General features: G+C 29.7%; 1 protein-coding gene across 1 annotated transcript; it reads left to right on the top strand.

Annotated features, from left to right (window-relative positions):
* The first annotated feature begins 28,360 nt into the window (after positions 1 to 28,360).
* Positions 28,361 to 141,221, top strand: LOC129986387 (B-cell lymphoma/leukemia 11A-like). Its single transcript, XM_056095379.1, has 3 exons — positions 28,361 to 28,781; positions 124,884 to 125,177; positions 130,988 to 141,221. Exons 1-3 carry the CDS (start codon positions 28,730 to 28,732, stop codon positions 133,039 to 133,041), a joined length of 2,400 nt encoding a protein of 799 aa, XP_055951354.1. The 5' UTR covers positions 28,361 to 28,729; the 3' UTR covers positions 133,042 to 141,221.
* The last annotated feature ends 2,958 nt before the right edge of the window (positions 141,222 to 144,179 follow it).

Genomic DNA, 144,179 nt, shown 5'->3' with positions numbered 1-144,179 from the left:
AATATTTCTCAATGCGAAACTAATAAAATGTATTAAAAATCAGTACATTCAATGAGTTTGATTTGAGAAATGATTTAAAAGTGTATATTATCAATCTGTTTGCTACGAAGATTCAGACTGATGTATCAAGCAAAGAAAACAAACTTCGTTGAAGATATGAAGATAACTTTAACAATGGGGAAAGATAATGTGATTAAACGATATGATAAAACAATGAAATGAATCTGACTTTTATTACCGCAATAAAGACTACTATAAAACATCTTTTAAAAAATTGATTAAATTATTTATTAAATTTTTTGACAATTAAAATTATATCCTTAAAAAAAACTTTTTAAATTTTAAAATTGCGGAAAAAAACACTTTTTGTAAAATATGATTTTTGGAAAAAGTCGAGGAATAGAATAATTTTCTTATCAGAAAGACATAATTGCAGGTACATGCAATGATAATGAACATAGAACAAGCATAATTACTGAGTGATAATGGTTCGGAGTGGCATTATCACCCATTGTCCTTGTCCTGCTATTGAAAACAATGAATGAATGAAAGCAATGCTCAAGAACCACTCAAAACTGAATTCTGAAGTATACATGCCCTATAAATTTAATCTCTCGTTTTGAAGTTGTGCTAGAATTGCTTTAAAAATGGCTTCGTCATTTGAGTTATAGCAGACAACAAAGTAATTGAAACATCACTAATTTAAACAAAATTTTACACTATGCTAGCATAAAAGCGTTTCATAGTCGTCGACGAATTTAGTGTCTCTCAGCTTTGTGTATACGGCGATACACAACGACGATTGAAGCAAATATAGAACCGAAGAACTTTCACTTCCAAAGCCATCTTACTAACAGAACATGACAGCCTAATGAGTGAGATAAAAGTTCTTTAAATCAGATGGATATGATATAGATAATTAAATTATCCCAGTAGTAATTCAATCACTTTTGATGCAAAAAACAAAATAAAAACCTGCGAAAACAAGAGATTTTATAAGCAATGAAGCAGAATTGGGAATAATAAAACAGAATTGGGGAAAATAAGAAAAATGGAAACAAAGTCTCAGGTTCCTCTACTGCTACCTATTAATTCCATATAACCAATTGATTTCTGAAACAAAGTTAACTTCTTGACATTTCATGTGTGATAATATAGTATATTGCTAAAATATTTTAAATACGCGACCCATCTAAAGACATAGAGACATATGGACAATATAAATAACCTATGTGTCAATCTTGGGAAGCACAATAAAGCAAAATATTGTTACGAAATTTCCGGGGTTCGTTTGGATAGTGGGGGTTATATGGTGTGGAGAACGCTCAATCAGCAGGCGACAGTAGAAAATGAAACAACGACATTTATTTACACGAAGACACACAGGACAGCACAAAGACGACAACTATATACAGCACAGAAGGCGATTATCTTCAGCCGAGACGTACAGCATACAACAAGTCTCTACTGCAGACAGTAGCGCACAGCTTAGTTCAGCACTAGCTTCACTTCGTCGCTGCTCCGCTTAGCTCTGGAAGACCAGTTCTTTACCGTCGATCCCGACTACTCTTCGACTCCACTGGTCCACGACTACTCAATTCACGACTACTCCTCGGCAGCTGCAGCTCCTTTTATAGGTCTCAGGAGGCGGGGCTAGAAGCCTCTTAAGCAATCAGGGACGTTCGAGGCGTAACTTGGTTCCTACTGGACGGATCGGGAAAATTCTCGATGTTTCGGGTATAATCTATAAAGGGTATAAAGGGTATATATTTCGGGTATAAAGTCGCCAAATTCGTCGCCAAATGGTCGCCACTCTCTGGGACCTCCCATGGAACCAACTATGCTGGGAAGCAGCATCACAGGTTCGTAACAATATATATGTCACTTTTTAAAGAAAATTGACATATTGTACCTTATTGTACCATATTGTACCTTAAGTATTACTTACCTCTGCTACACCACTATGCTCATTCTTTCCTACTCCCCAAAAAAGTTGCAACTCGCCAGTTTAACTGAGAGTAACTGAAAAATACTGAGACGAGAATCGGGTTAACAAATTTCAAATCCTAACACTAAATCCTTAATCTAGTAGTTTATCCAAAAACGCAAATAATAAACCAAAAATGAAACAAATAAAAAACTAGTAATAAAAACTTTTATAAACGTTTTTTGGGGGTAAACATTAACTAAAGTTGTTTGGAAAGTATCTGTATTTGAACAAAATGTAACTATTTTTTTTCCCCATATGACAATATCAAACAATTGCATACTTGAAACAAAACAAAAATATCCTTAAATATTTCCGATTCTCTTAACTGAATTTTCATTTAAGGAAAGCACATTAGTTTCTTCATTATATATCGATATTAATTTCTACAATATATATCGATATTTTTTATGACATTTGATAACATTCTCTTAAATATTTGAAATTCATTTCAAACAAATTATAAAGTTTGGATCAAATTTGTCGTCTACAAAATCCGCTACGTCATAATTGTAAACACTCAACTTTATCCCATTATTTACCCTCTAAAATGTCAAGTTTAGTTTAGTTATTTAACGTCCAGTTTTTTAAAGCGACACTAGGGCTAATGTGGGACGGACTTCGTATTTTTGAACCGCCGCTCATGTGACGAGGACGGCACATAAACTGGCATCCCCTTCCCAATTTTCCACACCACACCAGAAGGAGGATGTTTGGTCCCATCGGATTTAACATGCACCAGGCCCACTTACACGACGGTTCGTCGGTGGAATAGGGTCTCGAACTTGAAACCCAACGATTCCGAAGCCAAAACCTTACCATCAGGCCTCCGCGACCCATCCAACGAGTCAAAGAAGAGCTAATATACCATTCCTTTTCCTAGGATTAGTATGGAGTATTTCTGATTTATAGTCTCTCGGACAAATCATTATATCTTTTTAAAAAATCCTAATATCTCTAAAAGGTATATAATAGAATGATAAAATGAGCTATGAAAAGATGACAATAAACATAGAAGAATGCTAACCATCCTTGGTTATCTGTTGACAGAAAACAGATCTTATACATTCAACCAACAGCAAACTGAATCTCAAGATTAAAAAAAAATTTCATTTCAAAGAATGACAAAGAAGCTTATCTTTACGCATCCCCAAATTAGCCTGTTTTATAAATTTCATCTTTCTGTTCCTAATTTTATGGTCACTCCGTCAGAAAAAAGAAGATGACTCTGAAGGAAAGTATCTAAAAACAAGACTCTCGCTCAGATGATACCGAGCTCGAGAGTTTGAGTTCTCTTTCAAAAGGCCTCTTTTACCTGTTATCGCGTGTTTGTTCTGCCAGATAAGGCACACTCGCCCTGTGTACTCGGGCAACGTCGTGGATGTACAGCAGCAGAGCAGCAGCAGGCGTTTTTCTGTTTTGGTTTAAAGCCGCGCCAGCAGGAAGATAACGACGTCGTGACACAGATCTCACTGGACGTCCGAGTGAAAATATTTGCAAAGGCTCGTTATCGTACTTTGGAACGACAATTCTTTCTCTCTCTCTGTCATTTACATTGTTTGCTGAGGATGTCTCAAGCCTATTTTGCAACCATCGCGAGGTGAAATTTAGTACTTTTTATCGCATTTTTTTCTAAAAAAGACATCTTTCTTCTTATTAAAAACGACTGTATATCATGCGTTTTTCATGGAATACTAAGGAATTTTGTTACTTTTCTTTATGTTTGTTAACACTTTCTGCAAAATAAAAAATTATTTAACTGTTATTTCATCATACACAATAATTTATTTAATTGTTTACCAGTAGTCTGTAATGGTATGGTGAGATAATTAAATACAAAAAAAAATCCATTAACTTTTTTACTCATAGTTTATTCAAATGATCTCCACAGCAGAGTATTTTTAAATTTCAAATCCTGACAGACATGTAGCTTGTATTATTTTAGAAACCTTATCCTCATCGACAAATTATCTCAATCCCTAATCTCATATAAAATGGGAACTTTAAACTGAAAAGAAAAATTATTAAACTAATAATTTTTTTGCTGAATCAAAAAAATAATTACAAAATGTACAGCGAAGAAACGAAACAGATTAGAAAAATAATTTATAATTGGCAAAAATGTACTGACTGGAAATGGTGATTTTTGTAAAATTTCTGTACTAAATTGTGAATAAAGGGTTGAATTGTGGAAAAAGGTTTGGGAAGCATACTTCCACGGCCTTTCTAGGGCCGTGGGAAGTATGCTTCCCACCAAATTTATCAATCTTTGTATGAATTTATGTAGGTTGGCATAAGTTCTGACAAATTGTTTTAGAAAGAGAGAAACTTAGATGCTTTAGTTCTTTATTTTACACAAAATGATGTGTCTTGATTTGATACTTAATTATTAATTAACCAAATTAATTAATTAATCAAATTAAATTTATCTAATAAGCTAAATGAATCCCTTTTCTTATTCTAATTTCAAGCCTAAAAATATTTTAACATAATATGACTAGAAAAAAATGGCCCTTTAGAGGGTTAACTGTAATATTAAATTAACTGTAACTGTACACGAATCATTTTCATTGTTAAACTGGAAAAAAATGAATAATATATAAAAGTGCAAAATATAAAACTATCAAATGTGTGGCAAATATGGAATACTTAAAATTCATTATGAAACATAGACTAAAATTGGAAAAATATATTTATTTTTTTATTATCAGAAGAATAATACAGAGTGACTATAAAATAACTTTTCCTGTTGCAGCTAAAACTAACGAATGAAATGAGACCACACTTCATACACAGACTGTGGAAGGCATGGAAAGATGAATTCTGCAATAAATAAATAAAATAAATGAAAGAATTAGTACTAAAAGTTGGAGTTAAGGGAAATATTGGCGCTGTGGGAGTACAGTTATGAATGAATTCATGAAAATAACAGAAAATAATCCTTTATTCATCAATATTAAGGTCCCCTGGACGCAGTACAATATTTTCAATATTCAAAATTTCCTTTGTACAACATATTACACACGGTGTATGACGTTTTCCACTGCTGTGTGTAAACTGCCAGTTTCGATGCTCATAACAGTCTGTCTTATGCTCTGTTTCAAGACATGAAGGTTTGCTTAAGAGCAGCCACGCCATTACACTGTCCGGTGTAGAACAATTTTACCAGTAAAGCATTCAGAGGTACGGTAGGGCCCATATTAAGCATACATCAACAGTCAGTTACAAATAACAGTCAAGAACACATCATTAGTCAAAAACGAATTGCTAACAGGTCGTTTGTTCTTCCTCTTTTACAATGAATGCATGTTGCTACTGCCACGCACGCACTAGAAATTTTACATAATCCATCTCGCTATGCAAACTTCCACGTTCGTACGTGACAGCAGAGCTAATATTTCTCCTATCGGCTACTTTTAATACCTTTTTTTTTCTGCGGAATTCATCTTCTCATGTTTTTCACAGTCTGTATATGAAATGCGGTTTCATTTCGATCATTCGTTTTAGCTGTAGATGTCGCCAAACAGGGAAAGTAAATTTATGGCCACCTTGTAATCTGTATATATGAAATGTCAATGCGTGTGGTACAAATTGTGTTGCTATTACTTAATGCCGAATAGCAACAGTCAAATGTAAACAAACCCCATACGCGAATATTTAAATGGTTTCATAGAAAGTTTTTACAGATGCAACTTCACCAGTCATAGCTTTACTTCCTTTCTCAGACAGAATCTGTACATTTCAATTCTTATAATTTCAACAGTAAAAAAACAACTAAACTCTAAATTTTTGAAACAAGTGCCCAAAGTTCACAGCTTCCATCTCCCCCTCGATTGGTGAGTTTGAAGTTTTGTTACAATTTCAAATCGTGCGAGTAAGTTCAATTAAAGTTTAGTTCATTAAATTAATTTAAATTAATAATTAGGTGTAGATTAATTAAGGGGGTCATACAAGAGAATTCAAGAAAATGATGGAAGTATCTAAGTTGGACAAAGGATATTTTTTCTTCACTCACTTCAGCTCTCGAAATGAATGAAGAAACCAGAATTATAGACGTATTGATGGAATTGCATTCTGTGTCACAGTAAAAAGCTGCGGAGGAGATTTGGTCAGAAGAGCAGGAAATAATAGACTCAACAGAGCAACAACTTTCCATTGAAATAAGGGAGACACGAAGAATCTCCATCCCTGAAGATATGAGAAATTATTGCTTCCTACATTGAGGAGCATTCGTTAAGCTAGGTTCCAGTAATAACTAAGTGAATGTAATTAGACCTATAAGGAACCTAACCTATTATACTCGATAAAGCTTTTATAAACTATAGAATTTGTATTTTTTATAAATTTTATTTGTCAACAAATTAAATAATTTTTTCAATCACCCTGTTTGCGACCCCCTTTCAGCCAAGTGGCTATAGGTAGCTGCCTAATCGAAAATCCACCTCTTTTAATATTTGAAGAAACATTTCAAGTTCTGCGTAACTCTGAGTACTTCTTTAAGGTGTCTACTTTTATTCGAAACTCATTTCTGATTAAAATTCCCTCCCCCCCCCCTTTTTTTCACTGATTTAAAAGTTCTGTCTGTACTTTTAAGTTTCTAAATCTATTTTTAATTTTATGATAAGCTTTCATAGATTAGAAACGATTTAATTAAACTTATCTGCTAAAAACAAAATTATGAGCTTCGTGATAAGGAAGTAACTTTCAATGTTCTAATGCAAATCTTTTTTAATATTAAATGCTGATTTTTATTTTACAGTATTTAATGTATAAGAGGTATTATTTTGAAATACCTTCTTAATGAAACTCCATGCTATTTGTGGAAATGTGGCAAATTTAAATAAGAATTTATTATTACCATATATGGATAACCTTTGTAAATATTGACAATAAAGACATGAATAGCATTAATCATCTTTCCATTTAAAAAATTAAATTTATGTCAGTTAACGCATATTTATAAGTAACTGAATAAATATTCAATATAATCAATGCTTTTTGAATGATATATCTGAACAAATCGAAGAAATAATTTACAAAACTGGAAGGTGTCGGAGACGGGGAGGATTTGAAATATTAAAGAAAAACTTTATTTCCATTGTTCTCGAAATGCAATTTTCGTCAAATTCTCATTTTCAAGGCTTGATAACATAAAATTATTTCGAAATATTGCTATACGAAATTTAATATATTTCTTACTTATATTCCCGTTTAAGAGAAGAACACGAATATATATAAAATTATTACTACGTTGTAAAGTTATATATCTTTGAGAAAAAAAGGAAAGACTGAAATTCCGAAGAAAAAAAGATAATACGCTACCATTCAAATAATTCGAAAATTATTTAAGATATTTTAAAACTTATTATTTAGTCCCTAAACAATGTAATTAATAAGGCAGAGTGTGCTCTAATCATGGTACAATAGCTGATTATACAGTGAAATCTCAATTAATGAACCCAATTCGTTTTCAAAATCTTATTCGTAATGCAATACACACGTTAAATAAATTTTTTTCCATAGAATCCATATAAAATAGTACGAATGTTCCATTCCGATAAAAATACTTTAACAAATTTATAATAATGTGATTAATTTTTATAATGCATGTTTTTTTACAAGAAAATTGGCTAAAAACATTTGTTTTGGACTAAGCTTCAAAATTTGCTGAAAATGAGACACAAATTAGAGTTAAACGAGTTTGTAACACGCATACCTTCTTCCTTAACGGAGTTATTCTTCTCAACATACGATGAAATAATTTCCCATGTTCTCAATATCACCCTCATTTCACTGAAAGGTTGTTGCTCTGTTGCGTCTATTATTTTTCCCTCTCCCTGCCAAATCTCTTCCTTCAATTTTTTTCTGTGACATAGAATGCATCTCCATAAGTTCTATGCTAGTTCTCGCTATGTACTTCAACAGCCCATTGATATCGTTGTATAATCCATCTTTAGCTGCCAAATCTTGACACAGATAAAATTTTATCGATAAAGCAGACACTTTCTTAAACCCCTCTAGGTAGCAAAGATATTCGGCTGAAACTTCTTCCATATAGCTATAAGGGCTTTCTTCAAACAAGCGATCAACACAAAACTGATACATGCCAATCCAGCATGTGATGTCACTGTGTCTTTTCGCCACTCGTTCTCCGAAACATCGCTCCTTAAACGAGTGACTTTTTTACATTTTATTTTATTCCTTATGCTAGGGGCTCGTTAAACTAAGTTTAAATGTATTTCCGTATATAACTCCAGTTGGAAAAATGTTTTAAATGGTAGAATTATATTCTGTGTTTTTCAAACAATGCATTTATTGCTAAAATAATACCATATTTTCTATTTTCTACAATTTCTTGATTTAATCATATTTAGTGAACTGCTTTTGACTCATTTATTTTTAACGAAAAAATCATTCTTTAACGACTAAAACTGATTATAAAACTTTGAATTTCCATGAATTCAATTATTTCAACTAATTCACGTGGTTATGATACGACGAAACGAATGTGGTTGCTATCAAGACCCATCAATTGATCAATTAGACTTCCTCGAGGTAATGATTCAAAAATCACCTGAAATTGTGATATTGAAAATTTAATAACTTGGCTTGTTTTAGACGTCGAAGAATATAGCTTTTTCCGATTAAAATATTTGTGTATCAACAATATTTTACTCAATAAGACTAGCATAACCGGTGATTGTTTAAAACAATGTAGATTTCGTAATTTTTTCGGCATTATATTTATCGACTCAAACAACTTAAAATGCGTTTTTTTTTTGTTACTTTATTTTTCAAATTGGTAAATATAGGTTTATCTCTATCGATTTAGAAAATAACTTAGAGATGATATATCATATAACTATGGCATATATTGACAAATATGCCAACTTGAGTAGTTTTGGGGTTGGTGTTTTGAATAAGTGAAATTTAATAGTAATATTTCTCATAATTTTTGTTAAATAAAAATATTTTTTTCTGTATGTGTGTGTGTTGATTACATTTAAAATCCTAAAAAAATTGCTTCAAATCTAATTTTGGGGGGGGGGGGAGAAAGAAAGTTCAGAAACTTAAGTAGATACTTCGACTTTTCTTTGAATGTACACTTGTTTTCTTGGAATCGTATTTATAAGGTCAATCCACCAGACTTTGGGGCACTTTTGTAACAAAGGATTATGGAGTGATGCAAATGGTGTAAAATGTTGTCTGCATATTTGTTTGTCAGATTAAAAAACAACGAGTAGAATCAGAAGAATTATTAAAAAGAGACATTGATCCGGTATAAAAGCAGCAATTAAAAAAAGAAGGGTCTGTCAGGTCGAAGGCAGAAATTTACGGCCAACAAATATGAAGCAAACGTAACCTGTCTTTTACCGAGATGATAATTATCGGTCAGTGCTTTGTTTTTCTCCGAAATCTTCAATGGCTGTCTTCAGTAGAATGTATGACTTTTTAATTCTGCATGAACTATTCTGATCGTTATCTTTTGACTGACCTTTTCATTGCCACCCACTTACTTTAAACGCGATTGTCTCTTCTTTAGTAGGATGAACTTCGATTTTGTTTTCTATCTATACCAAAACAGAATAGAATTGTAGATAGAGCCACAGCTTGTAACTACTCAAGGAAATATCGCTCCTTGGCATTGTTATTATTTGAAGAAAAATAGAGCAAATTGATTTCTAGAGTAGCAATTCTTAGCATGATAAGGTGGCATTTTTTCTCTAATTTATGTGGTATAAACATTGTATAGAAGAAAAGAGCGCGTTGTATAAAATACAAAACTCAACATGGCAGATCATTCTATAGAGAGTTAAAAATTTAATAGTAGCTACCTCTGGACTACAGGTAGTCGACTTGAATGAAAGAACAAAAATATAATTTTTACAAAAATACGTTTATTACAAAAAATAAAAATAATTCTAAAAAAATTAAATAATTATGAAAAAACATAAGAATTTGTACGTCTAAAAAGTTTTTCCATTGAAAATAATGATACTGTTGCCATCTGAATTAACAAAACAAATGAGTTGAATAAAATGAACATGAATTGTATTGCCAGTTAAAATAAAGTATATTTATGAAGGCGGAAAGTAAACTGTTCAATGAAAACCAATAAGAAATAAAAGTAATTAACAATAAGAAATGCAAATAAACAAAACATTCAAACAGTAGGTGTTCGCTAAAAGAAGGGTTTAAAATATTTTAATTAACTTTCCAAATTAATTAAAAATTTATCAGAAGTTTTCCATCAATAACTGAGAGCATCTTATACCACAGAGAGCATTTTTACACTACTTTAAAATTCAAAATATTAGTTTTTCTATTTATCAATCTGATTTCCATACAATTTTTTTCTTTAATCTTCATAACTTTTAAAAATTAATTTTAAAATGAAACAATGATTTTTTGAATTATAATTATAAAATTAAGATAAATTTTGCTATTTTACTAAATTTGTCGATTATAATTTTAGTGATAATTTTAAATTATATTTAGTAAATTTAATAAAAAGTGATAATTTTAAAATGTAATTTTCTTTTAACTATTCATTTCGAATACAAATGCTTACCTTCGTTTTCATTAAGATGACGATGTTTTAAGACTGACATTCTATCATATCTATATCATATATATTTTTTTACATATTTTCTGACTGATATTGCAGTTTGTGAAAATTCTAATGCATAGTATGCAACATCTGATGCATATAACCCAGACGAATGAAGCCCAAAATATTATTATGCTATTATGTCTCTGACTCTAAGTTCGAAATTTTAAACAACATTTCCGTCAGTGCGTCTTAGAAATAAAATGCACAACTGTGAAGTTTTTATTTATTTATGATGAGACATGAACAGAACATGTCGTCTCATACCCCCGTATCCGTGACCATTCTGGTCACTGAACGGTTTGACGGGCATGTTATGGGAATTTTATTAAATACTAAAATATATACAATAGAAAAAATAAAAATAACTAAGTACGGAATTTACCAGCATATAAGAAATGATAATAAAATGAAATCGTTTACAAAGATTTTCAACTTTGAAAAAATAAATAAAAATTATTTGGAATAATAAATATAACAGTATAAAATAATTTGGAATTTATAATTTTCATACATAATATCTATATATGGAATCATGCATATATAGATATTATGTATGAAAAAAACACATGAATTCTATATTCACTTGTTATCATGATAATAGATAAGGATGCAATTATAAAAAGCCAATAAAAAAATTTGGTTAATGGTAACAAAGAGAAACACTATTTGATTGATATTTATGAATGCAAATGTATGATAAGAGATTGCGGTGCTAGTTTCTCCCCTTAGTCCTTGTGAGTATGACACTTGATGTTGAGAGCTAGAGAGGCAGGAGTAGATCTCAATTTTCTCTGATGAGACATAAACAGAATGACTCCAAAGCGAAACGAGGGAGACAAATGAAATTTGGTATGCGATCACATTTTAAACAAAATCCGACAATGGAAAATCTGTCTGATTGATCAATTATTGAATCAACAGTTTGAGTAACAAATCGACATTCATTTTTGCCTCTGCCAAACTCAAAATCTCATAGCGAATCGCTGGTAGTTGTAAAAAAGGAATGAAAACCTAAAATGAAATACTAAAGCGAAAAAATCTCATATAAATTTTAACTAAGCTGATGTAATAAAAAAAAAGAAATTTTAAACCAAATTTTTAGATGAATAGCAAATTTTGGACCAAATCAATTGACTGATAAACTATCAGTATATTTATCTGTCCCCTGTGTATGTGAACATGATAATTCAAAGAAGTGAACAAACTAGGTAAATGATATTTCGCGTGTAAATTTTGCTGCATATTTCTAGATCATAAAAAGATTTTAGATCTTGTCGTTCATAAAAAAAATGCCCAAAGAATAATTCTTGTTTCTCTTTTCATATGGAGAAACTTAACAAAAAATGCACCATTTTCTGTCCCATTTTTCTCATATATCGTTAAAAAAATCAAACGAAAAATTTTCCCAATTTTTTAAGCAAATTTTTGAAGTAGGAAAAAGTTTCCGTGAAGTGTTATGATCATATTTTTTAACTGTATAAATGATAAATAAGAATGAAAATTCTAGCTGCCCATGTTTCATCTAAAATTGTTGCTGTATTTGATTTTTAAAAAAGTCGATCAATTTATCAAAATTAATAAATGCATTCATCGTGTAGTATACTTAATAAAGAGCCAGTATTGGAAAATTAAAATAATTCAGAAAAAAAAAAGAAGTCAATAATTTTTTTAAATTGTTTTTTAAGATCAATTTTAGAAAATCAAATTAAATAAATAAAGGTGGTTGGTTTAAAATGCAATGAGAAGTGTTTAATTTATTTATCGTAATTAAATAATTCATAATGAACACCTAAAATTTGAACAGTTTGAGCATAAATATTAGCGAACTACATAGCAAAAAAACACGAATATAAATTGATGTAGTTCTTATCTACAATTACGAATTCTTTAAAAATTTATTCTGCTTAGAATAAAATTTATCATTTATCTTATTCTGCTTGTTTATTATTTTAGACAAGCTTGATAATAATTATTATAATATACCGATTGTTATGTGTGATAATTTAGACAGAACTTTTTTTTTTCATTTCTTTAAATTTTTTCGTAAAAGATTTTTTTTCTCTTCCTCGCTTATCAATTGATAATATTTTCTCATATGACTTGAAAGAATTTCATAATTACATTATTGCCTTCCTTGGACGCAATTTTTTTTTAATTTAGTTAGTTTGTGGAATCATTTACAGTAGTATTTTAAAATGATTGATTTGGCCTCATTTATCAAAAGAAGAATCATCAGAAAAGGAATTTAATATATATTTTGAAGTTCATCGATGTATTTTGAGTATTTTTGTACTTTTTTGTACTTTTTGAAATTTTTAAATGTTGTTCGCAAAAAGTAGTAGTCGTAAATCTAAATTATCTTTTGTGTGTAATTAATTCCAAAAATTTTGTGTTCGTTTTTATTTTTATTTTGGAATGCTAAAAAAATGAATTTATTATTACAGTATTATTTAAATTTCAGAAATTTTTTCTGTAATAATTATACAGATAATAAGTTGGTCGAAAAAACTTTTAGATTCATTATTCTGATTTTATGTTTATTCAAGGTCCATGAATTGCATTTATAAATTTTTATTTCTCTGAAGTTAAAAATTACATACTTTCATATAAATTAATTCTGCCCACCTAAACTAAAAACTCTTCAGTGAAATTAAACAAAGCAAATAATAAATTTAAAAAAATAAGAGAGAAATGAATACAGTTTTTCCTCTTTTCATATGACAGAAAATAATAGAAATTATATTAATTTAATTTACTTTTGTTACTCTTAAATTCCGATCAAATTTAATAAAAGCAATAACATTACAAAATAACTATGTAGGGGGAGACTGGGACAACTTGACGATGGTAACAGTTAACCATTTTTAATGAATTCAGTTTTGGATGGAAATTGTCTTTCTTTGCATGTATTATTCGAATAGACTTTTCTGTACTATATTCGAGCATATTTTTATTTTAGTATTATCAATAATATTTTGCTATTTTGAGAACTATGTTATCTTGACTCGATAAACAAGTATCTTGACAAGATGTTTTTGACTCTAAGGAAGAATGAGAATATTGATGAAAGTAGAATATATTTTAATTTTTAGAAGATAGAAGACTTATTAATTAAACGTTGTTAAATAAGTTTACTGAAATGGTATATTACAAAAAGGTTATAAAGTGTAAAATAAGCATAATAATCCATAATAAATTAACATCGATATCTTTTTTATCGGTATCGGTATTTAAAATCGGTATTTTTTTTATTATTATTATTATCAAAAGTTGAACACAAATTTCCCTCCTATGTCTGAGTATCCCTTGTGCCACCATGCGTAATTTTTACAGTATTCTATCCTGGCTTCCTGATATTGAAAGCTAAAGTAGATTTTGCAACATGTATGAACTATAGGATATTTTCCAATAAAGTTTCAGATCATACTTTGAGTATTGGGGAACAAGTTTCAGTTTCTTAAATACAACTTTTTTTAACATTCCCAGCCTCTTCCTTTTATTGCTTTAAAGGTCCTTATTATGGTGTTTCCTTTCCTTTCGCAGCATATCTTCCATAGATGTGGGTATTAAAATTTTATCTATAAGTCTATGCAAATTACAGTATGATTTGAGCTAGTTAATGAATCATGTTAATTAAGAGAATCGCTGGAGATTACCAATAAATCCATATAAATGCATCATGCAACAATTGATGCATAAAAATGCATCAATGCCTGAGGCACGATGATAAGATCATCAACTTATCCCGTGATCTTACCTGACTGAAAACGTTAAAGCCTTTTAATTTTTTCATGACATTAACAAAGATAAGATATAAATGAATAGCAATTATAAAAAAATAGATTGTCTAAACTAATCACGCATATAAATTATTATACATATTTTCTTGCGTTGCAAACCTTGAAGGTTACAATACGTCCGTCAAAATACAGGATTACCAACAATGAAATGGCGGCAGTGACTTTACTATGTGAATCTTTTGTGTCTGGGTGTGTCCATAAGGTGGTAAAGTTTGAGTCATGAAAACATAAAGTAACAGTAAGTCATTTTTTATCTTGTCCCGCTCGTCAACTTGTCCAATTACTCCTAAATTCCTGCTTTTGATCAATCATTTCATTCCAATGAATCACAAAGATAACATGGATGCACTGTTTAACCTCGTTGTTGTTTTAAAATCATGCATAAAATTTTCAAATCTCATCAAAATATTTAGAGATGGTCTTTATAAATCATTCTTTCCAACAATTTTTCACTATTTATATCAAGTTTCTCACTATTTTTATAAGTTCAGTAATCTAACTATTTTCACTAGCAACTGTGAATTATTTTTATCTCTCTATAAGATGGATATAATAAGTAAATACTGCTGATTACCAGTATAAAGTAAATGTTGCCAATGTACGGTAAGAAGGTTTTTAATGTTTTTAATCAATAGAAGATCTTTGTGTATGTAAAGGTAATACAACTTTTATTTCAAACTAAAATTTTGATGTCCATAAAAAAAATTGGGCAAAAAAATGAAAAACCAAGTAGCTGTTAGTTCTATCAATTCTCTTTAACTTTTTAAAAGAATTTTTGTTTCCATTTCTAATTTTCAATTCAAATTTCAAATTTTCAAAAGGCTCTTGTATTCTTTAAATAATATGTCTAACGAAGGTGATTCTTCCTGTAAATGGATTTCAACAAAATACAAAAGAAACCTGCAAATTTAATGTAAAGCTTGTATATTTAATTTTATCCGTCTTGCTCAAAGCGCTTTACTTTGTTCGCAGATAAAAAAAAGTAATGTGTTGATGAAAAAGTAATGTGATGATTGAGATCTGAAAAGTAAAAACCTTCAAAATATAGAAGCCTTTTTTTTTTCTTTTTTTTTTTTTGGCAATTGCAGTATTTTTACTTTTTCTATACTTCGTTAACAAAAAAAAAAAAAAAAAAAAAAAATTATGAGAGAAGTTGCATATACATTGATAGACTCTCAAGAACAAACAGGGTTTTAAAAAAAAACTAATGCATATTTAAATTTACGCTACAGAACATCATTTAAATGTCGGTATATTTAAGCAACAATTGATAGAAGTGAACAAGCTGATTTGAAACACTTAAGGAGGTCGCAATGCATCAATAAATTTGAGTGTAGAGATAAAGTAGGGAAACTATCCGCTAAATATAGCTTATTTTAGCCATTTGGTTGGTCAACCACAATTAATTGATTAAGTGATGCGAAACGGCAGCAAGCTTACGAAGTTGAGGGAGTCAAAAAATGCTCCTAATCTAACTCTTGAACTGGGAGGGAACTGGAAAAAAGGAAGGGAAATAATTATTCCAAGAGTAGGAATTCTACAAAAACCCCTATTCTTGTTAAAATTTACGAAATTGCTGATTAGAGAATATAAACCCCACAAAATAATATATATATATATATATACATCAAATTTTTCGACTTTTTTTTTTAATAAAAAAAACCCATTTTCTGCCATATTAAATTAATTTTTTATACACCGTACAAAAATTTCTGATTAAAAATATTATAAAGAGGAGACCAGGGTAAGCTGACATATGGGGCAAGATAAAAAAAATAACTAATTTACATAATATTAAAATTTATTCAAATTTCGTTACCATACGGATATTTCTAGCGCTCCACACTGAGAAGCAGAAAATACCCGCACAGTGAAGAAGTCACTGCTACCATTTGCTTTTTAGTTAGATGTTCATAAATTTTGTCTAATGTATTGTAATTTTCAAAATTTTGTGAATTAATAGGGAAGATATTAAGTTATTTTTTCCTATATAGGACTGCATTAGACAATACGCTTTTACATTTGCTTCTTATATATTTTATACATTCCCTACTTATATCTTGTTCTTGTTAATCTTATGAAGAAAATACAATATTTATATTTTAATATTTAACGTTTCAGATTACGAGTAGATGATCGAGGGAAGTTAATAATCACGTTATCTTGCCCAAGCAATTTTTAATTTTTGCTTTTTGATATTAATATTCACATTTTATTTATTTTTACTTAAGGACAATTTATTTAAACTATTTGATCTACAAAGCATTAGATAACATTCCTCAAAGTATGTAAACTTACAGGCAATATTTTAAAAATATATAAGGCAGATGTATCAGTTCATAAAGAAATACAGTAGGGAAACATAAATGTTTAAAGAAATTAGAGCAAGAAGCTTAAGCTATAAAAAAAGAAGCCGTTATTAACATAGATTTATTGCCGTCAAAGAAAAGAAGTAACACAATAAAAAATTCCCAAAGAAATTACAGTGCAATGTCTTGCATGCTTTGAGATTAGGGATTGCAATACCGGACCAAAATTTCAATACCGGTATTCGGTATTTTTTAGATCTTAATACCGGGATACCGGTTTTAATACCGGTATTAGAAATTTTAGAAAAAGAAAGAAAACGCAGGTGTTTCTTTGTTTTATTTGCCAGTTTTATAAGAGAGTGTAAATATCACAAAAATAATATGTAACTTATAAATTATAACAGTATATAAAGAATCACAAAAAAGTAAAGGAAAATCTTATTTATTTCAATCACAAAAAAAGTGTAAATATCACTATTTAGTCTGTGGTACTATTACAAATTTTTGAAATGTGATCTTAAAAAACATAATGCATCAATTGTACTGCCTTTAAGTCTGAAAAGTAATTTTGTGTGAAAATTACCAGCTGTCGAAAACGCTCTTTCGGCATCTACGCTAGTTGGTGGTACTGTTAGCAATGCGCGATATACTTTTTCCAAGTATTTATCTCTAAATCCCTCATTTTCAAATAAATCAATTTCTCGTCAGATAGCTTTGGATATAGCTAATTTCTGTATTGTATTTTGGTTCGTTGAATTTTTTTATTTATCTCTAATTCTTATTTTTGCTCAAGAGACAATTCCTTTTCACTATCGACATTAGTGTCATCATAATCTTCGATAACTGAACCGAATTCTTCTGAATAAGGATAGGTTTGTGGATAAAAAAATTGAATTGATTATTTTCTTTTCTTTTTCATTTTTATTTTTAAAATCATTATAATTATGTAAATACCATAAAACATTTTCTATTTCGGTATGCCTTTCTTCTGTGCGATTTTTCAATGTAATATGTAATTCTTCAGATAGTGATGTGTGCTGTTCTTTCATGACTGCAACATGAAATTTATTGTTGCATTAGCTGTTAATAAATTAAAATGTCTCCGACATAATGCCTCTATAGTCAGTTTTATTGGAAGTAAAGCTGATATAGTTCTGGATATTAAGTCGAATTCACTATCTGAAAAATTAGTTTACAGGTTGAAGTCGATTATTGCTTTTTGGATTGGATTTCTAAATTTCAAAAATCATTCCATCATTAGGAGTAAACTGTTCCAACGTGTCTTAGAATCTATTATTAACATATATTGTATTTTATTTTCAGTTAGTATATATTTTTGTAATATGGCATTTTTTGTAGGGGAACGTTTAAATATCTTAATAATTTTTCGAACTTTATAAATTATAGGAAGCAATTCTTGATGGGTCAGTATTTCATCTTCATTAGCAATATCTTCTTCAACAATTACATTGTCAATATCACTCTCACTCTTACTGTCTTCAATGTCGGAATCCGAAGTTTCTATATCCACAGCATTTAAATTCTTCTGTTATTTCTTTATTTATTTTTTTGGTATAATACATCTATTACTCCTAATTCAATTCCATGATCATAGCACAATTGCTGATTTGCAGCAATCCACTTTCCAACTTTTTTCATAACTGTTGCTCCATTAGTCGTTATGGATACAATATCTTCTTTGAGGGACAATCCATGTTTCGCTAATTCAGATTTAAGCCATTAATTAGCTAATTAATTTCGCCCGCTTGGGAGACATAAAAACAAAACCGTATACTATTTTGCTATGTTCGCGATACCTGAACATATAGTGGAGACAATTTAAAAAATTTCTAGTAAATACCGAAAAACCGGTATTTAAACTTGTGAATACCGGTATTACAAAATTGTAAAATGGCTCAAAATACCGGTATTCGGTATCCCGGTATGCCGGTATTGCAATCCCTATTTGAGATGTATATAATATTGAGCTATTGTAGAAATATCAAGTTAAAATACTGCAAACGTTACGCACAGGTTGCTCAAACTTGGGAGAGAAATTTGTGTTAAATATTTGATAAAAAAAAAAAGCTGGGGTTTTTAATTATATTAATTTAATATGAATTAAAGTCACACAGATAATAATTCTTTCATTACATATTATTAAAAAAATGTACTTAATTATATTTAATTATTTAAAGTACTGTCTTATATTTTCTGAGAACAAAAATGTATTCAACATTTATCATCTTGTCCCGGCAATAGCAAAATAATTTTCATTATATAAAAATAAAAATTTAGGTGACAAGTATAATGTAATAAAAGGCCAATTTAATAATATATACAATGATATTCAATATGTTAAAAATTCACATTTCATAAAATTGATGGATTGTTAATATTGTTCTGGTATCCCCTATATCTATTACAGCCATAAAGCGGTTATAGATTTCGTTCATACGAAAAAATATATAAAAAAAGAAGAAAAATGATTTCACCAATTTTTAAAACTACGGAAATTCAAAGGAGACTTGAAAATTGTTAATGAAAAAGTAAAAAACACTCGTCAAGGGATTATCTGTTATTCCTAGCTTCTATTCTACGAATGCCCTTCCAAATTTAGAGGAGATTTATATTTTTAATTTAATTTAACTTTAGACTGACTATAAACTCACTGGAATCTTATAGCGTGAAAGAAATTCATATCAAAAAGGTAGAAAACGGTATGAAAAAAAGAAGGGGAGGGGGAAACAGGGAAAAGCATGCAATTTCGATAAAAACCAATATAAAATTTTTTGAAAAATTGTGCTTCGGCTAGTAAATTTTTTGAACGTATGGAAAAAAGTTGGAAATCATTTAAATTTTAAAATTTGAGAACATACATAGAACAGTATTGAAATGGGTAATAAAAGATATGACAGGAGCATGTCTGCGATTTGACCCTCTGCAGTGTATAGTTCATTTATTTTTATCGTATCCCAATAGGTAATATCTAAATTTTTAAAGATAAACATATAATTCCAATTAAAAAAAATCTTTAAATGCCGGAAGAATTAAATTTTATGTTGTTTGAATCAATAAATGTATTTCTGAAAGCATTATGATATCTTACTTCTTAATTCCTTCATCTTATCAATCATATTTAGTATAATATTGACATAAAACATTTTAAACAAACAATATTATTATTCGTAGACTAAAACTGATCAAGTTATTAAACATCGAAAATCTTTGCTTGAGACACATTTTGCAACAAAAAACCTTCTCCCGAGAGAGACCTTAACATATCGTTTGCAAATTTAAGTTATGTATTATTATTTTATTAAGCTTTGATTTCTTTTTCGAGCTCTTAACATGAAGAAATATTACTAAAAGTTTTAAAATATTTTTACTACATAGTTATTTTTAGTGAATCTTTTTTCAGCTTTATTTTTAGTCCCATTTTTTAGTCATTGTTTTATTGAAATTATAACCTGTTATTTGCATAATTTTCCTCTGATAGACTAATGAGTACTTTTTGTGCTAAATTTAACAAAATATTTGCACATTTAGGATTGTAAAATATTTTATATCGTTACGAAAATTAGAAAAATTTAATAACTCATAAAGGGGGAAAGAAAGCAAGAAAGAAAAGAAACTAAAATATTTGTTTCCAAATGGGAATAATAATTATGTCTAACAGATTGCAAACCAGCTTCAACAGGCAAATAAAGACTTAAATCCTTCTTCAACGAAGCAAAATTACAGAGCTTATAATAATATGTTATTTTGAATTTTTTTTCTATGTTTTTATTTACATGGGAAATATAATTTATTATTTGAGTGATTGTTTTTTAATTAAAAAGGTGGTTGTGTGTTAGCACTTTTATTAATTACATTGTGTATCTGTAGGACTGTGCAAGAATTAATAAGGAAATTTAAATCGTCACGAATGTAACTCACTTTTATAAAGATTAACGCTAAAGTTGTTTCGGATCACTTTATTATCATTTAGAATCTTTGTTTATAATAGCATTTTAAATATCATCTTATTTTGTAATAAAAAAATATTTTTTTTCTACTACATTTTTTATCAAACAAAATATATGTTTCTATTACTATTTATGTATAAGTTGAATACCTATTTAATACTTTTTTTATTGAATATATAAACTAATGAAGAATAACAATGACATTTTTGATTTCATCCAAACATTTTATTTTTTTTCAAATTTTTCTTTATAACGACTCCTATTTGGTTTAAACAGTTATCAATAACTTTTAGTTATAAAACTGTAGAAGGCTAAACAGTTATAACTCGGGCGATTTTAGTAAGAAAATATTAGAAGCGCTTTTACCGCGCATTTCAAATTATTAAAAGATTTTTAATAAATGCGAGTGATAAGACCAGGGCACCATATAATTGTTGGTATATGACTAAAAGTGATCTAGTCAAAGAAAAATGAGTTAATGTGTTTCTGTTGCTTTAAAATGTTATTTCTGTAAAAGAAAAATATATATATATAAAAATCATCAATTGAAATCACATATCAATTTTAATACAACTTTACATACTGTCAATATTAAAGAGATAACAAACAAAAAAAATTCCCTTCTTCCTCACTCCCCCCCTTTTTTTTTGTAGTTGAAGTTTTTATCTATCTATTATATATAAAAAAAAATTATATGTAAATATTTCGTTTTGTGATTGATAGATAGCGAGTCACCTGACCGATGACATTTAAGATTTGTTTTGCCAGTATTGTTCGAAATATTTAATCAAAATTTTTATTATGTCTTAATAAATATTTATATTGACGGTGGCAAATAATGAAAAATAAAGCTCTAATTAACATAAAATTAATAGCAAATGAGTTTGAAACAATATTTTTTGTTAATTCTGTTTTTAGACAAACCGTTTGTGGCAACACTAATGAATGGCTTTCCGGCTTCTTTACCGTTTTAGTAATTTTTTTGTCTCTCGGTTAGTAATCGTCTGAATACCTAAGCAATACACGTGTTAATCCTGCATTGTTTTTTTAAATAGTAATGGGACGTCCAGCAATATCAGATGAAGGAAAAAAAAATACAAAGGAAGACTAATAGTTTTAAGAAAGTTGTTATTTAATTTGTCAATTTTAATTTTAATTTTATCTCCAAAATCTTCATTTATACAATAAAAGTTAAAATTACGAAGTGACTTCTTCTGAATTTCAACTAATGTTAAAATATAAATAATTAATATAAATAAAATATAAATTTTAATATTAGTAAAAATAAAATTTAACTAATGTTAAAATTGAGTTTTTTTATTCGCGATATTAAAAAAAAAAAAAATTGTTTCCATTTATTTTTGTTGTCTGGAGGGAGGGAATCAATTATTCAGGAAACTCCCCTAACTGAAAACATGCATGCTTCCAAGACAAAATTGGGGTTGGTGAACGATAACGAGCAGGAGGCGAAGCCCCAAATTTTATAAGAAAAAAGTCTCGGAAACGAATGCTGAATAATATTTTGTTTATTTCTGATTTATATCATATCTCAATGTTTTAGACATTTAAGGTTTCAATTAATAAATCAGTTTTTCAAAGACCAAACTGTTTTATAATTTAACAATTTATTTGTTCTTTATTTTTTAAAAGAGAATTTTATCAATCTTATTTTTTAAAAAGTATAAGATTTATTCCATGTGCTAGATAAAATTTCAAATTTACAGTAAAGAATATTTGATGCTTCAGTTTTTACTTCATTAAAAGCAAATTTAATCATCATAGTTTGGGTTAATTAATTTGCATATTAAAATTTTGATAGATATGCCCAATTAATAATAAAATGTATTGGAAATTCGATTCCATGAAGTTCTGAAAATTTTAATAGTCTTCTTTACAAAATATGATCAAGTTGTACTTACACTGCAAACGCAAAAAAATAAATCAAACAAACGGTATTGCTTTAAAAGTTTTCTGGAATCAATTTCCCACCTTTCATTTCTTGTGTCCTTTTAGAGAAAATTCCTTTGTTTTATGTTTTTTACCATCTGCTTGGCGCAGCATAGCCAAACATGGCTCTTGTGCCAAAAAACCGAACAACAACAACATTTAGAGGTAATTCCAACTTAAAAAGAAAGTTTGTTTAATTTTTTTTTTTTTCTTTATACAAAGAAATATATGCTAAAATCTTATTTTCTGCATTTGGGTATTTTTCTAAGGGCATAGTTACAAAAGAATAAATTAAAATATTCCTTTTCAAATAGAAAAAAAAAGGATAATTTTCGTAAGCTAAATACATCTCAGTAATATGGATGTTAGACATTTATTAAATGTTTAATTTCCAAAGTTTTGAAAATTACTATTACTTTTAAAAAATATTTTGAAATACAAGCTTATTTCAGCCTCCCAATTGTTATTATTCAAAACAAGTGTGTGAGAGTTCCAAAAGTTAATTTTTTTTTGTTTCAAACTTACTTCGAATCTTTAACTGATGTTGTAATTTGTCGAATTGATAGCAAAATGAAATTGGATATAAAATTGGAATTTTCCTTTTAACTTCAGTTATAATTTTTATTTTTCGAAAAAAATATGCTTCACAAATGCTATAATGCATTTATAATCATATTCACACTTAAGTTCTTTTTTTTTTTTTTTTTAAGCTTGTAATTAAAATGTGATTGAAAAATCGCACATCTCCAAACTGCAGAAATATAAAAAATCTTTCACATTTCTGGATAAAACATTTCATCAACATCAGTTACCATTGGAACTTGATGTTTTTCTTAATTATAAACAGTGTAAGATTTCCTGGCCGTTACTTCATCTCTTCTTTAACTTTCATTACTCTCATGCAAACGAACTTCGTATTTTTAAACGTTTTCAAAAATAGTTGAACAAGTTAGAACGATGTTTGTGAGTAAATGTTAAGATCCCAACATATAATGGACAACATGTAATGGAAGAGTTATTTTTTTTATGGTTTGCCGCAAAATATATTTAAATTATTTTGATCTGAAAGACTTCAGAATATTAAAAGCAATTTTGTGAAATGGAGAAAGACAATTTTAATATTTAAACAAATCACTGCTGTTTACAAAATTCATTAAAATTTTATAGCCTGCAAATGTTCTAAAAAGTTTTATATCTCATTTGGAAGTACTATCTACTTGCATTTAATTATTCAGTTTTCATAACTTAAGCAAATATGTTGTCACGATGCTTTCTATTTACTACATTTTCCATAAAAACATGTTTCTAAAATTGAAATAATAGAATTTATTTGTGATAAACATAAAAATTTAAATAAAATAGGGGAGATTGGAGCAAATCGAAGAGCGAGATAAAGTAGTCAGTTAATGTTCATCCCATCTCCTTACAGTTACTTCTATCGGTCCACAATGCTAGACACCAAAATTTCTCTAATTGAAGCCATTGCCGTTGTTTATTTACTTAATACGTTCGTGTGTTTTGTCTGACTTTTTACGATTCTCAGTATCTCTGCCATAAGTTATCTTTGACTAGCAGTGAAGATATTGGTTATTACTTGCTGTACATGACTACCTAAAGTAATACGCTTTTCAGAATCATTGATACCTTATATCTTATTCTCGTTAATCCTACCAAAGAAATCAAAAGAATTTTGACGTTTCCAAACGAAACGAATGAAATGATCTCTTCGTGTCTTCTTGTCTTCTGTAATGATTTTTACTATTTTGTATTTGGCTGTTATATGGTTTTTGCCTGAATTTTTTGTTTAACGTGAATCACGTACTGCTTATTATCACACTATAAGGAGCATAGCCTTATAAATAATATTTTAACAATCCGCTTTTTATTAATTCAAAAAGAAACACTTACAAGAGAAAACAATAGCATTTTGCAATAAGAAACATAAAAAAGCTTGAAGTGCAAAAAAAGAGGGGTGTTACTGAAATTTATTTCCTATAAAAAAATAATTTTAAAAAAATTAAGAAATCAGCTGAAACTTTCAAAGAAAATGCAATGCAGTTTCTGCAATGTAGTAAGATTTATTCTAACCCATCAGGAAACAAAAATAGGATACCTCAAAAACCACACATGGTATCAAGAGTGTTCACACTTAGAAGGAGGAAAATTTGTGGTTTATTTTTGACAACATAAAGACATTGATTTTGAATTATGTAAACTATTATGAGAGTTTCTCTATATAAATTAACTTTATGAAAGTTTATAAAATTATTTTATCTATAGTTTTAAAAGTAATAAATCTTTCTTTACATACTGAAGCAATAAACCTTTATCTTCACATTCTTTACTATTGAAGAAAAAGTACTTAACAATGTTTAAATAATTAGCGTACGGTTTTCTATCTGCTAGGAAGAAAAGTATGTTCAACTTTTATCAGGATTTCCACTTGCCCCTAGGTCAACATCACCTTGCTCCAGTACCAGGACATGATGATAACTTTATATTATATATTTAAAATAAATAAATTATAATGATTATATTAAAATAAAAATTTAGCCAATTAGGTGCAATACCAGAAAATCATTATAATAATATATTCCAAAAGGAACAATTGCTTCATAAATTGAATTTATTAAAAATGGTCATCTGTTACTTTCCCAGTCCTTCCCTAAATTTTTTCAATTCGATTTTCATTGACGTATCATAATTTGATTCTGAATGTAAGTACCCCAAAAAAAATTTCAATTGGTTTAAAATAACTTAAAGAAATTGAAATATACGCTTAGCATTGCCCAGTAATTTGTAGATGAATTAATGTGAGTTTTTTTTTAACAACTCCATAAATATTTCCAAAAGCGAAAATTTTAAAATTTAGGCTACTTGAGGCTCTTTTTTTGGTAGTTTTTTTTTTTTTTAGGGTTTGCAAAATTGTAACAAAGGTGGATTTTTTTTTTTTTTTTTTTTTGGACAGACTTTATTTTTTTTCTCCTTTTTTTAGTGTATGCAACAATAATTTTTATTTTAAAATCCCACAATATCTCTATATCAATATCAATTTATTTGGTATGAAATCTTTAATTTTAATATATTAAAAAATATTTTTAATTATATTTCCATTGATATTTTTTTTTCTCCATTGTTTTGTTACATTGCCCAAACTCAAACGATTTTCATTGTTTCTGCAAATATTTAATTACAATATTTTATATCTCAGAAAACTTTGTGAATTCCATAAATTTTTAATGAAATAAAAACACTATTAAATATTTTTAATATATTGAAATGGATTAAAATTTCTATACAGTAATGAAAAGTAATTTTTTCAAATTAAATATAAAATATTGTTAAGAATTATCAACACCAGGAAAAAAAAAATCATAACTATATTGTTGTAATTAAAAGGATAATTTTTCGAGCTATAAGTAGGCGTGAAAATAATTTTTGTAGAGTAATATTTCAGAAAATTATCAATGGAGAATTCTAAAATTTTTTATAATTTTTAATTAATTAAAATAATTAAAAAGTCGTTCCGAATTCCACTCATTTTCACTCTGCAAAATATATCTATAACATGATTGGCTACTCTAGATCGTGATAGATGCCATATGGACACTCATAATTTTATTATAATTAGAATAAATCCATTTTATTATAATTAGGAACTAGCATTTTAATTTTTTTTTTTAGTGTGCTCATCTGATATTATTTCAAAATAAGTTTTGAGTAATTTTTTTTTAAGTTTTAAAGTAACTGCAACTGATTTTTAATTTTCAAAGTAAATAATAATGAAAATTCTTATTATTTCTCCATTTTCAAACACCATTGTTCTTCACTGCCGTAAAATTTAATGTAAAAAATTATTTTACAGCTTTATAATTTTAAAATTTTGCTTTCCTTTATAATATGTTAACTTTTTTTTATTGAATCTGTGATACGTGAGATAAGTAATTCTTCCGAGATATCAAATAAATAATGAAAATAATGAACGGAATATGTTTAAATTTAAAGCTGAATTATTTTGAATAGTATCTTTATATTTTTTTATGAGCAATGTTTCAATTCAACCTGAGAAGAATGTTTCAATTTTGTTAAATTAGTTGAATTTTCACCATTATCTATTTGTCATTTAATTTCAAATTTTAAGTGGCATCAGAGTTGATTCATGCTCGCTTGGTGAGTGTCAAATTTGAACCCAACCAATTGAATCCATTGTCCATATTTCAAAAAGGGGGAGGAAGTGAATAGAAAGAAAAAAAAAAGCAGAAGAAGCGTCTGATAGTGTGCAATTAGATAGAAAGACAGCATGCGTAATTTTTAATTTAGCATGTAACAGTGACATACCATAAATGGATTCTATTTAAGAAGCATTTAGGAAACAGCTAAAAAGCGTTTGAAATAATGTGTGTTAAATGTCTATCATGATTGAAGTTCTAAGAAACATCTTTTTAAACTTTATCACCCATAAGATTTTTCAATGAAATTAAATGCAATCTATATTTTAATATACATAAGGAAATTTTCTGCGTTATATATTATATAGCAGAAAATAAATAAAACGAAAGCTGTTTTTTTTCCCCCAGTTATACCTCCCGCTTTATTCGAAAGGTTTTGTTGGATACGCCTATAGCTAAGCGGCGTCCAATGGAAGGTGAAAAAGGGTGGAGACAAAACGCTGTTTTTGTCCCGCCCCTATCGATCACCAATGAGTTACTGCTAAATGCAATTTTTGCTTCAGGAAGTAGTGTTACAAATACAATACTTTGTTAAAGTATTTTCTTATTTGATACAATCGAGGCATGTAGTTGATTTAAAATTAGAAATTGCACAAAACATTGAGTCTGCTGAATCATTTAAATAAAAGTTTTAGTTCTTAAAAATAAGGTTAATTTAGTTATTAACCTTATTATTTTAAGTACTTTATATAGTTTAAACAAAAACAATTAAAATGGGCAAGTGATATTTTCTTTTTTTTTTTCCTTAAATGAAATGTTTGCCAGATTTTTTAATTTATTTGGAATATTTTGAGATTGATCCTATTGCAACTCAAATTACTGGCAATAACAAACAAAAAAAGTTCTTAATTTCATATTATATATTTTTTAAAATTTAAAATTATTATCCATGCAAATTTCGAATTTTGAACTGTGAGGAATTTTGAACTGTGAGTTATATTTTGATATAAATAGATACATATATTCTGTCAAATACGATTAAATGCTCTTCTTTTTTGATTGATAGAATTTAATTAAATCTAAAAATGTACTCAACACATAAATTTCAAAACTATTCAAAAGTATAATTTATGAAATTATTTTGAGAAATTAATTGGCATATAGTTAACATATAAATGAGCAAAGAACTTACTAATATTAGTAAGTGGACATAAGATCATCCATTTTGTTAACCCCATTAAATATTCAAAGATCAGAAACCCACATATTAGGTCCTATTTAGTTCCGCAATCATTTAAACAGATTGTTTTTCATTACGTTATTTGTTCTTTTTATTACCATTATTTACTTTTCCATAATTCATCAACGACATGCATTTCCGCTTCAATCCCTCCAGCCAACGCTCATAGTGGACAACTTTATAACACCATAATCCATGATGTAAGATACAGCAGCAATTATATCCCCCCGACTTCCGCCACCCAGCGCATGACGTCAGAAGGGGAGCCCCGCCGCTCAAGTGACTGACTGGAAGGAAGGATCATTATCAACATACAGACGGCCTGCGGTCTCCGCGGCAGAAGGATAACTCAAACCCGGCGAGCTGCCGTGACCAGCGACGGCTGAACACAACAAAAAAAGTTCTCTCCAGCCCAACTTATCTACCTCAAGTAGGCTTAGCGTACGAACCGTTCGCTTTCGTTTTCGAATTTATAAGAATAAGAAATTAAATGTGATCCTGGACTTTGGTGATTCTTTCCGTGTGACAAATAAGCAGGTGCAGACAATAATATTTTTACCCAGCATGCCGTTGCGGCAGCCATGTTCCAATGGATCTTTTGTGAAAGTGAAGTAGCACGTCTGGGATTTTGATACGATTGCATAAGATTTAGCACATGTGAGGTAAAAGAAAAAAAAAAAGCAAAAGTCGATGAAATGTCACGCAGGAAACAAGAGAAGCCGCAGCCGAGGAAAAACATAATTAAAGGTAAATCTGATTTATTGCTTTTTTTATGCTCCTGAAATTACGGGGCTAAAACTTTTTCAAAGTTAAAATTATAACATTCTACTTCTTTGTTCACTTCTCACACGCATCGCTGTTCGCTAGACCGGTAGCTCGACATTGTTGGAAATAACTTCTGAATTGTATAAGACCTTACTGAGAATTTTTTTCAAAGAAAAAAAAGTTTTGTATGATTACAGCCTAATCACGTGTTGCTGCTGTAAACAAAAACTGCCATGAGTTTTGTTATGAAACTCGTTTCCTTGTTTTTTTCTTTATTTAATTTTTTTGTAGTGCAAGGTGAATAATTGTTATTTAATTCCTCGCAACGCTGATTAAAAATAGATGTTCTATTAAAATATTAACTTTTGATTTCAAAATTTATTTCGTTTTTTAGAAATGCATTATAAATAAATAAAATGCAGATTTTAAATTCTAAATACTTTTCCCCTTTTTTTATATAAAATTTTCATAAAGTAACAAACTTCCTTATTTATTAATTTTTTTTTTGCTTCGAATGTTTTTAATTTCAACTTTTTTAAAAATCCCATTGTTTTTATTTTATTTATTTATAAATCGGAAAAAAAATCACTCATATTTAAATACGAATTAAAAGCAGACAGATAAAAATGCTTATAAATATTCCTCAATTTTTTTAATTTAATTATTTTTTTAAAGTTTTATTTCTTTATCTATTACATTGTATTATTATGTTTAGAGATGTTTTCGATTTGAATATAATTTTAATGATAGTGGCATTTGTCGTTTAAGTGTTTAATCATTTTTATAAATATGTGATGCAAATGTCTTATTTGCTTTTGAAAACTTAATACGGTTTTTGGATACTACTACAACATTACTACATGAATTTCTATCTATAAATTAATGCATCAAAACACATACAGGAATAACCATTACCAAGTGTGGTTAACCGATTATTTACTAATTTTTTTTGCGTTTATATATTATATATATATAATTAGCCAAAAATATAATAATCTATGTGGAAATAAAATCAACTGTACAAAATTTTATTTATATCTGAATGAGAATATTTACAGTTCAGGGAATCATTAGTTTCATCATTCCTTAAATTATTGCGTTCGCCGATTTTTAATGTTTTTAAATGTAAATGATATTCAGTTCCCTGCCTTTACTGTAAATAATCAATAGGAAGTTTGCTGTCATTTTTCTTTCAATGCATGTAATATAGGAATATGAAATAATGATAATAGAAATATGAAAAAGAATTTAAATTTGTATTATTATTCAAATTTGTAAAAAAATTCTTAATTTTTTTCAACTTCATTTTTTAATAGAGTTTTTTTATATAGAACATTTTAATGTACATGGTTTTGAAGCTCTAGTCATGCCAGTAGTTACTGGAATTAATTCAATTAATTTTGTTTTTAAAAGTATAAGTTTCTTGTCTAACAGACTTTCTTTGGTTAAAACAATGAAAGCAACTATTTTAGCAGCATTTGAAGATTTATTATTGCCATATAATTCAGAATTTTTTAGTGCAATTTATTGAATGTATAATTGTTTATGGGGGAAAATTTTGAAATAAGATTTTATTTAAAAAGGATTATTATAAATATTTAATTGAATAGGGATAATTAAATTTCTGTGTTAATGAATTAAAAGTATGGGTATTCTGAAGTGAATTAAATTATTTTTTATTCAATATTCACTTTAAAATATTTTAAAGTTTTTTTAATATATTCTTTCTGTTTAAAGCATTTGTTTAAACAGAAAAAATTCACCTCATTTTATCAAATTCTGCAACAACTTATATAAATATAAATTTCTATGCTTTTATTTATGATTATGCATTTCATTGATAAGGAATTTATTATGTAAAGGTTTAACTATTGCGTATTTTAACAATTGTTTTGCTATATATTTTATTATTAATATTTGCTTCATTTTGTTATTATTTTAATGCCTATCTCACTAAACTGTTCAAAGTTAATTTTATTTATTTTTATTTTTGATCAAGCAATTCATCCATTATGTTAAAATAATACTTCATTTCAGCATACCCCATCTTTTTTTTTTTTTTTTTTTTTTTTTTCCTTGAAGAAGGTGAATCACTTTGACTTTCATTTCTTGTTTATTAGGCAATAGCTTTGAACCAGATCGAACTAAAAAGTTTCCAAATTAAGTTATTTCTTATAAATTGCCTTCAAAATTAATTTGCTTTAATAACTATTTGATTTAAATTAAAGTATTCAAATTTATGCTAATGGCATAATAAATTCACATTTCTTGTTTTCTTTTGAACCACCATTACATAAAATAGTATTAAAAAATAATGATAAAAATGTGTTAAATTTTTTTTAATGACATAATTGTTTTTATTTATTATTATTTTCTACAACATTTATTTATTATTATGTAAACAACATATTTTTCAGGTGATAAGAATGAAGAAATGTCAATTAGAAAATATGTATAGATATATTTCATAAGTTAAATATATCCACACAAAAAAGTTATTTATTGATGTTAATTTCATCACTTTTCTTTGTTGATATATGCTGTCAGTTCATTAAAATAAGAAAAAAATATATTACTGAAAGTTGCGAAATTAATATGCTCTAAAGAAATTTATATGTTTCTGATAATTTCAAGAATATTATTATAATATGCGTACATTTAAATCTAGTAAATTCTCCAAATTTCCTAAAATGCCAAATTCTCATAAGGATTTTGTTTCAATTTTTGTTATAAATATATTACCTCTGAGTTCTTTGGCATTATATACATGCTAATTCATGGGTTAAGAAACCAATAAAGTTACATTTTATCATATTTCCCTATTCGAAAAGTTATTTTATACCGATATTTTGGGAGCCATCTCATTCTCTATATCTAATCGGTAGTCTATTTACCCTTAATAAATAACTAATCCTATCTAAATTATTGGTACAGAAATGTTCCGCAGCATATTTGCCGCTGGAATTGACGGAAAAGAGTCGCATACATTCCCATAAGGAAACACATCCCTCACGCAAAGAGCATTTTCATGTAAATTTTCCCTTTACCCTGACAAGTCACAGCTTAATCCTACCTGTTTTGAATATGCACTCAGCGCAATTTCGATCTTGCTCCCTTCCCCCCCCCCCTCCATGCTATTTCCGAGACCCTTCCTCTTCGTACGTAACATCCACTGTTGTGTGCAAAATTCTGCTTCTGTCGAGAGTATAGAACGGAACGTTCACGTCAGAAGCTTATTAATTGCGCCTAGTTGCAGGGAGAAATTTAATTTTGACCAGGGCCGCAGTTCTGCCTTTATTTACGTAATGAATAGAAGGCTGTCTTCAACTGCAGAGAGAGAATGGAAGCGCTCGACTTTTGTAGAATTTATTTCGAGCTGGAAAATTCATTAAAGAAGAGGCACCTTTGCAGTCTGTGTGATGAAATTAGCATATATTTCTTTACTACAAGACTAATCTTAAGCGTGTAAAAAGATGACATTGGATCTTAAGTGGTCAAATGAAACAGTTAAGGCTAATTTAAAGTGTCTGACAAACTGTTGAAAAATCTTATTTCTCAAAATAAGGAAAAGCTTGATAATCAAACTTATCATTTGATATCAATCGATACCTATCGAATAAAAATAATTGTTCCTTGTTCTGATTTAAATTTGTAGACAATATAAATAATAACACTTACTGTTCTAGTAAGAAAAAATCAAATGATTCACAAGAATAATTCAGTGAAATATTCTTGATTCTGCTCCATAATTCTATGTTGTTGTTGTTTTTGAAATATATAAAAGTTTATTTCTTTCAAATTGACACTAAACGATTGATTTTGTTTATTCCATATTTTTAGAAAGCGATTCGCTTTATTTTTTTTCAATTCTGTTTTAAAATTTAGCTGTAGGTTGAAAAGAAGATGAAATAAATATCTAAATTGTATTATTATGAATATCACAAAAATATTCGCTTTTTTTATGTTAAAACATCTTTTGCTTGATTAAATAGATTTCTGTTCGTTTATTGCAGAACACAACGGAAAAAAGATAATTTTTAATTATATTGTCTTTGAAATTATTGTTATCATACGAATACACTAATTAGCAAAAAGTAAAACGAATTTTATTGATAATCATTTCGTATTTATCGTTTTATCATTAAAACTTATTGTTTTACGTATTTTCTTTGAATATTTTTTTCTTTGGTTAAATTCTCAGAAATCGCAAATGAATTAATAAAAAAATATCCCTTTTTTTTTCGTAAAATGGAGAATGATTTTAAATACTTTTATCTGTGTTTGTGTTGTGTTATGAAAGTGATAACATAATAATAATAAAAAAAATGTTTCGTCACTTTCTTTTAAGGTAATTAATATTTAAATTCCATCTTCTTAACACGTTATTCTTGCCCATTCTTAAAAAATAAAACTTTTACAGACAAAATTGACCTTCATTGATTCAGCATCAAAGTTCACTATTAAAGCGGAACAATTTTCATGCAAAACCCTAAATAATGCCAAAAATAGAACAAACGATTTTTTTAAAAAAAGAAGAAAAATGACGTATTTAAAAATAAGTATTCTCCTATTTGATGAGTTAATTGCTTTTAGAAAATTCTCCTTTTGGAACGTTATCATCTGGAAAACAGACGAGTTTTGTTTGTTATTAAAAATTGATGTTTGTGAAAATTAATTTTGTCATATTTTTTAACTTATTTTAAAAAATGAACAATTATCATGGTCTGCTTGAAAATCTGCTTTCGATTAATTCTGACTATGCTGTTACATATTAAAAACTAAGTTGTTTTATATCTTAAGATTAGCGTAATCTTTGTTGGGAAAGAATTTTCCAAGAAACTGGCAAATTCTTACCAGGTTCTTCTTAACCAGTTTCTTCCTTTACAGGACTAAAAAAAACTGGCATTTTTTAGCCCTGCAGTTGAAAATTTTAATTTAATTAAAAATAAATAAAATGATATTAGACAATATTTTGCCAAAACTGTTCGAAATTTTCTTTAAGGGAATAGGCAGTTTTAAGTACTTTGAAGTTTTAAACACTATATTCGATAATAAATAGTCAGAGGTACTATTTAAGTTTATGAGGAACCGTTTCAGTTTAGAATCAGAATCTTTATATGCATGAGATGCTTCCTCTCCCCCCTCACACACACACCTTTTTTAATACATGTTAGAGCTGGCCGTTTTCTTACTTGAAATTTACATTTCTGCTGGATCGAATGTTATGTGTGTAACTGATAGTGTAAAGTGGAATTTGCTGTTTTGCATTTTAACAATATAGTTAAGTCCTCTTCAGCAATTTATGATAAAAAAGTAGAACTCTTTATTGCGTAGTAAAAAATTAAATGCCTTTTATGAAAATACCACACATGCCACCCAGCTTAGGTTTGCGGTTCTTTGCAACTTCCTGTTAGCATAGTTTTGTGAAGTGGAGTATTTGTTACGCTGAACCTCCTACCTTGCCATGGACGTGTGAAAGTCCACATCTTATGATATTTTTTTATACATATTTTCCGATAAGCACTGCTGATAACTCGTTCCAAAGGTTACTGGCTATCCGGCCGTTTATAGGGAACGAAAAACCAAATAAGAATAGAAAAGAAGAAAGAATGAAAAAAACTGTTCACCTTCTACCTGATAAGGGTGGGATATCGTCCAATACTGCTTGCCACAGCACATGGAAACAATGGCCGTTTCGCCAAAGCACGTGTGCTTGTGTGATAATATGCTTTTTTTTTTTTTTTTTAACTACGTCGTATTTGTTATATTTTCGGTTATCAAACTGGTCAGAACTTGCCAAAAGTCTCTTCTCTTAAGGACGGCTCTCATGTGATGTTGTATTGTGTTATGACTTCTTTAAAAAGTAGTCTCTTTCCTCATATCAGTCAACTTTTCACTATGCTGTCACATTTAAGCATTTTTATTAGTTTGATATTAATATCCAGTCCTGATACATATTTGTAAAATATTGTTTTAAAATTAAGTTAGTGTGTTAGTGCATTTTTAATTTCGCTTGGTTTAAGTTGACTAGAAAGACAAAATGAGGTTTCGTAACTGCAGTTTTTAGGTTCAATTCAGTCAATCATATTTGAATATGCATAACGTATGCACAATTGATAGTTAAAATTTTAAATTCGTTTAATCTAGTTGCACGTCTCGAAATAAACTTAAATCTAAGCCATGTTTTTATCGTTTATACCTTATGAATGAAAAAATGTACATCAATTTTCTGTGTGTAAATGGATATAAGTTAGTGAATAACAGAGCTTATGTGTTCTTCTGGGAATAATATATGATAAAACTAAGAAAAAAATTACTTAGGAATATAGATGATGAATTTTAAATTTTTACAATCATGCCTTGGTTAAAATTTATAAGAATCTAAATTTTCCTCAGGGTCAAAAGGAATTTTATGATCTGCTGATTCATAAATCACTTTAAGGCCATAGTGTGAAATATAGATAAGAAATAGAGAGAAAGCTTGACAAAAATAGTAAAAAAATTTATTTTTACCAATAATTCATAAAAATTATTTCTAATTTATAACTATTTTGAATAATTAACAAGGGCTTCAAAAGTTCTTTATGTTAAATTACTTTCCCCGGCCCCTTTTCATTCTCATTTAACATAACAGTGTCATCATCTCAGAAAAATTTGTGAAAACATTACAAAACGAAAATACGAATAAAAATTTATTTTTAAAAAATTACTGAAACATTGAGATAAAACTCAACAAAATATGATTTCTTGAATGTATTTTAAATGCTTTACTATCGAGAGTTGGTAAAAGTATCTTATGAAAATGCAACTAATAGAATAACAATGGAACGAAGAAAAATTGATTATTTTTGTTTATTTACAAAAAGTAATTCATAAACCAAAAATAACTGTAAATCGATTGGCATAACTCATGGTAATTAATTTCCTGAAAATATGTGTGAAAAGAAGATACACGAATAAACTCTATTACAAAAATTGTGTTATTTAATTACTGAATAGAATTTAATTGAAAAATTCAATTGTGTTGTTTCTATCCCCTTCCTTCAGTTGCCATAAATTTTATTCATTTTAAAAGATAAATTAATTAAGTAATTGAAAATTAAATTTTTTAGATGAAAAAATTATCAACATATCTTTGGTCGTAACAGTTGTAAATATTATTTCAAGAAATTTCTTAACTTTCTTTGCGCAGTATTAAAGGTTTATGTAAATTCAAGCTGTAATGAAACTGCGTAAGTAATTATTTATATTCATTAAAGATAGAAAGCAAAGATTTGGGCAAATGCCATTTCAAGATTTTGAATGAATCAATTAACCTTTCGTCTTCTATAAAGAGGTTGAAAACAATTACTGGAAACTAAATGTAGAAAGTTATATTTTATTGGTTATGCATTAAATCTGCATTCGTTTTGAAAGTAAGGGCAAAAAAGATAGAATACATGTTTTAAACTGAAAAATTTATTTCTTCTGTACCAGTTTAGTTTCAAGTTTGAAGGATAAGAATTTGTATTCTGGTAGCAACCTTGAAATGATTAAGAATGATAAACTGTAGACATGTTTGATCAACATGGTTTTTATGTAATCTTAATCAGATTATTATTGAAGTGTTGATTCTTAAGAACGAATAAAGAATAAATTAGAGCAAAATAAGAATTTAATTCCATATTTTGGCTTCTGTTCTTTCTGATTTTGTATTCTGTTAGATAATTGCCTTCATGATCTATGTTTTGTTGTGAATGTCGAGGTTAAAACGTTGTGTTAAAATCGTGTATCCCCATTACGGTGCTGGTGTTTTGTATGCTATGAGGTGTTCCTTATTAAAATAGTCGTTGGAATATCTGGCTACCGCTGTTGCCACTTCCTTGGAACTTCGAACTTTCTAATTTGGTACATGACGATGGGCCGTAATCCTTATTGTCTTGCCCTCCTGCGCGTTTTCTTCTCCAAATAGACCAGTCAAGATGTTGGGCAACACTGGCATTGCAGCCTTTTGCCGCCGGCCGGGCAGCTGGCCAACATTTGCACTGACTTACACTCTCTGCCATCCGCCTCTGCTATTCTTAGATACCTTTAACTTTGAGGCCAAGTGTCCGAGCTACTCAGTGGGCTCGCATGACTCTCCTTCAGGACTTTTTTCTTTTAGTTTTGCAGAAGACGAAGCAAGCCTTGTTGGGTGCGTCGCCTACTTCTGAACCGCTTGCGTGTTTGACCTCCTATCTCACTCTTGTTTGGAAAATGAGAGTTTGCGGTTCGGGTCTGCAAAAATAATTTTCTTCATGGAAGCTTCTTCGTCAGGCCTTTTTGGTATTTTGTTAAAAGTTTACGCATAAAGAATCTTCTTTCCGCTACATATTTTGATGTTCTCTATTGGAGGTCACAAACACAAATATCTCTTTCTAGATATTTGCGAATATTTGTATGTTGGCCCATTGGTTTCGTTCTTCTGTTTTCCTGTAGCATTTATATGCCACTTTCTAATAGAAGCTTGTCCTTGTATATATATTTTTTAAATACAATTATATCTTCGAAGTTCTATTCCTCATTTCGATATTGAAAATTTTAGTACTTTATGGATTGAAAGATAAAAATTACAAAGTAATTAGGTTAATAAAAATTGGAAAACAAATTTGACGAATATCTTCTTAGTTTCTAGGGTTTTTTTTTTTATTGTACAGTATTAATAAATTCCTACACAATCGTATTCGTATTGCAATAATATTATTTGTACGAGCATAAAAAATGCTTTGACTACCATAAAAAATAGTTTGCTGCCAGAGTTTAAACCAACATATAATCTTTTATGTTTAATTTTTTAAAAATGAAATTATTGAAAATCTTTATTTGTGCAATCAATTATAAATGTGCCAAACATTTTAAATCGGTTTCTAATTTTATTGCATAGTATATTAATATGATGTTATTTGTTCGGATGTAAAATGAAATAAAAAATGTTTAAAAATATCTTTTAAACATTTCAACGCATTTTCTTTTTCAAAGCTGTTATTTTAAAGCTCTTTATGATTTATTGTGTAGGATATATATGGAATTCCAAAAGCAGTGGATGATAGACGAATTGAAAAATACAAACCGATCACAAATTTTAAACATTAGGTTGAATTTAGAAAGTTGTCAAATACTGAAAATAAAAAAAATTCTTCTGAGCTTTTTCTTCTATAAACTGCTTTATGATATAGTATTGATATTTGCGTTGATATTTATAGCAATATCCTTTTTTTTTTTTTTTTTTTTTTTTTGTAAATTCGAATGTTAGTAGAATTTAATTATATAAAAACATAAGAGAACTGATATATCTCCATATCTGTAGTTAAATAATATTGAAAACATTTACACTAATTCAAATCATGTCCAAATTAGCAATGAAAGCTTAAGAAAAGAATAGAAAAAATAAGATTAATTTCTGTCGAAGTATGGATTGTCTAACATTGGGGAAGAAAAGGCGGAAGTAAAATTTGTATAAAGTAAATTTAAAAAAATATTTATTAAAAAAAATAAATAAAAAAAGAATATTAATGCACTGAAGTTGTAATGTATCTATTAAAAACATTACAAGTAGGACAAAATTCAGAATTTTTTTTTTTTTTTTAAAGAAATGATAGTTGTGATATTATAAAGGTAGAATGAGAAGAATTCGCAAAGCAAATTTAAGGATTTTAATTCTTTATTATACAAAGCAGAATAAATAAATAATAAATTCTAGTCGTTGTACTTGGACATTAGACACCATACATTTTAATAGTTGAATTTAAAATAATAAATTTGACATAAAAATTTTGATACGCTGCTATAAAAGTATATGCAATTCAAGATCGTCCACCTAAGATTTTATAATAATTATATTTCCAAAATTTCCAGTGTCATAAACTGGCAATAATACTTTTCTGTCTCATGTGGATGCAGTTTATTGAATAAAAACCATCATAAAAGCTTTAAATAAATTACTTCAATAGCTATAAGAATATTGCTAAACATTATTTTACATTTTTGCATATTTAAATGAGAATAATGGGAAAATGTGTTGTAAATGGGGGGGATCTGATATTAACTTTATGAATAAGGACAATTTTCTTTAAAAAGTAAGATTCCCCCCACCCACCCCTTTTTTAATCCCTGTAACTTTTACTGAGAAGCAAACTTATACTTCCGTTTACAGTTGACTTGCATGGGAATTTTCTTCTTTTCCTTTCGTTCTTTCTTTTTTATCCCCCCCCCATTTTGTTATAAGTATCTAAAACTTCCTAAAAGAATATATATATATATATATAAAAACAACAACGAATGAATAAAAAAGGATGGTTGCATCGAAAACATTTTTATAAAAACAATTTTTATAGAAATATCTGCGTTTAAGTTCATGAGATTACGAGCTCAAAATTAAGTTTTTGATACTTTGTTACAGACAATAATAATGTTAAATATCAACGTCGAATATACTTCGATGCTGAAAATGCATCAATGAGATAGATGAAATTTTTCGTAATCGCTCCCTACTCTCCCATTCGCTTGTTAGGGAACTCCAAGTTGAGCATTTTAAAATTTCTCTCGCCCCTTGCCAACTGCTGGTATGGGACCGTCACATGGAGAGAGATCCTCATGAGCGCTTACAGAAGAGAATGAGAAAAAAATCATAAAAAAGTCCATCCCCAAAGGAAACTGGAACCTGGCTGTAATGTCAATGTCTCAGTTCCGTCCGCATTTCTCCCATGACCTTAACATCCCCTTCTCCTTAACTTATACGGGGAACAAGGCAATGGTTTTTTTATACGTACATAATCTCCCCCCCCCCCCTTGCTCTTTCACGTGCTTTTTTTGCGCGCAGAGGGAAGAAGAAGGGACTGAGGATGGCTCTTGGCCATCTGGTTGAGGTCCCCATTTGGGGATGCTTTGGCCGGACGCAGGGTTGCCATTCCTTTCGTTTTCCTGGGGAGGTGTTGGGGATCATGAGAATCGTCCATGGATGGGAATGGATGGATGACTGTGCGGGTAATATCTGTTTCACTCCCAAGAAGGAACGGGCCTGGGGTCCAATCAACAAGGGCCGGCTGTTGGGTTCGATTCAAATGAAATCACAAGAAAAGGGTGTGTCATTTAACTTGACGAGATGGAGGGGATACGCAGACAGTGAAATGCTGCGAATAATTTGATTGGTAAAGCTATTGAAAACAAAAGCCGCTATTATTACTATTGTGTTAATTTAAGAGAATATTATTTTTCCTACAATCTAAAAAAAACTATAAGTATACTTTATTTTGATATATATATATATATATATATATATATATATATATATATATATATATATATATATATATATATATATATATTATAGATAAACAGATTTCGCATATTTAAGACACACACACACACAATTTTTAGAAATATGTGTGTTATATATGCCATTCGCCTGCATTCTAATAAATGCAGTCTTTAAACTGCAGCCATTCCTGATCTTATTTATGATTATCTTAATAATATCCAGTTTTTATTTTCATCATTTAGTATTCAAATAGGATAGTTGTATATTTTTGTTAACTCAAAAGTTTAAATTTCAAACAGAACCCTTCCGAGTGTTCTAGTTCCTGTTTACGTCATTTGTTAAGTGGCTTTTTTTATACCTCCATTTTAGGGTAGATTGATTGCCTTGTAACAGAAGACAAACTAATTAAAATTTATTTTTAATCGAAGATGCTAATCGTGAATTATGTATCTAATGCCACTTAAATTTTGAAATCCATGGTAGACATCGGAATGGGGTATTGGTATTGAAAACGAATTGCAGTCTTTACAACAATTGCAGAAAACAAATTGCAGATTATCAACCAATTTCTGGAGATTTTATTACATTTGGATTTTCGCTTTTGATGTTTTATATTACAGTGTAAACTAATTGTAAATTTAAATCTTTTAATACGTGCTTCATAGATTTTAAAGTAAAATTTTGCTGTATTAATAAAATTCATTATTCTAAATTTTTTAAACTAAAAATTAGTGATTTAGCATTTTTATCTGATATATTTAAAGCCTTTTAAGGGGAGTATATTGCCGAATACATAAGTTTTATCTATCTATGCAAACCATTTTTTCTAACGTTTATTCCTATTTTAGTTTATCATTTTATATAAACATAAAAATCCTATGAAAAATTTCTGAAAATTGTAAAGATTTTTTTATTTTTACAACGAATATTGATGTTCTTATTGTAAGAAAAGGAAAAAGAAAAAGGAATAACTAATGAAAATTAACTCATTAAATTCAAATAAAATAATTTACATTTCTTTAAAAAAAGCTAATTAAGTAATAAAACTAATTAAAGTAAAGTTTAATTATTACTTTGAAATGTACTTAAATTCAATAATTTACTTTGTAATTTGTTTTTAAAAAAATCGGATTTTTCGTGTCAAAATTATTTCTAATCTCTACATTTTCCACTCTTCTAAAACAAGTTTATATTGCATTCTTTCATATCTGTATCAATTGCTATGATATATTATTGTTTATTAAAATTCTTATTGTATGCATTGATTATCGAAGTTCTATCCGATGCATTAAAAAATACATGGGCAAAGCGAGAGTTGTTCTATATAAATATATAAAATAGGGCCTCTAAAGCGCTAAATGTTCCTTGCTGGCTACCCATACCAACAACACTAATGCACGAGAAAACAGCTGACTCGACCGCGCTCGCCATGGGCCAACCATTTTTTTAGTCAGGCCCTTTTCGACAGATTTCCTGCGGTTTTTCATAGGGGAGGACTTTTTTTCTGTTTTTACTCTTGAATTGATGGTTTCTTGAGGAGGTCTCCCCCCCCCGGCCCTCTCTCTCACACACATGCATTGGGGATTTATTTTTACACCGTTTTCCCTCCTTTGTGCCCTTGCGTTCAGTTTCTCACCAGGTACACCATACCGAAAATTGTTGCTGTTTTATATAATAATTCTGATGAATTCATGCCTTGTTGGAGATGAACTGCCTGCTTTAGAAGAGGGAAGCGCTGCTGTCTGTCGAGTGTTCGCTGTTCTCCCTCCCTACCCCCATCCCTCCAAACCTGAACTCGACAGCAGCCTGCAATAACACATGTCGCTTCCCATTTTGAAAGATAAATAAATAAAAAAGAACGGCATTTGCGAAATCAATCTGCTTAGCATATTTTTTTTTTTTTTTTTCCATGTCTTGTTAGAAAGTGATTGTCATCGTATCACCTGATGCTTGATTTTATAGCTTTAAGTTTTCCTTTCCCGAAACGTGTTTAACCTTTGAAAACACTTTTTCTGGTTGTTTGAGTTAGATTTTTTTTGAAATAGCCCTGAATGCATAATTGCTGCTGTAATTGGAAACCATTAATAATTAACTACTGAATTCTTCTCTGTGTATTTAATAATGAGTAATAATATGGATATTATTAGGTGCTTGCATGTATTATTCATTTTTTTTTTCTCTTTAAAAAGGCATTTATTGAGAAAAATTGGTAGAATATATATATCCCCATTTTCGTCCAATAAATCTTGCAACTGATTGTCTTCGAAGTTTTTTGATTCTCCAGGCCGTTCTTTGACACTGACATCGAAATTACCACTCTTAAATCGTTGAAGACAAAACCAATAATTGAGATATGACAAACCAGCATCACCGTACGTTTTTAAAAGTGTCTGGTGGGTTTTGGCAGCAGATTTCTTCAAATCAAACAGAAAAAAATACAATGAATATCGAAATGCAATTTGGATTGTTCCATGATTGGGGTCTTTATACACTGAATAATTCAATAACACTAAATGGAAAACTTTGAAAATGATAACAATAAAGTGATAGTAAATTGGTAAAATTCAAAACCATTGTCGTTTACATAGATACTTCGCATGTTTACCAATAGATGTCGCTGATTAAAATACATCAATCACCTAATATTTTGTGCTAATTATTAATTTTTTTTATATCGATATATGCAAGCACCTAATATTTTGTGGTAATTATTAATATTTTTTATATCTTTTATCAGTCTGACTTTGTTTTATTACCCCTTAAAAGGTATATAATATTTTTTTAATTGATTATTGAACTTTAGGTACCATGATTAGTTGAAAGCAAATCCTTGTTAAGTTGTTTAAAAACTCAAATTAAATTACGTTATGAATATATGTATTTTAAAGAACACAAATTTATATATCTATATATCTCTCTTGGCTTTACAATTAATCAGAGGATTAATTGTATACTATGTTTTCTTTTGTGCTAATTCAGAATTCTTTATGCTTTTATCGATTTGACTTTACCATAATTGTTATACCATGCGTTGTTATAAAAATATATTTAATATCTTCCAACTTGACTAATTACTTTTATTACTGTGATTATTGTGATTATTTGAAGTTTTATATCTCTCTTGGCTTCAGACATTCTCAGACGAAAACTAAATACTTCGCTTAAAAGGACTTTTAATTGTAATTTTGTCTCTTGAAGGTTTTTATTTTGTATTGTTTATTATTTTAATAATTATTGAAGGTCAACCTATATTTTAATTCCAAGTTTATTAAAATCTCGACAAATTTTGAAGAATTCCTTAATGAAAAATATACCTTTTCCATCCTATTCCGGAACTATCAACTTGCGGAAACGATGGTACTCCTCATTTATTTTTTTAAAGCATTTTTGTTCATTGTTTTCTTGTAATCTATTTTGCCTTTCCATTTCTGCTTCCCCAGCGGCCTTGAAGATCGGTTTCGGTACGCTGATCTTCAGCAAAATGCGATGCCTGGGTGTAAGCATGTCTCGGTTTTTAAGTCTGAAAATGTATCCGCATGCCTGCTATTGACATTGGAACTGATGCGTGACTGGGGTGCTGTTGAAGTATCTCACCGTAATCTAGCGTGATATATTTCAGTCTTTTTGTTTTTCTTTTGTCCTTTAGCGTTTCGTTTTGTTAAATTGAAAGAAACATTTTTGGATTATCATTCCATCTAACTGTTTGAGTCAGTTTGATTTTTCGAATTGTAAAAAGATACATTAGTGATCTTTGGAAAAATTGGGATCTGAATTTTAAAAACTGTATGTATGTATTTTTTGTAATTTTTCTCGTTATGTAGTTTAGGTTGAAGAAATAGACGGCCTTCACGATTTTGATTTAAACTATTTATACTAATTTAAGAAAGGGAAAAATGTAAAATTATTTTGAATGTTTAATAATTTTTCTCTCCTAATATAATAACTTTTTAAATTAGATTTATATCAATATTTATTACATTGTTACAATATTTATTAAATTATTACAATATTTACTACATTATTCATTAAATTCTATTTACATTTTTCTAATTGTATCTAATTATATATATGTAATCATAATCTTTTGGAACAGTATCGTGGCTGAAGACAGGGAAGACACTTTGAATTTTCAACTTCATTTTATTCCATCCCGGGAGGCATGATCTATGTGCAAGCAAAATCGACGAGCACATCAACACCGAACGCCACAAAAGTGAAATGAGGAAAAAGCTAAAAATGGAAGAAATTATTTTTCCCGGTGGAGATTCTGATAGGGGTTTCTTTACATGTGTCGTAGGGAAATCTAGGTATCTTTTAAAAGAGTTTGTTTAGGTTAGCAATTTTTTATTCCTTCACTCAGAGTGTGGAAACCTCCGACCTTAGCATTTTTTTAAAGCTTCAGTTGAATTAATTAAATAGAAAAAGTGGAATGGGATCAGATAATAAGTGAATATTTTAGAGTGAAGTTAATATGGGCTAAATTAAGCTAAAACTTTGGAAATTAATTAGGGTTTAATTTAGATTTTTAATTATTATTACACACACGCGCGCACACACACAGATATATATATATATATATATATATATATATATATATATATATATATATATATATATATATATATATATATATATATATATATATATATATATATATATATATATATATATTTCTATACTGGCATAACTGGTTCGCTATACATGTATTTCCTATCCTTTAATTATGATTGTATTTTTTAAAAATTTTGCTCTGTTTTTTAAAACCTACAAAAGCTTATACCTGCTCTTAAAAATATCGAATTAAAATATTTATTTATATTAGCCAGTTATTGCCCATATTTTAATAAAATTAATCAAATATCTCTTGGTTTCATAATTTGTATCATTTTTAAGATAATAATTCCTATTTATATGTTTTTATTTAAATTTATAAAGACGAATTTTTTTAGATATTTTACTCGTAAAGAAGTTCTAAAAATTTTAAACATATGTATAAATCTACTGGCAGAACAATTTTTAAATATTTTCAAAATTTAATTAATTATAGAATTTAAATATTTATTTAAATTGTTTTGAGAAGCGAGAAATGAATTTTAAAAAGGATTAATTACATGATTCCATAGTATTTATAATAATTAATTATGAACCTAAAGCAAAAAATAATAAGGATAAAAAGTACATTATTAGCAATTCAAGAAACAGCGGGTGTAACATTATATTTGTTATAAAATATTTCATTTCATTTTGTACTTCTTTACTTTCACCCATTCCTAACTGGTGAGCAGACTAGACATTCGTTTGGCTTGTATTCTGACCTAGTTTAAAGAAAGAAGGACTGAAAGGGGGGAGGAGGGAAGAAAGGGGACTGAATCGGCAGGCTGATTTCAAATTGTGTGCCCCTTTACTCCCTTGCGAAGATATCGCACCGAAACTACCACCTCTCACCACTCACGACTATCCTTGAAATCGTCAATAAAATTCTAAAGCTTTATTCAAACACTTTAGGTCACTATGCGATCCGTTTTTTTATCAAAGCCTGCTATCCCCTTCCTTTGTGGTAAGATGCGGAGGGGGAAGGAAACAGAAAAAACATGCTGGAACGGCTGGAGGCGATTTCTTTGAAACCACAGTGACGTCACACACCCTCCTCTCTCTTAATTCTTATTTTTCGTACATCATCATAACTGCCATTATGATATTAACCTCGAACCCGAGAGGCCCTTCACAAAAGGCACAGCCTTGAACCGGAGGGTGAAGGGAACGGTCCAGTGGCGACATCGGCACTGGACGAATTCGCCAGATCCCATTGACCCGGCTCTCTTGGCAGCGCAGCGCTGACTTGGCGGAACTGCAGCTGCGCCTTTTTAAAATTATTGTCAATAAACAAGGCCTTAAGATATTCGCTTCTTGCTGGACCTCGCGAAAGAAATATCAAGTTGTTCTAATTTTGGTTTACTTGGCTCCAATAACGCTAGACAGTTCAATAAACTATTGAATCAATTTTCTGTTAAAGAGTTGTTTCTTCTATGGTTTCGATCTTTTCAATATGCTCCCGAATACTATGTTTAGCTGTTATTCAACCGTTAAATAATTGTAATGGCTACAAACGTGGAGACATAGTGTGGCCACATTATATTTTTTTACAAAATACAAGACAGTTATAATTTTATTTGGTATAAGATCAGTTAGTTAGTCAATAAACACTGCCCGTAAACCGATTATCATTTTTCAAAAAGGCGGCCATGTTTTCATTTATAATATAAATTTAAACCCAGTTGTTACAGTAATATATTTGACATGTTAAAATGCCCTTTTTTTTCTATTAGAATTTAAACCTACTTCAAAAATTATCATTTCAGAAGTGCTAACCACAGCGGAATGAACAAATAATTTTTTTTAATGATTTATTCAGGGAAAGTCCTGTGACGAAGTGCCCGATAAATGCATTGTTTTTTAATAAAAATATATTAGAATTGCTAAAGTTTCATTTTTTTTTTGTGTGTCCAAATTCGAAATTTTTCCATATACTAACATTTTTAGAAATGCTAATCAAAGATTTGAGCCAAAGAGCAAAAACTTTTTAATAATATAATCTGTAAAATTCCTTTGGCATAATGCCTTGAATAATAATTTCAGTTCTCGAATAATAATTTAAGATATAAAACTTGATTGGTGATACAATTAAAAAATCTACAATTTAAATTTAATCTACAATTTAAAAAATTGAAACTTCCATTGTGTTGGTTTCAAGTAATGAGTATTGTAAATATATTCTACTACAATTTTATGTTACGGTTTTTTCTTCGTTTTATTCGAAGGACTTTATGTAAGACAAAATCAATAATGATTCTTAGAAAAAATATGTGAATATAAAGTTAAAATTAATGAAGGTAGTGACATATTCATTATAGATATAGCGAAACATTCGTATTGATAAACGCTAGTGCGATATTTACTATACATTACATTGCATGCATGCGGTTTTTCATCTGTAATCTATTCTATGAAAATCGAAGAAGCATTCCTTGAATTTTCTGTTCGATGAAAATTACATAATAGTAGTAGCCTCTGGTTTTATGTCCATTTAAACATGAAATCCATTTATTGTGTGGATTTTTTATCATTTTTTTCTTTTTTTCTCTCTGCTCTGTTAACGAAACTATTATCAACGGGCTTTTTTGTGTGTGTCTATTTGCAGCTAGCTCTATCTAAAACCCTGCCAGCTTACGTCATATACATGTATGCTTCGCGCAACAAATAAATAAAAAATAGGGTCCACAACAGACTGCTCTCGCTTTGTGCTCTTTATATTTTTATTCATTTTTTTATCAGTTTTGCTATCAGGCTATTGTTAAAAGATGGTCAGAGTCCATCCATGATGTTGGTGAGAAAAAAAGACGACAGAGGAGGGGGAGGATGCAGACGCCCCGCAATGTCCCGGATGGCGACGGGCCAGAGTGGCCCCCAGATCAGGGCCCCACGTTAAGGGCACAGAGGAGAGTTGACCTCGCCCCTACAAACAGCTCGGCACAGTGTGAGATGATCAAAATGTCAGGGAGTTTTTGCGGCCCTTGGAAATAGCACGTGTGGCCCCCTTTTTCCCGGCGGAGGAGGAGGAGAGGAGACTGGTTTCCTGGAATGCACCCACCAGATGATGGAGATTAAAATAAAGAAGGGATTGGGATGTCATCAAAATGGCGGCTTACTTTAAGGGGTTGAGTTGTGGATTTTAAATTTTGATGAGAAAAGAATTTTTCTTTTTCATTCTAAATTCAAAATTGCTCCGTAATTTCATAAATATAATCAACGAATTGCAGTATCATAAAAATTTTAACCGTATTATTTTTATATATATTTTATATTTATACTTTTGTTTATCTTTTAATAGATATATTGTGGAAATTATAAACTAAATAATTCATGATGCGATAAACTTGCCTCCAATAGATAATTTTTATTGTATTAAAATGAATAAATAAATAAAAATTCTTATTTGTATGAAACGACACTTTAAATAGTTGAACTTATGAAAAAGATAATATATCTGCGAATTCTTTTAGTTTCATTAGTGACACTATTGTTCAACTAATGTATTTTTGATATCATAGAAATTGAATTTATTTATTATTAAATAAAAAATTTTATTAAATAATTTTTTATAATTAAATTAAAATTGATTAAATTAAAATTACTTAAATTTGGAATATTTAATTTCCAGTGTATGAAAAGAATTAGGATTAGGAAGACTACTTAGTTTCGATATCTTGAATTTTTGAAGAATTTGTAGCTTTTTGTATTTAATTGAAAATTTTGAAAAGTAGTTTTCATGATCTTTCGGAAAAGAAAGAAGAAACAATTTTGGAAGAGTATTTACATTCTAATGTATTTGAAAGAATTCTCTAAAAATTGTTTGTTCTTAATAATTAATTAAAGGATTTTGCAAAAGTTAAAGAATTTCGAAATAATGTTTAACTTCCAAAACATTTAAAAGGATGATCAAAATAGTTTTTCATGTTTTATTGAAAAATTTTGATAGAATAAAAAAAGAGATTATTTTGGGGGAACATTTAACTTCCTATGCATATGACAGATGATATAATTTTTTGAGAGTAATTTGTTTTTAATATTTCATTGAAAAATTTGGAAGAAAAAAAAAAGAAAGGAAGGAAGGAAAAGAAATCCAATGCAGTATTCAGCTCTTAATATATTTAAAAGAACTTGAAAATATTTGATTTCTAATTTTTAATCGAAAAAATTATTGGTTTCTGATTCATAATTTTTAACAATAAAATTTTTTTAATTGTGGTTTAACTTACTTTTGAATTAGCAAGCAAGATATGTTCATTTTTACCAGACATATCTCTCAATGTATTTAAAAGAACTTGAGAATATTTGATTTGTAATATTTAATCGGAGAAATTATTGGTTTCTTATTCATAATTTTTAATTATAAAAATTTTTTAATTGCGGATTTAACTTCGCTTTGAAATACATGCGAAATATGTTCACTGTTAACAGACATTATTGCGAATGTTTCTCAATGTATTTAAAAGAACTTGAGAATATTTGTTTTCTAATATTTAATCGGAAAAATTATTGGTTTCTGATTCATAATTTTTAACAACATAAATCTTTAAATTACGATTTAACTTGTCTTTGAAATACATGCAAGACATGTTCATTCTTATTAGACATTATTACGAATGTCTCTCAATATATTTAAAAGAATTTGAGAATATTTGATTTATAATATATAATCGAAAAATTATTGGTTTCTGATTCATAATTTTTGACAATTTAAGTTAAGCAATTGCGATTTAACTTGCCTTAGAAATAGCAAGCAAGATATGTTTGTTGTTAATAGACATTATTACAAATATCTATTTTAAAATAAATATTCTGCTTCAATTTAATACGATTTAATTAACTTATTACTTACGAACATTAGTGTGAAATAAAATTCTCTCTCCTTGCTATTCTCTTAATATTTGTAATAAATGCCCAATGCTGCTGGTGTATTCGGATGTAATTACACATCATATCATCTAATAAACTTTTCACGGTGATATGCGTTAAAAGCATTTCACACTTTGATGATCATGGATTGATAGATGGTCGAATGAGAGGAAGAAAGGAAAGAGAACTTTCACTTTTTTTCATCCCGTGGCTAATATTCGGCACAACGCTCTGTGCAGTGGAGCGTTCTGTTTAAGGTCACGTTTGCATTTAGCGAGTTCTGATGGAGAGACCTTGACTTACTTCGCTGCAAACATCCTCAGACAGTTTCTTTCCTCTTGGCTGACAAATCATTAAGATGGTAGATTTGAATATGAGATATGGGCTGTTTTTGTTATTTGTTTTGGTATCGAAAGGATACTGTCACGCCTTTTCTTTAATTATTGCGCGTTTTATTATGTTTTTTATGGGGGGGGATGTCAGTCTGTCACTTCTTCCGGTATTTATAATGCAAAGTTTGATAGATAGTTTTAAAATGATTATTACTTCTCAGTATTGAAACAATCGTTTTTATTTTAGTTGTTATTTGTTTTATTTAATCACTTCAAATTAATACTTAATTGAATTCATTTTTTTTTGTAAATATTACAGAAATATATGTAATCACTTTTTTTGTTTTTGAGAATAAAGATTGCATTGGTCGTAATGTTTTTCTGTCGTGCCGTTAGGTAGGAATAGGATGTTAGAGTACTGTTCGGTATCATAATTGTTCTTGTGGTCGTATTATAAAGAACACAAAAATTACTGTATGAGTAGAAATTTTTAGAGGGAATGATAGGTAGAAATGATATGTAGTAATATTATTTTGAGTTCCGATCTCATGATGCATGGAGTTTCAGTATCTAGTTTTTAATATTGTTTTAATGATGCTATTGAGATAGTATTTGTTACGAATAAGGACCATCAAGGTATCGTTGTTTAAGCTATTCAATAACTGATACTCTACACATTACTCTGCAGTTTAAGGAGAAAAAAAACAGTAGATTGCGCTTAATCATCAAGCGCTTAACTCAGAGATTCCAAAGCTTTTATACATTTACCAACAAAAAAGTTGGTAAATGGAAGTTGCTAAAAAAATTTCCATTTTGGCACATTGAATTTTTTTTAGAAGCGAGCAGTACAAGTTCTTTTCGAAAGAGGTTTCGTAGGCAATACAGCAATTTTTGTAAAGGAAAAAAAAAAAAAAAAAAAACAGTTACACCAAAAAGTTTTTTTCAAAAAAAAAAAAAAAAATCTAATATTTGGTTTGATAAAGAGATTTACCTTCATCACATTTTTGCATATCATGGAATGATACATAAATATTCAAAATCTTGTCACAAACTATCAAAAATAAATTCCGAACTACAGAGGAAACTCCTGGCTTAAACTGTTGCATTTCCATGGCGAAAAAACTGTTAATACATTTTTTAAGAAATCGATATTTTTATAATATTATTTTTGAAAGTATCTTAATTTTTGACTTAATTGTAGGTTAATCGAGTTAAAGTAAAATAGTTTATATTTGAATGAGAATCTCGTTCAAATCATATTTTAAAAAATTGTAACTTTTTTTCGTTATCTGCAATCTTGGAATTCAGAAAAAGTAGCTTATTGAATGTGATTTGAAATAATTAATAATAATACTTTCATTGAAACATTCTATGACATCTTTAAAGAAATTAGAAATAATAATTTAAAGTGTTGCCATTAACTGTTCACTTGCAATTAAGGATACCATTTATAAAGTATGGTGAAAAATTATTGTGCCGCTTGTGGTATACAACGAAACATTTTAGGTTGGCACCCATAAAAGAAAAGAAAAAAAAAAAAAAAAAAAACTTATTTTCATTTACGATTTGTGTCATTTATGTTTCTGTTGGCTTTCTTTGTAAATTTTTAAATAAGGATACCACATAATATTTGATGTTAAATGATTGTACCATTTGTGTTATATATTGTATATCCAAAGCTGGCATCCATAAAAAAATTAATAAATAAAAACTGTAAAAAGTTTTTTACATTGCCACTTCCACTTACAGTTTGTTACTTTTATTTTTTTAATTCTTAATTTTATGCTGATAACTTCAGAAATTTTTACTTTATGAAAACTATGTTATTGCTGCCGTAAAATTTTAGAAAAATTTATCCCTTAATACAAAGATGTCAATCAGATATTTTTTAGTTTAACTTTTTTAAACAGATTTACTTGCATTTATAGTTACCATAACTTAAAAACAAATTATAAAATTCATCTTGTACATAAGCGCGATCGATAAAATTTATATCACGTTTAAATTGGAATGGCAACTCGTAGATAAATAACTACATCAGTGAAGAATGCGTATATTGTTTTCCTTTAGTATGCATTTCAATATACGGGTTTAAACATATGTCTATGTATGGTTCCTTTTGGTGTAACTTCGTAGAGTATTGAAATCGAGTGCATGTTTAGATAAAAATATTCTTCCTTTTCAAGGATTTAACGCAAAATTATATACATATTTAAAGTTTTGGTTAAAAAAATGCTTGCTAAATTTCATTTATTTATCTTATTGTATATTTTAGAAGCATGCTCACTTGTACGGATAGACAAACATAATTCTGAAAATGTCTTCTTCATATTCCAAAAGGATGTATAATGGATATGTATAAAAGTATCGACATCGAAATTTTTGAAAATTACAATAACACCCCATATAACAAACTTTATTTATCAAAAAATTAAATCTCTCTCTTTCTCTCTCTCTCTCTCTCTCTCTCTCTCTCTCTCTCTATATATATATATATATATATATATATATATATATATATATATATATATATATATATATGGAACAAAATATCTGTCTGCTTGTTCGTTTGTTTGAACTTTATACAATTCCATATCCCATGAATTATAGACCATAATTAGAAATTCGGGAACCATATTCCTTAGCATTTGAAAGATAATTGTGTGTTAAAAAGCTTCCTCTCCTCTCCTAAAAAAACGTGAAATCAAGGTAGAAACATTTTCCTTTTTTTCACCATAACTTTGGATTTTATCATCGCATAAAATCATTTTTATATCATCTTAAAATTTAAAAAAAAATTACCTTTTCACTGATTCTATTTCCATATAACTATTTCTATAATTTTAATCAATTTTTCAGAATTAATTTAAACACAGCTTCTAACATCCCCCCCTTTTTTTTTGTCGAAATATAAAATTTATTTTCTATTTAATTATATCTATAACTCACGTACCTTTGCCAATGTTAAAATTAAGTTTAATTTATTTTGTGATATAAGTAATACCTTTTAATATAATGTGCAGTAATTTATTTTTTAAATACTGTCTTTTAAAGTTATTACAATTTTCTTTTATTGGTTGACCTAATTTTGTCTTACGTTTTAGTCTTTTTCAAATTCATAATATGCCCAATCAACATACCGTATGTGTTCATTATTTTTATTTTATTTTATTATTATTATTTATTTATTTATTAGCTTGGCCTCAGTAAATAAGATTTTATTTCACTTGATAAGTTTGACAGTTTTTATCGAATTATCGCAGCAATTTCAAATTCATACTTTTTAAAATACATCTACGAGCACTCTATCCTATATTTACATTTTCAAATTACAATTTTTCGCCTCCTTTAACTTCGTAGTGTCTGGAATTCAGGAATTTTTTTTCTTACTAATTAATATGTTATATTATCAAGGGTCAAAATTTAAATACTGGATTTTAAATATTAATTAAATATTTGAATACCAATACTGAAATAACGTGTGTGTGAATCCTGTCCAATAAAACTGCACAAAAATCAAAATAAATAAATAAATATAAATAAAACCATAATCAAAAACTATTTTGGCAAATTACAATTATTTTCATGCGCTTTGTATTTTGTTGAATTGTTCCTTACTTCTCATTCCATAAAAATTTTACTTATCTAAATTTAGTAATTATTTGAATTTTGTCTTTTGAAGCAATTTACAATAAGACATATAAATGTGTTATTAAATCAAAATCTAGGACAAATTAAGTATATGAGATAAAAAAAATCTCTTAGTTTTATTATTTTTCAAAATATTTAATTTCTTAAAATTAAATACCTTAAAGTTGCCAGTATCAGCGTGCGAAATTCTTATTTCCCCTACGGCTGAATATCTTTTGTTAAGTTTTATAGTATAAAAGTAAACTTTACATATTTGTGTGAAACGACGAGACTAAAATTGTCGCTTTAGGATAGGAAAACTTTAGGATAGTAATTTAGGTATTAATAATGTTAGGTATTTATTAAAGTCTGGAGTCCTAAAATCCCTTAAAGGGTTGAATATAAAAATACGAAAACTGTTCTGCATAAATATATATTCAGCGAGAATCAAGGCTGTAACGGCTTATACAATAAATAAAATAGTTTTCTATGTATTGGATTTATTCAAGATTCTGAGAATGGCGTTAAATAAATATTACTCATTCAAATAAAATTAACATTCAAATTGTAACTGGATTTTTTTTTAAGATAAAGAAATCTGTTTATTTTTTTTCCTTTATTTTTTTATTTTATTTTATTTATTTATTTCATTTGGGATAACTAAATCCTCTTTTTAACAAAATTTGCGTATCATTAAAATAATAAAGGATTTAAAATCAGTAATTCATTTGAAAATTACCTTAAAATTCTGCGAAAAATTCGGTCAAGTTAACTAACACGTCACAGTTATACCTTTCTATTAAAAGTATGATGCAGAAAAACAACTTTGTATTTGAGTTAACTTATTATTTCTCTGATTATAATGTGTTTATTTTTATCAAGTTGTATCAATAGTGCCTTGTATCTTCGTAGACAAACACTTCGATTTATATAAAATTGTATCGGAAATGTCCGAATGGCATCGCCGCTTTCGTCTCTCCCGTACTTGATTGGACTGGGTTAACAGGTGCTCCAACATCATTACACGAAATAGTTTTTCATGTATCATTTCCCTCCCCCCCCTTGTTCAATTGATACACATCTTCAGCGCAAAGACCTCCACGTCATATAATGACCTTTTTAAGCCCCACCAGTGTCGGTTTGCTGTACTGTAATGGCTGTTGGCCGAATTTTGTGTTCAGCTGCTCGCTGTCCAATCGCGTCGGGCCGTTTTGCCAGCGGTCTCTAAATCAACAGGAACAGTCTCACACAAGACGCCAGATTGGATGACCAAATCGACTGTTTTAACAATACCGTCCGCGTTTGGAGAAAAATGAAAGGTTTCTCCATTACCCAATTCATGAGATTTTTAATAGACTGTCTGAAAATACATGCGATGAAAAATATCCTTTCCTTGAAAATGTGTATTATATTTATGGTGTTGTTAGTTTTTTTTTTTAAGATTTATAGATGTATTTGGGATTTTTTTTTTTTTGTTTGAAACATTTAAAAGTATTTATATTTTTGAATTTTTGTGTAAAATAGATTGAAAAAAATGCCTATGAAACAAAAATGACCAGTTAAAAGTGTTTTGAGAATTGGAAGGAATAGATTTTTTTAGGGTGGGTAGGGGTTTCAAAAGAGTTAAAAGGAGGCATTACAAAGAAAAAAAAAAGAAAGAAACTTTTATTTTATTTTCTACGTTATCAAATAAGTAATTCTAAATTTTGCTGATAACTTACAAAATATATTATCTAGTTCATAAATGAGAAATAAACCGAATTTCTACCCAGTCCTTAAATATTTTGGTTCGAATAATTTAAAATAAATTAAGTTATTTATCAATCGAATATTTTCATATTTTTTATTAACATTATCAATATTTCCATATTTTTGAAACGAAATCAATAATGGAATATTGATATATTCATATCAGTTGATATGAATACGTCAATATTCTTTTTTCGCATTATAAAGCGTTAGGACTGTTGTAAAGCCTTTTTAAATGAACCAACTGTTTATTCTGTTATTCAGAAACTGCTGAACCCTTTGAACAATTATTATACCAAATTTGAATTTAAAAAAATCCACATTAGATTTTAATTTATGTGATTTTTCTTAAGGAATTCATATCAACATTTAGAATTTAAGAAAATAAAATTTAAAGTTGCTAAGTAGCATTAAAACATGCTTTATGCAAATATAAAAATGAAAAAAAGCTTCTCAAGAAATGGAAATTCAAACAATTTTATGAAGAAAACTGTTAAGAAATTAAGAATACAAAAATTAAAAAAAAAAAATCGATTTTTTTTTACCATTAATCGACTTTTTAACGTAATTAACTGCTTTAAAGAAATTATTTTTCTTGTTGTTTATTTATTTATTTTAGTAACGTGGTAGCAATTTAGAGAAAATTGAGTATTTATCTTTTATTTATAAAAACAAATAATAGACATGTCGTATTTTGTTTTATTAAACTAGTTCAAAATTTAAAAAACTCAATTTAAAATTTAAAAGAAATAAAATTTTTCATACTAATGGATACTGTATGTAACGTATATTGAAACGCCGAAACGACCATGACCGAAATTTTGCCATTCATCAAAAATTTCGTTCATTTCGTTTCTGTCCGATTTTGATGTCAAACGCAGATAATAAATTATAATGAATTATAAATTAGAGAGTCTTCTCATTTTAAAAGGTTTTCTTCTAACCCTTTATTTATAATCATATTCAATGTTCGTTTTATGATGTTCTACAAGATAAATTGTCATATTCTTGGGATAAAATATTTCCACTAGATTTGTAATTCCAATCATAAAAATTTTAAACGTTCGAATCACTTATTTTATCCGAAAATTCTTCAGTTTGATACCTGAAAAACGGTGTTTTAAAGCATGATTGAAATAGAATCTTTCACGTATTTGCAGACATTTTCCGATCTTTCAAAAAGTATAATTTTGCTTATTAATATTGTAAATGCAGAATAATTAGATAGTTCCTTCAATGAAGTAAAAATCTCTAATTTCTCACGAAACCATTTTTAAACTACAACAGAATCTAAATTTGGTTAATCAGGTTTTTTTCGACCCATTAATTAACTTCGTATTCATTTCGTACAAATAAATTGCATTTTTTTGAATATATTGTAATAAAAATGTACAGATCGTTCGAGGTTTGCACAAGTTTCAGCCATTCATTACAAGTTTATGTTGTTAATATAAAATGAAAAATACATAATGGTATTTATATTCCTTTATATTTTATTTGGAATTTGTCATTTATATAGAAAGATGGGAAATATGAAAAAAAAAAAAAATGGGTATAGTTATTTGTGGTTTTAGAAATCAAAATATCTTTTTAAAAAAATTCAAATTTTAACATTTTATCTCACTTCTATTTCCAGTTTGTCTTTTATTATGATGAAACAAGAAATTCACGAAAAAGGTTTCATCTAAAAAATTTTATTGCCACTTTGTCAGTAAAAAATAAATGAGATAATGATAAATTAAAAAAAAAAAAAAATTAAACCAGACCGTTAGTGCCAAAAAGCTATCTTAACAATTCCCATCTACAAATATTAACGAATTTCATTAGCTGCCCCACTTCCCGATTTAGGATCATTAATCGATGTTTAACTAGCCTTGCTTAAAAAACAATTCCTAAACTATCTAGATTCTGTATAACAAAAAGCAAAACAATGCATGAGCAATGAGGGGGAGAGGTGATATTGCAAAACAAAACACCAAGAACAACAACACTAATATCTTTTCCTGTAATGAGTTCATCAAGTAATTTAGTTAGTTGTTCCTTGTGATTCTTGTAACCTGTAATCTAAGCCCCCTCTAAGATCTTCCCCTCCTCCTCTTGAATTTTTGCACACACGTTGCATAACTGTCGGGTTTGAAGAGTCGCCGTGGATAACCGTCGTGGTAAGCCCCCCCCCCCCTCCTTTGCTCTCCCTCCCCCGGAAATGACATCCTTCCCCCCCGTTTGCGACATCCTCCCCGAAGGAAAATGGCAAGTTTCCAAAACTCGGAGAGGCGCGCGTTTCACCTGCCTCCAACATAAAATATCCCGATGAGACGCTCCCGTCTCTTAACATGGGTCTTTTTTATTTGTTTGTTTGCTTTTTTTGTTTTAAAAAACAGAAATATTAGCCACTGCGAGAAAGCGAAATACACCGCTAATGTTCACGGTTCCCAGCTCCCAGTGATTCTCATCTTTTTTGTTGTTTTCCTTCCCTCTCTTTCGCCTTCTAACTTCTTCCTTTCTTTTTTTTTTCTGTTGTTGTTGTTGTTGCTGGTTAAGTATTGCTTGATAGTAGATATTATGTTTAAATTATTGTTCTTTAACAAAATGAGTGATAAAGACGAAAATATATCGATTTAAAAATGGAAAGAATTGATGAAGTGAATAAAGACGCATCAAAGAGTAAAAATGTTTGACTAAACTGTTTGCAATCAATGTTTCATTTTTTAAATGTATATATATATGAGCATGTGTAATTAGAAAGTGACTGATTTGAGTCTTGATTTGGCCCACTTTCAACCAACGATTTATGTATAAAATCCCAGAAGTTCTATGGCTGCTGTAGCGAGAAAATTAGCGAAATGTGGAATATATTTTTGACCCTTTACCCAGGTTAATTTTTTTTAAAAGCGTATTTCCAAATTAGGGGAATTACTGTATTACCAGCATTCCATAATCATACTGTGAAACCTCGATTACTTTCTATTGTAATGCTAAAATGTTATAGAAAAAAGAACCTTAATCACAAATTATAAAGGGCTTATTTATCAGAAAAAATAAATAAAATTAATCGGAAAAAGTAAATCAACAAATCTGTATGTACAGAAACTGCTTATATTACACAATAATTATTTATGTAAGTCTCCTATTGTAAATAAAATTATTAAAAATCTTCATTCTTGTCCCTTTATCCAGGTTTAAAATTAATAAAAGTGTATTTCTAAATTGGGCAGTTACTATATAATTATGCTGTGAAACCTCGATTATTTATTTGTTAGTGTAATACTAAAATGTAATAGAAAAAACTAATCACAAATTGAATAGGACTTCTTTATCCGAAAAAACAAAAACGATTAATCGAAAAAGTAAATCAACAAACCTGTATCTACATAAACTGTTTATTACGTCATAATTGTTTATGTAAGCCTTTTATTGAAAATAAAATTATTCAAAGGTATTGTTGACAGGTGCCCTGTACTCCCCATTAGCTTTGATTGTCACGCCGCATAATTCCGTCAATAATTACAATTTAAATAATCTTAGTAAAGTTCTTTAGTTTATAGTTTTATATATGTATGAGCAACAACATAAAATGGACATATAATTCTATATTTATATCATATTTTATTTAAAAATATCAATACATATTTTATTATATGCCTGTGATTTTTATGACAAATATGCATTTATTAATTTCATGTCAGTTTTTTTTTCATGCTTCCTTATTCTTGTTACGATAATTATATTGATAGCGATTACAACATAAGTTTCGCCTTGTATAAACTTATTTTAATACTTTTAATTTTTTCTTTTTTTAATGTATCTTTTATTTAAAGTTAAAAACATTTATTTTAATTCTTTCTTTCTAATGACACACAGCGATTTTTCTTTCTGTCCTCCTTTCTTTTTCGGAAAGGAGGCATTTTTTTTAAAAATCAAATGTTGGTCAAGAGGTCCCGTGTAAATATTCGATACTCTCTTTGCAGTTAAGCAGACAGACACAACACAGACACCCTGTACCGGTTTCTTTGCAGATTTACACTGCACACCCTCTTAATCGCGTACCCTGATGACACCTGATCTTTAGTGCTCGGAAAAAATAAATAAAATGAAATAAAAAAAAAGAGGGTTACTAAGAAGCATCTATTTACATGAGGGATCATTCTCTTAGTGAATTTGAGTAAAATCTTCTGTTAACTTTCCATCCAATGGCACGATTGAATTAATAATAATACTCATGATATTCTTATTCTGTAATATTTAATTTTTTGAATCTACCATACTTGATTAAAATAATTTTAGGGCTTAAAAATTTGCGCTATCAAAAAATTAATTTCATAAATCTCCGCACTTAATTAATGCGCGTTTAATTTAACAAACAAAAAAATTAATAAATGAAAAATATACAGAAAATAATTTAAACTATGTAGATTTTTTTTAATTGGAAGACATGGTTTGAATAATATGATTGCAAAAGGAAGAAAAATAATTAAATATTAAAAATAATTTTGAAAAATTAAAAATAATTAGTTTTAAAATTTAATTTTAGAACTTTGTTTAGTTTTTATTTATTTCAATACAAAAGGAAGAAAATAGGTAAATATAAAAAAAAATTTTTTTAATTAGTTTTAAAGTTTAATTTTGGAACTTTGTTCAGTTTTTATTTTATTTTCCAACCTTTATTAATAATTGTTTTCCTTTTAAAATTTACATTTTAACTTTTTCATTAACTTAACAAATAATATTCGATTCAGTTCATTTTTATCATTATTGTATCAGTTCATTTTTTCTTTTATTGCTGAATCTAAATGGAGAACATTTGTGATTAACAAGCTAAATTTTAATTATTTTTATTCTGAGTTGCCCATTAAGTGTTCCTGATGACGGATTTCTCCTTTCTAACGAGCTGTTTAGCCAAAGATACATTGTATTCTTTCGTAATAAAAAAAAATAATTTCCAAATTGTGATAATCTTTTAAATTTAGTCAATATATTTTTGCAATGTGCACTTAGATGTGAAATATTAAAAAAAACTGCCCACGAAAGTTGGGGGGGGGATGTCCTGTATAACTGGTTTCTCTGCTTTTCTGCTGGACTTGCAGTGAAAATTCTATTTTACGAAATCTTCGTTTATCCTGTATGCACTACTTCGTTGCAAATGCATCTATTTTTTTGAATCTCTCAGATGCTTTATTAAGAATGAAATTGACCCGCTTGAAATTATTTTTTGTATAAAATCAAAATAAGACATCTAGGCAAGAACGATGTCTTTTGTATGATCTTTTTTTTTTTTTTTTTTTTTTTTTCATATTTTAGTCTTACTTTTTAATTATATTTATATAAAGAAAGAGAAAGAATTGGAAATTTCACATTCTTTTAGAGAAAGTTTTGATTTTATTTATTTATTTCATACCAGTAAATGCATATAAATATTTCGGTGATATCACTTCACTGATACGTTAATGTGTTTTCTGGCTATCTCATTTTCCCCAACATATTTCTGTAAAAGGAAAGTTCAGCAAATAATTTGAGAACAGATACTTTCTTTAGAGCATATATTTTAAGATATTATGTTGCTATAATTATATATTCTTTAAATTCTAGTATTTACTTTTTAACATGAACATGAAGGAGCATGATGATACTTTTTTGTTGTTATTGTTGATTATTTTTCATGTTTTTACTCGAGTCCTTATGAGATGTTAAAATCATAACATTTTATCTGAATCAAATATTATTTATCAACCTCTTATCTATTCTTATCTTATCTATTTTTTATAATCAAATTAAATGACAATTACTTCAGATGTTTGTAGAATCATGTATAATTTCTGAGTCGAACAAACCGTTTTTGAATAAATTAATGTTAGCTTACAACTTTGAAAAGCGATCATTCGATGCATCAGAACGATGACCTGAGAGATTTAAATATTATATATTTTATTACGAAAATATTTTTAATATACTTTTTATTTTCAACCCATTCGTGTAAACTTCCTTGATGACTACTTTTCTATAGTTTTTTTTCCAGGTGAATTCATTGTATTATTATGAAAAGTAAAAAAATCGAGAAATATTGCAAGCAAAGTTGTGATTGGATTATTTGAATAAATATGTATGTTTTTTTAATTTTTATTGAATGGTTGAATTAACTTTGGCGTCTTCCCAGATTGCATACCACCCTTTACTCATTTCGCATTGCGGGCCAGCTGTGGGATACGCGTCCTGCCGCGAGACTTCATCTAAAAATAATTGCATTTTATTGACTCCATCTCGTTAGTTGGCGATTAAATCCATGCTCCCTGTTGCGCCACAGTCGAGTTTGTCTCCACGAACATGTAGAGGTACTGATGCGAACGTGAAATAAAAAAAAATAGAGAGAAAGAGAAAGGGTCCCACGCCTTTGCCGACCACGTGGTCTTCAGTGGCTAGTGTCGTGAGATGCGAAGGTCGAGATGACCCTTGCAACAGTCGACTCGAGCCATCCCATGAAGGTCATTGCAGCGCCACTCGCAACCCTTCCAAACTTGCGGTCGCCGATCGTCCACTTCCCCTCCACTCACCTGTTGGATACCTACCCACCTTGCTCGTTTGACCACTGGCGTGGGCAGTTTTTATGATTTGGACCCCTCGGCAGAACCGTTAAATAGTTCTAATGTACGGCCTGTCCTGCTTTCGTAGGATTTTATAGCCTTACGTTGCAGCATTTTTACACCATCTGTGCATGCAATAAATTCACTGTTTAAGGGGGAGAAAAAATATTTTTTAATGTATGAAATATATTAGGGATTTAATATTAGTGAATGAGGTATATTAGTGATTTAATATTAGTGAGGTGTATTAGTGAAGGAAGTATATTAGTGGGGTGTTTTAGTGAGTGAGGTATATTAGTGATTTAATATTAGCGAGGTGTATTAGTGAAGGAGGTATATTAGTGGGGCATTTTAGTGAATGAGGTATATTAGTGATTTAATATTAGCGAGGTGTATTAGTGAAGGAGGTATATTAGTGGGGTGTTTTAGTGAATGAGATATATTAGCGATTTAATATTAGTGAGGTGTATCAGTGAAGGAGGTATATTAGTGGAGTGTTTTAGTGAATGAGGTATATTAGCGATTTAACATTAGTGATGTGTATTAGTGAATGAGGTATATTAGTAATTAAATATTGGTGAGGTGTATTAGTGAAGGAGGTATACTAGGGATTTAACATTAGTGAGGTGTAGTAGTGAATGAGGTATGTTAGTGATTTACTAGAAGCAAAATCTACTGTAAAATGTTTTGCAATTTGATTGAGCTATTTATTTTTATAAATATTTAATTAAATATTTTTATGTGAGAATTTGAATACTCTTAACAGATGATTGAGAAATAAAGAAACCAAATCTGAAACAAGTTGATACGAATTGAATACCCTGCATTTTATACACACACACATACAGAAAAGTATTCGTCAAAGTTCAAACTCGACATATTAACGAATTTTGGCGTTTTAAATCGCCTTTAGTCCGAATAAAACATTTCTGAAATTCTGTCTTTCTGTAAATATAAGTCAAAAACGTTTTGAGATAAATTGATGATATTTAGTATAGGAGCTTTACATTAAATTTTCTGTCACATTTGAATAAAATGAATACAAAAGAAAATGTTTGTTAATCTGCCCAAGCACAAGTAATGCGATAACTGCAAAACGCAAAGCACAACTTGGATATAATTTCGCACACAATTTTTTTCATCTGTAGATCCATACTATAATATGAATCAATTCTGTCAACGAATTGACCGCGTTTGTCAAGTTCTACATTCGCTTGGACGTGAATGCTCTAACTCGTAAACTCAATGACTTAGTTAAATTCTATATGGTATGCGATCTTTCTACTAAAATGTTTTGTTTTGTGTCAAATTTTAATTTAAATCCAGAGACAAACCAGTGGCAGTGGTCTCCCTAAAACTTTCTCACATACTCTCTAATAAACTTGTCACGCCAAAGAACTCCTTAGTATTGGCGTTCAATAATTATGAAATATTAACTTTTGGCGTGAATTAAACATTTTTACTGAAATCTTATTATTATTATTTGGCGATTTGGTAAATTATTTGGCGATTCATTCCTAGCATACGTTAAAAGTACCCAAAAATCGAGTGTTTGTTTTAGAAATTTTTTCTCTTCCGATTGAAACAAAAACTTTACACAAAGCTGCACTTGTAGTCACAAAATCCCAGACCAAATTTGATATATTTAAGGCATTGCGTTTTTGAATATTGAGTTTGCATATTTCTGAAAGTACAGACCGATAGACAGTCAATCCGTCGTTGCATTTGGCTCAGAATTTCACAGGTGTCTACACTATAGACTTTAAATCTCTGTACCGAATTTTATCTATCTAATTTTTTCGTTTTGTTATTATCGTGTTAACATATGTTCGAATAGCCGAACAGACAGTCTTCCTCTGAACAGATTTTACACAAAATTTGATAGATATCTTCAAATTTGACGGCAATACTATATACAAAAATTTGAACCATCTAGCTCAAAGCATTTTTGAGTTATTTTTCTCACAGACTGACGGACGTTTTCCTAAAATGTGTTTTCGAACTCAGGGTCTAAAACGTAAAGATTCATCAAAATTTCGAGTTCGAAATTTTTGACGATTACTATATTTTCTCTATACTGCGTATAGAGAAAGTAAAAAAGGCTTACTATCTTTTCTTCATGGCGACTTCTGCCTTTCTGAAGATTCACGATTTTTACACTGATTTAAGATTGATACATTTAGGAAGACAGCGGCTTTATTTAGAAGTCTACGAGATGGTTTGGGGGAGGAACACACCTGTTAGGCTTTATGTCAGATGATTTGATTTTGAATTTTAAAAATATCGCTCTACAAAAGTGTTATGTAAAATATCAGTCAGTCGCATTACGACACTATATATCACGTAACTTAAGTGAATTAAATATCAAGGGTTGTCTTGCATATTTTATAAATTATATAATTTTTAAAATATTAAATGTATTTAAGTGAATGGAGTCTTTTGTTACACGTGATAGTTCTAAACCGCTACTTTAAAATTCTCCTCTTATGATATCAAAGACGATAGCAGATTAAACCACCCTTCATGGTTGGTTTCATGTTCACCAAATCGGATTTATAAGTTCATCGGATTAACTGAGTTTCCTCAACACAGCTTTCATAAATGTTTATTTACGAAAAGAAGTAAGTTTTTAAAAAAATTTAATTGATTAATAATGTTTCGATTTGTGCAGTAATTGTAGTTTTGATTTGTGAAGCATGAGCTATTATTAATAATAAAATATCAGTTGCAAGGTTGTAGTTTTTAAACTTTACATAAACAGCCAAATAAAACAGGAGAATTGTGTTTTTGAGTTCAGAATAGCAAATTAACTAATTTCCTTTTATGGTTGTTAAAAAACATCAAAATTCAAGAAATAATTTATTTCAGGGACAGGAACTTCATTATTGATAAAATAATATAATCAGATGAAAGAACCGAAGAGAACTAAAATGAAGAAGGGTCGGTTATCGAAATGGAATCTCATTAGGAGAATAAGGAACCACAAATGTACATATTAAGAACAATTTAGGAAATATTACATTATTGAGAATACAGAGAGGTTTTTTTCCCTCATATGCAATTTAGTCAACCCCCCTTTTTTTTACAAAAACATGTTTTATTTAGTAAAATAAAAGTATTAATAAATGACAATAGTTTACATTTGACATATTTTGCGGTTAGTATTTTAAAGAAAATATATTTTTTTGTATTTATTTGCTTATTACTACTGGAGAATTCGTTAAAAGCACTTTCTATTGAAATTTTCGGAACTTTATATTCTTTTTATCCTCTTTCAGGTTTTTGATCCCTTATGATTTAAAAAAAAAAAAACCCTTCTATATTGAATATTCTAAAACACTTGTTCGTGGAATTATCTATTATTATATTTCGGAAAAGCAAAACAAAAACAAAGCAACAACATTATCTTGCAATTCGATAAGGATGTTAGCGTGTAGTTAGTTCAATTCGTTAACTGCGAGGTGGTCCAGGTAAAGAAGAAGTTTCTCCATCGACTCAGAAATTTTACAGTCTATTGATTTTCTTCGAGAGTGGTTTAACTAATGTGATGATATCGGTAACGATAGTGACAGTTATTGTAAATTAATTCATAAAATAAATTTGCGTGATTAAATTTTAGTACTTTTTTTTAATTATCTTTATGTGCCTAAACTATCTCACAGCATTTTTAATCGTTAGCTAATGAATCGAAATACACGCCTAGATCGTTATCGGGGTGCCAGGCAGCATTTCACCTAAATACGAGAGTCACTAACAGTTGTTTTATGATAACCTATGTATATCAAGTCCGTAGTGTACGCGAACTTGAAATGCAACAAAATGCTTATGATTAACTGTTTTTCGAAACCAGCCGTCTAAATTGAAGAACTTTCGATACGAGTTTGATCTCTTTAAATAGAGTTAGTTGCCGAACGAGCATTCGAACAATGGTTTCTGATTCAGTGATTTACTTAACTCTCGAAAGTGTGGTTTCGACTTGAGGCAGTCAAACGGCGTGACCTCTTTCGAAAGCGCCCGCTCCTTTGTTACATCAACGCGCCCCTTATTTACGAGGAATTGTTACAGGCAGAATTTCTTTTTGTTCTTGTGGCTATGTATTACTCGCTTCTCTGACAAGAAATGACCTCGGCGGTCAGGAGAGAACGCTCACTCCCTACCCCCCGTTTGACCAAGCGAGAGTTGCGGCTGTTTCGTCACGTGACATTCTGAATTTAAAAAAATAACAACAAATAAAAGGCAAGCGGATGTCGTTAAAGATCTCGGACTCCGGCCTTGGGAGTGTAACTTCTTTTTTATTAATTTTTTGACGGTCTGGACGTATTTTATTATATGGTTCAAAAGTCATCCCATGGTGATCTGATTTAGAGGTCAAAGGAGGGCGGTTTCGGGTGATGAGACGTACTTCGGAATGGTTGATTTGGAACCCATATGTTGTGGACTTAAAAAAAATGCAAACGCATTAAAAAAAAATAATGTGTTTACTTCCGTTATATTGCAACGCCTCTTTTTGTGATTATCATTCCAAATTCGAAGTCTTCGTAACTAATCTTAGAGAGAAAAATAAATAAAAGAGTTAGAATATTCGCTAATCGATATAGTAAAGAAGTTGAAAATATAGATTCAGGTAGATTGAAACTATCTGTTATACAACTTCTTTGTGTATTACAGCGAGATTTCTTTACTTTTTTTAATCCATTTGCAAATTATTATTGGTAAAATTTCAAAGTATTCTTTTGGTCGCCATATTTTATAGTTATATAAGAATATTTTATAAATTATGCAGTTAAAAAAATTGCACAATAAAAAATAAATTCCAAGTGTACAGTGTGTGTGACATAAAATTAATACTTAAAAAAGAATAAAAGAAATAAACCCTAAAACCATTAAGAATCGTATTAGAAACTTAAAAGTTGTATACTTTATTCGAAGCTTACTAGAGAAACTCGACTTGATTAGAAGATATAATTGATTGTTTGTAAAAGAAATGAAATGTAATGCCGTTACTTTGTAAAATCGAACGGAATATTTTGATACAAGATTTCGTTTTAAAAAATGCAGCTCTTAACTTTAAATAGCAACATGTAGAAAAACTTTAATATCACAGGAAATTTTTGTCAAAATAATCAAACTTTGTATGACGATGTTTTAAAGTCATTTGTTAAATTTCATTAAAATTTGAAAAATTACCATTAAAGGCAATTTTGTTTTGACCATCATTAGCCATTTCTTTATATATCATCTGTTTGACTTATCTACTCCCTTTTTTTTTTATTGTTTGGTAAATGTTATGTACGCGTACGCTTCTAAAATATTCTTTTAAGCTTTCCTTACCTTTTAAGGAAATGCTTAAAAGAATAATTTAGAAGATTTAAAAAGTTTTATTCTTTATTGATATTGCATGTTTCTCTTGATACAGAATTAATAAAAAGTCGAAAAAGCGCTATTCAATTTTAATTTTATTATTTTTTGAAATTTACGTTGGAAATCAACCGATTTCTACAACTTGAATATACTTTTTGTTTACGGAAGCAAGTACCCCTCCAGTACAGGTGTGATTTCAAAATGCCTCATTCCTTTTCGTGTCCAGTACCGTATCGGAACTAACGTATTTTTATTTTATTTACTCACTCTACCTCTTTATAAGCCCTCAGCGGGAGTCCCTTTATTGTATCCGCATCACGACAAACTGGCCAGTGTGACAAGTGTCCACCAGATGCGTTCGAACAGAGGGGGCACAAACTTGCTGGAAGGGAAAAGCTCAAGGAAGAGGAATACACCCCTCCCCGTCAGTCCAACCTTGTTGTGGAAAGCAGGTCATTGCCCTTGCTTGACCCCCCCTTCCTTGAGAAAAACCCCCGTCCATTGCCCTCACTGGTCATTCCTAAAAGGTCGTGCACTTGTTGTCTCGCATACCGATGGCTGAAGTGGACCCCGGGCAACCTGCGCCACGTGACCCGCCGCGGGATGCCGAAACTTCTGACTTGACCCCTGACCCGGAGAGCTAGACAGTCACTTGTTTGTTTACTCGCCGCTTTGTGGGCAGGAGATGGACAGCCCTGCCCTGGGGACATTACAAATTACGGACTGCCCGGGACTAAATCTGTACAAATGATATTTCGTTGTTATTCCGGGTCTTATTTCTTCCCTCCCCTCCAGGCTCTGGAGTGGCCTTTGTGTTTTGTGCGAGTTCATTATGTAGATAGACATCCATATAACTACATTATATTTGTAGTTTTTTTTTCATCTTATTACTTTTGTGTACGTTCAAGTACATGTATTGGAAAATCTGGGAAAAAATATTATTTTATTTGAAAGTAATGGAAGATAAAGTTTTGGTTATCTGCAATGTGTGTAAAATGCTTTTTGTTTTATTTTGATTGCATCAAACTTACATGTTTGCTCAAGTATTTATTTAGAAAAACCAGATTAAACGGAAATGTACAAAATGGTGCAAACGCGCGATACAGAAAAAAGTAGAATGCACACATTGATATAAATCAGGAATTTAACTTCTCATCTCCTCCATTATATAATAAAACTTCTGTAAACCTTTTTCATTCAGAAACCCTTCAAGGCTATAAAAAATAATACAACTCTTTATATATGAAAAATAACTACGCGAAATCCATATTAACAAGATTAAAATAAAAAGAAAAGTCGAGTAGAGCATTACTTAATGAAAAAAAAATGTATTTATTGACAATGTTATTTATTGATTTGGTAAATATTATCGGAAACTTTCAACTAAAAGTGACTTTTTGAATCATTTACCTGTGCCTAAATTAAAATTCCCGTGTTTATGGCGTTTAAAAAAAAAAACATTTTTAAAGTAATTTTGATGTTTTAAGAGTCAAAATGGCACTTTAAATTTATTTTTACTACATGCTTAAACTGAAGCGAAAACATACCAGCAGATTGTACTTGTTTACAGACACATTATATTTCCGAGATCTGATAAATCTGGTGAATCACTGCTAATTGAATTAATTTTTCTCCCGACGAACAAGCTGAAATTACAAAATTGCAACTTAATGATGCTAACTTGAGATTAAATCTCGAACCATTAATGGCGTTAAAGCTGCAATTATTTGAGTTAATCTGATTATTAAATTACTGGAGAATGTGGTTGACTCTGACACTCAATTAATTTTCAGAATCCTTAACCAGTAGTCAGATGATTAGAGTAAATTTTAATCCATAAATTGCTCTGGATCACCTGCCATTAAATGAGACAAAAATTACTAAATTCAAATAATGCTTATAACACAGATATATATTTTGCATGTATATCTTCTTTTTATTGTTGTTTCTGTAAATTTAAATTTCATCAAGAATTCAAATTTCGTTGCGATCTTTGTTGTTTTGATGATGACCATCGTCCATCATACCTCAAGAATATTTTCTGTTTAAATAATGATGACTATCGTCCATCATCATTATTTAAACAGAAAATATTCTTGAGGTATTTTAAATTTTGTTTGAAATTCCTTAAATATTCTTCCAACGCAAAATTTTCTTTAAATGTCTTCATCAAATATTAAAAATTATTTTTAGAATGTATTATGAAAGGGAGTTGGATATTAATCTTAATTTGAGACAAGAATTAGAACTATATTCATATAACTAAAATTTTTGGTTGGAACACATTTAATTTTATTAGAAGCTTTTCTTTCTTATAAGCGAATTGGGAACATTTTATAATTAATGTAAGGAAAATTGAATATACTGTGATTTTGTATTCTTATAGAATAGTTCTTTTCTTCTTCCAGAATATACGAATGTTTGGCCAATTTATTTATTTTTGAGGATTAAAATTCAACATTAGTCATTCAAATTTATAAATATGACAGAAAACAATTAATTAAAATTTTATTTTATAGGAGTCTCGGTTTGAAAAAAAAAATAGTCATAAAAAAACTGTGAGGTGTTTCCTTCAAACCTACAACTATGTATGAAAGAATACGAAGTTGTTTTATTATTTTTTTATATCTCATCTGAATTCATGTTTATAATCTTCTTTCAACATTTTCTGATCCTTCTTTCGTTACAGTGAATATTTCAAAACACTACTAGATTAGTTTCCTATAGATTGTAGAGTTCCTCAGCATGCGACACATTCGAATCTCCAGCTCGCTGCGAAAGCTGCTTTAGAGAAATCTCCACACCCCTTGCACCCTCCATCCTCATGCAAATGTGCCTCGCCCATGCTCTTCTACTACATCCATTTTTAATAGCCGTCACTGGACCCTTCCAGCTATCGACCCTGCTCTCCCCCCCCGTGTTACATTCCCTCCCCCCAATCGATCCGCGCTTACCTCTTTCCTCTCTTTTCCTGCCTCTAATGATCCCGCTACTGCTCTCCATCCTCCATGGCATCCTCATCTGCATCTTCTCTCGAATAACAGTCGCACAGTACGAATGGGGACGCGACTTCTGTTTTAAATGGCGGAAATTTCGGAAAAGGGGGAATGGGCTTGCGTTCGAAGATCGCCGACGACTCTTGGAAATTAGAGACCCCGCTTTTGAAATGTGGTCTATAAATTGGAATAGGTGTTCACATAAAATGCTGGAGGAAAATGGGAGGGGGGAAGGAAGACTTCAGACTCGTAAAGGGGGGGGGGGATAAAGCCATCGCGAAAGACTTTGGTTTACTCGTTGGGGCTGTGTATTCTCTCAATTTGCATTTGTTGAAGTGCATGGCGTAAGACGTTTTAATATTTTAGACTTCAGTTCATAGGTTTCTTGAGGTTTCTCTGTTCATTTGTTTTAATAAAATTTACACATTTATTTTACTGTATACGGATTGAAGTTTTTGTGTTCAATCTTTCAGTATTTGTAACTACATAAATCTCTAAAACGAGAATTGTGATATGCAACGGGACTTATTCTAAACCAAATATTTTCCAGACATGCATAACGAATTATTATATTAGTATTTAGTAGTTACTTTGCGTGTGTGTGTGTGTGTGTGTGTGTGTGTGTGTGTGTGTGTGTGTGTGTGTGTGTGATATATGGAAACACTAAATTGAATTTTTTCATAGTTATTTTATTTGAGTCAATTAAAAATCTCAGATTTATGAAAATATTTGTTCTGTTGTTTATCTATTTAAACATTCTAAATCATTTTTTAAAGTTTAATAAGTTAAAATTTGAGGAAATTTAAAAATTCATTAGAAAGGGAAAGAGATTCTAAGCAATATTTTTCAGTGGCGAAAACAATAAAAGTTGATGCGATTTTTTTAAAAAGCCCAAATTCCATATTTAATAGAACTTTAAAAAGTTTTTCTATTATTTCCTAATTGATGTAAATTTATTGAATTTGTTTTTAAAAAGCAATTTATTTGAATTATAATTCTTGTTTCATAATGCATTTCGGAATTTGGCTGAAAAAGTTATTAGTTTTTTTAGGCTTTTAAATATCTTATTTATTTAAATTTATTGTGCGTGAATAATTCGTCAAAAGATAAACATAGGCCCCATTTTTTTTTATTTCTGTGTTTTTATTGATTATTTCTTTATATATACACTCACATATATGCATTATTCGTATTCAACACCTTATGATGGACAGAGCAATGAATTGGTATTTTGTCGAGTTTCCTTTTTACCTACTAACACTGAGATAAATAACAAAAAATAAAAGATCAAAATTTAAAAGCGAGAAGTATTTAAAAAAAGTAGAGAACAAAAATAAATATCTTCTATACAAAAATAAATATTTAACGTAAGAAGACTCGGAACCGTGATCTACGATTGTTTTTCAACATTTATTTAAAAAAAAAAGAAAAAAAAAAAAAAAAAAAGGGAGCTGATCAAGAATAATATATACATAGAACGAATTTTGAGTAAATATTTTCAGGATTTGTATTTATTTATTTTCTGTCAATTCTTTTATAATTATTTATTTTTGTGTCATTTCCGATTGTATCATCATGGTTGAAAATACAATTATTTATTTTACTCTTGTTTATTAAACGAGATATTCTAAATCTTGTTTTGAGAAATATTGGAAGCTAGTTGCACCTTAGGAACAACAAGAGAAAAGAAATAAAACTTCTTTTTTATTTTTATCAACAAAAACAAAAGAAAAATTTAATTTATTTTCGAGTCGCGAATATTTTAAAGCACTTTATTGTTATATTATGAAGCTTGAAAAGTTCTCAGATTTATAAAATGTAGTTTATTGTAATCTGTTTAAGAAATATCGAACAGCTCAAATATTTCGTCATCCATTTATTATTGTTGAAGGAATATGTCTGTAAAGATAATATGTTAACGTGATAAAAAGGCTTTAGCGTTTAAGAAATTTACAAAATCCGCTTGATTTTAATCTCGTATGTGTTCATTTGATAGAGTAAAACTTTGCCAAAATTTTTTTCTGTTTAAATAATATGGATTTGAATGTTTACGATCTTTAATTAAATATGCGAACTTGTTTTAGATATGGTTCATGGTGAATTTTGTATCTCTAATAAATTTTTGAATTATTTAAAATCATATAAAAACATCTAGTTTAGGTTAGGCAACATGTTTTTTTAGTTCCCAACATGTTTTTTAGTAATTTTTTTTTTTTCATTTTTTTTATCTAGGTTTTGGCACTTTATAGTGGAATAAAAAAAAAAAAAAAAAAAAAAAATAGAAGCTAAATACAGTATTTCCTTGAATGGGAACTTTTGATTATCTGAACTTTTTTTCTGAATCTGGCTATGTAATGTAACTAGTAAATGTCGTAAATCTTACATCTTGGGAAATATTTCTTAAATATTGCTGTAATATAGAGAAATAATTAATCAATGACATACTAAAGCTAATGCTATTTAATTGTCATGCCGGAAAATTTTAAAAAATTTATTCTTAAAATATTTAAGTTATTCTTTCCCCTAACATACCAACATATGGTTGGCACATTCCAGGAAATAAAAAAAAAAAAATAATCAAAATAATTTCTGAAAAATTTTGCTTTTTAATTCTAGAAAGTATTTTCAATATTATTGGCTAATATTTTCTTAAATCTTAATATATCTTAAAACAAGATTCATTTAAGTTATGTAAAATTATGTGTCAAGTAATTTCTATTTTTGGAATTGCATTGTACATTTTTTATATCAGAACATTTATTCTTAATATTTTTCACTTCCTAAAAACTATCTTAACGTTTATTTCATGATGCATTCCATTTTGAAGATTATTTTATTACAAAAACGTAAAATATAGAAAATTTTTCCATGTATGATGGAGTACTGCGCGTCAGTTCTATGGCATTTATGTAAAAAAGCGTTTCATAATATGAATGGATATGAAATTGTTATTTGGATAGGAAATTGCTTTCCTTTTTCCAACAATTACGATTCTATTTTGTTGAAATGAAACATCATAAATTTGTTGAATCAAGCATCGACTAAATACATAATGTAAATTACTGAGAAACGAGGACTGCGGGTACTTGGGGATATTTAATTGTTTGAATTTTAGCTTTATTATTATTGCCTGAATTTTTGACTTTAATGCCGATGCTTTACAAAGCAAGAGACCTTCGTCCATATTTCTAACTTGAGTGAAAACGATCCTGCAATTATTCACATCTGGGATTCAAATTAGTAAAAGTGTCAACATCTTGTATCTAACCACTTCATTTTCAACATCATCTGTTTATATCTCACGAATAGAAATGGGGTTGCTTATGAGCCTAATTTCCAAAACACAGCAGATCTGCAGGAATTCCTTCCCGAAATCTCATTTCCATGTCTGCACCACCCTCAATTTCAAAAACGAATTCCGAATAAAACCCCCTCTCGAGGGACTCAAAGCTAACATATTCAAACTGTCGCTATCCTTTCATCCCTCGTTATAACTGCGACCGCGCCACAACCGGAGGGGGGGGAGGGCGAGATGCAGTGCCTTCATTTGCATATTTGTAGCTGAAGCAGAGGTTCTCATCACCAGGTATGAGGCTGTCCAAATATTTAACATTCTTGGAGTGCACCTCTGCATCGTTGAGAGCTCACTTTGAATGAGGCCGGGGACTAATCCTCGCGGGTGTAGCAGATATTTCGAATGCTATGAAAAGGGATGTGCGCTTACAATTACCATGAGGAGTTGCGTGCACCCTTGATTCCAAATACAGGATTGTGTGGAGTTAGAACTCGGGGGATGTAAATCAGCTCGGAAAATGTTTCGGAGTATGTTGCAATTTATTGAAGCGAGCAACGGACGGCAACAAAGGAACTTAAAAATTAGCCATCGATGTACAAAGGATAACTTACTGGTTACGGGAAGTCAGTATAAATTTTCGGGAAATAGAGAACACATTTTGATTCCTTTTCGGTTTTCCGTATTGTTCTTTTAACTTAAGCTACTGCGTTCGGTATTAAATTAATAGTTCCGGAGTCAGGCTTTGCGAAAAGGCAGTGAATTGTATGTATCGGATAATGATCCGAGGAATATTCAATAAGAATTTTATTCCACTGCAATGTGTGATGACTTATAAATTTGAAAATGAGTTCAGTGGGTTCGTGTAAATGGAGATACAGTATAGTGTAACTCTGACGAATTGGCGGCCGGTTTTCGAGCTTGGATAGACGAACGTGTTTGCTAAGATGGAGAAAAATACGAAACGGAGAGCAGGTACGGAGGAACCATACATCCGTGACAAATTTTATTGTGTTGAACTCGGAGTATTTTCCTCCCTACTTCTTATTATTTCGAAGTTTCGATCGCGTGTAATGATCATTTGAAACGTGTCTTGAAACAGATCTGGTTATTTTTGTCCCATTTCTGTCTCCTAATTCATAAAAATAGATTCATTATATTTTTTTTAATTCTTACGTCATACCGTGAACTCGTTAAAACCCAGTCGATAAAAACTAAGAGTTTCAGACATTCAAGTAATAACTGTAAATTATTCAAACTAAATACTGTCAACAGTTCCAGAGTCATCTCTAGAATTATTCTGAAACAAATATTTTATTATAATATATTTTAAAATGTTGTGGCTGTAAAAATATGCTTATATTTCAGCTGTAAAAATACATTATTCATGTTAGTTTTTTTTACTGATGTATAAAAATATTGTCTTTATAGTCATTTCTAACATCATTTGATTGTTAAATACTGATCATGCTGATTAAAATCAGCATTTCGTAATTCCTCGTATACATCTTAAAGTAACACTTCATTAAAGATTAAAATTTATTTAAAATTTGAAAATAGAATTATGTATTTAATGTTTTTTTTTTATAATTTATTCTAATAGAAATTTAGAGAAACAGGAAGTTTTTTATTTTTTATTATTCATTGTAAGTGAAAAAGAAAAGCATAAGAAAAATCAAAATTAAAAAAAAAAAAAAATCGACAAAATTATATATATATATATATATATATATATATATATATATATATATATATATATATATATATATATATATATATATATATATATATATATATATATATATATATATATATATATATATATATATATATATATATATATATATATACTTAGAAGTTAAATTTTTCAAAAGATACGAAAAGTAAATACTGTATTTTATTATATAAAAAGAACGATGTTGAGCAGTGCTTTTTAAACTCTAGGTGACCATTCTACTACAGAAAAATTTTCAGTCGTTGGTTCATTATTCTTGTTTTGTTCAGTTAGTATCTTTTCTATTGGTCCTGAGTAATACTGTGTTTCTGGACTTCTGCTCGTGTTTTTACAATTGGTGAAAAAATTAAATTAAAATTGGCTCGTGATTTTACAATTGTATCTATGTAGTGGTTTGTTAGATTTGCCTCGATCTATTTTTTCCAGATTTTTCAACATATTACTGAGCAAATTAAGAAAATCATCTTGGCAATATTTTTCAAATTAACTATTAATCAAACCGTTTTATAATTTTTATTTATTTATTTACCAGCCTTTAGATTTGTGGCAACCTGTTTCTTGAAGTTGTAGAATGGTGGAAGTTTTCAACTTTTACAAAAGGGAAGTAATGGGTGTAAAAAGTTTAAGAAGCTACTGAATTGAGAATTAATAATAATAATAATAATAATAAAAAACTCTGATTTCGTTTCACTTTTTTTTTTTTTTACATTACAGAGTTTAGAATTAAAGGAAGGGGCAAATGCATTTTTTTGCATTCTTTTTTCTTTGAAACTATATAACAATAGCTAAATCATTGTTAAACAGTTGAAATTCTCTCATCAATGCGGACAATGAAATAAAGAGGCAGAAAATTGAAATCCCCTTGCACATGTCAATTTGCCAACTGCTCCCTCGTTCGTGGCGTAATTCGGTTGTGCCTTCTGCAAAGGCGTGTCCGTAATGAGCGATTCCTCAACCCCGCCTCCGACTTGTAGAAGAGGTCACAACCATTCCAAATTTTCGCGTCACGATTTTGCCGCTCGATCGAAATTTCAGCTGCATCATCGTTTGTCAGTGTGGACAAGCTGAGTTGGGGATCTCTTTGTGTGTTGGTATACGGCGCAGCACAAAGCGGTTCCTTTTGGCTTATGTGAAGGGTCCTTTCAGAACCCTCTTGAAAGACTGGCTATTCGATTTGGAAATAAGATGAAGTTTGGAGATTTAAATTTCTGATGCCGGTCCATTGTTTGTTTTGTCCAGTAGTGTGCATTCTACTCTTCCTGTGCTTGTCCTTATTTCAGGACTCTGCTTGTGTTTTTATAGTTTATACATACCATCCCAAGGTTTTATTGGTCCATGTGCCATATTTTGTTACATCTGCGGTGCCTTTAAATTCAGAAATAAAGAAAGACCATGGAGGTCTCATAAATGCATACAAAATAAGTATTTTCGTGAACTGACTTGGTACTTATTTCCTTTTAGTTTTAAATGTAGATTTCTGATTAGTTTATGTATGCTAATTTATCAATGCAGTGATTAATTTCAAGTATTCTAGGAATTTCCGAAAGTGCTTAGTTGTCAAATAAGTGTCCAAGCAAAATTTGCGTTTGGTTATGAAAGCAATACATATTCGCAAATAGTTCAAATAATTATTGTAAAAAAGTATTTCATTCCAAAACATCATGTTTACCTGATAATTAATTGATATAATTATTGAACTATTTGTGGCTAAGATAGATATATTATTGCTTCAAATAAGTTAGTCGGGAAACAAAATCAAAATCAATTATCAAATATTGAAATAATTTATTAATAAGAATAATACTTAAGTAAGATATTATAAAGAATGGATATTTTATTTGGTTGTAAATCTTACAAAATAAGTTATTAATCATTTGAACTTCTTAATACAAGTTGAGAATTTAAAATTAAATTACTTCTAATAACTTTTTTGTGGGAATATAGCCATTGAGTTCGTAATAGAGAGAGTCCGGCTACTGTGGTGTCAATGTACTCTGTTGGAAGACAGTCCATTCTGTTTGTTGTCAGTATATCAGTATCGCCCTCCCCCTCCTCCCAAGATAGCGGTACTTTTTTGTAAACAACCCACTTAGAAGGGGCCGAGAAAGCCCTTCATGTCCCCCCCCCTCCTCCCCTTCCTATCTCGAGACGAGGGGACACTGACCTCGGTGGGACTGGACCAGGGACCCTCCTAGGGGGTTCTTCTCTTTTCACTTAAAAAAACGTTAGCTCAAAAAAGTAGAAGCGGTATAGATGGCGTCTGGCCGAATTTCCGGTTTGGTGGAGGAAGACCGGAAGCAGATGGTTAGGCCACCTGAAAGAAGACGACCACATGAAACAGCCATTGTTACGTCACACAGACACCGTTTTCTTGCGCTCGGTGTGAGCAGGGTGAGAGAAAAAAGGTAAAAGAAAAGAAAAAATAATAAAAGAAAATGGGCTTTTTTTTCCCGTCGAGCGAAATAATTCGAACGAGCAGGCAGGCGGCTTGTTGCGGACTTCCCAGACTTTCAGGGGATTATCCCCATCTTGTCGATGGATTCGGCAGCAACAGGTGCGCGCGCGTTCTGGCACATACACGAAAAAAAAAAAAAACCTGTCCGGTCGTAGTAAAAATTTTTTAAAAAATTCTCTTAACGGTGGGATGAGGATAGTGAATCTAGTTAGGAGTGTGAAAATGCTGGAGTAACGGTGATTCCGTAGTTTCCATTCCCTCCCCCCTCCCCTTTTTCCTTTTGCGTCTGAAACAGCAATGATTCGAGTTGCGTGAGAAAATCCCCACGCGTGGGTCCTGTTTTTTAGGGTGCAGGGGGTGAGGGGTTGCATTTTGATAATAATGTCTTAAATAGACTATCTGTGTTGGAAAATTGCTCGGCCTTCCAATTCTTTTTTTAAAGAAAAAAAGTTTTTGCGTTGAATTAAAAAAATACATATGTGGCTCACACATGACTAATAATTTATTTTCTTTTCATGCTTTCTCTGCCTGTACAAAAAGGATGTTTCCTTTCATATTTAAATAACACTATTGAAATGATACTTTAAACTACTAATTAAAAAAATTAATGATTAATATTTCTTATAAACATGCATTATTACAGTGAAAAAATATAGTCACTAATGCATGATTGTGTTTATATTACAAGTAATAGGTATTATTGGGATAATTCAATTTTCATTACAAATCAGGGAATTTTACTAAGATTTTATACTTATTATTAAATTGTTAAATTTCAACATTCTCATATATTAGAGTAAAAGGAGAGTCATTTATTTACAAAATAATTATGGAGAAATCGTACTTATCAGATGATTTTGACGTATATAATATGCGATATATTTATTGACGTATATAACACCATGTAATCTGAAATAATGTAATTTTTGTATTGAAAGTATTTTTCACAGGCAAAATATTAGAGAGAATATTTTTCCTTGCGTCCACTGTCACTATCAATTTTGATAAATTGCGATTGTGATTGTGAAAATAGAAAAGCGAATTTATTCAAAGCTCTAACTACTTAAGTGATTATTTTGGTTGGAAGAACGAATCCACAGAAATGCCACTGCTACATTTGTGCCTTTGTTGGGTAACAGTCGCAGATGGCACTTGTACCGCTTCTTTTGATTACAAACACGCGTCATCCCCCCCCCCCTCCCACGTCTACGGATCGAATTCCGAAAGGAGAATAAAATGTAAACCATCCATATAGACTCCGTGATGTTCTAAGGTGATATATGTGTGTGATGGAGGAAAACTTCATTTCACTAGTTATTGTTTTCGATTAGAAAATAACTGTGTTTTTTTTCGTTCGTATAATGCATCCTACAGCTATATATTCAAACAAATATATTTTTTCAAAAAATTTTAGAAAATAATATGGTTCCCCCCCCCTTTTTTTTTGTATTGTTAAAATTAGTTTCAATTGAAATCAGTGAAAATTATCTGACAATGATTTAATAATCTTCCTGCATTTTTCTTGAAACAAGTTTTTACAGAAAGAAGCCCTACTTTTATTGTTCTCTCATCCTGACACCTCTGGCAGAACATGGGCGATTCTATCGTGAATTCCTCCCTCGCCCCCTAAAAAAATCGAAAAATAATAAGGGATTTACCGAAACTTCGTCGTAAATAAAATCTAAACATGCTTGGACAAGAGCGGAAGAGGCTTGATCGGCTTTACACTTCTTACAAATTTGATAAATTTACTGCTGTCTTTCAGGGGTAAGGTATTTGATTTACCCGCTTGCAAAAAGAAAAATACAATCTGCTGATCTTTTTTGTTGCTGAAGGTAAAATCTCTTCTAGCTTTTTTCCTGAAGAACTAATAAAAGACGAAGGAATGATTCACACTTTAAAGTTTCTGAGAAAAAAAATTGGTTGAAAGTTTTTAAAAAGTTTGTAGTCGTTGATTCAGGCTATGTGAACCTTGTTGCCTCCCACATAGACATGTTAAGGCACCATGGCAAATTACTGCATGATAAATAAAAAGCATAGAAAAATATTCACGTGTCTACGTCTCACGTAGGTACCATGGTAAATTACTGCATGGTAAGTAAAAAGCATAGAAATTAAATTCAGAATTAATAAAATAATTTTGTCGTCAACTCTCACATAGACACGTGAAGGCACCATGGCAAATTACTGCATGATAAATAAAAAACATAGAAAAATATTCACGCGTCTACGTCTCACGTAGGTACCATGGTAAATTACTGCATGGTAAGTAAAAAGCATAGAAATTAAATTCAGAATTAATAAAATAATTTTGTCGTCAACTCTCACATAGACACGTGAAGGCACCATGGTAAATTACTGCATGGTAAATAAAAAAACATTGAAATTAAATCCAGAATTAATAAATTAATCTTGTCGCCAACTCTCACGTAGATACGTGAAGGCACCATGGTAAATAAAAAGCATAGAAATTAAATTCAAAATTAATAAAGTAATTCTGTCGCCAACTCTCACGTAGATACGTGAAGGCACCATGGTAAATTACTGCATGGTAAATAAAAAGCATAGAAATTAAATTCAGAATTAATAAAGTAATTCTGTCGCCAACTCTCACAGACTTGTGAAGGCACCATGGCAAATTATTGCATGGTAAATGAAAAGCATAGAAATTAAATTCCAAATTAATAAAATAATTCTGTCGCCAACTCTCACAGACTTGTGAAGGCACCATGGTAAATTACCGCATGTAAATAAAAAGCGTGGAAGTTATTAAATTCAGAATTAATAAAGTAATTCTGACGCCAACTCTAGTAGTGTCGAGAAGAAATAGTCCACTAAACGTTGAACAGAATCACTTTTAATTAACAGTATTCAAATATCTAAGAAATCGAAATCTCATTTAGGGACGTTGTTGTAGACTGATCTGAAATGCGATTAACTTCAACCCCTGTTCTATTGGAAAAATTAATTGAAATAATTTATTAAATAACTATTAGGTAAAAGGAAAAGAATGTATTATGTAAATTATTCTTATAACGCTATTAATTCAACTTTAGCTAAAAATGAGATAAAGGACAACTGTGTTTCTCACCAAATGGTCCAATTCATTAGATTTCAAAAACTTTTTAGCTCACCTGTTGAATGTGATATCTATGCACTTTTTAAAAAAAATTATCATTCCGTCTTATGATGTTTTTGTGAATTCTTTTTTTCTTGTAAGTTACCCAAAGAATAATGAAAGACCCGAAAACTTTTAATAAAATATAAACTGATAAATAATATCAAATATAGAAAATCATTATTTTTTTATTTCCTTCTGTTCGAAACTTATAATTTAATCAACAATATACGATCATTCTTATGCGTTCGCTGCTGGAAATCGAATTCTTTGAAATACTGCAGAAAGTTTAAAGAATAATAATAAAAAAAATTGAAGATTTCTTTTAAATATCAAAGTTGATTATCCTTTGGATACTGGAGCATCAGATGCTTACAACAACCACAAAAAAGAAATCAGAAAAATGAAAATCATTCTAATGAAATTTTATAAGGCATTTATCACTTGGCGAAAACGATTACTTGTATACTTCGGGATAAATGTGTTGATTCTATCTGAAAATTAATTTTGGCAATAGAAATTTGACACCGTTCTTTTGGTTTGCCGTGTTCTCTATTTAATTACTCTGTCAACTCTTTTATCTTCATTCTTTTCAGCCATTGGACACATGATTTACGACACGCTAAAAGTTAACTGCTAAATATAGGTTGAACTTCCCATTGTGCTTTCTATCGAATGTGAACCGAATTATTAACTGCATCTGTGAGTCACTGATTGATCAGTATTTGAATTTGTTGTCATCATTTTCACTATTTCTTGGCATTGCTTAATATGATACATTTAACAGATACTTCTGATCGAATTAAACTTGTTTTGAAATGTATACATTTAGAAAGTATTGGCGGGGTAGGGGAAATCCATAATTTCCAGATTGTGCAACCGATAACTATAAATCATATTTCTTTGATTGTGCTGTTTTCTGTTTTTGAATCATGCGTCTTCTGAATCCCCTAATCGACCCTAATTTAATTGAAATCCCCCCCAAAAGGGGGGGCTTTAAACAAACTTCAGGAAAATGCATTATTGAAATCTCATTTTAATGTATTAATTAAAAGATAATATTTATTTGTTCCAAAACATTGCCAGTTACTAAATATCATAGATTTTCTGTTGATACTTTCTCGGAAATAAGATGTGACAAAGGAGGAAAAAAGTTCTATCGTTGATTTTTTTCCCCCAAGATATTTATTGTATAAAAGCCCAACTCAGAAATTGAAAACTGAATCAAGATTGTTCATTAGATGTATGCATTTGATTATGAGATAATATTATATTTCAAATGTAAGTAAATAATATTTTTAAAGATGAAGAATTATTAAGTAATCCACCTAACGCATCTTACTGAATATAAGTAAGAATTCCTTTAAAAACAGTAGTCTTGTGCTGAGAACAGAATATATGTTAGAGGATTACAAATATGGTGTTTTGTTTCACGTTTTCACAACCAAGTGTAGCTTGGCGATAAGAACTAAAGTAATGTTATATTTCAAATGTAAGTAAATAAAAGTTTTGATTTTTAAAGATGGAGAATTATTAAGTAATCATAAATACTCATCTAACGCATCTTACTGAAAGCAAGTAAGAATTCCTTTATAAAAAAGTAGCCTTGTGTTGAGAGCAGAATATATGTTAGAGGAGAGTTACGAATACGGTGTATTGCTTCACGTTTTCATAACCAAATGTGGCTTGGCGACAAGAAATAAATTCTTTTTCTCGGACACTACTCATTCGCGCTGCTTGAAAACAAGCCCTTGTGTTACTGTAGATAGTAAAAACTACTGAAAAATTCGATTTTATTTTATGGTACCTCTTAAGCTGAATAACTTTCTTCTTTAATTTACCTTTTAATAAATTCTTTAGCATGCGTGTGGTTGGGGAGGGTGAAAAGAAAAGCAATCCACCACCTTCGGCTGCACTCCGTGACTATTTGAGGCCTCACGAGTGTCATTACTTGCATTCGAAACCGGTTGTTTTCAAGAAATCTTCTCGCTTAGAGTGTTATGTGATTAAAACACACATGTTAAGGATTGTGCTGTCATCAGGGGTAAGTGGGGGGAATAAAATATGTAATTTGATTTAGTACTATATATTCCACCCCGTGCATCTGTAGTTTAACCAGCGAAACTGGGTGGTTAACGATGTTATGAGAAGGAAATCATTTGCTCGTTTATCTCGTTCAGCATTCATAATTTATTTTTTTATTTATTATTGCTCTGTTTCCTTTAGAAGGGTTTTTTCAAGTTTAGTTTTGAGTTAGACTAACAGTTACAATATAAAAATAATTAGTTTCATAAATAAGTTAATCGTTTGCTGTTTCTCAGAATCGTTTCTCTCTGTGAAGAAATTGAGGTTCAGTATAATCAAGTGACAACAGTTTTGATCTTTGGATCGGCGGATTCCAAAGTGGAAATATGTTTATTAAAATCTTTAGAATAATATTTTTTTCTACAAGGAGTGATTTAATTCCACCTGTGTTAAATAAATATACAAAAACAAATTGGAAGATTGGGGTTCGTCCCTATAATGCAGATTTTAAAAAATGAAGATTTTAATCTGAATTCTTTTAATATATAATTCTTTTTTTTTTTTTTTGTTGTTGTTTTTTTTGAAATATATATTATATTCTACAGAATTTATGGCATATTTGGCAAAGAATGACTATTAGGTTTAACTTAGTATTCGTTTGAAAACTTGTTGCAAATGAACTTTTTATTAATGGATAAAAAGGAGTTGCCCAGCATTTCGTGAAAACCTGGGCAATTGTTAAAGAGCTCATTAAATCTGGCTATGGAAACCGCTTAGAATAATGTTTGAGTTTGAAATTATTTGACCAGCTTTGAAATTGCAGTTGTGACTGCTTAATGAGAACCATGCAAAATCTTTAGTTTTTATTTATTATTTTTTTTAATTTTTAATTTTCTGGTTTTTAAGTTATTTTGGAAATAAATCTCATCCTGAATTTAAGTTTGGAATGATTTGACCAGCTTTGAGATTGCAGTAGTGACTGCTTAATGGGAACCATGCAAAATCCTCAGTTTTTATTTATTAATTTTAAATTATTTTTTTTTTTTTCTGGATTTCAAATTATTTTGGAAATAAATCTCATCCTGTATTTAAATTCTTTAATAAACATTGCCCTAGTAATCGTTAAAATTTATTTTATTTGTTATCTACTTTCAAAATCTGAGAACCAGAACATTATAAACTATCTCAATTATTTGTGGCCCTGAGCACCCGCTTTTGTTTTCTCTCTTTCAGAATCTCAACATTTAACGAGTCGAGCCAAGTTTCGTTGTCCGAACATGCACTGCGGTCCTCCCATCGGCTGATTCTGTCATTTACATACCACAGGGGTCAAGTGGGTTGCTAAGTTTCAGCCATTCGTCCGGAATCGTTAATGTAAATTAGCCCGGCTGACTAATGAGTCGAACATGCTATGATAATGTATCGATCCTCTATTGGCCGTTCCTTGTTTACTCCACCCTCTAGCGTGTGTCGCATCTGGGCCAGGAGAACCCCTTTTCCATTCGCTTTTAATGCATCTGTGAGGGGAAGGGAGTGTTGTCCATGCTAGTGGGGGGAACAGCCACAGTTAATGTCGAGCATAATCTCGTATGCCTGAATTGTTTGTAAACTCAATCGATTCGGACTTGCTGCACTCTGTTGGACTAAAGACATGGCTTGGTTCATTCCAAATAAATAAACAGGCGATTTAGGAGCTGCGTGCTTCGAATGGCTTGCGCTCCATTCGAAATAAATAAGCAGTTAATCTAGAAGTTGAAAGCATCGCCGAGTAGATAAACGAAATGCGATATTCAGTTAGCAAATAATCTGCAATAGGATACATTTTATACCAAAAGTAGTTGATGGTTTTGTTCAATCCAGTGATTCATATATTTATAGCAAAAGTTTTTTTTAATTAATTAAAAAATTTGTGTGAATTGTGAATATTTTAACTAAAGGTTGATAAAGTTAATTACTTATTAAATATTTAACTTGAAATAAGATATTTATTTCGAAAAAAAATTAACAAAAAGACTATTGCACTTAGAATTAAAAATTTTCTAAATTATCTTTAAAACTCTTTTTTCAGGTAACTGGTCTTCAGTAAAGTTACAAATTTGATGAAAGTAAATACATGATGTATTAATAATCAACAAAAATTATCTTTTATCAACATAAATTATTTTTTCTATAATAGCAATTACTATTTATTTAAAAATAATACTACACTTTAATAACATGCATTTTATTAAATTGAACATGAAATAACTATTATATTTAAATTTTTAAAAACGCAAAAGCAGTTAATGAAAAATCAATTTTGCGAGTTATGAATCGATTCTGTCTCTCAGATTTTTAATTTTTCAGTCGTAAAATGTTTACATTTTTAAAATTTTGTTCTCTTACTCTGTTTTTTACATTTTTTTATACATACATTTCATTTATGGAAATTTAAGCATTATTAATATGTTGGCAATGTTTTATCTAAATATAAACATTGTATTTTTTGATTACTCTAATATTTTATGTGTACTTTTTAGTTGTGATTCAAGAATTTTTAATATATATTTATATATTTTTGTCCATCTGTGTGACTAGCTGAAATCCAGTGATGCTAGATCAAGGGGGAAAATATATTTTTTAAGAAAAAGAATTTTAAAAAATATATTGTTTAATACTAATGTAAAAATCTATATAAATTTAATTACAAATAATTTAATATAAAAATTGCATGTGTTTACAATTCAACTCATTCTTAATTGATTTTTCTTTTTTTCTTTTTAGGTAAGCTTCCTAGAACTTAGTTCTTTTCCTTCTACATGCAAGGAGAAGTTGATTTCATTTCACTCAGTAAATTATTGTTGGATTGTTTCTGGAAGCCATATTTAAAATGCACGCCTAAAATTATGGTAAATAATTTATTAAGACTTTTTTTGCCAGTATTGTTTAATAATTAAATAAGAATCTATCTTCTGTTTATAATTTTTACAAATATATAAATTTTTAGAATAAATTGGGGATCTAAGGTTATAGAGAAATTTTTGTTACTAATAAAATTATTGATTAGTATTAATATTGTTTTATTTCTTCGAATTTCAAATATATTCAAAATACTGAATACTCGAGTATATTCAAAAATAATCTTTCATCAGTGATGTTGCAATGTCTGGTTAATCTGTGGGTTAAATCATCTGGCCTGTTGAGCGCTAAATCATACAGACGCACACCTTTACATACATTCATTCTTTTCTAGTAGTTGAAATAATTACATACATACATTAATTTATTACATAGTAGTAAATAATTAAATAATAAGCTGAAAAATTTCTTGTTTTAGATTTCAAATAATAAATATATTCTGCAAATCAATGTTAAGTTTTGATTTTCGAAATAGTATTTAAGTTCTGGGTGGCTAGAACTTAAAACATTTTATTCTTAACTTTTAACCCTTTGCTTTCGGATAGTGACTCTCATTCACTATTCAAGACGGTGAATCATTATGATGTTTTATTTATTTACTTAATTAATTTTGTTTGTTAAAAAATACCTGCAGAATAGTAAGAAGAGGCAAATTAATTAAACGGAAGAATTCAACATAAAACAATTGCATAAATTTATTTTCCGGAGCAATAAACAAGTCTTTGTATTAGATGAATAATTATACATCGAATTACTTTACCGAGTGCGAAGGGTTCATAAAAGCGCATTTCTTCGGTTTTATTACGCTCTATAAAAGACACGTGTAGTTTCTTTCAGCCATCCCCTGGAAACTCGAATGATATTCATGTTTTCATAAACGTGCGAGGAAAATGCACTTTAGATTTATGGTCCCTTAAGCCGCAGCCGTCTCTGTTGTATTAAGGATTTATTGTTCCCCGAATGCTTTCTCGATTGGATTGATCGTTTGTAGTTTTGTTTATTAGATGCAATCGAGCATTTCTTATATATTCTCCTGCTCCACAAATGGCGGAGAACTTCCGGGAAAAGAAACGGACCCATTACTCGGCTACCCCAAGCTTTTATCCGGCACTTTTTGCCTGCCGGAAGCTGGGCTTTTTGTCCGAAACCCCCAACGACACGGGATACAGTTCTGGACGGCCTTCAGTGTCGTCATTCCATATTCATTGTCAATGCCTCCTCCCCCTATGCTCGAAAAAAATTATATAAAATTTTCCTGTGTGGTCTGTTAAAGAAAAAGCTTTAAAGGTTGATCATTTTAAATAAAAAGTAAAAAATAGCATTTTGTGCTTTTGAATTATAAACTGTCTTATAATTTTAAACGAGCAATTCTTGTATATGTATATATAAATTTATTTTGTGTATCTCAGAAACGGCTCTAACAATTTGGATCAAATTTTATATTTAGATGATATTTTGCTTTTTAAATTTATCAATATATCAATAGGTGTCTTTCCAGAAATAAAAATATAATTTTACACACTCACACACAAAAAAATTACAATAACTACTAGAGCCTTTTTCTATCGCTTTTCATTTTGACAATATCATATAGCGCCATCTCGTAAATTTTTGTGGTACTTGCATTGTTGCCACAGGATAATCACCTACTGACTCCACAAAATTTTGTGAGATTGAGTATTATCCGAATACAAATACGTTCGGCTCACAATCAATATCAACAATGCAATTATTGTGTTAACCATTCGAATAACATGTTAAACTTAGTACATTCATGATTTCTTTTATTTAAATGACCAGTTCATACATAGGTAAGATTGAAGAATATTCATATGTGTTTCATATCTAAATATTTTCTCGAAAAAAGCCATGATTTTACACACACACAGCACACAACTGTTGAGGAAACTCGGTTTTCTAGCATTTGTTAATTTATTTATAGTGTACAATTATACATTTCCTTAACGGTTAGAATTTATAACTTTCAGGTTCAATGACGTATCTGATTCATTCATCGTACAACAGCATTGTTGTTTTTGAATCGGTAATTAAATCGAAATAGTAATTCATTTTACAGACAAAAATTACGTGAATCGTTAATGATTGAAATAACAATAAATAATCCAAATGAGATTTGCTTTCTAATTAAGAGTCTGAATGGATTTGGTCAAGGAACTGAATAACTTGTTATGAGAGACTTAACATTTTGATTTCATTCATAGAATATATTTAAAATCGTGACCTTCGATTTTATTAGCTTAATTATACAAAAAGTTTCATTTTTTTAAGCGAAACTAAATTATTCATTTATCACACAAATTGTTTTTTTTTTTTACTTTGAATATTCAATTTATTTTAAAAAAAACAATTAATTATTTAATTTTCTTTCGTGTAATTCTGTTGTAACAAGTGTAATATTTTATACGACTCTCATATTTATTTTAGCAAACGAGCCACAGTTCGGAGTTTTTTCTTTCTTTCTGAAACCAGACCTTCTGCATATATCATGAAGTTTACGAAGGATCCTTATAGTCTTTTCACCTCTCACTGCTTTCAGGAAACAAAGATTATTATTATTATTATTTTCCGTTGATCTCAGTTGTACATATATGTAAAAAAAATGATACCGGAAATTGAAGCATTATTTAATGATACGCAGAAATAAATTTAGCACACTCGTTGTGGTGGCCAGCCATATTGGCGACGTTTGAAAATGAGTTTAGTTTCTTCCAATTTCCATTTGGATTTTTATTTTTTTTAAATTTATAAATTACTTAATCAGTGCAGCGAACGTATTAATTAATATATTTAAAAGTAATGGAATACTGAAATTTTTAAATCAAAATTTCTTACTCAATGATATTTGCTACTTAATATCAAAAAAATATAGCGAGACTATGCTGACTTGCTAAATATATTTTTGACATCAAAAGTTCCTGTACACTACCCCACGTGGGGACGAGATCTTAGAGATTAAGAAACTTTGATATAAAGTTATCGAAAGCAGTTTCTCTGTCTTTCTTTTCTTTGTAAGTGACTGAAAAGCATATTAGATTTCAGGTGCAAACGATGTCTTTTCAGATTTCCAAATGCATTTTATGCTTATTTATCTATTCTCTCATTAAAAAAAAAATGAATACTTTCTTCCTTAAATTTTAATAATAAGCAGAAATTTGATTAACTTTTTTTTTTTCAAATTAAAATGGATTCTTATAACGGCTAAAACTCTACAAATAAAAGAATAAAGATAAAAATGGGTTAAAATTATATATAAAAAATAATTATAAAGTTATTTTAATTAAAATATCCCATAACTTAATTAACTTTTAATTGATTTGTAAACATTTATTTATTTAGTATTATATAAATACGTAAATTGTCCAATTAAAATAATATATTCAGGCAACTTTTCTTATAAAAAGTGCATTATTTCACGAGCACTCAGCCATTATTCTTCTCCTGACCTATAGCACGAAATATCAACTAAATGCATTGACTTTTTAAGTAGTACAGGCATTTGAACCAAATTAATTATTCGGATATTGTGACAATTCTTAATTTCTTTAAGATTATTCTCTTCATTTTTCTTTGGTATCTTATTTTTTTACATGCATTAAAGTATAAATGGAGCTCACACAGTCAAAATTGGAATTTTAGTTCAAATTAATCTTTCTTATAAACGCAAAAAAATTTCTAATTCTTTTTATACATTTCAAGGTTTGAAAGATGGAATTTTGAATCGATTTTTCATTCATTTTGTGGTATGTTACAAATTGGAAATACAATGTACTTACATTTCTTGATGACTGTTCACATTTTAATGGTTTCAGAACATAGTTTCAAGTCATTCAATAATTAAATTTGATTTCATTTCATTCAAGTCTGCCCTCCGTCTGTTTGAGAAAACAGTAAAACATAAGTAAAATTTAGAGAATATTTAAAATAATTTTTTTAAAAAAATCTGCTGTTCCTGTACTAATGAAAATTTTTCTAATTAAATTTAGTTGTTCTTTTATTATTTTTTCCATATTATGGAATGCTTGATGCCTGGAATCAAGTTTCTTTTTCTCTAATAAAAATAGTAGAAAAAAGCATACTCAAGACAAAGTGCAACATTTTAGAAACATTTTCCAGAGATTTATCTTGGCAAACAATGAATTGATAAAAACCAATTTTCATACATTTTTTATTCCTTCTAGTTTTTCAAGTAAATCTCACCGGTGTTATACCAATCTTTGTAAAAAAAGGAAAAGAAAAAAAAATGCTTTTAATATTTAATTTATTTAGTTCAAGTTATTGTCAGTAAATTAAAAATAAATTATTCTAATAAATGTTGCTGTATTGAAATAGCACACCAGTCTTTAGTGCAATTTACCAGAATATAAAATTATCCTTTTTTTTTTTTTTTAAACAACGTTTGGAGAACAAATAATTAGTTTATTAATAACTGAAAGTGTAGGCAATATTTTCAAATATGAACTGATAAAATTTAATTTAGTTAGCCTCAGATGATGGGTTTTTTTTTTTTTTTTAAACTAACTAGCAGACACAGAGTTGTATAAAATCTCATGCATGTTATTTTATTCTCGGTAAATAATTTATAGTTCATGAAAATAAAAGCTTTCAATTTAGAAAAATCAAATATTGTAGAACATAGCAATAAGAATAATATGTAATCGGCAGAAAAATTAGAAAAATGCTTGCTTGATGTAGCCAATGGTGATTTCTCCAATGGGAATAAGTAATGTTGCCCACTTTTTTAAAAATTGCCATTTTGATACTAGTTATTAAAGTAAAATATTTTTAATCAGTCAGCTTTTTAAAAATGTAACCATTTTAACTGCCTAAATGAGTGAATTTTGATGTTTGTTTAATCTGCTCCGTTCCCAATTAATGTAAGACGACTTCTTTTGAAACATACTTCAGCATGTATTTGTATTTCTCTCTGGTGAACAATTATCTTTATCCAATTAACAATAAATAAAACATTTGAATAATACTAAAGCATAAATCGCATATTAAAACAAAATTATTAGGAAAAATTTCAATCAGAAAATTATTGAATGTCCCTATAACTAGGAGTGGACTGTTTAAATCTGCAGGTTCAATAGCATCATGCCCCCCTCCCCTAATACGTTATATCAACATGTGCATTTACCGATTTTACAATTGTAATGCTCTTTCAACGGAAAATGTGATTTGAAGGAATGATAATAAATATTACATTACAACTAAACTGTGGTTATCGTATGTGATGAAAAAGAAATTATTATATTCAAATTAATAAAATTATAAAAATTTCCATTTTGAAATGCAGGATAATTTTATGGAAGAAAAAAAAGATAATAAATAAATTTTTGAAAAAATATCTGAGGATATTGCAGCTATGTTGGACACTCCACCTTTGAATGTAGCCCTAACCTTTAAAAATTAGAGCATTTATTAAGTTACGTTAAAAATTTTGGAAATGTTTCGTTTTCTTTTGCCTTTGTGTGCGAAACTATTAACAATATTGCTACAGTCTTGTCGATACTGCTACATTCAGAGGTGAGGGGTGGTCGGCTGTACACAAGAAGAAATGTAGTAATAATTCCTTGACCTATATCCTGATTTTTAAATTCTGATAACTGCATCAATTTTTTTTTTTTTCTTCTTCTTTTCTCCTTTACTTCTTTTGTTTCATGATATCTATCTACATGGTAGTATCTTCACTTCGATAACAGTGGAATTTATTTTGAAATTGTGTCGGTATAAAACCCGAAGGCTTATTAATTGCATCACTCTAATTGCTCCCACATGCCTCAAGTATTAATTGACTAATTTTCAGCCGCTTTCACTTTTCTAGCTTATCTTTTGCGGAAATCTGTCCTCTCGGAATCTGGATACTCATTGGTTGGGGAGGGTCATGATTGTGTTTGTGCGCAAATGCATTTTATGACACAGTTAGGAAGAGGGGGAGGTGGGTGACGCGAGGTTACTTACTGAACGTCCGTCATCAGCAAATAAAGCGACTTCCGGTACTTTTTTCTTCTCTCTTCGTCAATCTCACAGCAAACACACTCTCCGATTCTATTTGCATCTATAATTCACCTTCTTTGGAGGTAGTTTTATCACCCAAAAGGTACAATGTACACGCGAATCTATTAATTCGTTTCGGTCGTGCCGATTTGTACCACTAGTTGGGAGGACTTCCGAATCCTCGCATACAATTGAATAAAAATGGTCGTATTTTTGCTTAGTATCAGTTTGTGTATTCATTTCTTCTTATCAATAAATTTGAAAGGCTAACTGGTTGGTAAAGATTGTAATTGAGAAATGCTTTTCGTAGACGTAAAATAAGAATGGTGAAGGTAGGTTTCTATATAACGGAGAGTAGGCCTCTTTAAAAGCAAATTTCATCTCAGCTGTAAAGGCGAATTTAAGCATTTTGCAGCTTTAGGTAGTGAATATTATGAGGCATTCTCTTTTAGAATGATTTCATTTCATATTTCAATACATTTTTAACTCCATTAACATTTTTATTATTTATTTAAGGGTTTTTTTTTATTTATTTAAGTAGTTTTATAAAAATGCACATGATTTTATTTATTTATTAAACGTCTCAGGCGATCAGTTAGTTCGCCAAGATGATTGTTTATAATTGATTTCAGATAAAGATATCAGATTTAAATATATTTTTAACTTCATTAATATTTTTATTATTTATTTAAGGTTTTTTTTTTATTTATTTGAGTAATTTTGTAAAAATGGCCATGATTTTTTTAAATTTACTAGTCGCTTCAGACGACCAGCTGGTTCGCCGTGATTATAGTGTATAATTGATTTCAGATAAGTAGTTTAGATATAATATCATGTCCATGATTAAGCCAAATTTTCTGACATTAAAACCATCTTATTTTAATTGTCTTATTTAAGTTCTGCTTATTGTGCGCCTGAAACGTTCTAGTAAAATCTCCAGTCGAATAATCATAGTAATAATAATAATAATTCAAAAATCATTTCTAATAATTTTCAATCCAGTAACATCAAAGCGTTATTAAAAACATAAATATCCGGTTCAACGCTCCTCTGTATTTCGCAATATCACAACTTTACACTTTTATTTGTCTTGTTAACTAGTTATTTATTATTTTTACTAGTTATTTAGTAGAATCTTTCTTTAGTATTCAACAATGAAAGAAAAACATGCGATTAAATATTTGATGAAACCATAAAGACGGTTTGAATTTAAGAGTAACGATGGAAATCAGCTTATGCGAAAGAAAAATATTTCATTAAAAAGATTTAACAGTTTAATTAATAATTATTTAATATATTCAAAATCAACACAAAATGTAAACAACATAAATTGTTTTTTATTTCTTTTAAAACCTTTTTTTTTTAAAACGTTTTTTAAAAATATAATTTTTATGTCAAAATTTCGGATTTAATTTTTTTAAAATTTCTTGTGTGTTTTTCAAATTATATTTAATTATTTGCTCATTTGCTCAAAATTTTGTCATTTAATTTTGTTGAATCTGTTCGCAATCTATTGTTTAATGATAAACCCACGATTTATAATTTAATAAAAGAAAAGAAGGCTCATTTTTTAATAAACATTATCTAAATTTAATTAAAAGAAGAAATGTTTACAATAAGGAAACTTTCGTATGAAATCTGAAAATAAGTAAATAAACAATTATGGAACTGAAACTCTAAACTGAACAAATTAATCTGGCAGCAAAATGAAGGCCTAGGTAGGGTGCCCTTCATAAACCAAAGAAGTCTTGATAAATGCGATAATTTGATATTTATTCAATTTCTTGTATTAAATTTTAATTTAGTTTTTCAAAAATGAATAATTAGTTTATCTTTGATTTCAAATTATTTTTGATAATTATTCATATTATTTCTTATGTTGCATTTTAATTTTTATGTAGTATATATACTTTTTTCCAAGAAATGAATAATTGATTCATCTTTGATTTCAAATCAATTTTAATGATATGAACAACTTTTCCGAGATATGTTCGAGTAACTCCGTCTTTTTTTTCCCAAATCATAATCTGAAAGATAATGCTGAAAATCGAAATATTGCGTTATTCCTTGTTATTCAGACATTCGAGGTTGTTGGTAGAAAAGTGGGCGAAAAAAGATGCTTTAAGTAAGAGTTTTGCTGGTAATTCTCATTCATTATTTTTATTTTTTTATTTATCTTGATCAAGAAGCACTTCTGTTGCAAGCAATTCACATCGTATTTTCAGTTCATCATATTTTATTCCCCCGATTCTGCTCTGAACGAGGCGCTCGTAAAGTGGTAGCTGTCAGACAAATATATTGGGTTCTCTTCCGGTTAGGCACCCATTGTTCGCTATGTGGCTGGAAATTGAGACAGAGAAACCGCCATTGTCCAAATCCAGCCGCAGGTCTTGTGAAAGAGCTCCAGCTCTCTCTCTCTCTCTCTCACTCTGAGTCGTGGAAGCGGGCTTTAAAAATAGCCCCACGCGGTATATCCCTTACACCACAGGTCTACCTGCCTACATAAGGTCATGGAAGAGGACCACCGCGGCTACGAAGTCCACTAATTTTAGCCCGCTCGCACGGGGCGAGCCAAAATAGTCTGCGGCATGTCCAGCTCGCTTGTCGGGGAAAACCGTCTAAATTTGGGAGGTGACATATTTTGTTTGCTTTTCTCTGTGTGTGTGCACCTTGGGGAGCAGCACCTCCACCTGATGACGACGACTTTTTCTCTTCTTCCTCCCTTCTCCTTCAGGCACGTGCTGTCAGAGTCAGGTTCGGGCTTGATATTTGCAATCGACTGACATAGAACGTTCCGCGAATCGGTTTGGATGCTCTTACGCAACAACAGCAATTTTTTTTCCCTCCCTCCGATTCTATGAAAAACAAGGATGTATCGAAGACTGACAAACAAACGTGTGGAATCAGTACTGCTCTCTTTCCTAATTCCTGTACTTCATTTGTTAAAGACAACCTTCCTCATTTTGTAATCCATTTATTAATTGTGGCCTCGCCAGCTTCCTGATTTTTTTTTCTTACTAATTGTAGCTTCGCCAACTCATTTAGTCGTTTTTCGCCAATTAGCTTATTTCTTATCATTTGTTTGTCGACAATAATGCGCCAGATCGCTCGTTTTACATTCATTTTTCTCATTCATATAATTCATTTATGAATGGATTCACCAGATTACTCTATGTATGTTGTTCATTCATATAATAATAAAACGTGCGTGTTTATTTGAATAGCGAAGAAAACAGAAATAATGTTTATCTCACCATGCCAAAATTGGCTCATTTCCGTGGATGGAGGGATATCTTGAAGTATTGGTTTAATATTACTTATATTGCCAATTTTTTTTATTATTATATTAGGACATGTAAGTAATTAGGAAAAATGCAAAATGAGAAATAATTTTTAAAAATACAAACAACAGTAATTAATTTATTAATTTCGTTTTCAGCTTCCCAAATTTTTGTCTTCGTTATGATTGTGGTTTCGTTAACTTTCCTATTTCTGATTCATTTATTAACAGTGGTTTCGCCAAATCGTTTAATTATTCCTCGCCGATTTTTCTAATTTTTGCAATTCTGTCATGAAGGGATAGTTTTATTAACTTGATATTCTTGTTGTGTATTTGTACACTTTGCATGGTTATTTTAATTTATAGGAAAATAGAAAAAAAATTTAACTAAATGAAATTTGGGATGTTATTTCTTGTGGTGGACCACTATACCAAAAGCACATCGTTTTTTAAAAACATTTTTTTTTTTTTTTTCTAATCCTCAAATAGTATTACTTTGTTTATTCATTGTGTATATGCTGCGACAAGAAAGAAATGCGCAATAACTTATAAAATTTTGAAATGCGAAAACCATATTTAAAGCGTTTAGTTTGTAGTTCTCACAATTCTCATGAAACTGCATAATATAGATGCAAATTTACGTTTAAAAAGACACTAATCAGGATTTAAAGATGAAGTTAAAACATCATTCACAATTTTTATAAAGCTTTATTTGAATGAACTTTTCAGTGGACAAATGAAATAATATTTTACGAAATTAATAAAAAATGGTGTAATATTCCACAAAGAAGGTATCTGAAAATTTTTTTATAAATTAATAGAACATTTAAAGTAATTTTTTTACATATTTACCTCTACGATATCTTGATCTATAAGAGGAGAAAAAAATCAGCTCTTTGTTCTTGTTATTTTTAATCATCGTTTTTCAATTCCCCCCCCCCCCTCCTTCTGTGTGATTTATTTTAAAAGTTAAAAATATAAATGGTGTTGCGAAGTTTTATGCAGTCGGTCAGTTCCATTGTGACTGTTGTGCAGGATGTGAAAAATGTCGTCCTGCTTTCTAATTCATCTTCGTTAATATCCCAGAGGAAAGCTCTTGAGACTCCTCCGTGAATCAATTGATTTACGACTTCAAGTTCAGACGATGAGAAAAGAGGAGGGAACGATGCTTTTATGAAGGGTAGCTTCGGTCGCTCCATTGTTGGATTGTCTTTGGGCCTTTCTGTTTCCCTCTGGAGCTTAAACTGAGAAAAATCATTAAATAAATTTTTTTTAAGGCAAAAGTTAAAACTTATGTGCTATCATATGTATAGCAGTTTAGATTTTAAAGACTGAATAGAAACTTTTCATAAAGACATTGTTTATGATTTGCCATTTTAAATTATCGAAAGTTAAGACAAAAACAAATTAATTAAACATTTCTTCAGTGATGATTATTAAAAATTATTTAATCAGTTCTTAACTAATCAATTAATAATCATTTCTTTTAAATTCATTTTTCAAACTCAAAAAAAATTATTTAAAAGTAATTTAAACAGTCTGAATTATTCTATTTGGAAGGGGGAGAGCCTTTATAGAAAAAACTCTTATTAAATGATTTTCATTCTTTACACTCTGATGTCTACTTTCAGGTATCAAACAAGACAGTGCATTATATTTCTTATTACTGCAAAGTAATAAGAAGATGTATATAAATTTTTCTGAGGAATTGAACTTATAATAATTATATATTTTTATTTTTCGAAGCAATAAGCAAGACCTTGCATTAGGCGAATAATTATGCATCGAATGACTTTTCGGAGTGGAGAGAATTAATTTCTTAATTTGCTAAATTGATTTAATGCACGTGTATTTCATATTTATCTTTAAAATATAGTTTAATATTGTTTATAAATACTCTGAAATGGCACATTTTATTATTTTAACTTTTTTTTTTCTTATTCGAAGAATACAAAGGAAACTGTTACAATTATCAAAAAATTTGACTAATGGTCTCAGTGAATTTCCGGGTTTAGATCTCCCAGTATTCTGTCCTTCCGTAAGGGAGGGAAAAAATGCCTGCCTGTGAACAGGTTAATGAAATTATTCAATAACTAAGTTAAAAATTATAATTTAATTAATAATTGCAGAAAAGCAAATAATAAATTCATAACAAATAAAATAATAAGTATGAGTAAATAATAAAAATAAATATTTGAAAAAAATAATTAATAAAGATAACTTTAAAAAATTGATAATAAATAAAGTAATAATTATAAGTAAAAAACAAAGATAAATATTTAAAAAATAATTAATTAAGATAACTTTTAAAAAATTTATAATAAATTGATAATAAATAAAGTAAATTATAAATGAATAACAAAAGGGAAATATTAAAATATAATGAATTAAAATAATTAAATAAATCATTTGAATAACTAAATTAAGTAATTAAAGAAGTAAGTTGTACTCACGTCATTTCGCTGAGAACATGTTATTTAAATAATTTAAATTATTTAGTAAATAATAAATAAATAACACACTACGTTTGTGAACATGATAGCTCTAATGCGCATTGACATGGACGCGTAGAATGTACAGGCAATCTTTACATCAAAATTTTAATTATTCGTATTTTTTACCAAACTGATCAATCAGTAGAGATATTGTTCAAAAATGCTTACTCACTCCTCAACATTATACATATTTAAGGTAAAACGCATTATATTATTCGCTAAAGTCAGGGGAAAGTACTATCAGTCGTTTATTTCGTATTGGATATTTTTGTAATGTTTTTTGAATTGTTGAAATATTACATGTCCTGAATGTAGAATGTATACAGTTATTTAAAAGATTACTTTGTACATATAATCTGATTAGAACAGCGTTGATCGCATTGAATAGTTAACGTTAATTTAAAATAATTAATTTTTCGAATCGAGTGCATGGAATGCTTGCTCTCTGCTCAGTTGTATTTCGTAGAGCTATTCCTGGTTTTTCTCATATGCTAAATGAATGTTCACATTTCCCCGTAGATGTCACCCAGACGGCTATTTTTTCTTCATATCTTATCATCGGTCTTGCGGTAACTCGGGTTGATTGTAGTTTTAATGAATTCCGTCTTTCTTGCTTTCAAAATTTGAAATTAGCCAAATGTGTATTGGCTGGATTTTTGTAACTTTTCAATAATTTGAAATCAGAGTAATAATGTAATAAATTATCATTTTCATTTAAAGAACTAATAACTTTTTTAATGTTAATTTAGCATGTAGGTTTGTAAGTGTGGATTTTTTATCTGATTATTAGTTTGTCTTTCGCATGCGAAACAGACTATATGTCTGAATATTTCAGTTATAAATGCAATTTTCTTATTTTTGAGTTTTTAATGTCTCGTATACGAAGTAAAGAGAAAGTATAACAATCGTCAAAAAATTCGAACACGAGATTTTGATGAGTCTCACGTTTTTGACATTATGTCTTCTGTCTGTGGATGCGATAACTCAAAAACGCTTTGAGCTAGATTTATGAAATTTAGTATATGAACAGTAGTTTGACAGATGGAACAATTTGTAGAGTTCTTTTGAATTTCTGATAGATTACTACTTAAGCCACATGCCAGTTTATAGGTTCCCTGCCTTTGCATTTATTATATTTCAGTGGCACCAGTCACCATCTGTAATATAATTAATCAAGATCAGCCCCCACCCCTCGTTATAACATGAATACAAAATATGATGGAAATGGCATTGAACTGTTGGACTGGCATTGTATTGGCTACATTACTGATTTAATGTATTAATGTAGTTTTGATGGCGCTCTTTTCTACAATTAGATATGTTGCTTGCTATTGTATAAATTAAATCGAATGCGGGTTACAGAAATCTAATTTAACTTGGCTAACGACTTCCTTTCTCTTCTGCCATTTACTGTTCGAATTTCCTTTCACCATCTACCTGTTGACGCCCTTTATCCATCTTATTTGTGCCCCTCAGTCGCACTAAAAGTAATGCCGAACCTATCTTTTGAATGACAACGCCCTGTCTTTTTGTGAGCCATTTTTGCCTCTATAATTAAGTATGCTCTTAAGATGTGCTGTCTTAAGTGACTCATGTGAAGGTGTGATGTACGATGAGTAACAAGGATGAAAAGTAAGTTACATCCCTCCATTATCACCAGGTACTGCACAGAAATCTCAAATACACCCGTTTAATAAGATGTAGATGGCATTTTTTTTTTCTCTGTTTCAATTATGCTTATTAAAATACGGTTTTTCAACGGTTGCTCAATTTTTGAAAGTATTCTGTGAAAATATGAATAATGAATCAGAAAATATTAAAAGATACATTCATTTCCTAGTTATTAAAGTTGAGCCACGGTGTGCACAAACTGGCTTTATTACTGTCTTAAATTCAGATTCATTTTTCATTTATTTTAATTAATTTTATTAATTCTCCTATTAAAAATTTATTTCCAAACTAGGCTATGTACTTTAATTTTAGTTTACCCGGTGTTGCTCGGGGTTAAAATTCCTGCATATATAATATTTTGAAAGTAAAAACTACTTTTGTACAAAAATTATAATAATCATAAATCTTTTATCGTCTGAAACATTTTTTTAATATTAAAATTAGAATATCAATTGAACCACGAAATTTAAAAACCGCTAGCAATTAATTTTCTTCACAAGTTATTAATATTTGTTATATAGGTTCTACAAACTTTGTTCACAAATGCTGAAATATATGAAAGATTTTATGGATCATTTTGAAACAATTAATTAAATAGTTCATTTTTAATTTAAAAGGATGGAAATAAATCAGTAATTGTTCCTAATACAAATTGTTAATCCTCTGCTTTTAAAGTTTTTTTTTTTAAAGAATTTTTTTAATATGTTCTGACAATAGCCTTTCGTAGTTAATCATTTGTTCGCGAATGCTTTACTTTTCTGGTCTTCATTTAAATTTTAGCGATTAATTTAAACTTGCTTTTAAGTATTTTTATATATCTACTTTAAAACCAATGAAAGCTTTGTTAATAGATGTCTTACAATATATATACATATATATATATATATATATATATATATATATATATATATATATATATATATATATATATATATATATATATATATATATATATATATATATATATATATATAATAAATGAGCAAAATTAGGTTAAATTGGAACTACTTTTTAAGGAGGATATAAAAACTATTTATTTAGATTGAGTAATATTTGCTTTGGCTCATTACACCACAGTTTGTGCTGTTCTATCTCAGATATACTACATGATTCTAGAAATATAAATATTTAAATTTTTTTTTTTTTTTTTTTTTTTGGAAAATGCATTTTCTAGATGGGTAATACCAGAAAATACATTTTTCAATTTTATGACGAATCCCTTTTTCAAGTCGTGGAAAGTTTATAATTTTAATCGCAAATATTTTCGCCAGTTTAACAGATAACTCCATGAAATTTTTTCCTTTGTTTTTATTATGGCATGGCATACATTTTTCTAACTGGGTTTTTCCACCGATCGCCTTTATTTTATTTTATTATTATTTTTATTATTTATTTTTGTAACTTCCTTATTTCACAGCAAGGAGTGCTGTAACCTGTCTAAATAAATTCCGTGTTGTCTATTTACCGTAAGTACATGTTACTTCCCTTGCTATACGATATGCCATTTTGAATTTTAAGAGTTTTTAAAAACTTTACAGGTTACTTGTATTTATATAAATTATTTGATTATAAAATAAAGTTTGCTGAATGCTTGATTAGCCTTATCGGTATTTAACTAATAACTATCATACCTTCGAATTTGCAATTATTTCTGTTATGAAATATATGGCTTTTAAGAAAATAATTTTTATCTTTTCCTATGTCTTTACACATTTCTTGCATTATTAACATGATCTTTTAAAAAGATTTTACTAGCTTTAAGAATAATAATTTTAAACACATGGTGTATATTTTACTAAAATGGATTTTAAAAAGGATGTGCAAATGCAGAGCAAGAGAGTGGTAGGGAAGAACTATATAACCGCTAGTCTGAAAGATCTGATAACCCCCTTCTAGTGCACCATTCCTGCATCTCCGCTTTCCGAATGGGGGTCAAAGTGTATTTTCCATAAATTTCTGGTTGGCGGGATTCTTCCAGTAAACATGTCTGTAACTCACAAACCACCTCTTTGTGGCTGTGAGAGAGAATTCGTGGGTTTTCTGCTTTGCCTTTTTTTTTAGTATTGCATAGATTTTAGTCATTAACTGTTCTATGTTACCTTCTAGACTTTTCCGATATTCTATACGCTATTAAATCTGTAAATCATTTCACGATTATTATATAATGGCCTTTTATAATTATTTCATCTATTATATTTTATTTTGAAAAAATAAAATCATTTAACCGTACATGCCAGCCCATTTAAAAAATATTCGAATAAACTTATTTGAATCAAATATTATCTGTTATTTGCATATATATAGAGTGAAAAAATATCAGGGCCAAGAAACTGTATCAGAACGTTTATATATTATATATTAACAAAAGTTATGGGAAACAAGTTTAGGAAAAGCACAGAAATAATAAAATTTGTTATTTGTTCCAAAGAGGAATAATTAGTGTACTTTTATTCCTCTGTTCATACTTTTCTTCTATTCATATTTTTTTCTATTATCATTTGTGCCTTTCAAGAGCTCGAATTCAAATGAATTCATTTCGATAATGATGTTAATGAATTTGATTTTCATTGCAATGAAATTCATGCTAAAATTTAATGATCGTTCGTTAAATCTCAGAGTTTATTTCATAAGTCAGTAACTCTATAGCCATCGTTAGGCATTTCGTTTTTCACTGAATTTGCTCATCTTAAAGATAGTATTTAAAAAAATGTAGCGATCTTATACTTGACTTACAACTCTACCTCAACTTATAATAATTTTTATTTATTGTTTATTCTAATTTTTCCTCTTAATTTTTTCATTTTTTCTAACGAATATTTGTCTTTTTCAAGTTTGCCTGTTATCGCCGCAGTAATAAATATAATAGCCAAACAACTTCTAACAAAAGTGTCCAGCGGAAAAGCCGTTGGAAACCGAATAATATTTTTGAATTTATAAGTCCATAGCAAATAATAGCCCTATCCGGGGTCAACTTTGAGTTGGGGGGGGGGATGTTTACTGACCTCTTCAAACTGGACCCAACAACATAAACACCCAGAAAAAAAAATTGACAACTTGCACCTTAACTATGAGACCATCCCTGATGACCCCAAAAAGTTATTTCCCTCCCATTCCACCACCGTTCTTGGTCATTCACCCCTAGGTTCCTAATCTCTGGTTTCACCCTGCCGTCGCCCTCATTGCGACCCTTGACCCTGTTTTCAGAGGGTCTTCCCTGGACCCAGAAAAGCCTTATTCCACATCATCACCTCCCCCCATCCCTTTGCCGTATCGCGGACCCCGTCCAATATAATTCTCACGTCCTCTTTGGGATGTAAACATGAAGGTTCCGAAATTCAATCCACCTTCCTTTTTTGTTTCTTTTCTCTTTCGTCAGTCTGGACCACGTGTGGCTTGTGGTGTTGCAGCATCCATGGAGGAAGTTGGGGACAAACCACCCCCCTTCTTCGATGATTGAATTTCACAGAGGTCCTTGACTTTAGATTATCTTCCGAGGATTGTCCATACACTCCATTAGTAACTATTTTCCAAAATTCGTCTGGAAAGGCTGTAATGGACCAAAAAATGAGTTGAAAAGTTGGATGTATTGCAGTGGATATCTGTATGGAGAGCAAATTTTACTGCTACTTCCTTTTATACCAAATCTGTAATTGGAAATCATGCTTTTAAATCAAATATTCCAGGTAATTAAACGGTCCTGTATTTACGCAATTGAGAAAAAGTCGAAGGACGCTTCAGTACCTCTGCGTACAATTCTAGGATTACTAAAAGAAGAAGAAAAGTGTCTCCAGTAAAATCCAGAAAATTTTTATCCTTACATTTAAGAATTTAAATCTTTACATTTTATGAAATCAAAGAAAATATTAAATATAAAAACTTGAAAATGAAAAGCAAAAAAAAAAAAAAAAAAAGATTTAAAGAAATATAAATAAAATATTTTTCTATTAATGCTGTGCATTTTTTCTCTGGACTACTTTATTTACCTTCAAGGCGATTTTGTTCTACGGAGACTAAAAATTGAAAGGTAGAATTTCACTCTAGCTAAATTTAAAAAAATTAAAACTGATTAATACTTTTTTTTATTTGAATTATTTATTAATAAGTATAAAACAGAACAATCTATGCCATTTAATTTAAATATGATACTTTTATTAATTCTAGGTATAATTTTTAAGAGAAGCAAAGTATTAAATATTTGGACTGATCTTTTCATGCTCAAAATTAGAGTGAAGAATTCATTTTCCTTTTTTAATATGTAACTTAAAGATTAGTATTTTCTAACCTTTGTAAAATCAAATCTAATTATAATTTTTTTTAAATATGAGCAATATTCTTATAAATAAAATCTGGGATAATACATTTTCTGGATTTAACAAACAGCCGAAATTTGAAACTGTCAGGACCAATTTGAGACGTCTGGCACTTGAGGGTAATAAACTAATAATGACCGTTTAATGAAGGTGCTTGAGCGAGTACTTTAAAGTTCAGATATTCCCTGTTGAAGAAGTAGTTTCCATGACACCTAACTTCTATAAGATTTCACCCAGAAAATACAAAAAATTCTTATTTAAATTACTGTGGGTTTACATATCAGAATCTTAAGATAAAGAATTAAGCATATAGTATTAATGAAGAATGGTCTGTTTTTTCCATTTGCTGATCACTAAAATATTTAGTCGTTATATGGTAAGTACATTGAATTATTATATTTTTTAACTCATTATCTGCGGTTAAGTCTTTCAAAGACGTTATAATTCGAAGCAAATATTACGTGGAAATCATAAACATCTTAAATGTTCTACGCATATTCAAAATGTCTGCACATTTCCAAAACAGAAAAACTTGTTTAATTAAATATTAGAAAAGAAAAGAAAACAGTTAAGTAGGTAAACATTCTTTTTCCTCTCATTCTTTCTAGAATGTTCTTAAAATAGTGACTGTATGAGTTATATTTTATTCGCGATTGCTTTACAATTGGCGAAAAAATCCGACGTAAAGGGAATTGTTATAAATGAAGCATTAATTAGCATCAATTAACCGCAAAGATATATTTAATTTAATTCAATTAATTGGTGATTTTTGAAATTGAAGTATTTGAAATCATATTTGCTTACTAGTGTTTAAGAATCTGATAAAAGATATCTCGGATCACATATTATTAAATTAAAGGTGTTTTACATAGTTGTAGAATTATAGATTAACTTAAAGTTATTCTTTCAAAATCATATTACATTCAAAATATTAGATGTAAATTGCTTGGTAACCTCTTTGTATAATTTGCCTCATATTTCACTTCTATGTAACTTTTACACATTGGCGTTTCTTATCACTTCCTATGGATTCTTATTATAGTGATTCTTATACGATCATCTCAAAATTTGTGAAATAAAACTTTCCCGGAACATCTTAAATTTACTTTCATAATAGCGCTTCTTATTACATTCTAGTGATTCTTATTGCAGTTATTTTTGACACATTCTGACAGAAAGGACATTTAACCAGAATATTAACTTTTATTTTGTATCATTTTTTCCCCGAAAATTTGTGCATTCAAGCGAATCAAGAGAAATAAATATTTTTATGTTAAAACTATTATTAGTAAAATAAAGGAATTCTTTCGAACTACTAAACGTAAATTGCAGGATAATCTCTTTGCATAGTTTGCTTGTTTCACGTGATGGAATTTGTTATCATATTCTATGGATTCTAATGTGATCAAAGTAAAATTTGTGAAATGAGATTTTCACAGAACATATGAATTACAGAAATCATGACAGAATATGTGAATTACAGAAATCATGACAGAACATGTGAATTTCGAAAATATTCACAGAACACGTGGATTGCAGAAATTATCAAAGAACATGTGAATTACAGAAATCATGACAAAGTATGCGAATTACAGAAATCATGACAAAGTATGCGAATTACAGAAATCATGACAAAGTATGCGAATTACAAAAATCATGACAGAACAAATTACTTGAAAATTGCAGAAATCATGACAGAACATTTGAATTGCAGAAATCATGACAGAACATGTGAATTACAGAAATCATAACAGAATATGTGAATTGCAGATATCATCATTGAACATGTAAAACATAAGTTTTGTATGATAACATTTCTTATAACATCCTATAAATTCTTTTCATAGTTATTCTGACACGATCATCACAAAAAGAGCTACTTAACCGAAATATTGGATAATATTGAATTTTATAATTTTTTTTTTTTAAATCGATGCATTTAATCGAGTCAAAAGAAATACCTATTCTTGTGTTAAAAATAGTGTTAGTAAAATAAATTAAGATTGTTTTTATTTTCAAATAAAAACACTGCTTTAACATTTGCATATGAATAACCAAAATGCAAATAATATTTCTGACGAAATGAAACTTCTGTGCTCTGACAGATTTTTCACAATAATTATATATGCAAGAATTTAAACGTTTCTTAATAGCATTAGTATCTCAGCATTCAGTTAAATATTATATTCATAAATAGGGAACTACAAACTTTCGTGTGAAAGGTCAATAAAGCGAAATTGTAGAGTTTATTTTAAACCCTAGATTTCACTTGTTTTTTAAAGTTTAATGTCAATTTGGTTCAGTTTTATAAAATATGAAGAATTTCTCCTTTTTTTAAAAAAAATTAAATTTATCATATATGATTTTTGGAAGTGTATTTCGCGTCTGCAAATAAATAAATTCAATGAAATCTCAAAACTTATTTTCAATTTTTAGTGGCCCCAGTTTCAATAGGAACACACAATTTAAGAATTTCTAACTGTTACCTGTTTCTTAGAGAAAGAATAAAAACTCATAATTTTATTTATTTGCAGATATAAAAAATAAAATACACAATTATTTTAAAAAAAGAATGTAAAGTGAAAAAAAAAATCTTTTATTATTATTTTTGAATTGTATATGATAACATGGTTCGAAAAATATAAGTACTACAATGTGGATACGGTCCCCCTAATATACATGTGCTGTGCTTAACATTGCTGTTTGGTTGGACGCGCTTCTCCCATTTGCGAAATCGTTGCAACGCGTGTTAGTATTGCGCGTTGACTGCTCACTGACCGGAACTAAGCTGTGTCACTCGTTGCAGATCCGAAAATATGCCTCGCTCGTAAAAATAAAAAAATATAAAAAATCTTTATGTTTTTTTTTTTTTTTTCAGATGTCAGTTTCTCAACGAAAATGTGTTTGTATTCTTCTCTTTGCATTAATGACTTCGGTAAACTGCTAAATTACATTTTAAACTTGACAAATGTAAATTATTTGACAATTTCAGAACTTGAATGTGGATATTCTAATCAACTGCACATCATTTTTAAAAAATAAAAAAAGGAATAATAATATCGGAAATCTTTGAGAGCATATCTTTCCTTCAATTTTTCAAACTCCAGTAAACAAAATTGAATATAATAGGTACCTTGATTTAAAGAAAATAAATAAATGAAAATTTTATTGAAATTCCCTTGATCGTATGACTATATTTTAGATATATGTTCAATGTGAACCTGAAATCCATTTCCAACTGATTCTTACATTATTTCTAAAATAGGCATTTATCTGAAACACAAATGTATTTTCGCTTACAGCTGAGCCATGCTGGCCTAGTGATAAAGTCAGTGGGTACGAGGTGTAAAATCGATTTTACCGATGCAAACCTGGTGGATATTAAATATGACATTTAAGGTCAAACATCCTCCCGGTGATGTGGAGTCGAAACTTGGAGAATCCAGCTCAAATGCTGCCCTCGTCATCTAACATTGGGTTTAAATGACAAAGTCCTTATCAAAATAGTCTTTGGGTTACTTCAAAATGAATCATCAATCCTAAAAGAAAGAGCAAAATTTAAACTTCAACTAATATGTACGAATGAAAATGGTAAAAAAAAAATCAAATGTATTATAAATTATTTATTTTTCTGAGTTGTTTAACTCTCCATTTTGAAAATGTTTAATATTTATGTCTTTTCTATGTATATTCTCAAAGTATTTTACTTTCAATCATAAAGCATGTTTTTCAACCAGAATCACATTCTTGAAATTTTATATTTGCATCATTTAAAAATATATTAAAATAGATAATAAATTCATCAAAGTAAGGATCTTTTTAACTTCTCTATTAACAACTCTTTTCGGAATAAAACAATTTTTGCATTTCGATAAAAAAAATAATAAAGTTTGTAAATAAGACATAAATGATTGCAAATATATATATATATAATTTGATAAATGTTAGTGAAGTATTTAAACAGTATGTGTCCCCCAGAATTATATTTTATCACTAGTTTTAAAGAACTTGACCTTGACAAAATATTTGAAGCCATAGCCTATTTATTGTTAAGACTTGCTTACTCAAAATTATTTTTCGACATTTGTTCTTGAAATTCTGATTTCGTTCTTGTAGTTCTTTCTACAATGACCTTTCGTTTCAAAAGTGACTGTAAGACAAAAGGTCAGATCAGTCTGACAACTGCCGCACCTGCTCGATAACGGTATCGAGCCCAATCAGTAGAAGATTTGACCTCTCACGCTTTCTTCGACATGATGACATACGTATTAAACATTGCAAACCAACGCTGTAGAAGAAAATTCAAATACTTAACTGAAATCGAGTACACGTGCGTTGCCATATTATCTGAATTGCCTATCATTTATAAAGGCAGTTGCATTTCGTTCGTTCTTGAGGAGTGCTGTCAGCTGTTAAAGAGATGTGTGTTTTTAATGGTAAATCAGTACAACAATGTGAATTTATGTATTTGACCTATCCTGTTCAAGGCATCTTCGGAAATTGTTTTGGTTTACCTGGAAAGAAATTCCTACCTCGTAAGAAAAAGAATCGAAGTATGTTCCAATAGATTTATTTTTCAAAAAAACTTTTTTAAAGAGAAATGATTATTAAAAAATATGCTACTTTGTACAGATTCTTCGGATAAGTTTTTCAATTTTTCCTCTCTCTCTCTCTCTTTTTTTTAATCTTCCAGCTTGTACAGGCCAGTTTCACATTTATGTCCTAGTATCCATATTTAAGAATTTCCCATTTATTTTTGCGTGTTTAAAACCTTGATCAGATTAAATATGATTTTTTACGAATAAAATACATACATCAGAAAAAGAGAAAATAATTATTTTATTTTTATTTTTTTCAAATTAGTTTCTACTTCTTTCAGATATTTATAGATGGCACTGTTAAGCTAGGTGTGTGTGTGTGGAGGAGGAGGGGTAGAGAGTTGTTGTTTATATGTTTGTTCTTAAAGCTCTTTTATACGGTTTATAACATTTTTAACCCTCTGAGCTATGAATTTATTTAACTCCGATATTTTTTTAATTTGTTTTATCAATCCGTAAAAGAGTGTGAGAGACACCCAAGATACGTATTCTCATCGAGATAGTATTACAGATTTAATGGAAATAAATGTGTACTTCGCTGTACGGATCAGATATTTCATTATTTGTGAAGATATATTTATTAAAAAAATTAGTTAGAATTGATCATTAAAAAAATAATAATGTTTCTCAAAGCATTTTTTAAAGATTGAGAGTGTTAACCGAGTATGACGAAATATTTCATTGCAAAAGAGTTAAGTAATAAGTTAATTACCCGGCTAACAGTTTAAAGAATATCGGAGGGTTTTTAAATTAATAGCAGTGACAGAAAAGACAATAAAAAACATAAATAAATTAAGTATTCTTGATTAAGTTTAAAAATGTGCAGGGATTAGGAAGTTAATTATTGACATGTAGTCAACAGATGTCACGAGTTATATAAAAATATTTAACAGTTTTTTTGTTTGTTGTTGTTGTTGTTGTTTTGAAAATTTTATTTAGTTTCGGTAAGAGGCTGCTTCCTTTTTTTTTTACCATAGAAAGAATATAATCCATATTTATGTCAATAATGCCATTTCAGCATTGTATTTCTATATCTAACATTTTTAATTTCTGTTCTTTAAAGCTATAATGAGTGAATATGTCCGGATATTCTGGATTAACTTGAAGTATCTCCCAATTTTTGATTCATAATATCAATTTGAAACCCTCTCTTTCTGTTGTACTTGGACTGAGTTTCCAAAAATCTTTTCACTAAATTGAGTAAACTTTCATGATGTAAGAAAAAGTGAGAAATACCAGGTAATTTATTTTTTGAATTGATAGAATCTAGTTTTTCAGCGAGATTTTCTTTTTTCAGAAACACAGAAATGCAATCATATTGTAGCGCCATCTATTGAGATGGTCTGCTATGAACTTTAAGGATCAGATTTTATTAATATATCTATTTATATTTTTATTATTATCACTTTTCCTTTAATTACGAATTTAATGATATTAATTAATCAGATACATTTAGAATCATTGAAGCATAAGATAGTATTATAATAAGAGTTATGAACATTAACTAAATTATTGCTTTTGACATTCAAATTTCCTGTCCGCCTTCGGAAAAAACAACTAATGGTATATTATAAAAATATAAATATAAACATTTCCTTTCTAGTAGGCAATGTATACGTTGTTATCAAATATTTACTATTCATTATTTATTTTATAGTTTTCCAAAGGTAATAAATCGTTTTGAAGTTGATGTGATGTGTCCATTATACGTGATAGATTCACCAGATGGCCTTGTATTTTTTATTACTGAATCGAAAGTCAACATTGCCTGAACTATGAGTACCAGCCTGATCCTATGCAATAAACTGCTGTGAATAAATTGGCACAGAAATGCAATCGGAACTCAATTTTTGTATATATTTTGGCTTTACGTTTACTGAGATATATGACTACTTAACCATGGGAAATTGAACTAATTCCGAATTGCTCAGATTACTGTTAACACGAAAATTATTTTGCAAAAATGCGGCATTGACATTGAAGAGATTGATTGGAACCGTTTGCGGAAACTGCTATATTTTAAAACTTGTGCTTCGGAAAATTTCTTTTCGTGCGTTCGATTAATCCATGTTATGAATATTTTGTTTCTAAAAATAAACAGTTAGCAGTTGAAACATTTAAGTTATAACACTATCTGCTTTTTAATTGCCCTTATATACTGCAATTAAATTCATCAATGTTATTTCGGTAATATAAGCAATGAATTTTGAAATCGAGAATTTCAAAAAAATAAGGAAAGATACTGGTTTCATATACATACTTCTTAAATAACACGTTAATCGAAACAACCTTTCACCTATTTCCCTCAATCGCCTTTTTGCAACAGCTTCCGACCAAACTGCGAATGATCTTGGCTTCTGCTGTTACTTTTTGTCGCAACATATGTCTGTTTGTTCAAATTTGATGGTCCGGTCCGGTGCTTTGGATTCGTCTTATCTGCTTTCAGGTGCCGAAACTCTCATGTGTGCCAACTTTTCCGCAGTAGAATTCTTTGAAGGAACTTTCCGGTTATCGAACTTTCAAGAGAGCAAACCTTCCAAGATAACCGCAATGGGAACCTCAGTTAAATTTCGCAATCTGGTAGAAATCTTACAATTCTGCTTAGTCTTCTTGCACGTGCATTTGTCGGTGCTTTGGTCATGTCCGGTGTAATTGTTAAATGAAATCTACATAAAGGCTTTTTAAACATTTTTTTACAGATCATAGATATTAATATTTATTGATTGTTTCTGCTTGTGTTTACTTTTGTTGATTGCTATGACTATATTTTTAACTCATTACTCCATTTTTGGTTAATTAAAATCCTTTCTCCAAAGGAATTAAAAAAATATCTTTGTAGGCATTTTTATTTGTAGACCTATAATTTATTTAATCACCTCAATAAAGACTCTTAAAATTTATTGTCGTTTCAATTCATATAAGAACGTAAGAGATACATATCTAAATTTTTGTTTTTGTTTTGTTTTGCCAATTAATTACTACGTAAATATAATTATAGATTTAAATATTGATAATGTTCGAGGAACAGATAAGACGCGTCATTTCAATCAAAAAAATGGTTTGTGATTAAGCACATCTATATTCTATAACACATCTTTACTCTCTAACTTGGATAATCATAATAGCTTTCATTTTGTAATTCTGAAAATTCTACAAAATAGTTTGTGATTAAGCACATCTATATTCTATAACACATATTTACTGTCTACCTTGCTATAATCATAATAGCTTTCATTTTGTAAATCTGAAAATTCTATAAAGTGGTTTGTGATTTTATACATCTGTATTCAATAACTCTCCAGCTTGGATAATCTTTACTATACAAAATGGTTTGTGACTACGAGGATATCCTAATCAGTACTACTTTTAATTATTAATTTATCATTCATTTTGTGTTTACCAATATGTATAACTTATATAATAACGTAAATATATTTTTTTAATCTTTTCTTAACGCTTTAACTTTCCAATAATTCTTATTTCTTTTCATTCATTGTTTGCTTTTTCCTTTCTCCTCTACTCTCTTTTTCAGTTATAATTATTCAAATGTTTTCATTTGATAGTGCGACACTGTAGTTTCACTCACATTTATGGGCTCACAAAATGCCCGAGGTAGCGAAACCTTTGTGTGGAGGTATGCATGTCTAACAATCTATTCATAAAAATGCCCGTATTTGTATGCCAAAGGATGATTAGTGGCAGGGGCACGTCAAAAGGGAGGGTCAGTTTTTTTTTAGAAGTTGGACTCTTACAAAGAAATGGGAAGTGTCCCATTTGAAGGGCTCATTCCTCACTTTTTTGTGCGCCTTCAGTAGCTTTTTCTTGATCTTTTGCTTGACTAAAAAGCTGCGAAGTCAGTGATAGACAGTCGCTTGTCTGTGATGGTGCATCCTTCCAGATGTCTATTCCTTCTCCTGTAGTGTAAGTAGGGATACCTCATATTGATGCGTAAATATCATGATTTTAGAATCTTTTTGGTTTTTTTTTTTATTTTAATTTGATAACTGTTGTTGGTTTTCTTACTATCTCTAAAAGATATCTCTACGAGATACGACTTAGATTATAAAATGTTGTTCTACTGGGGACTAAGGGTTATTAAATTTAACAAGTAATTACTTCTTTTGTAGTAAATGCTCGCAATCAAAGCTTTTTTAAAAATTTTATTTGGATATTGAATGAAAAAGGAATCGAAATTTTAGCATTTCAGTAAACTTATGGAGCATATAATAAAGAAAAAAACAGTTTTACATCTCTAAATTTAAAAAAATAAATAAATAAAAAAATTAACTTTTAATGATTTTTTTTGTATAATTTAATAGATTTTCATGAATATTTTAAAGGACATTTTAATTTGAATATGTGCACATTATCTTTACTAAAATTAAAGTTAAACATTTAAAAAATAGACGAATCAGTGTTAAAATATTATCATGCGATATTTCGAACTAAAAATGTGGACGTTTTATATATATATATATGTGTGTGTGTGTTTTACCATTTATTTTTATTTTAAATTTTTTTAAAATTTATTTTTAGATATCCCCCCCCCCTACACCTTCCACCTTTCTTCTATTAGAATGACAAAGACCTGCTGTGAGTTCTTATATGTAAAATATTAGGGTTGTTGTTGTTTTTTTTCCCAAATTTTTTGAAATAGCATTGTAGTATTTTTTTCCCTCTTCAAAATTTTTTTACAAACATAACGTGGAGTATCCTCATGAAACCTTTTATAAACTTAAATTTGAACCATATTTAAGAATTTTTTTTTTTTTTTTTGGCAGCTCCTTGTCCTGTTCTGATTTCTAACCCCAGCTGTTATCGATTTAGGTTGTTAAGATACCCGTCAAGATTTTAAAGAAATTAGTCATTAATTTATTATTATTTTTTTATGCCTATAACAGCTATAGCTATGTATTTATATTATTAAAAGAAACCCTTTCTTTTATAAACGCCTTTTGAAATAAATTATTTTAGCTGTCTTGAATCTCTCGCCAAGCTCCAGTGACAGAAAACAGAACCAGCTATTTTCTACCGATTGTATTTTAGATAAACATTTATAGTGAATACCTTATAAGCCAGTTAACAGCTCCGTTATCCGGGCAATTGCTTTTGTATCGTGGTCATGTTACTGGGCTGCGAACCACATCCTTGCTCATTCCAATCCGCTACAAGAGTATTATCGTTTCGAAATTATAGGAAGTCTTATGTCTAATTTGGCTTCTTGTTCCTACAATCTGATGTTCACCACTATTGCGCGCAGTTTCCCAACTATAATTCCAAATTCTTTAGGGCCTGGCATGTATTTTAAAAGTTAAATCCCATAACCTTTACGTTTTTAAACAGCATTCACAAGATTTAGAAAAAAAAATGATATTTATAGCTTCCAAGAAACGGCTACATTCTTCTTAAAAATATGACAATTCTTATTTCTACCTACACAAATATGCTCTATTGAAAAGTCGTCAATAAGTATATTAATTAATTGTAGTAAGAGTCAGGAATATTATTGATACTATATAAAATCCTAAATAAGAGGATTTTTTAAAAAATTTAATTGAAAAAAATCATTGTTTTATTCGGTTTTTATTAGATTTTTTACAATTAGATTATGTCGGTTTTAATTTGGCATTTTTGCATCGAAATATACCACAAACAAAAATTGATAATTAATTATTCTTTATATAAATAGATATAGCATGTAGTTGCTTAATAATCAATGCCATTTTTCTCATTTTTGTAAAGAAAGGGAAATAAAGTTTATTTTTTATCTATAAGGTATATTTCTGGTTTTCCTCCCCTTTCCACATCTAATATAAACATAAAATTCAATTGTTCATGCCAGTGATTTGAAAATGAAAATTATCTAAAGAATTCCTTATTTGTCACGAAAAATGAGTTGTTCTTTCCTTTTTTTAAATTTTGCAAGCTTGATACAGACAGTATTGCTTTTTAAAGATGATATTTAATCACTTACAAAGGTTCACAAGGAACCTAAAAATGAAGGTATATCAATGTTTAAGTTGTTCCTGGTTCTTAACATTTTTTTTTAAAGTTATTAACAGTTTGTTAAACACCTTGAAATACTTTTTTTTTTAAATTTATTTTTCTTTGAGTGATTTGTTATGCCATCTTTAAAAGAAAGAGATTATTGTTTTTCTTTTATATGTATATTATTTAACAATTTTTATCAGTTAAATATTTTTGATTGAAATGAATCAAATGCTTTTATGAAATATAAATTGATATTGTACTACTAGCGACAGGAAGGTTTTAAATGTCCAGTGTACGCAGGAAAAGATCTTTTCATAACTTTTCTTAAAGGATTGTTATTTGTTTGGTTTACTGGCAAAAAAATCCATAACAAAAAATAAAACAAAAACAAAGAAAGAAAAAACGATTAGTTGTTCTTTTCTTTTTTTAAAATTTGCAAGCTTGAGAGAGCCAGTCATTTTTCTTAAAGGAAGAATAATTGCAAATGTCAAAGTCAACCCCTCGCTGACCAGTGTCCTTGCATATTTTGCACCTTGTGTGTTTAATGACCAGAAAAACTAGCTGTTCAGTGGAGACCGCAGTGTTCAGTGTGATCGCATTGTGAAAATGACAAAGGCGGTCATTTTTCCTCCTGAGTTACGCTTTGACTTAGATTCTGAGGTGGGGGTGTCAAAATGCTAAATTAATCGCCCAATTTTGGCGATAATCTTTTGGTAGTGTGAAAATTCTTGAATGAATTTTTATACAAGTAACTTTTTTTTCCAAACTCCTATGATACCAAAAAGTGCATTGTACATTTGTAAAAGCACATATCGATTTGTTTGTAAATAATTTGTTTTCTTTATTAAATACTAGCCGCCTTTGGCGACCAGCCGGTTCGCCAATCTTAATGTTCGTTAAAATTTTAATAATTAAATATTTTATGCAATTCCAACTTTAATAGATTCTTCAGCAAAATATTTTAAAACTTCAAATTTTGATAGTCATATAATTCACTCATAATATTATAAAGGCCTTCAGTCATAACGTGATATGTATCTCTCTCATTTTCTGTTACCCGTCGTAGAATTTATGCTTTAAATTAAAGTGTAAATGATTAATCTGCAATTAATATGATAATATTTTTTGCTGAAACAAGGCATTTTTTTTAATAATATGATTACTGATAACAGAGACACTGAGCGTTTAAACTTTATGGTCACTAAAGAATATCTTTCTTAATTTATGTAATATCTCAAGAATTTGTCAACAAAATTTTCTCAGATTCATCATGAACAACAGATAGATTCATTAACAATGTTTCATTTTAAATGCATTAAACACTAAGAAAATAAAATGAATCGTTTAAAATAATCGGTCTAAAACAGGTTTAAAAAAAACTACTTAAAAAACGATGTACTTAAAACTATAAGCATATACAAAAAATATATATAACTAACATAAATACAATTTAATTACAAAAGCATGGAACTAACCTAAAAATAATTTAAATCATTGAAAACAGGTTAAAAAAAACTACTTAAAAAACGATGTACTTAAAACTATAAGCATATACAAAAAATATATAACTAACATAAATACAATTTACTTACAAAAGCATGCAACTAACCTAAAAATAATTTAAATCATCCGTTGAAAGTGGTTGTCATGACAACAATCAGAACAATGCGCGTGCGTGAATTTTTTTCGGCAGTTAGGTAACGCAAATGCGTGAATTTTTCTACGCCAGTTGGGGTAACGCTATGCAGATTATACATTTTTAATTTCCTTCATTCTGTGTTATTTTAATTCAAAAGTACTTCAGAATGAATCTGAAACATGGATTAATTAACAATGTTTAATTTTAAATGCATAAAACATTAAGAAAATAAACAGAATCGTTTAAAATAATCCGCCGAAAAATATTAACCCTAGCCTCATTACTGTTGGGAGAAAAAAGAAGCTGAAGCCTTACTCATTTGGCGGTGGGGAAAATGGAAGATTTTTTTGGCGGGAAAGTTAGTTTTTAATTAATAATTAAAATTCTAATTAAAAATTCAAAAAAAGGGACCCCAGGTGCACATTCCCGATCTCTAAGGTATACATGTACCAAATTTGATAGCTGTATGTCAAATGACCTGGCCTGTAGAGCGCCAACACACACACACACACACACACACATTGAGCTTTATTATAAGTATAGATTAACTTATTAAATTCTTTACTATGGTTACTAATGGTTTACTATGGTTTTTATAGGTTAAATGATAGCCTATAAAAACTTTACTCTGAGTCATGATTATGTATATTAATCAATTTTTTTTATGATTTTCAGGGTTTTTTTTTTTGTATTTTTATAAATAATTTAAGATTTTAAACTATGAGAACATATAATTAAATTTAATTCATTTGCACTTTTACAGGTAAGAGAAAATAATAGAATTAAAGTTAAAAATAACAAAATTATGAGGTTATTTTAAATAAGAAATTCTTAGTCATGCAGTAAAGCTTTACTACAATGCCCCTTCAACAAAAACGTGCAGTTAATTTGAAACCTGATCTAAGCATTTTAAAAATATCGTATAGTTCACGAATACAGGAAATAAACTGGTACAAATTTTATTTACTTAATAAAATAAGACTTACATAAATTAATTTTTACAAACATTGTAAAATTTAAATCAACACGAATTTCAGTTGCAATTCGATAATTATAAGTCTATCATTTGCGAGTTGCAGAATGCATGGAAACTCATAACAGTTATGTTCAGTTTAAAACTGACATTTTTATTTCATTTTCTTAATGCTTTGATCAGCATTTTAACACATACTTCTTGAACGTTCCTGAAGCCTGGGTTAACTAAACCTTTAAATGATTTGTCATATAGAATTTGTAAAATAAATTGCTAAACTGAGGATGATACACCCTTTCCGAACAGAATAAGAATGAACATTCTTCAATATCTGTAGAGATTAGAAGACCTTTCCTCTCCTTGCACCGGTGGAATCTAAGGTGTGATTTTGAATGGAATTACCAAGACTTGATGTTTCCTATCTAGGATTTAGTTTTTCCCATTCATTTCTCCATTTATTCTCAAAAATATTACTCTATTTCTAGTGTATAGGACACCGGTGTCCGAATATACCAGAATATTTATTCATCAGTAAATTATAAATAAGACGAAATTTGGATCTGTTTGTAAAATTTTATTAAAATGCATCAATTCTGGATTATTTTCTCTTAATTTGCGAATCTTTGTACTAGATGAATATTTCAGTTTCTACCTACTGTTTAAATTTTTAAAAAATCTACTATTCAATAAAATAAAAATGGCATGTGAGGACGGTTTCAAAAAGATAGTCCTTTTCAAGAAAATTTATGAGTCCTTTTATCTGAAAAGTTGCCAGGCAACCCTTTCGGTACGCACCGTTCGGTGTCCAGCTAAACTGTCCACCTCCCCTTCGTCTCAGGTGAATGCGTCCTTTCTATTTCTTCACAAATTTATCGGTGTCCCCTTTGGTTGAATGGTTGAAAATCTTTGTCAACTTCGTTATTTTTTCCAAGAATGGTCAACTTTAGCGTGGGAAAATTTTACCCTCTCGTCTCAAGAATTTCCCTAGTCCTATGGTTAGAAATATATAGTGGATATCCTCGGGATATTGTAATATATACTTTCAAGGGAGGTACATGTTTATGCGCCTTAACCATCACATTAAAGTTAAAGGTAAAGGTTTTGTTCTTCTTTAAAAGAATTTTTAACCCTTTTAAGTGATATTTTTTAAAGATTGCATTGATGTAAATTACTTAGATGTCCCGTCTGTCTGTGTTCCTGTCATAGTGATATCACTGATATTCCGGCATTGTATTTACATTCACATGTTCGTATGTAGAAGTGTATGTTTGATTAACCCTTAATATTTATCTGAGGACTTTTGACTTCTGTTTAAGATTTTGATCTTTACGAAATTATACAATAAAAAATCGCACTTTAAAAAGAATTTGCAATCTTTACGCACAATAGAACTATTTGATATAATTTAACTCTATTTCTTTTGAATTTTGAAATTTATGCGAGAAATAATTGATTTTTTTGTGTGTTGTGGTTGTATTTTAATAAATGATAAAATAATTGCTTTCTACATTGTATTATGATCTGTAACTTTATATTTGCTTAAGAAAAGTATTTTTATGTTATAATTGAAATTTAAATTGGATACTTTCGCTTTAATAATCTGATTTGCTTCTCACGTAAGCTATACGATGTTTATTTACATGGATTATTTGCGAATCATTTCAAAACCACAACCAAAACAGCGCTAACTAACGAATTAAGTTAGATAGCTAGTCATAACAGATGCAAGTATGATCAACAATTGTGTTCGGTTTTTATCTCATAAACTGCGGAAATATTGCGCCAGAAAGAGCGATTCTTATTGACCGCAACATTGAGTTGGTCACTAATAATACTCGTTCGTAGAACAAATGGATTTTCATTTCCTAAAATATGTCGAAATTTCACATTTGCTCGAGCATTCTGCTCAAAATGTTGCCAAACTGCCCACTTATGAGCGAGAGGATGGTTGGAAAAGTAGAATAACTTTTCTTGGAATGAAAATGAGTTTGCCCATCGAAGTTGATCTTCATTAGATCCAGTTTGAAGCTATCGTTTAGAACGATTATGCTAAAGTTAAGCCTAACATGATTTCATATTTACTATTTTTATGATTTCGTGAACTGAGAATTTGATTTTTATGCCGACAATGCTGGTTTTGGGGACGGAGAGACATTTTGTAAATGTATTCAGGAAGCGTAAGTTATATGTTTATTTTTATTATCATTTTTGTAATGAAAGAACCGAATATTATTAAGAAATACGAGATCGATTGAATACTTTTTTTTAGTTTAAGAAAATTTTAATAAATTAAACTTCTGTTCTGAATAACTTTACAATCTGTATGAACTGACTAGTAATATTAATAAATTTATTTGTAAGAATTATTATTTTCAGAATTGTTTCATTACTTTATTCTTGAGTGTATGTTTAAATTCCCTTCTTGTGCAAATATTTAACCATTTTTTCGCCGTTAATTAATTGGTGTTTACTTTATTACATAATTTTTGATAATATACTTGATGAAATTTTTATACATAAAATTTCATTGCTTTTAAGTTAAAATATTGTTTATATTATAATGCTAAAATAGATAGGGGTAGATGAATTTAAGTAACGTTTTAATTTTATCCTGTAGGCCTTAAATAAAATACAAACTATTGAAGTATAAGCAAATCAAATCGCAGCCTCTAACGAATAGTTTTGAAGTTCACAAAACTAAATTTAAATATTTCTATCAGAGCTCGACTCTTTGCTTGTGGAAATCATGAATCAAGTTTCTCAATATATAAACTGAATGGAAATCTGATTGAAAAGAAATAAAATGTCTTTATTTTAATATTACAAATGCATCAATATAAAAGATATAAAATGTTTTATTTCGTAATATAGAGGAATCATTTCTCAATTCTGATTTTCTTGCTATTCTTCTGCGCGTGCATCATATTCAGGTAATTAACATGTCATAAAATTTCAATACAATTATGGGAAAAAGAAAAACTAATTCCATCATCCTGCTTTGCTTTTGCGCGTGTCGAAGATGCTTCATCAGAATCATAAATGATTCTCGATTTCTTCACTGCGACTGTAATTGATGCAGGCCTTCTTGATCGGGATAATTTGCAATTAACATACCTGAGTGCCTGACCCAAAGCAGGCGAGGACCTTAGCGAAAAAGAAAAAGCACCCCGCGGGGTCTTCTAATGAGCTGGGAGAGAGCCTTCCTTGACCACAGGTGGGCCCTTCTCAGGGGGTCGGACGGTGAGGCCATCGACCACTTCAAGTGGTTTCTTCCTGCAGCCTCAGAATTCCTTCTAAAAGGGCATTTACAAGCAAACTGCGTATTGCCAAGTTCTAATGTTGCATGCATATCACACATTAGTGTGATTGCTTGTCCAAGATACACCATCCTGCAGAAGAATCGAATCTATCTTTCTATTCTATCTGGATGAAGTGGAACATCATGGAAATTCGTTATAAGGTTGTCCGAGAAATCTTGGACAGATTACAATAATATGTAAAACAAAATGTCTTTAATTGCATACATTAGAATTGCAGTTAATAAATCTCAGTATGAGATCCTTTGATTTAATATATTATGTTCAAATGATGTTCAATTTAAAAATATACGTTTGCAAAGGCTTGAGGACTTAAGAGTTGAAGGGAGTTTTGATATTTTGTTTTAAATTCTGCAAGACATTCGACGCCTACATTCTTTTCATAGTATCACATGAAAAAATCTGAGGAATTTAATTTTGAAAATCGCATCATGTGAATGCCAAGTGAAATTTTCTCATTAAATCCTCATTAGACCAAACATAGTGCGGCCTAAGTGAAGATTAGTGTGCACCAGCCGATTGTCGCCAATATTGCAACCCATCGGATCCCTCTTATAGCAACCGTACTGCTGTTTTGTTTACTACTTTTTGCAATGGTTGAGTTGTACTTAAACTACAATTAAATTATGAAAAATGTTAAATTAAAAATATTAAAAAAATATCGATTAAAGATTTTACTTTTGTTCTTTATTATAAAGAAATTTAAGCTTATAATTAAAAGTTATTTTCTTCTTTCTTTTTTTAATGTGAATACGAACAGAAAATATTTATTCTTTTGCAATTTTTAATTGTCAATATTCGCTTTAAAAAAATCGTCTGCATTCTCACTTTCAAAGACAGCTGCAAATGGAATTCTTCGCAGTTCTCGTAATTCTTTTGGTGTTATAACGGTTGGTTCCCTTCATAATTTGTTATGTCGGGATTATTTCGAACCTGTAGAATGGATGAAGAGCGAGTTAAATATGCATACATATATATTTTACGAGTTAATGAAATTAGGAAAGGATGCTTGTTTGAAATTTTGTATTGAGAATGGTTTGATATCGAACCGGCAGAATGGATGGAAGGTGAGTGGAATATATTCTTTTACAAGGTGATGAAGGTGGGGAAAGTATGTTTGTTTGAAATTTTGTATGGAGAATGTTCCGATTGCTTATTTCTCCGTTTTTTCTTGGTTATGTACTGTTTCTGTTTTCCACACAGTCTTTATGTTCAATGTGCTAGCGAAGCTACTAGGTTCCCGCTCCCGCTGCTAGCGAAGCCGTAGGATGTTTTTTTTAAGTTAAAAAATTCTGCCCGGTGCCTTCTACAGATGCCTTCGGCATCTGTAGAAGGCACCGGGCAGTATGAAAAAAAAAAAAAAAAAATACTTATCAGTAAAAAGTTCTAATTAGATGGCGGGAAATAGTAACCGTAACTGTTCCGCGGAAGTATTTGTTTATTTTGTCCGCCATCTTTATTGGCGACTTGGCATTGTTGGCGCAGCTGGGTGCACACTAAAATTCACTTTTACCCATAGTGCCATCTATCGGACTCAGTATTGTAAAATAAAACTTAATGAACCATGATAATAATATATAGCACCGAAGAATTTCTATTATTCTTATTATTATTGTGCAATGTGTCCACGAATTCGAGGATATCTTGTGCTAAAAGTGTGATAACTTTTCTATATCTCTTTAGACACAGGCTATGATTTTCAATTGATTTTTTGCATTGAGTTTGCAAAAAATGAATTGCAATGAATGCGTTTCAAAAATATGAATGGCAATCACATTTCATAAAAAATTTTAATTGCAGTTTTCAAATTCATTCAAATACTTCTATAATTTTTGAAAATTTTAAGAATTAACTTTTCTGCTATAATTTTTAATTTCTTCTGTTTGCTCAAAAAATATATATTTGAATGAAATTTAAATGTTCCTTTTTTGATGTAATATTTGTTTTAAGTTTCGGTATGTATGCTTATCTATGAAGCATCTTAGTATCTTCAATTAGTTGCTACACACTATGAAAGTACCGTGATTTGGGAATGGTCTTTTTCATTGAATTTCCCTTTTTGCCTGAAGAAAAGGTAGGGGAAAGTCAGGTTTTTCATTATATTAGGTGCTTGCATGTATTTTGATCATTTTTCACTTTAAAAAGACATTTAGTGAGAAAAGTTGGTACAATATATATCAATCAAAATGTTTTCCATTATTTTCGTCTAGTAAGTCTTGCAATTGATTGTCTTAGAAATTTTTTGGTCTTCCAGACTGTACTTTGTTATTGACATCGAAATCACCACTGTTAAATCGTTAAAACCAAAATCGACAATGGGGATATAACGGAGCAGTCTCACCATAAGTCCCTAAAAGTCTCTGATGCGCTTCGAAAGCAGATTTCTTCAAATCAAACTAAAAAACAATGAATGTCAAAAATGAAGTTTGAAACGTTCCATGATTGGGGTCTTTATACACTGAATAACTCAATAATACTAAATGGAAAACTTTCAAGATAAAAATAGTAAAGTAATAGTGCATTGGTAAAACCCAAAAACATTGTCGTTTATATAGATACTTCGCATGTTTACCAATAGATGCCGCTGATTGAAATACGTGCAAGCACCTAATATTAACACCAAAACGAGAAGCTAATATAGTCGAAAATTCTATCCTTCGAACTGATCAGTTGAGTCTTCAGCATTCTAAATTCTTATTACAGAAGTTGTTGAAGTCAAAAATAACATAATGTAATGAAATGCAATTTTCGCGAAGTCCCATCTGAGATTGTTGAACCTGAATTAGGCCCCAACATTAAATATTCGAGTTCTTGTAATGTGAGCTTTCAAGAGCAGGAAGACCCCCACCGGAAGAAGGAAAACAAGCTGTGGGGGTCGATCCAGTCACACCTAAAGTTGGGCATCTTATTCCTTTCACTAACACGCAACAGAGGGTTGATTTTTTTTTATCCCCCTCCTTCTTCTTATTCCGAATTATAATGTTGATCCTGCTTTTGCTTCAGTTGTAATAACGGGTACTCTTCCCAAATCTAGAAACTAATAACAAAGGTAATCTGAAATATTTCCTTGAACTTTGTGAACATAAAACACATGTCGAATGTAATTTTGAACGTGCCCAAAAGAGAATTTCATTATGAAGTCTAGCTACAAAAATTCATCAGATTTTCTAAAAAATTAAAAAAAAATAAACATTTAACCCCTTGACATACGAATTTAATTTCCTAATTAGATGACACATCCTATTCTGAACATCTGTTATTTTGATTCTTATAAAAGGAGCATTTGATATATTAAAGCATTTAAGTGATTTTTACATTTTTAAATACTTAATTCTGTCCCTTAATTGCAGATTTAAACTAAAAAATTCAGTAATTCGAAGCTCATGTCGGATACACCATTGCGTGCGAATGAGTTAGATAAAAAAATCTAAAAGCAAGGAAATATTAAACATTTGCAAATAAATAAATATAAAGCAGAATCGGAATAATGAAGCATTAAAATAGGTTGTCCCCTCCCCCCCCCCTAATTTTTTTTAGAAGTTTATTCATTTTTATTCAGATTGATTTTATTGGTGGGAGAATGGAATATATTCTGTATGTTTTAAAAGTTGGAATGGTAAATTCTTCTGAAAATTTAAATTTTACTTCAAAATGAAGACGGCTTTACATAAAGTCGAATTTTAGATTTGTGTATCAGACACTGTAAAAAAATTATTACTTTTAATTGTAAATGTAGTTTTTGGAAAAATTCTTCTTCCCAACTTTTACTATGCTTTGATAAAGCAATATAGTTTAAAATAGTAAAGCCAAAATGCACGAAATGATTTTTTTAGTTCCCAATTTCATTACTATATTCATTTGAAAAACAATTTGAGTAATACGTTTGTGTATCTTCTATCCCAAAGCTGTTTTCTTTGTATTTTCGTAATAATTATTTTTGATATTTATGTCTATTTACGTTTTTATACATACTGATACAGTTAAGACCAGGGTTTTTTTTTATTAATATCATAATCTATGTATCTAAAACGCGTATGTAGACTCAAAATTAGGCCTAATTTTTAATCGCCGTTTGGCAACAGCTTGCATGTTCAATACATGCTTTTTGTCATAAAATTATTACCAAATATTTGTCTTTTAACAATAGTTAACAATACGATCTCTAGCATTTATTTAATTATAATTTTTAAGTTTAAAATTTAGATGAAAATTCCATAAAATTTTGTTCAGGTATGTTTAGTCCAGAGAAGTAATAAAAAAATATAATAATTTGCTCTTTGTGAAATTCTCTTATTTGATGGTAATCAAATAATAATTTCAAGAGAAAGTATATGACAAAAATTACTTAATAATGCATATTATATGACGAAAATTACTTAATATTACATGACAAAATTACCTGATAGTACATATTTCATGACAAAATTACCTGATAGTACATATTTCATGACAAAATTACCTGATAGTACATATTTCATGACAAAATTGCCTGATAGTACATATTTCATGACAAAATTACCTGATAGTACATATTTCATGACAAAATTGCCTGATAGTACATATTTCATGACAAAATTGCCTGATAGTACATATTTCATGACAAAATTACCTGATAGTACACATTTCATGACAAAATTAACTGACAGTGCATATTTCATGACGAAAATCAACTGACAGTGCATATTACATGACGAAAATTACCTAATCGTGTAGATTATACGATGAAAATTACCTAATAGTGCATATTTCATGACGAAAATTAACTGACAGTGCATATTACATGACGAAAATTACCTAATCGTGTAGATTATACGATGAAAATTACCTAATAGTGCATATTACATGACGAAAATTACCTAATATTGCATTCTCACAGTTATAAATGTATTTTTCAGGTGAAGCGGACTCGGTGGATATTCTGACATGCGGTGTTTGCAGGAAGGACTTCCCTCTCGCGGACATCGTCCGCTTCATCCAGCACAAAGTTCAGCTGTGCAACAAAGAGAACTGCCTCAACATCTACGAGGACAGCGAGGACAGCCTCGATCCAGCTGTCCTCGCTGCAACCGCCATCAAGAGTGAAGAGGTGGACACCCAGAACGAGGACTCCCTCGTCTCGTCTTCCTCTCTCCTCAGAAAAAACTTAACAGCCAAAGATACCTCCGCCAATACAAATGGCAATAACCTAGGTGAGTGCTCGCCCATACCAGCTTCTGAAAACCACTCTTTTGATTCATTTCTGTGGTGTGTTGGGAACCGCGAAGATGATGCTAACATACAAGCATACGTAACATACTGTTACATTTGCTCAGCCATTAGATATTCATTTTGATCCTTAAATTTGAAGTCTTTGCCAAGGAAATTTAAAAAGGGAAAAAGAAATCGATTGTTTCAATTCAAAGATTTTAAATTATATTTAGGAATGAAATGCCTTCTGATTTAAAAATTGAATTATATACTATATTTAAATATGTAAAATAAACACTGCAATGTTCGATATTATTTGGAACTTTTAGAAAAAAATGAAGATTATACATATTTCCTACTCTGTGTACAGTTTCACGATAAAATATTGGAATATTTCCTTCTGAAGTAACAAGACTTAAGGGAACTTGAGGGGAAAAAAAGACACAGAACTGTACAGATTTAATTAGCTTAAAATAATTCAACTGTAATCTTTTTTCGAGATTTTTATTTTGACTTTCGAATAAAAATGAATGAATTCTATAATGTTAAGCTATATTAGCTATACCTTTAAACATTTATTTAATAATTTTTTTAACAAAATTTCAGTTGTAACATCGTAAAAATTATTCAACATAATTTGAAAATTCAAACTTTCTTACGGTATTTAATTAAGTATTGTTGCATTTATACGGCCAATGAAAAATGTGAAAACTTTCTATTTATTTATTAAGCTGATATGGTTTCAAAAATTTGAAAACTCATTTCTAGATTATGATATTGATTGTTATGAGGGTAATTTTCTTTATCGCCAATACTCACTTTACTGTGAGGTAATCCCAAGAGCATAATCTAATCCACCCTCTTTCCCCGTTCGAGTTCGATGTGCATCAAATTAACATTTCTCATAAAGGGCTGACTCGATCGATTATCAGTCTTGCGTCTGAAGTTATCTTTTGGGCAGCATTACACAGCGAAACCTGATTTTTGAAACAGTTTCGAAGCTATGTTTTGAACCCTTTGCACTCGAATGTTGACTCTCAGGTACCAATCAAGACGGTGCATCATTTTGACGCTTTAATTTATATTTCTATTTTGATTGTTAAAAATATCTGCAGAATGGTAAAAAGATGTAGATTAATTTTTCGGGGAAATTCGACTTAAAACAATTATATATATATTGGAATGAAGATCATTATGATCCGTACAGTGGAAGCAAGAGGATCCATGTTTTCAGGAACATTTCTTTAATATCACATTTCACACAAAACATGAAGACAAGACATTCACGCGCACACCTTAACAGAACAGCATCATCTCTCATTACATTTACAATCGCAATGCACCATGGGAAGCGTACCTAATTAGGTATCGCCATCTATTATCCAAAAGAGAAGATAGAGTAATTAAACTGCTTCAATATTTATTTTGGAACAATAAACAAGACCTTGCATCAAGTGAATAATTATGCATCGAATTACTTTTCCGGATGCAAAGGGTTAATATGTTACTATTCATTCTTGGTTATATTTTTCAAATGTTAAGAAGATTCGAAAACAAAGCAGATTTTTCATTTGTATAAGTTTTTGTGAGTATTTTTTTTTAAAGGAATGCATTTAAATGTTTTTAGAAGCTTAACTTTTGAGGATAGGCAAAATTTGATGAAATCAGTTAAATTTTTAAATGTTAAAAGTAGGGATTTTTTTCAAGGAAAAATTGAGAATTATTTATCAAGTTGCTAAAATATTTTGCGATTGTTACTGTAAATCACTAGTGGAATTAGCAGCTAAATAATAATCTAGAGTTGAAAGCTGGTCGGTTATGAAAAAAAATATTGTTAACTTAGTAATTGCTAGGTAAATTTGTTAAAACAGATCTGTGAATTATAAAATATTAACGTTTTAACAGCTGTAATTGGTCAAATTCTTATCTTTGCATTACAGTCACTTTGCTGTTATGGTATTTATAAGCATGAAGCTTGTATTTAAAAAGAAAACAATGCGTTTTAAATAGGTGCTCATTGCTCAGTCATGGATAATAATAAATAAATTAAAATAAAATGTTCGCAAAATTGCTAAAACAAATGGTTACTCTATATAAATCATTAACATGTCTATTAAATTAAAATGAGAAACAAAACTGACCAGTTTATTAAAAAAAGAGGCGTATTTCCTACCTATATCCAAGAATTTTCTGCGATAGTAATTTTACCAAAAAAATTAATAGTCACGTTTTCATCATGGCGATCTATTTACATTACTATTTTAAAGCAAATAAGTTAATCTTCGAATCTGAATATGTATTTGCATTTGAAAATAGTATTAAATATCGAACACTGCAAGCAGTATCTCAAGGAAAAGAAGATGATGGAAATCAACAGTCCGACCTTGAACACATCTGGAACGTTCAGTGCGCATGTGCGATTGTAGGGGCTTTGGAGCTAGAGCTCGGACCCAAGTTTGATAGATGATGCATTATTTGCGCTCTGCCACCAGCGGTGGAACTTCCTATTCAACAATTCAATATACGGCCCGCGCTTAAGGGATACGTGGTAATACTGAAAAAATAAAAAGATAAAATATCTAATTTTACAGCGATGTCCAAAAGACAAGTTCGCAGATTGGCGCCATTCCCGCCCACGTTTCCAGCCATTTATCCCTTTCTTTGTCGCCAACAAATATATTACAATATTGTATTGTACCCTGCAGTGTTGTGCAAAACCGTTTAATATTGTGTAATATTATATTACTTAGATTATTTGTATCCTATTTGCAATTGATGAGAATTACAGATTCTTGTATGAAATTATCATATTTTATGTTTAATATGCAACATTTTGCATAAAATTCCTTATTGTAAATATACTAAAACCTATTTTTCTTTAAAATGGTCTTAGAAACCAATGATTTCCACTTTTATGTTTCCTACGTGAAAATTTAATATTATTATTACAAAATTTAAGCTTAAAATTCACGAAAGTCTCTTAAAGTTATAAAATGCCCATTTAAATCAATATTTCTCTTCGAATTTCATTGTAGCAGTATCATTTAATGTTCTAGCTGTGATGAATATGTTATTATTTAAAATTAACTTCCGAACGTAATCTATCACATGAATCTATAAAATTATTTTATAGCGGTTGCATTACTCTATCTTCTCTTTTGGATAATAGATGGCGATGCCTGATGAGGTACGCATCCGATAGGGCATTGCGATTGTAATTATAATGAGATGAGATGAGATGATGCTCTGTTAAGATGTGCGCACATTAATGTTTTGTCTTGTCTTCATGTTGTGTGTTTGTTTTGTGTGAAATGTAATCATTAAAGAGATGTTCTTTAAAACTTGGGTCCTCTTGCTTCCACTGCGTGGATCATAATGATTTTCATTCCACCACATATTCTCTCTTTCATTTTTTTCCATCTATAATTCAAAAGAGAAGATACAGTAATGCAACTGCTACAATTTTTGATAATATCTAATATGGTTTTCGTACCAGAATTTTGGAACAAATTTGAACTGTATAATAGTAAAATAAAATTTATTCCTGATGTTTAAAAAATGTTCAAAATTTGCCATTATATCCTGATATTTTCCTGGGACACAAATAATTTTCCAAAATTATTAATTGATAAAAAACAGAGAAAACCTTGCAAGGATTTTAATATGTATTATTCAAATAAAAATTATTTTTGATATTTAAAAAAATTGTTCAAAATTTGAACTTTTATTTGTATTTCGTTGTATTATATCGGAATACTTTTTCAAATTATTAATTTATAAAAAGCAGAGAGAGAAACCTTACAAGGACAGTTTTCTTTACTGAAAAAGAAGAAAAAAAATTAGAATGTAAAAATAATTAAATTTGTCCTTGGCTCAGATGATTTTATACACAAATGCTAAAAATTACCAAACATAGTGTTTATCACACCCTGTTTAACTATAATTTCGTTCGCCTGTAGGCCTACATTTGAAAATATATCTTCCCAAAATTCTTTTTGTGAGATTTTGAGTTCATCGCGTTTCCCGGGATCCAAAATGGTCGATCGAGAATCCGAGGAGTAGACAGATTTCTGATCCTTCAGTGAGGCGGAAATGAAAATAGAAATCGTTTTTTCTTCATTAAGATCCGTTTTGCAGATGCGAGAGGCACAGATAGGGGGTCGCCGGCTCGGGATTTGTGTCTGAGGGGATGGACGAGTCACCGACCGACATTGATGGATGCCTTCTGATGACCAGAAATTCTCTACACTTTCATTTTCCGAAACTTCCTTTTTTTTCCCTGTTTACTTCATTTTGAGCTCTTTTTCATGATCCTTCCTCGTCTTTATTCGATAACTCGAGTCATCCATTTTCTGCGATGGTGAAATTTCAGGCTCTGCTGGATGACGCATGCAGCTGTGGGTTATTTTGTATTTCGACTGACCCATATCTCTCTCTCCATACCCACAGCTCGAAACTTCAGGACTCCCTGTGTATTCTGAACTAGTATTTTCTGTTTGTATCTCAATAAATGCCAGTCTCTTTAAAAGCTTTCCTCTTTCCTTCCCCAATAAAAGATTTTAAAATACATATATGCAAGCGATAATAGTGTACACAGAAAGAAGAATTCTTCGCTTAATCGTATTCTTTAAAGCTCAGATGATGTCAATTTTTTTATTTTTGAATTCTTTTTAAGCCATAATTAGAAAATGAAATAACATATCCTATGTGGAACGGCCTAAAACAAAACTTGTCTGCTAGCAACGCAGCCTAGGCTTTTATACATTCGAGACAGACATTTCCTTTCTTTTGGTAAAAAAAAAAAAAAAAAGTAATTCTATGGTGTTTGTAATATATTTCGCACTGCTAAATCCATGTCAAACAATTTAAATCAGTTATATCATATGAAACCATATCCTATGAATTTATTAGCTATGATTCAGAAGAGATTTGCGAAAGGAAGGAATAAAGTAAAGCTTAAAATTAGTTGTTGTTGCTAATTCCCCTTGTATTGAACACCAATTCAAACCAAATCCGAAGATCGGGGGTGAGAGGGTTGCAGTAGCTTCTGAGAGTAAAGACCCCCGAGCACTTGAGGGTAGATTCTGACTTATAGCTCATATGAAGATGACACTAACACTCGCTAGCACAACTCCTTTTTATAGGGAAGGGGGCTCTTTCACACGCCTCACAGATAGAACACGGGGTAAAGAAAAATCATACCCGAACCAAGACTCGAATCTGAGACGCCCAGATCACGAGGAAGACGCACTCCCCCTCCCCAGGCCAGGTAGCTGGCAGAATTAGTTAATTGTAATCTCCATAATGGTAGATATCTGCAGATTACATGTTTCATATTTTAATCGATTCTAAATTGGATTTTTTAAGGTATCACTAAATTGAATTATTTTGTATGGTTTCCACATGTATACCATTTTGATTTTATACATTCATTTAGATATCCGTGATTTTCTTCCCCCTTCCAAATTAACTAATATTTGCTACTCACGGCTATTTTACAAGTAAAAATTTTTTCTGTGAATAACTTGAGATATTAACAGGCGCTCACTTTTATTGTATGTTGTTACAAGCGCAAAATTTAATTTTTTTCCTTCTAAAAGATTCACATACGCATAATGCATATTTTGCATAATTTAAAACATTATGTTCTGAAGAATTAATGGCAAAACATATTGTAGAGTAATTTCAGAATAATAGATACATTTAATCTCTAAAAACTCTTAAAATTTTTGATTTGCGATTTCATTTTCGTATGTATTTTCTTTTATAAAAAAAATTATAAATTGTTTTAATTATTCTATTTTTTTTTCAGAGCCACGCTCTTACATATGTTCGACGTGCAAGCAGAGCTTAACATCAGCATGGTCGCTGATACTCCATGTCCAAAACCTCCATGGTCTCAGCATTTGTGTGGACTTGAATTCTTCAAACGACGAAGCATTAGAAAAACCTGTTGATACTTCATCCGCCCTGCATCACTCTTTCGGTCTTCGAGCCCCACTTTTAGAACGCCAAATAGACCCTGTGCCCCTCTTTCCCCGCAACTCTAGTCAGGAACTGCGTCTAGATCTCATCGGAAAGTCTTCCACGAACGGTCCAATTCCTTCTATCACATCTCCTCCACTCTTAGAACCCCCTCAGCTTTCCAACTGTGAACCCATGCAAGATTTTTATTCCCAGAGGCTGAGGGTTTTGGCCGGAGCTACAAGTCCAAATACCTCATCAACGCCTCGAAAGCTCCTTCAGCCTTCCTTTAAAGCAATCCTCAACAATACGAAGACGAGTCCCCGTGCTTCCACACCTCCCGAGTCATCTTCGAGCCCTCCTGAAAAATCACAGTGCAACACTCTAAATTCCTCTGCCTCGTCTACCACGAGTGATCATAAGCAGTCTCCTTCTGCCAAAAATAGACTTTGTGAGTATTGCGGCAAGTCATTTCAGTTTAAAAGCAATCTCATCGTGCACCGAAGATCACATACGGGAGAGAAACCATTTAAGTGCCACATTTGCAATCACGCTTGCACTCAGGCAAGCAAGCTCAAAAGACACATGAAAACTCATAGGGGCAAAAACTTGCCCACCGACAAAACACCACAATCCACCACGGAGAAAGATCGCAACAACGAAGAGAGTAAGGGTTCGAAAAATACTTCGAACGACAATAAAGCGAAAAATAATAGTGATAAACATACGAATGGCGATGGCGATTATGGCTCCGATGATGGAGATGATGAAGAGGTAGACGTAGAGGAAGAGGAGGCAGAGGACGAGGAGGAAGTCAACGTTGACTGCGTCGAAGATGACGATTGTCCGAAAGAAAATGGCGAAGGAAATTTAGTCATTGATCAGTCTCATGACGACGATGAGGCCATGGTTGCAGAAGACCTGACAAAGAAACCTCTGAACAACGGCATCGGATCCGGCAAGAACGGAGACGCCTTGAAATCTGAATCGTATGATAAATTAGCTGTTAAGCAGTCTATAGTCAGCGAATTCATGGAAAAGATAGGATTTGCCCGAATACCTCAGTACAATGAAGCCTATAAACAAGCCCTCAAAGAAAGTTCATATCGGAATTCTATCAAAGAAGAACGCTGCTCCTCGGGTACCGACGGCAGTGCATCTAATGATGCCACCAGTCACCACAGCTACGACGTCTTGCCTTATCACGTGGAAAGACCTCCTCGTGATGGCAGTCGTAGCGCCGGACAGTCTCCGCTCAACTTCTCGTCCGGAATGTTAGTCGGCCTTGATCATTCGCTCAATACGAAACGCATGCGGTTGGATGAACAGTGGAAGGACAAAGAACGAGAAGGGAACTTAATGTATGCTGGTGTTTGGTACCCGCGGATGGAGCAGCAGGTGAGGTCGCTGAGAGAAGTGTACAACTGCGACGACGGTGCTACACACCACAACAAGAAGTCATCTTCGGAAAGTGCCTTCAATCCTGGCGATAACGGCCGGACCTCTATGAGCCCGCTCCCAGGCCCGAGCTCTGCCCTCGCCATCTGTCTCGGTAAACCCAAAGATCAGCAACAGCGCAGAAACGACACTTGCGAATTTTGCGGCAAAGTGTTCAAGAACTGCTCAAACCTGACTGTCCACCGTCGCTCGCACACGGGCGAAAAGCCCTACAAGTGCGAGTTGTGCAGCTATGCTTGCGCCCAGAGCTCCAAGCTGACTAGGCACATGAAAACGCACGGCAGACTTGGGAAAGACGTGTACCGGTGTCGGTTCTGCGACATGCCTTTCTCGGTTCCGAGCACTCTCGAAAAACACATGCGCAAGTGCGTCGTCAGCCAGAGTGGGGGATCGCCCTATGTCATGTCCGAGAGGGACTCGGACTCCAAAGAAATGACCACTTAAACCCCCTAAGTCACATATGGCAAGGAAACATTGGAGCATTTGTCACCCTAAACACCAAGATTTTAAGACTAATGAATTACAATTGTCGGATGTAGAAACAATAATTATTCACCCGGTAATGAAGTCCCAGTTAAAAATTGCGTTTTACGAAGAATTTTCATGTTTTTTTTTTTAATTCAAATATTATTGCCTGTAAAAGAAAACCGATAAATAATTTATCTCCTAAGAAAGCTTTTGAAGCATTACATAAAATTCAATTTCTGAAATGAAATTTATTATTTAAATATAATTAAGGAAAATTTTATTTTTTAATTATTATTTTTCTAAAGAATGTATTTGAAATTAATGCAGTTTTATTATTTAAAATATCATATCGGTTATTTTTTAATTCTCATTGTGCTTTCTTTGGGTTTGTTCCCACAAAAAATTTCAGAATTCATTCAAATTCCTCCAAACACAGATATGGATCTCGAACATGTGCGCCAAATGTTCCTTTGGCGAATGTAGAAAGAACATGTGCGCCAAATTTTCCTTGCCATCGATAAAACGCTCAAACGTTTTTATCCATTATGTAGAAAGTTGTTATTTATCATTTTGAAGTCCCGAGACATAACTTTTTTTGTTCTAAAGTCTGTACTGATTTCTATGTCCAAGACCATGGTATTAAGAAACTTCTGTAGAAAACTTTTTACTTTGAACATTTACAAAAATTCTGTGGTGCCAAAAAAAAGGAGTGTATGTTTCTTGTTATTGAATGGATAAAAAACTGATACATTTTACAAATTTCTTTCAAAGTTATGGCGTACTTATCAAGACAGGCTCGGTTCCGGAGGACGATTCACAGATTGCGCTATTTTGTAAATTCAGCTTTTAAGGGTCAATTTTTTTTAAAAAAAAAATCGTTTTGAGTATTGCTATTAGAAATCTGGTATGATTTTTGTGTTTTTTGTTACGTGTTTACATTTATCTTGTGTTATGTATTAGCTAATTCCCACCTCAGGAATATAGGTACTTAGAAAATATTTAAATTTACTGCTTGTATAAGGAATGGTTCTAATAAGGAATCAAAGTATGTCAATCACTTCGGATCATCACAATATCTAGAAGTGAAGATTTTTTTAAAAACTATCCGAACTAATATATTCGTTTACAATAAATAGCTTACCAAAAAAATTGGTTCGTTCAATATTAATAACCATCTAAATGGTTCGGTTCACTTCATTTTCTTAACACTACGATATACAGCTGCATTATCTTTAAATGCAATATTGTGGTACTTATTTGAAGTCCGATTTGTTTGCTGCGTCCATATTTATCAATAAAAGTTACTTAACAGATTTTTGGTTAATGTTACTGTTTATAGTTTATTGTTACTGTCATTCGATCATAGCTGAAAATTATGAGTCCCATTATTGCTCTCCAGGATAAATACTTCATTGTAATTAATCATTGAAATTATCTCGCTAGAAATTATATATAAGGGAATTAACTTTTAAATGTTAAAGTCAATGAAATAATGCGTATTTGTGTAAGTTTTTGAAACAATCTTCACTTCTAGATGGCTTTTACATCATTCTACAATATATCATAACAAGATTAATGATGCGCTGAAATGAAGTTACCCACATTAAAATCTCTCCAATCTAAATAATTGTAAATACATTGTGATGTCTTCATGTGATGATGCTCTAATCCACCTCATTGTCTATCAATTTTGTGCGAGCTTTAGAAGTCGGACGCAAAAAGATGTGATATTAAATGCGTAACCTCAAACCGATGACAAATTTTACATCCATAAGTATTTTAAAGGAGGAGCCGTGGCTTCGCCAGATTGGCTCCATACAGTATTATCATGCCGAGATATGAAACGGTATTTAGTTGCCAAATTAGAAATATGCTAGGAAATATCTCTATAGAGATAAGTTATTTTTCTTCCCGTTGTTCGATTAGTTACGGCAGCGGCAGTTAGTGAGTTTATACATGTCTTTACCTCCATAAGAGAAAAATTGCTATAAGCACAGAGTTAGAACCCATGTTAAGTGAGAAAAGTGTAGGAATGCTACATTGTTAGAGTTGAATGAAGGCGAAAAATATTCTCTTGGTGGAGGAATTTCTCATCATGCATGAAAAAAAAAATTAATTTCCCTCGAATCATATTATTATACTATCCTTTGATTGCTATCAGGACGAAAGCTGGCAAGGCTTAGCCACCAAACTGAATATTGAAATTGTTTTAAAAAAACGACTTTTACAGTTATGCATGAGAGCGTTGAATCATTCTTATTAGTACTTAATAATCCAACAAATTTAGAGCTAGGTCCTGGTAGCAATGGAAGTGTGTATTTTGTTTAAAGATGACCAACAATAAAATGTATGTGTTCTAGCATTTTACAGTAATTAATACTTTTCTTCATCTTAATCATTGATAACTTAAAAGCTGTAAATCTTGAAAAGTAATATTTTAATTAAATTGATTTCCTCTTTCATACGTAAAACATATTTTTGGAAGTCTTGGACTTTCAAAATTAATCTGTGTGTTTGACTATATGTTTACAAGAATATATAAAAAGCCCTTTAAGCTTCAGATAACTCTTCCCTTGTGAATGTATATTACTGTTTTGTATATATCCAAGTGCCTGTGCTAAACGTTGATTAGAAGCGTTTTGTGGTTAAAAAAAATGTGATTTGTTTCCCAAATCGCATCTAAAAGTTTTTTTGCTATGTATTTTAATTTTATAGTATTGCACATGACTCAGTATTCTTACACAAATAATGATTAATGTGTATCGTGTGTTGTTGGTTACCATCTCTCATGTATACCTCAAAAATAAGCAGGGTATTTAGTTTAGAAGCTGAACTAAACAGTCTTTTTCTAATTGTTATACCATCTAATTCAAGTATTTTCTCTTCTGAGAATATTCGAGATTTCTTATATTGTAACGCGATTTTTTTTTTCTTTTTACGATAAAAAAAAAACGTTCAAAGATGTATAAAAAAGTCCTTCATGCTGTCTCTTTCAGCTTTTGAAAATGCCCTGCTAACATATTAATATTAGCTATAATAATGAATGACTTCATCACTAGTGTAGTGTCTGAAGTCTACCCCATTTCTATACAATCATTTGTGGTATGTAACTTCAAATACAGAAGGGAATTTTGAATAAGCAAATATTGCATTGCAGAAATTCGAGTCGAAGTTGCTTTCATGTTGGGTATAAGATATCTGATCAGTAAATGAATGTTGTTTACATATTAACGTTTGACAGATTCTTACATTAGACGCTCTTGAATATAGAAAGTTTGTTTTGAAAGAACATCTTCGACTCGACGTTGCTAACGAAACATATCTGTGAAAAAATTAACCTGCCAATAATGGATAGGTGTGCTCAGTGTATTTTTTGCTTGTTATTCATTTCACTCAATAACCTCAGATGAACTCAAGGGATAAAAATTGCTTACATTCTGCAGCATTCTGTGCTTTTAATTGATTTCGAATGGAAGTGACGTTGTTCAATCATATGTAAATACAACGATTTTTATTGAATTTTTAAATGTTGAAGTTTTGAAATAGATGTAGTACCTCTGTATTTACCAATAACTAATTTCACTAGCTTTATTTATTGATTTTTATACAAAAAAAATAATTTGTATTAATATCGTTTCTGATAAATATATATCTGTTTAATTTTTAAGTTAAAGTTATTTAAATCTGGATTTATTTCTTAACATTTTACTTTCAATTCTTACTTTATTAGCGTGTAAAGGTGTTTTTTTTTTTTTTTTTTTTTTTTTTTTTTATCAACGTCTTTCTCTTCGAAACAACCTCATTCTTGCAGAATTGAAACTTCTCTACCTCTCTCTCTGCCAATGGCTTTGGACAGTTATTCACTCTTTACAATTTCTATGGAAATTCTAAAACCTGAAGGTACCTCATACATGAGAAAAATAAAAATTTTATTCTTAATTCACATACGGGTACTATTAGGACTTTAAAGTAGTATTTCTCAGATTTCTTTCTTTTCTGTCAATTGCCAGATTTTAAATGTTTCATAATAATAATAATAATATTTAAAGAAGCTTAAACTGGAAACTGTTTGGAGGCACTGTTTTTAAAATGAAAATTTTGTGATTCAAAAATTCTATACTAAATGTTGAAATAACTTAATCTCATTTAGATGGCAATATTAATAATTTTATTTTCAACTCTGTTTAAATAAAATAGCAATAATCTTTGATAAATTTTGTTATACCATCGTGTCATTATAATTATACGAATTTCATTCTTTATGTAAAATATATAAGCATGATATTTTAGGTGAAGATAACTTTAAAAGGACGGTGGACTCCGTTAGACACTTTTGCATATTATTCACTTACGGTTGTGTCATTTCTTATGCATATGTATTAAAATATAAATATGTTAAATTTCATAAAAAAATATTTTAAAACTAAATATATTATTTTTAAAAAAAATTTAAAAGATATATAATTTTAAAAAATTTTCAAAATATTCCAGGCGATTTAATTTTTAATTTTTTTCTATTTTTTTATTACCCAATTTAAATTTGTTTGGAACAAAACTTTGCATAATTTTTGTAATTCCAATTAAATGCTAATTTTTTAGAAGTATTTTTATGCACACTTACTAAATTTTCATAGGAATTTTATTTTTCTGAACTAAAATTGACTTTAATGATCTAAAAAAAGCTCCAAACATAAAATGCATACGCTATTTTCTTCTAATGTTTGACCAAAATCTTTATGATATATTTCATTTAATTTCTTCAAAAATTAAGACATTTGGAACATTTCAATTAAAATCTAATTACAATATCATTTTGAGAAAAGTCACTAAGATGTAATGTACTTTTTTTTTTCTTTTAACCTTTCAAATATTTATTCTATTGAGCAACACATTTTATAACGCTATTTTAGTTGAATATAAACATGTATTTTAGTGATGAAATGATAAAAATAAAATTGTATGTTTTCATCCATTTTTGCTTATTTCAAAGTCCACTGCTCCCTTAAAAAATATCTACCTCAAAAGTAAAATTTCATTTTTCAGTGCTTTTAGCAGTTTTCATTTTAAGAGTCTTGTTTTGGAGACATTAACTGTTCCAACAATTTTAGTAAACATTTGTAACCACTGTATGTCATAAAGGTAACTTATACGACACCAAATATGCATAGCTATGTTTTTAATAACATCAGTTTGTGAAGGTCGTTCTAAACGCTTCACCGACAATTTAACTCATGTTTTAAATTTACAAATGAGTATTTTTTATCTTTACTGTTTCAAATGTACCGTTTATTACTTGAAAAGTATGCAAAGCATACAACCTCAGATGTGTATCGATATGTAATAAATAGAAAAGAAAAAAAAAGACTACGTCTTACAATCGTTGTACATACCTCAGGCAGTCTTTACCTCACTTCCAAAGTGGCCTGACTGTTTTAAAGAATTGCACACACATACGTATTACCTCGGATTTTTAGAAACCACCTAGAAATCAATCAGATGAAAAAAAAATTGTCTAATGTTTAGAATTTAGAATAAGATATTTTTTCAAATGTTCTGAACATTATCTTTTCTTCAATATGTAATTTTTAATTATGACTATTTTAATGATAACAATGTCAGTTTTGTGATACTGCATTGTTTCATACAAAATTTATATTGCATTAATAATTATCACTTTTTTCTGTGTTCTGAGGCTTTATTTATCATTAAGTTTCGTTCATTTCATTTGGCATCTTTTATGTAGTGGCGTCTTTATGTCCTAGCTGGTTGTGCCTACCGTCTTCCTGCAGTATTTATTTTCCAGCATAAGCCTTTAATAGATCAATAAAGCAATAATTGAATGGCAAATAAAAGTTAATCCGTGCTTATTAATCAGGAACAAATATTCTTTGCTTTCTTTTCTATCTTTAAAAAAATATAGTGCCGTAAAAAGGTAAATTCGGGACCTGGTTTGATATTCCAGAGACCGAGAGATCATCAGATAAAACCATATTTATTTATTACAATTTATCAATAATTTCAAATATAAATATTTGGTTATGATTAATTTTAATTGTATATATGGATTTTTTTTATCCTCTTTTGTTTAATTGGTTGATAAACTGAGATTTTTGACTTTTGATTACAGCAAATCTGTTTCGAAAATATTTAATTGCAATAAATAAATACTTTTTTGTAAAAGTACTTTTATACATTAAAAATCTATGAATAATTATTAAATTAATATAATTTTTAAAAGTAAGGTTTATTATTTAAAAAGCAAACTATTATAATTTTAAAAGTTATATCATCCCTAAAGAAATGATATGTGATACTCATTGCAATGAATCCACCACTGAAGACAATGTACTCATTTTTGACGCCATTGCATAAACGATTCATTTTCATTTCCGAAGTGTATTGTAATGTTTTGTATGCTATTTTGAAGTATTAATGTTCATAATTTGATCTTTTTTTTTATATAATTCGAATATCCATATTTGAATACTTTGATATCCTTGAGCCACCTGTATGATTTAGGTTTTTGTAAATATATATATATATTACGAGAAACAATATTTAATGTATATTGTCCTTTTCCGAAAAGGAATTGCCAGCCAAGCTGTCAGTTGCCAGTAAAGCACTTGGCCGAGCGCCGGTGAATTCATTTCTTTTTGAATGTGTTTGTCAACTTTTTAGTATGTGTCTGTATGTGTGTGATGTGTCATTGTACAGTGTAGCATAATATACCTCAAAGGTACGTCAAGGTCGGGTTTATTTGTTTATGCCGAGACTTGCTTACCGTTTTGGGGTTGAGTTTTGACGAAATTTAAAATCTGTTCTACTGCAAGGGATTGCTCTGCTCTCGGCCATATCGCGATGTGATAGCAGAGTTTTGGAGTCGCAAACGTGTTTAAATGTTTTGCTCAATTCACGATATATATTGTTACATTACTAGTCTTTTGAATTTTAAGCATCTTTGTTTCATCTAGTAGCATAATACATCATTAAATAAATAACGTTTGCGACAGTATTATTTTGAATATTTGGTGTAAGTATTCGTTTGCACATTTGTATAACAATCATTACGTAATGTTCAATTTCAATGATATTTTTTTTGTGACGATACAGTATCTAATACATCGATTTTATTCAAGTTTTAGCAAAAAAAAAAAAAAAAAAAAAAAAAAAAAAAAAATTCGAATAATATTGCAGTATTATGCTGTTGATTCAATAGAAAGGTATAGATTTCACCCGATTTTAATTTTCAGTATAACTATTTTGAAAGGCATTAACATTTAATAATCAAGATTTTATCCATTAATTTTAGAAGTAAAATAAATATAAAAGAACTAATCATTAATTTCTCTTCTTGAAAAATCATATTTTTATTTACCTTAAAAAAAACTTATTTATCGATCTTTTTACCATTTATATCATTAAATTAAGAAACATTAAGAGCATGTGTACTTAATATTATGAATTTTTTAACGAATAATAGTTTTATTTTTCAAAAATAAGTATTTTAGTTATGTATTATGTTTTGGGAAGAAACATTTTCATTAATCATTTTTTAATAGTCATTTTCAGTGAAAAGTGTTTTTTAAATAATTTTTTTTCAAATTTTGAAGTAATAATCATTTTATAATACATTAAATATGACTTATCCACTAATTAAAATAATAGATTATTTACAAATAAGCATTATGTAGTCTAATTAGTTTCAAATGATTTCCATTTTTTCTATTAAATTCATAAAGGAAATTATTAAATAAAATAAGGTCTATATGTTTGAGAATAGAATTATATTTAGTGAATGGCGAGTATCCGTAATCCCTTGCAGCTCTCGTTGCTTGTTATGTGAAATATTTCCTTGAATTTACTAAGTGCCGTTAGATGTTGATTGTTTTTTCAAATTGCACTAATTACATTGTTTGCCTTTATCTTTTGTGTTTTTTAATTTAGTCGGCAAAGTATTGTAACACACTAGGTTGAATGTCTTAGCAATGACTTCATTATTATTTTTTTTTTTTAATTTTCAGCTTTTCTTTGCCAGTATTAGCGTTCAATTTTTTTCCCTTTAACTCACACATGCATTGATTGTGTATATTGATATGTTGTGAAAACAGATTTTATTTATGGATGGAGATTTATAAATTAAAAATGCTTGTAAAACATGATGTTCTTGTCTTGATTTTTTTCTTCTTTTTTTTATATATATATTTCGCCCATTTTTCTCACTAGGTATATTATTGCTATATAGAAGAACTCTTAACTTTTCAACAGAAAGAAGAAATTCAAATATAAATTTAACTATCCCATTTATATTTCATATTAAAATTTCACTTACTAAATATATTATCGTCGGTTTACGTTGAAATCAGTTCTAAAGCTTCTAAAAAAGATAGTGATGGTGAAACATTAGTAATTTACATACTTCAGATGGCGCATTTTTTTGGGGACCTTCCCAGCGATCAAAATTCCATACTGACTGATAATTGCAATTCAATATCATTGCACGCACAATGTGTTACCTTTCTTTTTGGTTCCGAAATTCTTTACACACACTGTGTACAATTCGTCTGGAATATGGAAATTAAACGAGCAGAAAAGGTATAAGTTATCTTCTCTGGCTTGCTGTTAACCAGCCCTCTTTACTAAATTGATGATGTGCGCTTTAATAACAAATTCGAGTGGACTGCTGGAGTTGCTCTTGTAACTTGAATGCAAATGTGAACCAATTTCCTTGAAAAGTCCTTATATTTGAGCTAAATCAAACTTTATAAGAAACGATATGACGGTATCCCAAGGTTATTTTCAGTTACGGAAGTAATCAGTTTTCTCTTTTATTATGATTTCTTGATTTGACTAAATACAAGCCACTGCCATATTAGTTTTTATACCTAGTCAGATCGTATAAAAAAGAGCAGCATAAACTGATAAGACAGGCCCTTTATATGAAGAGTACTAATTGAAATCCAAGAAATCTTGGTTTAAAAAAATGATTTTCGTCGATGAGCTTAACATTGAAATCAACCAACAAAAATTATTCTGTATATAATCATTAAGAATTATGAAACATTTTCACACAGATAGAAGTAAATAAAATGAAGGAGGCTTAAAATTCGATAATTCTAATTCTTAATTAAAAATCATGAAAAAAGAGAATATTTGTTACTTCATTAAAAAAAATATTCAAAAATAGCAAAAAAAAAAAATAAATAAAAAATAAAAAAAAAAAATCCATTCATAGGCCGATAATTTGATAGAAATAAGTCTCATAGGTCCATTTTATTTTATGAAGTATTGTTATCGTCAAAAATTCGAACTCACGATTCTCCACATTTCTAACTCCTCATGAGTAAGAAAAGCATATTTTTTGGCATTATGTTTTTCTGTCTGTAAAAATGATCATTCAAAAACGCAGTGAGTAGAAGGATTAAATTTGGTATATGGACTTTAAATCAAATTTGTAGTGTTCTATTCAAATTCTGAACGAAATTCTTTCATCTGAAGTCTGTCTGGCTCTTCCAATGCTAGTGAACGTGATAATAACAAAACGCAAAGAACTAGATAGATACAATTTGGTACATGACATCTAAAATGTAGATTTTTATCAAAATTCGTACTCAAATATCAAAAAGTTGACTATATGTCGATGTGAATTTTCGCATACATGTGAATGCATTAACTCATAAACGCCGTTACCTAGATCAATGAAATTTGGTATGTTATCTTGTGATTACAAATACTATTTCCATGTCAAATTTTGGCTTCAATCGGCTTCAAAGATTTCACAATACATATTCATGCCATTCATGGATTCGGTAAAAATGTTAAATTCTCGCCAAAGATTTATAACTATTGTTCGCCAATGCTATATAAGACATTCACAGCTTCATGCAAGGTCCACAGTTTTATGTTCCGAAGAGGAGAGAGATAAGACTTCAATTGGAGAATATGCGAGAAAGTCTCGGAGAGAAAACACCCGCTGGCTCTCAGACAAAATGAATGATTTTAAGTTTCCACAGATTTCAGTTTTTTTTTCAGAATGTTATTTTTGATTTTGGAAAAAAAAAGGGGTTTGATTTTATAAAATTTATCATTTTGCGGTACATACTCAAGACTACGAAATTTTAATTATTTAATATAAAAACAAATAACTGTGCATGTTAAAAATATTTATTCAAATAGTGGTTTTCATGTTCTTACTTAAAGAACAAAACATGATGCATAAGACTTCAATAAAAAAAATCAATGAAAACAAGAGAAGATAGTTTTATAATTGAGAATATAAATAGTTAAAAACTCTTAAATAAATGGTAATATACCAGGGATCGAAAATTCCACAGGCATATAAAAAGGAGCGGTGTAGTCTCCTTGAAACTTTCTCGCTTAAGTTATAATAAAGGAGTTCTCCTCTGCTCCAGCATCAGCACTATAGACCATAAGCAAAAGTACCACAAGTACTCAGATATTTATTTTCATAGTCCCATATATAACCGTTTTGAGCTTCATAATATAAAGAAGAAAATCGAGGATACATTTTGGATGCTTTTTTTTTTCATTTGATTGATACCAAGATTTTATACAGAATTATAATTTTAGTAACAAGATGACGGAGAGGTTCCATTTATCTAAGTGTTTATTGCATTTCTGAATATCGAGGTTTACATGCATTCGAATGTACAGATTGGCAAACAAGCAGCTCTTCGATAGATATGGTTCAAAACTTAATATGGATATATATTTATACGCTAAAACTGTGAACCAAATTTTACTAGTCTAGACCTTTGCTGCTTACATTCGGTTAGATGGATTAACTTTCTGCAAATGGATTTCTTTCAAAATTAGATTTTTAAAAAGTACGCATTTTTTGCTAAGATCATATATTAAATTTCATCAGTGTAACTGAAAGTGGTTTTGAGTTATCGTATTCATAGACAAGAAATTCATAAATCGAAAAATATGGACTTAGGGTTGTCTGAAACATTCATTAAAATCTCGAATTCGAAATCTTGATGATTATAATACTTTATATATTCACCAATTAGAAAATAAAAAAAAATTAAAGCATGTTCGGTTTATAAAGTGAAAGAAACATAACATTCCATAATTTTTTTTTTCCGGAAAAG

Source organism: Argiope bruennichi, chromosome 1 (assembly GCF_947563725.1).
Source record: "Argiope bruennichi chromosome 1, qqArgBrue1.1, whole genome shotgun sequence".
NCBI lineage: Eukaryota > Metazoa > Arthropoda > Arachnida > Araneae > Araneidae > Argiope > Argiope bruennichi.
The sequence above is the reverse complement of the archived record's forward strand: the minus strand, read 5'-3'. Positions and strand labels throughout refer to the sequence as shown.

Excerpts from the sequence above, each read along its gene's own strand:
- LOC129986387 (XM_056095379.1), top strand. The coding sequence starts at position 28,730 with ATGTCACGCAGGAAACAAGAGAAGCCGCAGCCGAGGAAAAACATAATT. Across the intron at positions 28,782-124,883 it reads GAGGAAAAACATAATTAAAG|GTGAAGCGGACTCGGTGGAT; the intron begins GTAAATCTGATT and ends TGTATTTTTCAG. Across the intron at positions 125,178-130,987 it reads TACAAATGGCAATAACCTAG|AGCCACGCTCTTACATATGT; the intron begins GTGAGTGCTCGC and ends TTTTTTTTTCAG.